A 144,179-nucleotide genomic window follows, 5' to 3' on the forward strand; every position below is an offset into this window, starting at 1 on the left:
TCAGTGCAGTGCTCAGGTTTTCTAAGGAGTGACGTGCCCCCGGCTGACTCCTAGAAAGAAGTGACAAAAACATTGATTAAAATGGATTAAAAACAATATCATTAGTAAATAATTAGCAAGAACAATCAGAAAACAATCAAGCATCAGGACATGAAGGTTTACCCTGGACAACTATGGACAGTAACTGGATGAATTAATCAGTATGTAGATGGGTTGCAAGTTCCTCGTCCAAATTATGCCCCCCCGGGAATTTGGTCTCTAATTCCAATATCCATTTAGATTCTCTAATTCTGAGGGCAAGTTCTCGATTCCCTCCACGCCTACCCACATTGACCTGTTCAATCGCATAGTATCTCAATAGATCGCTATTTGATTGGTGTACATTTTGGAAATGTCTGGCAATGGGATATTTGGGGTCTTTGTTATAGATGGCTCTCAAGTGTTCCTGGACTCTCTTTTTGGCCATGCACGACGTGCTGCCCACATACTTTTTTTGACAAGGACATTCCAAAATGTAGATTACATAGGTGGAGCTACAAGTAAGAAATTGTCTGATCTGTTTTTTTGTTTGTGTCCCTGGTATTGCAAACTCTTTAACCATCACACTAGACCGGCAGGCCCTACAATGTCCACATGGATAAAATCCACTAAGTCCTTGGATATGTTGGCCCCTTTTATCAGTGATGTCACTTTTCACCAACATGTCCCTAAGGTTGCGACCTCTTCTGTATGTTATGAGTGGTCTATTGGTCAATTTTGGGCCTAAGATGGTATCTGATTTTAAAATTTTCCAATTATCGGCCACTATTTTTTGGACTTGTTTAGATTTTTGGTTGTAGGTAGTTATTATTCTGGGTGGTTGTGATGAGACAATGGGTTTGGGTGTAGGGTTCAGGGTCTCTGATCTCTGGATGATCGATGCTTTGGAAAGGGCTTTAGTCAGTACCCACTCAGGGTATCCCCTGTCCCGAAACCGTTGGAGTATGTTACTACTCTCGTGTGTGTAATCTGTCTCTTTAGTGCAATTTCTTTTAGCTCTTAAGAGCTCCCCATAAGGGATGCTCCATTTGAGTGATTCAGGATGGGAGCTCAAGGCATGGAGAAGGCTGTTGCCAGCCGTGTCCTTTCTATGGAGTTTGGAAGTAAGTCTACCCTCTTGGATCGTGATGCTAGTGTCCAAGAAATCCACATGATGTTCACTAATGTTGTATGTCAGAAGTATATTATAGCTGTTTTGGTTGAGCTTTGCAATGAAGCTAACAGCCTCTTCCATGGTGCCCTGCCAGATGACAAAAAGGTCATCAATGTATCTTGACCAAAATTGTACCTTTGTAAAATGCTCTTTGAGATCTTCATTAGACCTAATTTCTTCTTCCCACTTCCCCAAAAATAAATTCGCGAAGTTAGGAGAAAACGCCGAACCCATGGCAGCGCCACGGATTTGCTTAAAAAAGGTTCCGTCAAACATAAATATATTATTACGTAGACAGAGTTTCATCATCTCTATAAGCATAGCAGTATGGTCTCTAAATCCTATTTCACGATTTTTAAAAAAATAGTAACAAGCCTCCATACCCTGGGTATGATCAATAACAGTATAGAGGGCACTGACATCCATTGTGATAAGCATGGAACCTTCAGACAATGTAATGGTCTCAATTTTTTTCAGAAAGTCAGTAGTGTCCTTGATGAAGGAAGGGAGTTGGAAAACATATTCTTTCAGGAAGTGATCTACGTACACTGACAGATTTTCGTTGACACTTCCTATGGAAGATATGATGGGTCTGCCTGGGGGTTCTAAGAGGTTTTTATGAACTTTAGGCAGTAGATAGAAAATAGGGAGTTTAGGAAAATCACGTTTAAGGAAGCAGAATTCATGCCAAGAAAGAAGCCCTTGGCATGAATTCTGCTTCCTTAAACGTGATTTTCCTAAACTCCCTACTGCTATGCTTATAGAGATGATGAAACTCTGTCTACGTAATAATATATTTATGTTTGACGGAACCTTTTTTAAGCAAATCCGTGGCGCTGCCATGGGTTCGGCGTTTTCTCCTAACTTCGCGAATTTATTTTTGGGGAAGTGGGAAGAAGAAATTAGGTCTAATGAAGATCTCAAAGAGCATTTTACAAAGGTACAATTTTGGTCAAGATACATTGATGACCTTTTTGTCATCTGGCAGGGCACCATGGAAGAGGCTGTTAGCTTCATTGCAAAGCTCAACCAAAACAGCTATAATATACTTCTGACATACAACATTAGTGAACATCATGTGGATTTCTTGGACACTAGCATCACGATCCAAGAGGGTAGACTTACTTCCAAACTCCATAGAAAGGACACGGCTGGCAACAGCCTTCTCCATGCCTTGAGCTCCCATCCTGAATCACTCAAATGGAGCATCCCTTATGGGGAGCTCTTAAGAGCTAAAAGAAATTGCACTAAAGAGACAGATTACACACACGAGAGTAGTAACATACTCCAACGGTTTCGGGACAGGGGATACCCTGAGTGGGTACTGACTAAAGCCCTTTCCAAAGCATCGATCATCCAGAGATCAGAGACCCTGAACCCTACACCCAAACCCATTGTCTCATCACAACCACCCAGAATAATAACTACCTACAACCAAAAATCTAAACAAGTCCAAAAAATAGTGGCCGATAATTGGAAAATTTTAAAATCAGATACCATCTTAGGCCCAAAATTGACCAATAGACCACTCATAACATACAGAAGAGGTCGCAACCTTAGGGACATGTTGGTGAAAAGTGACATCACTGATAAAAGGGGCCAACATATCCAAGGACTTAGTGGATTTTATCCATGTGGACATTGTAGGGCCTGCCGGTCTAGTGTGATGGTTAAAGAGTTTGCAATACCAGGGACACAAACAAAAAAACAGATCAGACAATTTCTTACTTGTAGCTCCACCTATGTAATCTACATTTTGGAATGTCCTTGTCAAAAAAAGTATGTGGGCAGCACGTCGTGCATGGCCAAAAAGAGAGTCCAGGAACACTTGAGAGCCATCTATAACAAAGACCCCAAATATCCCATTGCCAGACATTTCCAAAATGTACACCAATCAAATAGCGATCTATTGAGATACTATGCGATTGAACAGGTCAATGTGGGTAGGCGTGGAGGGAATCGAGAACTTGCCCTCAGAATTAGAGAATCTAAATGGATATTGGAATTAGAGACCAAATTCCCGGGGGGGCATAATTTGGACGAGGAACTTGCAACCCATCTACATACTGATTAATTCATCCAGTTACTGTCCATAGTTGTCCAGGGTAAACCTTCATGTCCTGATGCTTGATTGTTTTCTGATTGTTCTTGCTAATTATTTACTAATGATATTGTTTTTAATCCATTTTAATCAATGTTTTTGTCACTTCTTTCTAGGAGTCAGCCGGGGGCACGTCACTCCTTAGAAAACCTGAGCACTGCACTGATCTTCACATTCTGAACCGAATAGAAGACTATCACTTCACCACGATAAAGCTAAGATACACTTTGTCACTTTTGTTATTTTTACCCCCCCTTTTTTCCTCCCTTTTTTTTTTTCCTCCCTTTTTTCGTTGGAAATTATCTTGATCCTTGGATCTAGATGCACTCTAACTACCATGTTGGAACATCCCTAGTCACACCCATCGGGATCACCTCATTGATATTGGACACGTTAGTTACTCGCAATTGGGCTTGATCAATTTTTTGTATTACAGATACTGATTCCTTTCGGGCACTAGACCGAGTACAATGTTGTTTCTGATGCATATATGAGTTATTACTTAGTATGCGCATATCTTGTTATTCTTGTATTTTTTGTATTTTTCATATCAGATGTAGTCCGGATGTCTCACTTGAATTATCGGACTCATTGTTCTGTATTACATATCTCTATGATGCAATAGGGATTCAATGGAAAGGAACCATTTCAATATGGCCGAATCATTATTTCTCTTGCGAGTGTCCTTCCACTATGTTGTTTTCAATTGACCAGTCCTGGTGTTTGTACATAAGATGTTTCTGATTGGTAGAAGGTTTAACGTGTGATCAAGGCACTTCTGTGCTGAAACGCGTAGCGTTACCTTGTGAATAAATCGCCAACGAGCTGTACCTTTCTGAGTGCGTGTTTTGCTTACTGGAGCTGAAAACTTTATTGAATCTAAACTCGGCGGTGGGATTGGCCGAGTACAACACGCCACCTGACTATGGGAGATGGATCCCGGAAACGAATCCTGTTGTGAAATGATGGAATATATATATATATATATATATATATATCCATCAACAAAGTTTGCCTGGAATGAGACAGCCTCCACGAAGAGTAAGTATTCAGCAAATTTAATTTCATGCAGGAAGCAGCGTGACAAAGCAGAGTTCTCCCACAAATGTAAAGACCAGCCCGACGCGTTTCGTGCTGTTCGCACTTCCTCATGGGCTAAGGGCTTCTTGTCGAGTGTGAACTTGCGCCTGTGTACTCAGGCACCCGTTGATTTAAACATCTTTTGCTCCGCCCAGGTGGGCGTGGCCATCCCGTGGCCCGCTGGTACTTGTGGTGCCTGAGTTAAATACCTCTTGTGAGTCGGCGTCAGTCACCTTCAAATGTCAAAAATAAAACCTCAGTGGGTTGTGGAAGAGCACCCCACTGTTGTCACCCATCCGTGTTGATCCTTCATGTTGCATCTTCGTCCGTGAGCTGCCACGTCGCTTGGCGTAGCAGCCGGACTGCACAGGGCAGCTGGGCTCATCTCGCGGTTCAGGCGGTACCGCTATAATCCATCAACAAAGTTTGCCTGGAATGAGACAGCCTCCACGAAGAGTAAGTATTCAGCAAATTTAATTTCATGCAGGAAGCAGCGTGACAAAGCAGAGTTCTCCCACAAATGTAAAGACCAGCCCGACGCGTTTCGTGCTGTTCGCACTTCCTCATGGGCTAAGGGCTTCTTGTCGAGTGTGAACTTGCGCCTGTGTACTCAGGCACCCGTTGATTTAAACATCTTTTGCTCCGCCCAGGTGGGCGTGGCCATCCCGTGGCCCGCTGGTACTTGTGGTGCCTGAGTTAAATACCTCTTGTGAGTCGGCGTCAGTCACCTTCAAATGTCAAAAATAAAACCTCAGTGGGTTGTGGAAGAGCACCCCACTGTTGTCACCCATCCGTGTTGATCCTTCATGTTGCATCTTCGTCCGTGAGCTGCCACGTCGCTTGGCGTAGCAGCCGGACTGCACAGGGCAGCTGGGCTCATCTCGCGGTTCAGGCGGTACCGCTATAATCCATCAACAAAGTTTGCCTGGAATGAGACAGCCTCCACGAAGAGTAAGTATTCAGCAAATTTAATTTCATGCAGGAAGCAGCGTGACAAAGCAGAGTTCTCCCACAAATGTAAAGACCAGCCCGACGCGTTTCGTGCTGTTCGCACTTCCTCATGGGCTAAGGGCTTCTTGTCGAGTGTGAACTTGCGCCTGTGTACTCAGGCACCCGTTGATTTAAACATCTTTTGCTCCGCCCAGGTGGGCGTGGCCATCCCGTGGCCCGCTGGTACTTGTGGTGCCTGAGTTAAATACCTCTTGTGAGTCGGCGTCAGTCACCTTCAAATGTCAAAAATAAAACCTCAGTGGGTTGTGGAAGAGCACCCCACTGTTGTCACCCATCCGTGTTGATCCTTCATGTTGCATCTTCGTCCGTGAGCTGCCACGTCGCTTGGCGTAGCAGCCGGACTGCACAGGGCAGCTGGGCTCATCTCGCGGTTCAGGCGGTACCGCTATAATCCATCAACAAAGTTTGCCTGGAATGAGACAGCCTCCACGAAGAGTAAGTATTCAGCAAATTTAATTTCATGCAGGAAGCAGCGTGACAAAGCAGAGTTCTCCCACAAATGTAAAGACCAGCCCGACGCGTTTCGTGCTGTTCGCACTTCCTCATGGGCTAAGGGCTTCTTGTCGAGTGTGAACTTGCGCCTGTGTACTCAGGCACCCGTTGATTTAAACATCTTTTGCTCCGCCCAGGTGGGCGTGGCCATCCCGTGGCCCGCTGGTACTTGTGGTGCCTGAGTTAAATACCTCTTGTGAGTCGGCGTCAGTCACCTTCAAATGTCAAAAATAAAACCTCAGTGGGTTGTGGAAGAGCACCCCACTGTTGTCACCCATCCGTGTTGATCCTTCATGTTGCATCTTCGTCCGTGAGCTGCCACGTCGCTTGGCGTAGCAGCCGGACTGCACAGGGCAGCTGGGCTCATCTCGCGGTTCAGGCGGTACCGCTATAATCCATCAACAAAGTTTGCCTGGAATGAGACAGCCTCCACGAAGAGTAAGTATTCAGCAAATTTAATTTCATGCAGGAAGCAGCGTGACAAAACTGAGGTTTTATTTTTGACATTTGAAGGTGACTGACGCCGACTCACAAGAGGTATTTAACTCAGGCACCACAAGTACCAGCGGGCCACGGGATGGCCACGCCCACCTGGGCGGAGCAAAAGATGTTTAAATCAACGGGTGCCTGAGTACACAGGCGCAAGTTCACACTCGACAAGAAGCCCTTAGCCCATGAGGAAGTGCGAACAGCACGAAACGCGTCGGGCTGGTCTTTACATTTGTGGGAGAACTCTGCTTTGTCACGCTGCTTCCTGCATGAAATTAAATTTGCTGAATACTTACTCTTCGTGGAGGCTGTCTCATTCCAGGCAAACTTTGTTGATGGATTATAGCGGTACCGCCTGAACCGCGAGATGAGCCCAGCTGCCCTGTGCAGTCCGGCTGCTACGCCAAGCGACGTGGCAGCTCACGGACGAAGATGCAACATGAAGGATCAACACGGATGGGTGACAACAGTGGGGTGCTCTTCCACAACCCACTGAGGTTTTATTTTTGACATTTGAAGGTGACTGACGCCGACTCACAAGAGGTATTTAACTCAGGCACCACAAGTACCAGCGGGCAACGGGATGGCCACGCCCACCTGGGCGGAGCAAAAGATGTTTAAATCAACGGGTGCCTGAGTACACAGGCGCAAGTTCACACTCGACAAGAAGCCCTTAGCCCATGAGGAAGTGCGAACAGCACGAAACGCGTCGGGCTGGTCTTTACATTTGTGGGAGAACTCTGCTTTGTCACGCTGCTTCCTGCATGAAATTAAATTTGCTGAATACTTACTCTTCGTGGAGGCTGTCTCATTCCAGGCAAACTTTGTTGATGGATTATAGCGGTACCGCCTGAACCGCGAGATGAGCCCAGCTGCCCTGTGCAGTCCGGCTGCTACGCCAAGCGACGTGGCAGCTCACGGACGAAGATGCAACATGAAGGATCAACACGGATGGGTGACAACAGTGGGGTGCTCTTCCACAACCCACTGAGGTTTTATTTTTGACATTTGAAGGTGACTGACGCCGACTCACAAGAGGTATTTAACTCAGGCACCACAAGTACCAGCGGGCCACGGGATGGCCACGCCCACCTGGGCGGAGCAAAAGATGTTTAAATCAACGGGTGCCTGAGTACACAGGCGCAAGTTCACACTCGACAAGAAGCCCTTAGCCCATGAGGAAGTGCGAACAGCACGAAACGCGTTGGGCTGGTCTTTACATTTGTGGGAGAACTCTGCTTTGTCACGCTGCTTCCTGCATGAAATTAAATTTGCTGAATACTTACTCTTCGTGGAGGCTGTCTCATTCCAGGCAAACTTTGTTGATGGATTATAGCGGTACCGCCTGAACCGCGAGATGAGCCCAGCTGCCCTGTGCAGTCCGGCTGCTACGCCAAGCGACGTGGCAGCTCACGGACGAAGATGCAACATGAAGGATCAACACGGATGGGTGACAACAGTGGGGTGCTCTTCCACAACCCACTGAGGTTTTATTTTTGACATTTGAAGGTGACTGACGCCGACTCACAAGAGGTATTTAACTCAGGCACCACAAGTACCAGCGGGCCACGGGATGGCCACGCCCACCTGGGCGGAGCAAAAGATGTTTAAATCAACGGGTGCCTGAGTACACAGGCGCAAGTTCACACTCGACAAGAAGCCCTTAGCCCATGAGGAAGTGCGAACAGCACGAAACGCGTCGGGCTGGTCTTTACATTTGTGGGAGAACTCTGCTTTGTCACGCTGCTTCCTGCATGAAATTAAATTTGCTGAATACTTACTCTTCGTGGAGGCTGTCTCATTCCAGGCAAACTTTGTTGATGGATTATAGCGGTACCGCCTGAACCGCGAGATGAGCCCAGCTGCCCTGTGCAGTCCGGCTGCTACGCCAAGCGACGTGGCAGCTCACGGACGAAGATGCAACATGAAGGATCAACACGGATGGGTGACAACAGTGGGGTGCTCTTCCACAACCCACTGAGGTTTTATTTTTGACATTTGAAGGTGACTGACGCCGACTCACAAGAGGTATTTAACTCAGGCACCACAAGTACCAGCGGGCCACGGGATGGCCACGCCCACCTGGGCGGAGCAAAAGATGTTTAAATCAACGGGTGCCTGAGTACACAGGCGCAAGTTCACACTCGACAAGAAGCCCTTAGCCCATGAGGAAGTGCGAACAGCACGAAACGCGTCGGGCTGGTCTTTACATTTGTGGGAGAACTCTGCTTTGTCACGCTGCTTCCTGCATGAAATTAAATTTGCTGAATACTTACTCTTCGTGGAGGCTGTCTCATTCCAGGCAAACTTTGTTGATGGATTATAGCGGTACCGCCTGAACCGCGAGATGAGCCCAGCTGCCCTGTGCAGTCCGGCTGCTACGCCAAGCGACGTGGCAGCTCACGGACGAAGATGCAACATGAAGGATCAACACGGATGGGTGACAACAGTGGGGTGCTCTTCCACAACCCACTGAGGTTTTATTTTTGACATTTGAAGGTGACTGACGCCGACTCACAAGAGGTATTTAACTCAGGCACCACAAGTACCAGCGGGCCACGGGATGGCCACGCCCACCTGGGCGGAGCAAAAGATGTTTAAATCAACGGGTGCCTGAGTACACAGGCGCAAGTTCACACTCGACAAGAAGCCCTTAGCCCATGAGGAAGTGCGAACAGCACGAAACGCGTCGGGCTGGTCTTTACATTTGTGGGAGAACTCTGCTTTGTCACGCTGCTTCCTGCATGAAATTAAATTTGCTGAATACTTACTCTTCGTGGAGGCTGTCTCATTCCAGGCAAACTTTGTTGATGGATTATAGCGGTACCGCCTGAACCGCGAGATGAGCCCAGCTGCCCTGTGCAGTCCGGCTGCTACGCCAAGCGACGTGGCAGCTCACGGACGAAGATGCAACATGAAGGATCAACACGGATGGGTGACAACAGTGGGGTGCTCTTCCACAACCCACTGAGGTTTTATTTTTGACATTTGAAGGTGACTGACGCCGACTCACAAGAGGTATTTAACTCAGGCACCACAAGTACCAGCGGGCCACGGGATGGCCACGCCCACCTGGGCGGAGCAAAAGATGTTTAAATCAACGGGTGCCTGAGTACACAGGCGCAAGTTCACACTCGACAAGAAGCCCTTAGCCCATGAGGAAGTGCGAACAGCACGAAACGCGTCGGGCTGGTCTTTACATTTGTGGGAGAACTCTGCTTTGTCACGCTGCTTCCTGCATGAAATTAAATTTGCTGAATACTTACTCTTCGTGGAGGCTGTCTCATTCCAGGCAAACTTTGTTGATGGATTATAGCGGTACCGCCTGAACCGCGAGATGAGCCCAGCTGCCCTGTGCAGTCCGGCTGCTACGCCAAGCGACGTGGCAGCTCACGGACGAAGATGCAACATGAAGGATCAACACGGATGGGTGACAACAGTGGGGTGCTCTTCCACAACCCACTGAGGTTTTATTTTTGACATTTGAAGGTGACTGACGCCGACTCACAAGAGGTATTTAACTCAGGCACCACAAGTACCAGCGGGCCACGGGATGGCCACGCCCACCTGGGCGGAGCAAAAGATGTTTAAATCAACGGGTGCCTGAGTACACAGGCGCAAGTTCACACTCGACAAGAAGCCCTTAGCCCATGAGGAAGTGCGAACAGCACGAAACGCGTCGGGCTGGTCTTTACATTTGTGGGAGAACTCTGCTTTGTCACGCTGCTTCCTGCATGAAATTAAATTTGCTGAATACTTACTCTTCGTGGAGGCTGTCTCATTCCAGGCAAACTTTGTTGATGGATATATATATATATATATATATATATATATATATATATATATATATATATATATATATGTATATATATATATGCTTGCAAAACAACTCCCAGCACTTCCTCTCAGCGAACTGAAGGAAACGGACCACCAGGACAAATCAATGGCAGTATTATCTTCTTTATTGTTTATTCCTCATCTCCATGACGCGTTTCGGGCAGCCAGTGCCCTTGATCACATAAGGAGACTACAGTACGCCATGTTTTTTTATATGTTTTGTGCAAGTAACACCCACGTGATAATAGACACTGAAGAAACACTATTCAATGCATATTCAAGCTCATTCAAAGTGCATGGACTGCTGAAAACATCTTTTTCCTTTTTGTTGTGCAACACCATTTTTGATCGTATATATTAACGTTTGACTATACATGTAGATACGCATTTACAATTCTGTGTGTTTTAAATAAATATATTAAAAATATTTCAAATAATTTAAACTAAATAAATATGCATCAATAATTAAAATATACACATTATCACACATCGATAAATTTCCATATAAATAGCGACACAGCGTGCAAATTTTTACAAGAAAAACGAATAACTGCATAAATGCATTACACCCTGCCAGGTCTAATTATTTGTTTTCAACATAGTACTGTGAGTTCTTTTCTATGTGATGTTTATGCCATGGTGGTATCCGCCTAAATGCTTATACTATTAAACTCATATGACCTGAAATTGTTTACTTTCTAATTCGATGCACATGCTCATTGGTGAGCAGATTTCAGTAAGAATAGGGCTTCATAAGTTTCTGTGCTAAAAAAGTTTTTTTATATTTTTTGTTGTATAATATTTATATAATAAAGTGCCTAGTGCAAACTATTTGAATAAATAAATAGCCCAAAAGATAAAAGTATAGTGATGTTTATCTTATAAAAATAATTTAAAAGGTGTTTCTTTAAAAGCGAGAAGCGTATATAGATGATATTTACATTTCTTATATGCAGCGGGCGAGGGTTTTTCATTTCTCGTAAGCAATTATTTATTTACACAATACAGCATGATCAATCTATTTAGATTTTTGGAAAAGTTTATCAGATCCAGAGCAATGGATTAGCAGATCAGTTCCATCAATGACCGTGTGCAGCTAAATTAACCCATAATTCCAATGCCATTTACTTGATTGTAGAATTTGAGATTTACATATCATAACTCCTTTAAAGGAACTGAGTTATGGAGAAATTATAAAAAAGTATGTAAATCTTGCGTGTTATTTAATCCATTAGGGAATTTACTATCAAGTTCCAAAATTAACTTGGTCTCACGCTGTCTCAACAATTTTTCCCGATTTCCTCCTCTGCGTGGGACTGGGATTGAATCAATGATAAAGTAAGATAGACATTTGACATCATTATCATGGGCTTCTTTAAAATGTCGAGCAACTGGGTATGCCGGATCATTGTTAATGATTGCCCATAGATGTTGAAGTATCCTCACGTGCACTTGTAGCTTAGTACTTCCCACGTATCTAAGCCCGCAAGTACACGTGAGAATATATACTGCGTGATCAGTCCTGCAGTTGTAATTTCCTTTTATGGTTACTTCATTTTCTCTAAAGGGAGTCCTATACTTTGTTGTATTGACTCCAAATCTGCAGGCTCGGCAAGATGTACATTTAAAGAAGCCTTGTCTTGGTTTCAGCCAAGTTATGTTGGTACCCAGTTCTGGACTGTTTCTAGATAGTTTAGATCCCATGGATTGTGTTTTTCTGAAAGTTATTACTGGATTATTTGGGAGTCTATTGCTGAGGACGTTGTCAGTAAGAACTATGGGCCAATTTTTGTTAATTATCCACCTTATTTTTCTCTCTTGACGACTATACGATGTTATTAGTCTAGGTGTGCCTTCAGTTGTTTCAGCAGGAATTCCAACATTATCATTGTTTTGTGGAAGGAGTGACAATCTTGTTCGATTTTCAGCTTTACTTACTGCTTCTGCCAATATCTTGTTGTTGTATCCTCTCTTTTTTAGTCGAGTTAGGGTCTCTTGTTTGCAGTTTTCATAATTATCTGATGTACTGCAGATACGTTTTAGTCTCAAGAGTTCTCCATACGGGATACTACTAATGAGATGCTTGGGATGTGCACTAGTTGCATGTAATATTGCATTACCTGCAGTTGGTTTTCTGTAAGCAGTGGTAGCTAATCTTCCTTCATTGATAAAAACACTGACATCTAGAAATTCTATCTTGGATTGACTGATATGTGATGTGAAGTGTAAATTCATACAATTGGTGTTGATTATTTCCACAAACTTTTTAGAACTTTCAATATCATCATTCCAAATAATAAACACATCATCGATGTAGCACAGCAAATGAACGATTTTATGTATGAAGATCTCATGGTGTTGCTTCTTGAGGACCTGCTCCTCCCAATAGCCCACATGCAAATATGCGTAGCTAGGAGAGAAGCAGGCCCCCATAGCAACACCCTGTATCTGCTTGGAGATCTCTTTACCAAACAAAAAGTAATTGTTATTCAGACACCATGTAATAAGGGCAATTAACATCTTATCATGTTGATAATATCCACATGGCCTGGACTCTAAAAAATGATTAACAGCAATCATACCAGTTGAATGTTCTATGCTGGTGTACAATGATTCGATATCTAATGTTATTAAGATCAGATTATCCGTCCAAACAATATCATTGAGTTTTTTCAAGAAGTCACCAGTGTCTTTGACATATGAGGGCAATGACTTTACCAACACTTGTAAAAAGTAGTCCACATACTCCCCCACATGTTCTGCCATGCTGTTAAACTTGTGGAGAAGTGTGGCTCAATGGTTAGAGCATCAGACCCTGATGCAGCGATCTGGCCCGGGACCAGGGTTCAATACCCGCCTCGGCGGGTCTTGGGCTCAATTTCCTCGGACCTGATCATTCTCGCCGCGGTGCCTACTCTAATCATGGGTCCCACTCTGCAACTCTGGGCAATAGCTTGCTTAATCTCCACAACGGCCCCAACAGTGCTGGGGATGCCGGCTTCACCTTGGGGGTGCCCAGGAGTGGACATTTCACAGGGAAAGCCAGGAAGAGTTCCACAGCGGTATGAGTACAAGCGCCAGGACGCCCTGTCGCTGGGGCAGCAGTGCGCTATACAAGTACAAAATTTCATTTCAATAGCAGAAATTATGGGGCGACCCGGAATTGTTGTGACTTTTTTGTGGACTTTCGGTAAGAGATATAGGAATGGAAGGACAGGATATTCATTGAACATATATTGATACTCTTCTGTAGTAATCAATCCTTCAAGCTTCCAATATTGTAGCTCTTTTTTTATAGAGTCCTTTGCTTTGTTGTATTCCCTCATAGTAGATTTTTCATAACAACGTTCGTTATTAAGTTGTCGCATAGCTTCCTGAACATAATCTTTTTTAGGCCACAGTACTATGTTACCACCTTTATCTGATTTTTTGATCACAATTTCTAGATTTTTACTCAATTTATTCATCAGATTCTGATATTGTATTTTATTGCGCTGCATCTTGCATTTTTTATAATTGACTTGGCGGTGTAGTTTTTTGATGTCCTCTGTGACGCGTTCATGGAAGATGTCAACTGCGTCTTTAGGCATCATTGGTAAGAATGTGGATTTTGGTTTGTAGGGACTTTCCCCGGCTCCTTTTTAAACTAAATCTATTTTATTCATTTTAATGGATTTTACCTATTTTTAACTGTGTGTTATTTATCACCAATGTTTACGTGGCTCTGAGAATATTTATGTATTTATCTGTATATTTATATATTTATACATTTATTTATTCTCCTCTAGCTTTGCACATATTTATTTCAATTATGGAATTATTTGCACGCTATATTGTGATAGTTATTGGAAAACTACAAAGAATGTCTCTTACACTTCCATGATGATGATAATCACGTGTGTTTTAATTTGGCACTAGGACTTTAAAAATGAAAAAATGACTCCGTTTTGCATCATGTGATCAAGGCCTCGTGGGAGGCAGAAACGCGTCATGGCGGAGGTGCGGGCGTTTGTCTAATAAATTACATATATGCACTGAATCTGGGTCTGCTATTGGATATATATTATCTACTGGCGGTCGCCAGTAGATAGTTATAGTTAGGACCGTGTTTCCATAGGAAATCTCAAAATTCTATTTTGAATAACTTTGGCGCCGGTTGACGAATCTTCGCGAAAATTTCAAAACTAATGAGGCGCTCCGCTCAGCTCCTACTCTGAAAGTCTCGGGGGGATTCGTCAAGCGGGGGCCGAGAAAAAAGGGGGGTCCCAAAACGCGTTTTCCCCATGCATTTTCCCATAGTACCTTTAGTCGAAGGTACAGCCCGAACGGCTGAACAGAATTACTTGAAATTTGGCAGAGAGGTAGTCCTCAGGTCAGGGATGTGCCTTTTGCATATATGGAGTCAATCTGTTAAGTAGTTCCTGAGAAAATTGCAGTTAAAAGCACATACATATCTATAGCCGCGCACCTTAACGTGCACGAGCGTAATTCTGATTGGTTGTTACATTTCAGTCAACGTTCGAATCGATCGAAATCAGGAAGTGTCGGCCACCATTTTGTTTGTTTTCAGTGCGAGAGTAGAAAAGGAAGGTGGCGAACGTGAAAAGGGGGCAGGGTAGAGAGTTCCTGACCCCCTAGCCTTTGTCAGGGGGTCCCTGAAGGACCCCGAAGGCAGAAAAAATCATTTAAATTTTGTTAAAAAATAGCTGGGGTGCGCGCACCGTGCGCACGGTGAAAAACCATAAAAAAATAATAACAATAATACAGACATAACTTAGCATTTAAAAAACCGTACAAATTCACTGAAAAAACCATAGGTTTCACACACGTTATAGTTAGGAATTAGCATTTAAAAAACCTTGCAAATTCACTTAAAAAACCATAGGTTTCACACATGTTATAGTTAGGTGGATATTTCACTCGTAAAAAAACAATGAAATTCCCCCGTTATAGTTAGTTCAGATAACTATAACTCGCGCGACCGCCACTCTATCACAAGGATGATGTCATCACTGATGTCAAGCGTGATACCACTGACCATGTCATGAGTGATGTAATATGTGACGTCATGAGCAGAGGATTGCGGGCGCGCGAGTTATAGTTATCTGAACTAACTATAACGGGGGAATTTCATTGGTTTTTTACGAGTGAAATATCCACCTAACTATAACATGTGTGAAACCTATGGTTTTTTAAGTGAATTTGCAAGGTTTTTTAAATGCTAATTCCTAACTATAACGTGTGTGAAACCTATGGTTTTTTCAGTGAATATATATATATATATGTTCCCAATGTCTGCTTGGTAGAAAGCGTTCCACACGCACTCACTGGATTATGGTGTAATCAATGGGATATTTATTCAGGCAAAAGCATATCCTGACAGGTTCACAACCCTACAAGTATCAGTCTATCCTTAGACCTTGTTCACGGGTAGTAATGCAAGCAGCCGATTTTCACATTTAAATTCAGTCACATGATGTTGCTTCACATCCTGTTTGCGCTCGCTTTGCATTGTGGTCAATGTAGTTTTCTTTAAACTAATAATTATCAGTGACACGATAACAATGTGATTACAAGTGATTTCGTGTATAACATACTAGTGTCCACTATTGCTCTCCTCATTTTTCATTAAATTCCGGGTTATCTAGTTGTTTTAACATCCCGCAATTTTGGTGCATGTGATTTTAATATACATTTGCCTCCAGTGGGGTTTAATTTATATCTACCCTTCTGTATACAGTGTTTGTTTGATTTGTTGCCCCCTTAACCCTTTTATAGGCTTCTAACTATCCAGTACTAATTCAATGGGGTAGGCAAATAGAAGGGTGTAACCTCCATTTTTCTTATTAGTTCGTTATTTTCCGCCCTCTAGTGGGCTTATTTATACTTCAGTATAACCCAAATTTACTCGTTACTTGTTCAGGGGTGGACTACTAGTGGCTAAAAGTGATGTGTTGCAAATATTAAAACATAGTTACATGATATTTTCATGAGTAATTGCCAATTTGATTTCTAAAAGAAAAAAACAGAGATACATTTATATAACATTTCATGGGTTGAGTGAACTGTACTGGGCAGTCATTTTTCTAAAGATGTTAATACATCTCTTCATCCTTGTTGAGACCGTGTGGTGCCAAAGTTCTAAATGACAAGATGTGACGAGATTCTTTTTGTCTGAGAGTTTTTACTCTGTTGCCACCTCTCACATGGAATTCAACCATCTCTACTGCATAGAAATTCAGTTTTTCCAATCCCCTTCATGATATTTTTCCATGTGTTCTGCAACAGCATAGCTTCGATCTTTGTTCGCTGTGGCCCTCACATGTTCAAGGATACGCTTTTTTAACTCACATACTGTGCTTCCCTCGTATTTAAGCTGACAAGGGCATTCAATTATGTAAACCACGTATTGGCTCCAACAGTTGATGAATTGGTTTATTTTCCACTTCTTTTTATTAGCCATCATGATCTCTTTGGTGTTATGTGCGATTTGACAGACTTTGCAAGTGGAACACTTGAAAAAGCCCTTCGCGTCCAGCCATGTTCCATGTTTTTTCGTTTTTTCAAAATGACTATGTACCAGTTCATCCTAGAGATTTTTCGCTCTCCTGTAAGTAATTTTTGGATGGCTTCCCACTATTTCTGCCATCGTGGGATCAAGGCAGAGTATGTTCCAATGCTTGCGTATAATTTTTACAATATCTTTGGATTCTGTGGAGAAGGTTGTTATTAGTCTGATTGCGTCTTTTTCTTTGTCTTTCGCCTTGTTTTTGGTTTTTATAATTTCAGTTCTTGTTTGTTTCTCAGTTTTTTCCAAACATGATCTCATGATGTTATATGTAAAATGTAGGTTGGTGGTTGAGGTATTTAAGATGTTGAAGTATGCGTCAAATTCCTCCTCAGATCTATTCCATATCATGAGGAGATCATCTATATATCTCATCCATGAGATGATTTTTTCCACATATTGATTGTTGTTTGTATTCCACGCCACCTTTTGTTCCCACCAACCCATAGTGAGACATGCATAATTTGGACTGAAAGAAAACCCCATTGCAGTACCATCCTTTTGAACATAAATTTCGTCTCCAAACATAAATACATTTTGTGTTAAGCATAATTCAATCATTTCTAATATCATTTTGTTGTGATTTGTGTAGTGTATGTTGCGTTCCTTTAGAAAATATTTACACGCTGCTATGCCAATTGTGTTGTTAATATTGGTGTATAGCGAGATCACATCCATTGTGATTAGCTTATATGATGGTTCCCAAATGATTTCTTGTATAATTCTTAGCAGATCTTTGGTGTCTCGTATATACGATGTGAGTTCTTTCACAAATGGACTTAGATAGTTGTCAATAAAGTTGGCAATTGGTTCTAGCAGTGACCCTTTAGCAGAAATGATTGGTCTCCCTGGTGGTTTGGTGGGATGCTTATGTATCTTTGGGAGGATATAGATTGTTGCAATGATCAGATATTCGGTTGTGAGATATCTTTTTTCCTCGTGGCTTATAAGCACCACTGTTGTAGTTTCTTATCCAAACTGCTTTTGTAGTTTGCTATTGGATTCTCCTTCAGTCTCTCATAGTGTTTTGTATCTCTTAACTGTATATATATATATATATATATATATATATATATATATATATATATATATATATATATATATATATATATATATATATATATATATCACTGAAAAAACCATAGGTTTCACACATGTTATAGTTAGCTGGACATTTTACTGATAAAAAACCAATGAAATTCCCCCGTTATAGTTAGTGCAGGCAACTATAACTCACGCGACCGCAATCCTCTGCTGATGCTAATACTGTATTTAGACACTTATTTGCCCATGTCTTCTTCCATTAAATTTTAGCTATACATATATTACAAATATTTTTTTTTCATAAAGACACATATGTCATCAGCAGAGGATTGCGGTCGCGTGAGTTATAGTTGCCTGCACTAACTATAACGGGGGAATTTCATTGGTTTTTTATCAGTAAAATGTCCAGCTAAGTATAACATGTGTGAAACCTATGGTTTTTTCAGTGAATTTGCAAGGTTTTTTAAATGCTAATTCCTAACTATAACGTGTGTGAAACCTATGTTTTTTTCAGTGAATTTGTACGGTTTTTTAAATGCTAAGTTACTTTACGCCATTCGTGGCGTGCGCGCCCAGTTAACGCAGTTCGTTCCGTGCGCCCACTTTACGCAGTTAGTGCCGTGCACGCACGGTGGTCACGCAGTGCGCTGCGCGCACCGCGTGCCCACGTTACGCTGGATGGGCCATTTACGCACGATGCGCTTCGCGCACCGTCCGCACATGGAGGACATATTATGCACTTCGTTGTGAAAGGTAATCTTTTTTATTTTATATATATATATATATAAATATATATATATATATATATATATATAGCAAAAAAAGAAGAAAAAGAAAAAAGAAGCGGAGAACTCTAGGTAGTCCTCAAGTGTAGGTGGAAAGCAGCTCCAGTATAGAGCACTCCAAACACCACATCAAATATCTGCTTTTCTATCAAAATCTATAAGCGTAGGATTAGCACAGTGCTATCCACGCCGAGATAGAAAGGGACACAGTCTTTTGCAATATATATATATCATGTCCTAAGCAGAAAATCTCCAAGCAGCAAATCTTTGCTAATTGTCTGAAGAACAGAGCAGCAGGAAGGTATGTTACATGCCCACCATAAACCTTTAATCTGCTTTAATAAAAGCTTAATGAGGCCATTCTTGCACATCCTTGACAAGAGGTGGGACTGGAATGCAGGAGAGAAAATGTTAGTACTATTAAATTAGACATGCAGGGAGGTGAGGGAATAATTGAAAATTACTTTAAAGGGCAAATGCTACAAAGGAGGGTGTTAGGAGCAGGAAAACAGTAAGGAATATTGCACAATATGGATAAATGAGGGGAGGAAGGAAATAAAAGTATATTTCATTTTAAGCACTGGAAAAACACTATCCACATGATTGTGTACACAACAGAAAAGAATAAAGAATGATATCCAATGATTTAAAAATATATATATATACAACTTGGAATGCAGTGTAAAATACCCCACTAGAGTTCATAAGAAATTGAAACTGAAATAAAAAAGTGTAGCTAAAATTTTAGTATTCTGCAATAGCTGTGCATTTCAAGTTTAAAGTTATGATACAATCCACTAATCCCTTTTCCTTGGCAGCAGAGCTGTTCCTCACTGGTGAAAACCATAAATGGCGCCATCCTCAAAACACGCTCTGGGCCTGTGGAAGAACAAAAGAATGACTACACCTGCTATTAGAGAACTATGAGGAGTCTTGACTGCCTGGACCTCCTTTCACTTGTATCTAGGACAGTGAAATGGACTCCAAGGGTCAGTTTTCTGACCTCCTGTATGGCTAAAAGGACACAACAAGCAGCAATTGCCTTAAGTGCCTTGCTGACCGGTATAAACTAAATGTGGATTGAACCCTGCAGGTGGCCTCTACTCAAGTGAGTGTTGACTCCCAAGTGCTGTTCCTGAGGTTCTGGGACACCTGGCTTTGTACAACTAGTTTACATGTAGCCCGAGTAATATCCCCTCAGAGTTAATGCTCCTTATGGGATACCGCCACTGGTATTGAGGGTCTGAGTATGTGAATCCCAGGCAATTGGTATCTCGGGTCCTAAAAGTGGTAGTGTAACTATCACCATAGAGAACAAGGATATGGGCTGTAGCTGGCCATGAACTCACCTCTGGTTACTCAGGGCATATTTTTTCTTCCTTAAACTAAACCGCCTTGTTTTCAACCTTGTTTGACTTCCAGTGGAGTGCTTTGTAGACTCTTCCTCAAAGTTGTCAATTTATGGAAGTGCCATAATTTTGGCATGGCTCCTGGCAACAAGATGAGCTCTAAATGCAAACCCTCTGCTACCTCCTAGTGCTGGTAGAGGCATAATAGAAGACCAACATCGTGATATTATTAAAAAGCAAATAGAAAAAATCAAATACCAAGTTCCATCTAATGTAATATCAACCCCAATCAAAGAAATAACATTGAAACACCAACATCATTGCATTGTTCATTGGTCAGTAATATCAGCCAGCCACTCCCCACTTGTTCCATCATCAACTGTAAACATAAGTAAGAAAAATCTGCCTAAGTCTTTCACTGGCCTACAAAGGTTTCAGAGGGGGGCCATCACTTATTATAACCTCAGAATGGGGAAATATAAATAAAGGACATTAGTCAGATGTCATTCAATAAATTACTTCCATTTACACCTGGATGACCTGCAGTCATGCTCAAGAGTAAGCTGGAGGTTGAAGATAATGCAGGATTGAGATTACATCCACAAGTGCAAATTTAAAGGCAAGTTATTTGTCTCTAGAGTGGCCTTTAATACTGCTAAAGAAGTGAAACCTGCACACTGTGTTCTATGTGTATACACTAAGCTGCGCAAGAGCACAAGAAGCTAGAAAATTAGTAGCAATAATTGTGATTTTGGTCAACTGTCCAACATACCAGCCTCACTAATGTGAAATTGTCCGTTGATTAAATGGCCACTGGATGGCTAGAGAAATCTGAAACAAAATGGTAATAATGGACAAACAATTATATAGCTTGCTTCTCGAAGCACCGGCATAGTTCTGATCATTGAGGAGTAGGACTTCAGGTCCTTCAGATCTGGCAGGACTGGGAAATTTGATTGAAAGTGTCAGGTGGATAATAGGTAGGTGCCATACAAGCCACTTTAACCTCTCTACAAGAAAATGATGCTCTTGGAAAGTCGGAGAGGTACAAACCCTCACACTCCTAAAAGGCTAAGTGGAGAGCATCACAGGGAGGCTTCATCACGGATAGTTGCTGCATGTGTTCAGCACCTGCCTTTACATATACACCCACCGGCATGTTGGCTGGAGAGCATATGAGGTCCAAGAGCTCAAGAAAAACAGAAATAATATTTAAACTGAAATTGCTATTGGTAGATTACATGGAAGACTAGAGAGTGATTCACAGACAGCTTTCAAACACAACTTAAAGATGATAAAATGTGTGGATGTTTAAAGCATTAGAAGCACAAGAGAAACAAGCATTTCCAATGCTATAGGTCTCACATTCACGAGACTTGCAGCTATTGGCTTTGTAAGTATAAAAGTGGGCGGTGTATTGCAACACAAAACACAGAGCCCGTGTTGTAAATATAAAAGTGGGTGCTGTGCTGAACATTAAGGGAGTGAATAGGAAGTCCACCCGCCACCCTAGCGGTAGCAGGACCGCCCGCCTGCAATGCAGCAGTCCCGCCATCCCAATCATGATGCGACCGCTACGCGGAGGTCACATCTGGGATTTTAACATTGCGGCGGGTGCTGCTGGCTGCAGCACCCGCCACAATATTAAAATGCCATGTTGTGCACTTCCATGCACAATGTGGCTGGCGCCGCGTACCCCCCCCAAGTACAACCCCCCACCCCCCGGGGGCCCGCAAATAGGCCCCAAAGCAAATCCCCGCCAGCCTTTCCATGGCGGCATCACTGCCATGAAAAGGCCTTTTTCCGCACACATCATAATATGGATGATGGAACCTGCTACGCACCGCCACCATATTGTGCCTCAGCTTTGCCCGGCGGGCAATTGTCCAGCGGAAAAGTGGAAGACGGAATTTCCGTCTGCCGCAATACCCACTGCCATCCTAATATGGAGGTGGGCAATTCACCTTGTGATGGAGGGCGGATCGCCACCGCCGGCCCGCCATCCTAATCACCCCCTTAGTGTGGCGCCTGTGCACTAGAAAGTAAATGCATGAATATCAACTTATTACCCTACCTTTTGTTACATGCACAATGCAAACCAGCCTATTTAACCACAAGGCTACTCATCTAGTCTTCTCCATTCTTAGAAATAGGGGATAAGTGCAGATTTCTACATTTATCACAATTAAAAGCACCGACAGTGTGGACTACATCTGGATTAGACAAACCTTGAAGTAAGTTTGAACACATTAGAAGGAGTTGCACAATTTCACTGGAAGCATCAACTTGTAGTAAAACTTGGAGGAGTGGAAGCTCTCACACACACCAATGATGGACCTGTGTGCCACAAGTGAGCAGGAAGGGCTCAACACAATGTTCTGCACAACATACTCCTTATACAAGACTCACCACGTAATATACAGGCACCATCTCTAGAGCCAAATATAAAACCCTGACGTGGACACTTTGGTTCATCATTTGTGAAATAGAAAACCAAGGGTGCCCGATACAAGTTTAGGGTGCCAGCTCTGTGCCAGATTTTCAGAACTAAATAATGACTTTGTAAACAAGTCATATCTAGTGTTGAGGTATGTACAGTGCCTCCGATGGCTTGTGCTTCAGACACTAATGAAGTAGCTATTAGGGCTGGATTGCATCGAATAGTCCAATATAGGCCACACCTAAACCCTGAAAAAGAAAGAGAATGAGGATGAGGTTCTGGTAGAATTATGCTGTGAAAAGAAAAGAAAAAAGTATAAAAAAGAGAGAATGAAAGTAAAGAAAAGAACTAAAAAACCCTTGAAACTGGCCAGTTGTTTTTAAGTTGCCAAACCATAATCCACGCCACCTGCACACTGTTCCTCGCTTTACAGATGGTGTCACTGAAGACATTGTTGATGGCATCATTGATGACATCACTCAAAATGACATATGACATTTATAATGACATAGATGAGAGGGAAGAAAGAAAAGAAAGAGACAGAGAAAGAAAAGAAACGAGGAACAGTTAGGTGGAACCGATGGAAAGATCAAAAGATGGAGGGCGAGAGAGACAGTAAAACAGAATGAGGTGGTGGTAGAATTAAGTGGGGAAAAAGAAAATACAAGAAAGTGAGAAAGAAAGAAAAAGAGAAACGGCGAGTTGAGAGCCAGAGAGATAACTGAGGGGTAGAATAAGAGAGCCAGAGAGTCTGAGAGTAGAGGTGAGACACAGAGAGAGAGTGTATAAGATTATCATCCCCCTTCCTGGTATTTTCGTGCATTTCAATAAAACAAGCTTTTGAATAAACTACAAAATAAGTAACAAGAAAACAATGCAATGCACGAAATACTTCACAACAAAGTGTGGTATTAAATCAAATGCTCAAAAGGGAATCCAAGAGGAATTCTGAGATTTGCAGGGCAGCCCAGAGGAGCAGCATGCCTAACGGCAGAATAAAATGATTTTCTTCTCAACCCAGGCATGTCTCCGGGATGTGCTCAGCCATCGGTCAGGAGTCTAACATCTTCTGCTATAAACATCAGACAGTCATAATGTTTATGAGTGTCACAATCACAGCAAGAACCTGAGTCGGGTCGGGAAGAGTCAGTGTCCCAAACCGTGCCACAGACAACACAAGCGCTCAGCTGATGTCGTGCTCACAGTCAATGCAGTGCCTCAGATCACACATGCACTCAGCGGATGCCGTGCTCAAAGCCAGTTCAGTGACACAGTCAACACAACAGCTCTGCTGATGCCATGCTCAAAGCCAGTGAAATTACACAGATCTTACAAGAGCTCTGCTGATGCCTTGCCGTAAGCCAGTGAAGTGACACAGACCACACAAGAGCTCTGCTAATGCTGTGCTCAAAGCCAGTGAAGTGACACAGACCACACAAGAGCTCTGCTAATGCTGTGCTCAAAGTCAGTGCAGTGACACAGACCACACAAGAGCTCTGCTAATGCTGTGCTCAAAGCCAGCAAAGTGACAAAGACCGCACAAGAGCTCTGCTAATGCTGTGCTCAAAGCCAGTGCAGTGCCTCAGCTCACACACGCGCTCACCTGATGCCCTGATCAAAGACAATGAAGTGACACAGATCACACAAGAGCTCTGCTAATGCTGTGCTCAAAGCCATTGAAGTGACACAGACCACACAAGAGCTCTGCTAATGCTGTGCTCAAAGCCAGTGCAGTGCCTCAGCTCACACACGCGCTCACCTGATGCCATGCTCAAAGACAATGAAGTGACACAGATCACACAAGAGCTCTGCTAATGCTGTGCTCAAAGCCAGTGCAGTGACACAGACCACACAAGAGCTCTGCTAATGCTGTGCTCAAAGCCAGCAAAGTGACAAAGACCGCACAAGAGCTCTGCTAATGCTGTGCTCAAAGCCAGTGCAGTGCCTCAGTTCACACACGCGCTCACCTGATGCCCTGATCAATGTCAGTGAAGTGACACAGATCACACAAGAGCTCTGCTAATGCTGTGCTCAAAGCCATTGAAGTGACACAGACCACACAAGAGCTCTGCTAATGCTGTGCTCAAAGCCAGTGCAGTGGCTCAGATCACACACGCGCTCACCTGATGCCCTGATCAAAGTCAGTGAAGTGACACAGATCACACAAGAGCTCTGCTAATGCCGTGCTCACGGCCAGTGAAGTGACACAGATCATAGAAGAGCTTAGCTGACGCAGTGCTCACCTTCTGAGGAGCGGCAGACTGGGCTTTTATCATCTTGTCTCTATTGGTGATCGATCGATTATTGCTCTTCTGGCCCGTTTGTGCCAGGAGCCCCTTTGGGCTGCCACTCCTGCCTGTCAAAGTTCAGGGAGCTGCTCGGGTGAGCAGGTGGCCGCACATAGACTTCTGCAGACACACTGACTCGGACACACAGCCTCCCACACAGGCAGACGCCCTCAGGCACAGACATGTGCAGAGGACGGAGCATCCATCCACTAGGTCTTCGCCCCCTCTTTAAATCCCAGGGGCGGTGTCAGGGATCACCCCCAGCCCTTGCAAGGAATCCCCCCTTTCAAAGAAAGGTACAACCTTTGTTTACTCCTCTCTCACTCAGCACCTCCCACAAAATGCACCTGAATCAGGTGAGGGCAGCTTGGAAAGTGGTTATAACCAGTATTGGACAAGCATAAACAAGACGAGCAGCACAATGTGGAAACACATAAAACTAAAACCAAAAACACCGCTTCCCCCAATGCAGCGGTGATGTCAGGAGGTGTCTTGGAGGACTCAACTCGCACCATCCCTGCAGAGCCAGTCTTTGGAAAAGACGCCGGTCTCTGGGAAACCTCTCAGCACAGGTTTTCCCAACAACAAAAGTGTTCGACGATCGGAAGCACTACCACTCCATCAATGCCCTTGTGGTGTGTCTGTCCAACATGGTGATTTCACATGTCTGTGCTCGTTTCCCAGGATCAGCACACGATGCCTACATCATGAGGCGTAGCGGGATGCCTGATATGATGATGCAGCTGCGCAACGAACGAGCATGTGTTGTTGGTGAGTACAGTCTGTCTGTCCTGTATTCTGTTTGGCCGAGCAGCACTACCGCTTCGCCAGTTCTAACGATATCCATGTGCTTTCCATTTAGGGGACGCTGGCTATCCCAACATGCCTTGGCTGCTGACACCTCTCCGCAACCCCATCACGCCGGCCCAGCTCCGCTACAACACCGCCCATGGCCGGACAAGGCGAGTGATAGAGAGGACGTTTGGCATCCCCATGCATCCAACGTTGGCCAGGCCCCCATTCTCTGCATCCACCTGACTCAAGCTTGCAGGACATGGTTCTGCCACCTGTCTACACATACCTGGGTGCCCCCCAGGACACGGGCCAGGATCGCTGACCTCTGCGCATGACTGTTGCTGTACTCAATGTGTCTGTCAGCACGGTTGTTCGGCCACCCCCTCAGCTGGTTCTGACCATCACGGGTGTGTATGGTGCTCCATGTCTGTCTTGCCTAATGAACTGTGACCCATGTGTCCTGTGCCAGACTCAGGCCCCAGGGTGTGGATGGTTGAAGTGAACAGATGACTCAGGCATGTTTAGACTGTACAAGACACATGTTAGGTAATAATGCTACCAGCAGGCATCTACTCTTAATAGTGTGATTTATTATTGGGGGGGGGGGACAAAGTGAGGGGCTTTCCGGGATTAGGGAATCCAAAGTTCAGTAGGGGAGTTGGTGTCCTTGCCATTGGAAATCCTCAGAGTCCATGCCACAGTCTTTGTCAACATTGGTCAGCCAGTGACCAGCAGGGCCATGTGGCAGAGAATGTCTCTTGATGCTGTGATGCTGTTGCTCCAGTGGGCCAGGTGCCAGGCCAGGTGTCCGGGGAGATGGTGATGTAGCAGCCACCCTCACGGTCCTTTCCGTGGACGACCCGGCTTCCTGCGGGGAACCTCAGCAGCAGGCCGTGACGACGTCTGGGATGCTCCGTCGGATGTTTCCTCCTCCTCCTCCTGATCCCTCCCTGTGGGTGGTGATGTTCTCCGCCTTCTGGCACAGGGAGGGTCGGCCATGGTGTCGGCCATCCGACGGAGTTCAGCGTGAATCCCCTGGGACGCCGTCACTTGCTCAGCCTGTCTGTCCTCCATCCTCCGTTGGTGTAGCTGTAGACAGGCTATTAGCTCCGCATGTTGCTGGGCCTGCTGGACCTTGATCCCCTCGAGGACGGACACAACCTGGGCCATGCCCGTGGTGTCCTGCCGGTATGAGTCCAGGATGTTACGGACATGGGAAAATACCGGATCCCCAGCCAACTGGTCAGGCTTGCGCCTCCGCCGTCCTCCACTCCCACCACCCCTGCCCACTTGCGTCTGGCCTGCACTTGTGGGCACATCGGGTCTCCGGGACCCCTGAGGGGTGGCATTGGCGTTGTCGCCTGCCTCCTCCTGGGTGCCCGGGACACCGTGTCCCTCCTGGCGAGCCTGGCTGCATTGTGGTGTTGGGGCAGGGATCCTGGGTGTCTCCTGGGATGTGGCAGGAGTGGGGGTGGTGGTTGGCACGGTTGTACCTGACGCAGGTGCTGCAGGTGGTTGGACACCAGAGGGGCCAGGTCGGTCGGGTTCGTCCGCAGAGTGGTGAGAGTGGTCGCTGCCGGTGGGATCGGTCTCCTGCAGATCCGGGTCCTGTGAGTGTTCCCCCCCAGTGTTGGGGGGTGCAGCACGACGTTGACCTGTGTGTGAGATAGAAAATGTTAATTTGGATCCATGCAACATCCATGTTTCATCCGTTACAAAGTTGGCACATTTCCTCTTGGAATTAGGATCTGTCTTGCATTCCACTCACAGTGCACTTGTGCATGTGTGTGTCCCTTGGGCACCAATTTGGCCCCTTTAACTATGTGTGGCACAGTCTTACTTGCTGCGTCAAGTGTGACTGCAGTCAGCAGTGGAGTGTGCATGTGTGCCGAGCTGTGCATTTGCGCCTTCCTTGTAGCACTGTACATGTGCACATGGAGTGGATCCACACACTTATATGATGCAGGTGGCTGTCCTTGTGCTCGTGTACAGGTTGTGACATGGCCCTGCGTTTTGCCATGATGAAGAGGGGGGGTTCTGGCACTGGCCACCCTTGTCTACATGCACGCAGTCCACCTGCTGACGAGCAGACATTCCCACACACCACAGGACTGATTTGCTCTCCCTGTGTCTCCCTCCCTCTCTGTCCCCCTCTCCCTCCCTCTCTGTCCCCCTCTCCCTCCCTCTGTGTGTCAGCCTCCTCCCTCTGTCCGTCTCCCTCCCTCTCAGTCCCCCTCTCCCTCCCTCTCTGTCCCCCTCTCCCTCCCTCTGTGTGTCAGCCTCCTCCATCTTCCTGTGTCTCCCTCCCTCTCTGTCCCCCTCTCCCTCCTTCTCTGTCCCCCTCTCCCTCCCTCTCTGTCCCCCTCTCCCTCCCTCTGTGTGTCAGCCTCCTCCCTCTGTCCATCTTCCTGTGTCTCCCTCCCTCTCTGTCCCCCTCTCCCTCTCTCTGTGTGTCGGCCTCCTCCCTCTGTCCGTCTCCCTCCCTCTCAGTCCCCCTCTCCCTCCCTCTGTGTCCCCCTCTCCCTCCCTCTCTGTCCCCCTCTCCCTCCCTCTGTGTGTCAGCCTCCTCCCTCTGTCCGTCTCCCTCCCTCTCAGTCCCCCTCTCCCTCCCTCTGTGTCCCCCTCTCCCTCCCTCTCTGTCCCCCTCTCCCTCCCTCTGTGTGTCAGCCTCCTCCCTCTGTCCATCTTCCTGTGTCTCCCTCCCTCTCAGTCCCCCTCTCCCTCCCTCTGTGTCCCCCTCTCCCTCCCTCTCTGTCCCCCTCTCCCTCCCTCTGTGTGTCAGCCTCCTCCCTCTGTCCATCTTCCTGTGTCTCCCTCCCTCTCTGTCCCCCACTCCCTCCTTCTCTGTCCCCCTCTCCCTCCCTCTCTGTCCCCCTCTCCCTCCCTCTGTGTGTCAGCCTCCTCCCTCTGTCCATCTTCCTGTGTCTCCCTCCCTCTCTGTCCCCCTCTCCCTCCTTCTCTGTCCCCCTCTCCCTCCCTCTCTGTCCCCCTCTCCCTCCCTCTGTGTGTCAGCCTCCTCCCTCTGTCCATCTTCCTGTGTCTCCCTCCCTCTCTGTCCCCCTCTCCCTCCCTCTCTGTCCCCCTCTCCCTCCCTCTGTGTGTCAGCCTCCTCCCTCTGTCCGTCTCCCTCCCTCTCAGTCCCCCTCTCCCTCCCTCTGTGTCCCCCTCTCCCTCCCTCCGTGTGTCACCCTCTGTCACCTTGGCCCAGCTTCCTGGGCACACACTGTTAGCAGATCTTTGAGTGGCCCTTGGCCTGTTGATGTGAGTTTGTTTCTGATCTCCAGGCACCCATTTTGTCTGCTGTGTGTCTGTGCGCTGCTGCTGTGGTGGTGTGTGCTGCCACTCTTTCACACTGTTGGCTGTTCATTAGCTGCTGGTATGTGCAAAACAGTGCCTTCCCCCCCATGTGTTGATGCAAGGCGTCCGCCATTTGCTGGCAAGTCATTCCTGTGTTGGGACACAGTGTTTGTCTGCCTGTGACCTAGGCCATATGGGCAGAGGGCATTGTTGTCTGCTTTGGAGTCGCACTATGTGATTCTTGGTGCCCAGCCTCCCGACATCCGGGTTACCGTGTCATGTGTTGTTGTCTTCTGTGGCCTGTGACTTGACATTGTCCAGCTGGGTGCATGGGGCATGGTGGCAGCAGTGGCATGTGCCTGCTCATGGAGTGTGGTTGAGTAATGCGATGGCTTGTGGTGGTTGCGTGCCTGTTATTAATTTTGGTTGTGGTTGCAGTTCCCCCCATGTGAGGTGCGTTGTTTGTGTACTCACCCGGGTCTCGGAGTCCTTCTACTCCTTCAACTGCCTCCACCGGCAGTATGGCCATCACCCTCTCCTCCCAGGGATGGTACTGTACGGCTCTGCGGGAGGGCCCTCCTCCGGTGGCGTTGGCCTGGTCGTGTTCCTCCTGTCTCTTGGCTCTGACCCTCCTCCGCAGATCGTACCACCTGTTCTGGCAATCCTGCTTGGTCCTCCTGGTGTCCGCAACAGCATTCACAGCATCGACGATGGTCTGCCACATGGCTGTTTTGGCTGCCTGGCTGGTGCTTCTGACCAATGTTCCAAAGATCTGTGGCTCGACTCTGAGGATTTGATCAACAAGGACCTCCAACTCTCGGTGACTGAACTTTGGATTCTTGGTAGTGGGCATGGTGAGGGGTGTGGGTGGGGATGGTGTGGGTGTGGGGGGTGTGTGGATGTTGGGGGGGGTGTGGATGGTTGTGTGTGTGTGTGAATGTGATGAGAGGGTGTTTGTGAGGGTGGTCGTGTGAAGGTGTGCAAGTGTAAGATGTGGTGTCGCTTGTAGTCTGGTTCTGTGGTGTCTGGCAGCAGTGGGTCTGTTGCAAAGGCTCATGGTTTGTGTGTGTGGGCCCTTTTCATTGGTCCATGGGTGGGTGTGGCAGTGTTTGAATTTTGGGTGGGTGTGTTATAAGGAGTGGTGGTGTATTGGGCCTCTGTTTGTTTTTGACAGTTGCAGGTCAGTGATTGTGTTATTTTAGTGGTTGTTGGCCATGTTTAGTGGCTGTGTGCCTTTCGAATGGTGTATTTTTGAGTTGTTTTGTTTTGTCCTTGTTGTGTACGTGCGTTTTGAGCGTGTGTACGGTGTGTACATGGGCCATTTGGTTGTACGATTTGGTCCTTGTGTGTGGCTTTGTACGACTCGTACATGCGGTTGTGATGTTGGGGCATGGGGTGCGCTCCGTACTTAGGAGGTTGTGTTGGGGGTGCGCCAGGAACGTACTGGGGTGGGGGTACGACTGGAACGTACTGGGGTGTGGGTACGACTGGAACGTACTGGGGTGTGGGTAGACGGGGCTATGACACGTCCTGTGGTGGGGGTGTGGCTCGCACGTACTGGGGTGTAGGTACACGGGGGGTACGACACGTACAGAGGTGGGGGGGTGTCCATGGACGATGGTACGACACGTACTGGGGTGGGGGGTGTACATTGACGGTGGTACGACACGTACTGGGGTGGGGGTACAACAGGAACGTACTGGGGTGTGGGTAGACGGGGCTATGACACGTCCTGGGGTGGGGGTGTGGCTCGCACGTACTGGGGTGTAGGTACACGGGGGGTACGACACGTACTGGGGTGGGGGTACGACTGGAACGTACTGGGGTGTGGGTAGACGGGGCTATGACACGTCCTGGGGTGGGGGTGTGGCTCGCACGTACTGGGGTGTAGGTACACGGGGGTACGACACGTACAGGGGTGGGGGGGTGTCCATGGACGATGGTACGACACGTACTGGGGTGGGGGGGTGTACATTGACGGTGGTACGACACGTACTGGGGTGGGGGTACAACAGGAACGTACTGGGGTGTGGGTAGACGGGGCTATGACACGTCCTGGGGTGGGGGTGTGGCTCGCACGTACTGGGGTGTAGGTACACGGGGGGTACGACACGTACTGGGGTGGGGGTACGACTGGAACGTACTGGGGTGTGGGTAGACGGGGCTATGACACGTCCTGGGGTGGGGGTGTGGCTCGCACGTACTGGGGTGTAGGTACACGGGGGGTACGACACGTACAGGGGGGGGTACGACTGGAACGTACTGGGGTGTACATAGACGGTGGTACGACACGTACTGGGGTGGGGGGGTGTACATTGACGGTGGTACGACACGTACTGGGGTGGGGGTTCGACTGGAACGTACTGGGGTGTACCTAGACGGGTGGGGGTATACATATACGGGGGGTACGTGTCGGACGTACGGGGGCTGGGGGGAGTGTTGGGCGCGTATGCGGGCACATGTCTCCATGGTTGCTGTAGGAGTTCGGTGCGGACGGTGTTTTTTTCCATACGGTTGTAACCTCGGACGCACGGGATGGATCGTGATTCCTAGGTCGGACTTGGTTTTTCACGTTTGTAAGGTAAATCGTCCGGCGAGTGTACGGCCCTATCACTATGGGTCTGCACGCGTATGCGTACCCGTAGTGGTACGGACCGTACACTCGCATCTACGCTCACTATCACTATGGGTCTGCACGCGTATGCGTACCCGTAGTGGTACGGACCGTACACTCGCATCTACGCTCACTATCACTATGGGTCTGCACGCGTATGCGTACCCGTAGTGGTACGGACGTACACTCGCATCTACGCTCACTATCACTATGGGTCTGCACGCGTATGCGTACCCGTAGTGGTACGGACCGTACACTCGCATCTACGCTCACTATCACTATGGGTCTGCACGCGTATGCGTACCCGTAGTGGTACGGACCGTACACTCGCATCTACGCTCACTATCACTACGAGTACGCATACGCGTGCAGACCCATAGTGATGGAGAGCGTAGATGCGAGTGTACGGTCCGTACCACTACGGGTACGCATACGCGTGCAGACCCATAGTGATGGAGAGCGTAGATGCGAGTGTACGGTCCGTACCACTACGGGTACGCATACGCGTGCAGACCCATAGTGATGGAGAGCGTAGATGCGAGTGTACGGTCCGTACCACTACGGGTATGCATACGCGTGCAGACCCATAGTGATGGAGAGGGTAGGCATGCATGTACGGGCCGTTGCCATGCATTTGGGGTGCCCTAGGGCCCCCACACGCACCGTACCTGTGTGTGATGCTCCAAATTACATAGTGGACAAGTATTAAGGCCTACATGCATGCTGGTTGTCATGGAGACCAAGTTCAAAATTCGAAATTGTTCTGGAAGGTGCACAGCAGAAGTCAGTTGGAATTTGTCTACTTTGTTGCAATGTGTTTGTGGGGCTGACATCATGCAGGAGAATGAAACCGATAGAGAACCCACAGACTGCTAGGTTTGTAGGGATTGGTGGAAACATAGGATGCAAATGTGAGTGACCAATCTCTCTGTACTCCTGTGCATGAGACTGGGCAGAAGGGCACATATAAGGCAGCCAGGTCCCATGAGGGAGCACTTGCCTGCACATCTTTGCATTCGTCGACCCAGCTGCTGCTACTGATTCCCTGGAACCATGTCAAGGGCTGTGGAGAGGACACAGCCATTCACCCTGGAGGAGAACATGGCTCTGCTGGATGTGATCCTCCCACAGTACTCCATGCTGTATGGGCGACCAGGGTATCAGGTGAGTGCATAGGCCACTGCCACAGACTGTCCCTATGTTGTGACTGTGACTTCTGCCATTGCGTCCAGGTGTAACACACATGCCATGTACTGTCGGGGGGGTCCCAGGGGGGGGTGCCTGATGTCTCCCAGCAGTGCCCTGAGACAGGAGGGGTGGGGGCCTATCACTCACAGCAGTGCCCTGAGACAGGAGGGGTGGGGGCCTATCACTCACAGCAGTGCCCTGAGACAGGAGGGGTGGGTGTGATGCACAGTGTGAGCCTTGATCATTGATTGTGACATTGCCATCATTCCACCTGTGTACCCACTGTGGCACGTAGTGCTTTTTCCCTCACCAGGGGATGATGTCCCTATGACAAAGGTGCAATGCGTTGGCTGCATGACATGCCTTGTTGTAACCAGCTAATTTGTACCCATATGTCTCTCTGTGACATGTGGCTGGTGTATTGATGTGGTGTCACTTGTTCTTCCTCACAGGTAGGCGCCACTGCCAAGGAGCAGATCTGGCTGACCGCCGTCAGTGCCGTGAGGCGTGTGGATGGTCGGAGGCGGAGCCTGTCCCAGGTGAGGAAACGCTGGCAGGATATCCGGTGCTGGACGCGGAGGATTGCACGGCTCCTGCTGGGGGACTCACCTGAGAGCCACAAGAACCGCGGCCGCCGCCGTCTGAGCCACCTCCACAGGCGTGTGCTGCCGGTGGTCTTTCCAGACCTGGAGAGGCGCTTACAGGCGATGCAGCAGCCGGAAGGGGGTAGGTACATGTGTGTTTGTTGTGTGTCACCGGCATTTGTAAGGGCACAGTAGCATGAATTCACTGGCAGGGTTTAAAGGTGCTGTGCAGATCCTGTTTGCCCCAGTATAGCACTGTGCCCCTGCCACCCTTCCCCTCCTTGCAATGTGTTCCCTGGTCTGTGTGTAGTCACTCCTTCACAGGGTAATGTAGGCTGGCGCTTTGTCCACAGGAACAATGTCTGTAGCATCATGTGTGGGGGTGGTGTGTAACAGGTTGTGGGACATTGCCTGTGCACTGTCAAGTTCACTGCATGTGGGTTCCATATCAGTTGGCACTGATGCTGACTCCAGACATGGGAGTTGGTCTCTCATGTGTCATGCCTTACAGCGCGCATGTCCCATGTAGTGGCCTGTGACATGATGTGCATGAGTGTGCGATACACATAGTGCAGGGATGGTGACGTGTGTTGCAGTCATTACCATTCAGTAGCATGTAGTTGCGTGCCCACTACTGTCCCCTGGGGCACCTTTTCCTCAGTGGTGTATGTGTCATCATAAACGTGGCCACTGTCAGTGTCTACAGCGTAAGTTGTGCTCTCTGCCATTGTCCCCTGTCACCATGTATATAGACGTGCTATTTTGTACAGGTGTCCACCTTGCAGCCTGACCTGATTGTCCTTCTTCATACTCACAGTTGCCAGTGCCTGTGTGTCTTGCTATACTCATCTGAGGATGGGCACTGGTACCTCATTATTTGTACAGGCGCACCTTGGCTGTTTGGCGTCCAATCTTGCTTTTTGCCTGCCCCTGTGTGTATCACCCAGACTATGAGATGTTGGTGCCACCTGTGTCTCAACAATTTGCCTCGTGTAGGGTCTTGTTGGGGCGGGCAATGCCTATGTGTTAAATCCTGATTACCACTTGCTGGGTCTGGGCAGTGTGTGATGTGTCTGGACACACACGCAATGTGCAGTGACAGAGTCATGTTGTGCATGTTTTCAGCATTACCTATGCAGCATGTGTCTCAAGTTCATGGATATGGTCCCTGGTCATCGGTATTTTCGCCAACGCTGTGTGGTGCAGATGCAGTGCTGGATTGTCCCCAGGGCCTGGGTGCTATGTCAGACTCCTTTTCCTGTGTTTAGCTATTGTCTCATGCTCTCCATGGTATTTCAGTGGCATGGTGGCTCAACCAACTGTGTGTTTCATGCCCTACATCGGTACCCTGTTCAGTAGATGTTGGGAATCTTCCTTTTCAGGCCATGCAATGTTACCTATGTAGATTGGACTCATGTGACAGATGTGTACAGATGTCTGATTATTTCTGTCTCTCCACCCTGCCCACAGCATCGTCGGGGGACACAGAGGGAGACATGGACACAGACCAGGCGGAGGGACCGAGCACCAGTGCCAGCCGTGACATCGGGGCTGGCACATCGAGTGGGACAGAGGCGGAGGAGAGTGTGGCCGAGGACCTGTCGACTGGCACATCAGACTACGAAGCTGACAGGTCCGGGGACGATGTCTCCGAGTGGGCGGAGGCTGCACCAGCAGCTGACAGCGGAACAACACCTCGCACCGCCCCCTCAGTTTCCACCAGCCGCCTCCCACTTGCTCGTGTCCCTTCCCAGCGTGCCCGGTCACAGCATGTCTCCTTCCTGCCAGGCACCGCACCCCCTGCCCCTGTCTCCACTGCTGCCGCCAATGCAGAGTCTGTGGACATCCAGCGGCAACTGCAGGTTGGTCAGGCTGCGATCCTTAATGTCCTCCATGCCCACGGCAAAACCCTCACCAACATCGAGGCTTTCTTGGAGGGCATTCATTCATCGCAGGCTGACCAACGCAACTTGCTGAGGTCCATCGACTCCACACTGACTGCAGCAGTGGGTCTCCTGCAGCGCGACCTCCCCCCACCTACCCCTGCCCCATCCACACTTCCCACTCCCATGCCTGTCACACGTACACCCAGACGTCGGCATGCACCCACATCAACGGACACGGGCACCACACCAGCAGGGAAGGTCCACCGCACTCCTCCTGACACGCACACACAGGGTGAGGTAGGCACACCCACTGGGTCGGGGGGCAAACGTGTGACACGCAGCCATAGTGGGAGTCCGCATTCCACCCAGTCCACTCCCTCCAAATCCCCTCCCCTCAGCTCTCCTGGCCACATCTCCCCCAAGGACTCCTTCATGGCCGCTCTGTCCCTGAGCCCCACAGTTACACCACCACGCAAGCGGTCAAGGAGGTCCCCGGTCAGGGTGGTTGAGTCTCCCCCCCTGTCTCCACCCTCCCCCGGTGGCGCTGCGACCCATCCCTCTGACCCCCCCCCTCCTTGGGGCCTGAGGTCCCTTCGGGTGCAGGGGACTCCCTGGAGGACCTTGCAAAGGTGTGTAGTGCCATCCTGGCCTCCGCCTTTGGCACTGACCCACCCCCTGTGGTGGAGTCCTCCATCCCTGCACCCACAACGCCGCCCCTTTGCCCTGATGTCCCTGCGGTGCCTGTTGCTTCCCCCCCCCCTGATGCCCTCACCAGTGTGGAAGACGATGCCATTTGACTGTGCAGGCAATGTAGGGGACACGCATCCCACTGTGTCCCCCATCCAGCTGAGAATCATTGACTGCCCTATGGGCTTTGTGAAGATTGAACTGCCTGCGATCCACGGACATTGTGCTCATGCTGAATAAAGCTTAATTTTGTTTTCATTATCACACTACTGCTATGCTGGTATTGGTGTTGGTGGGGCTGCTACATGGTTTTGGGTGGTGTGTAAGGGTTTGGGTGTGTGGGATATGTAGTAGTGTACTGCTCATTGGTGGGACCCTGTGATCTGTGTGCCATCACAAGGTGTTGGCTAACTTTCTTTGTTCATGTAAGCAGTTACTGCATGGTGCACTTGTCCCAGGGTGTATTCCTTCCTCTGTGTACCCAGCTTTCTTCCCTGCAGGGTGTTCCCAATGTTTAGCGCAGAGCTGTGTCTACATGAGCTGTGTGTGTGACGGAGCCCTTCTACTTTGGCCATGCATGCAGGGCCATGTCTCCACCTGCGACAATCGTGGCATCCTTGGTGATCACTGTACTTGTGTGTGGAGTCTGTTGACATGAGTTCATGGGGACATGTTCCCTTGTAGCCAGTATGCATGTGGATAATTCTGGCCTCACACACATGTGTTACACCCCTCCTGTCTCAGGGCACTGCTGGGAGTGATGGGCACCCACCCCTCCTGTCTCAGGGCACTGCTGGGAGGACTCCGCACCCACCCCTCCTGTCTCAGGGCACTGCTGGGAGGACTCCACACCCACCCCTCCTGTGTCAGGGCACTGCTGGGAGGACTCCACACCCACCCCTCCTGTCTCAGGGCACTGCTGGGAGGACTCTGCACCCACCCCTCCTGTGTCAGGGCACTGCTGGGAGGACTCCACACCCACCCCTCCTGTCTCAGGGCACTGCTGGGAGTGATAGGCACCCACCCCTCCTGTCTCAGGGCACTGCTGGGAGGACTCCACACCCACCCCTCCTGTCTCAGGGCACTGCTGGGAGGACTCCACACCCACCCCTCCTGTCTCAGGGCACTGCTGGGAGGACTCCACACCCACCCCTCCTGTCTCAGGGCACTGCTGGGTGGACTCTGCACACACACCTCCGATTTCAGGATATGTGCGCTTGGCACATACACGGTGGGGGTACGCACAATGCATTCGAGGTGAGGGTACGAGTCTACTGACACTGGTGTGGTGGGGGTACGCTCCGTACGTCCGCGGGTGTGGGTACGGGTCGTACTTACACTGTTGGGCTGGGGGGTACGCTCCTTGCATTTGCGGGTGGGGGTACGGGTCGTACTTGCACTGTTGGGCTGGGGGGTATGCTCCTTGCATTCGCGGGTGGGGGTACGGGTCGTACTTACACTGTTGGGCTGGGGGGTACGCTCCTTGCATTCGCGGGTGGGGGTACGGGTCGTACTTACACTGTTGGGCTGGGGGGTACGCTCCTTGCATTTGCGGGTGGGGGTACGGGTCGAACTTACACTGTTGGGGTGGGGGTACGCTCCGTACGTCCGCGGGTGGGGGTACGGGTCGTACTGACACTGTTGGGCTGGGGGGTACGCTCCTTGCATTCGCGGGTGGGGGTACGGGTCGTACTGACACTGTTGGGCTGGGGGGTACGCTCCTTGCATTTGCGGGTGGGGGTACGGGTCGAACTTACACTGTTGGGGTGGGGGTACGCTCCGTACATCCGCGGGTGGGGGTACGGGTCGTACTGACACTGTTGGGCTGGGGGGTACGCTCCTTGCATTCGCGGGTGGGGGTACGGGTCGTACTTACACTGTTGGGCTGGGGGGTACGCTCCTTGCATTCGCGGGTGGGGGTACGGGTCGTACTTACACTGTTGGGCTGGGGGGTACGCTCCTTGCATTTGCGGGTGGGGGTACGGGTCGTACTTACACTGTTGGGCTGGGGGGTACGCTCCTTGCATTCGTGGGTGGGGGTTCGAGTCATACTTACACTGTTGGCATGGGGGGTACGCTGCATGCATACGCGGGTGAGGGTACGGGTCGAACTTACACTGTTGGGGTGGGGGTACGCTCCGTACGTCCGCGGGTGGGGGTACGGGTCGTACTGACACTGTTGGGCTGGGGGGTACGCTCCTTGCATTCGCGGGTGGGGGTACGGGTCGTACTTACACTGTTGGGCTGGGGGGTACGCTCCTTGCATTCGCGGGTGGGGGTACGGGTCGTACTTACACTGTTGGGCTGGGGGGTATGCTCCTTGCATTTGCGGGTGGGGGTACGGGTCGTACTTACACTGTTGGGCTGGGGGGTACGCTCCTTGCATTCGTGGGTGGGGGTTCGAGTCGTACTTACACTGTTGGCATGGGGGGTACGCTGCATGCATACGCGGGTGAGGGTACGGGTCGAACTTACACTGTTGGGGTGGGGGTACGCTCCATGCATACGCGGGTGGGGGTACGGGTCGTACTTGCACTGTTGGGCTGGGGGGTACGCTCCTTGCATACGGGGTGGGGGTAGGGTCCGTACATATCCGTCGCCACGCTATGTGATGTTTGTGCGGCCCGTACCCAGGCCTTTGCCACGTGGGTGCGATCCGTCCCGCCATTGTTGGGGTGACGTGTGTGGGCGTGCTCCGACTCGTACCCACGCTCTTCAGGCGTGGGTACGGGACGTACCTGTCTGGTTGTGTTGCCGGTTCGCGTGGTGACGGACTTCCGTTGTGGCGGTCGCTGGCTTATCAGGACACGCCCCCACCCCCTCGTGGTGACCAGGGCATGGGAGTCAGGTATGTCCAGGCCATGTGTGGTGTGTGACTTATGTGGTTGTTTTGTGGCCTGCCCTGGTCGTGCCACCCCCACTCCACCCCACTTTCCCCCCTCCCTTAGTTATTCTGACCTTCTGCGGCGTCTGCGTCGTAACCTGTAGAGGAGGTGTACTGCTATGAGGGCAGGGATGACTCGTAGGTTCGGGTCCATGTCTGTCCGTCGCGTACTGGTACTCCTTGCTCGCGTCGTCCTGTCGCGTACGGGTCCTCCTTGATCGCGTCGTCCTGTCGCGTACGGGTCCTCCTTGGTGGCGTCGTCCTGTGTGTCCGTCACGTACTGGTCCTCCTTGTTCGCGTCGTCGTCTGTCCGTCGCGTACTGGTGGTCCTTGTTCGCGTCGTCCTGATTTCCCGGCAGTTTTTGGCTGCCGCAAAATATTCACCGTGCGGGGTGACGTCGGTGCGAATCGTGATTCCTGGGTCGTGAATGGCTGGCTGCGAGCGTCCCGACGTCAGGTCGGCGCTTTCCCGGATCGCATTGGTAGGTGTTTTTTGTTCGGTCGGGCTTTTTTACGAATCGTACGGTAATGGTGTACCCGTGCGAATCGTAATTCCTTGTTTGTAAAAATTGTCGACCGGGTACGCGTCGGGCGGAGATTATGCTCCGTCCGACGGTTCGTACCCGGTTTTTGCCGGATCGTGATAGGCACCATAGTGTTATTAGTTGTAAAGTGCTATTACAACGAATTCAAATATATCGCATACCTTTACAACGCATAAATATAGTGTTTTTAAAAAAAAAAATTATTTTGTAAAATAAAACCTGGCACGGGATGCAGGGAAATTAGGGGTTTTTGGGTGGGGAAGTGTTGTAGAGAAAAACGGAACGTTAATGTAATGAAATGCAAAGCATTTATTAAAATTAATACTCGAGTATTAAAATTAATACTCGAGTATTAAAAAAATACTCCCTTATTTTCAATTTTGACAAATTTACACACGCAACGATTTATTAAATATAATATACTTACAAAAAATTACTAATTCACTAAATAAGTATTCGTAAAAAAAAAAATATGACATACACATAGTCGCCATTTTAAACATTGTAGTTCCCAAATTGTCCTACAACACTTTCCATGAAATTAATACCACAACACTACTTGCAAAATGGATGCCAAAACGGATCAAAAAATTGAAAACAACACATCTTAACATGCTTTCTTTAATTATACGTTTCCACAGTAAATTAAAGATTTTTTAAAAATATAACCAACGCTGTATTTCTTAAAATTAACTATGACACTTGCTAAAACGTATAAATACAACCAACACACCATTTTAAAATCAGTTGATTATCAACTCCCAGAGTGACCAGACGCCAAAAGCTGAACCTCTGACCTCTTCACCGAGATAGGACCCGACTCCATTTAAGAAGGATTATTTGCCAAAATACAAGTAAGTTTCTAAAACGAATAACAGAAATGTTTACTTGAAACATTTAAAACGCTGCACCTTATAAGTTTGAGTTTGCATTTTTAAATTAAAAAAAAGCACCAACCTATTACTATAGTTATGGAAACATATATCATTTTAAAAAAACACAAAATATTTTAACATTACTACGATATAAAGTAAATTGTTTATTTAAGAAAAGGATTGTCAATTAATTTATAATATATATTATTTTTCAAACATCACAAAAAGAATTATTTTTTTCTAAAAGACAACTTCTATAAACTGTGACAAAAACGACTACTTCAAAAAATAGCGTTTTGCAAAATGAGCCACACTACTCATCAAGAATAAATCGAAGGTATTTTCCTAAATTTTTGTAAACACTATTCTAAATTAGTAAAACGAAAAAACATTTTCTAATCCACACATATTTAATCTGTTTTTCACACAGAAATTCAATAACGAAAACAAAATAAAAACTTTCATCTTTGAAAATTCAAACGTCGATTTAGAAAGAAGGTAAATATTTTAAACATAAAATAACTGGGTTTTTTTGCTGTCTTCATGAATGCAAAAAGGATTGTGAAAGTGTAAAGAAGTGAAGAGGTTAAAATAATTCAGGTAACGTCATGAAGGTGCAGCAGCAGAGAAAATGTGGGATGTTGTAGAGCTATCAATTACGATATTAACTCCAGAAAGGTGCAACATTAGGGAAAGTGTAGGATGGTGTACGGTTAACAATTACTATTCTATCTCCAGGAAGGTGCAGCAGTAGTGAATGTGTGTGATACTGTAGGGGTAATAATTACTATTCTAACTCCAGGAAGATGCAGCAGTAGGGAAAGTGTGGGATGGTGTAGGGGAAACAATTACTATTCTAACTCCAGGTTGCTGCACCAGTAGAAAAAGTGTAGGATGGTATACAGGTATCAATGACTATTCTAACTCCATATATGTGCAGCAGCAGGGAAAGTGTTGGATGGTGTAGAGTGAACGAATTACTATTCTACCTCTAGTAAGGTGCAGCAGTAGGGAAAGTGTGGGATGGTGTAGGGGTAACAATTACTTTTCTAACTCCTGGAAGGTGCAGCAGTAGTGAATCTGTGGGATACTGTAGGGGTAACAATTACTATTCTAACTCCAGGAAGATGCAGCAGTAGGGAAAGTGTGTGATGGTGTAGGGGTAAAAATTACTATTCTAACTCCAAGTTGGTGCAGCAGTAGGAAAATTCTAGTATAGTGTTTATGTACAATAAAGTAAACTATCACTTATCCACAGAAATGTTAACATTTTTTACTGTATCACAAACATTACAATAAAAAATAGCATTTCCATTACTTTCTCTTTTTTCCAGATACTCACATAAATATTCTCAACACCAAATCCAAAGTTGAATCCCACAAGACCAGACAACAAAAAAGACCAGCAAAATTTGAGAAACCAGACTAAAACCAGACCAAGAAGAAAACACCTAAATCAAAAGGTAATTGAAATGAACACTCCAAAGTAGGAAAGCATTCAATTGGCAAAACTTGAAAAACATATTCAAGAAAGCTGCAACAATACAGAAAGTGTGGCATCTTGTCGAGATAACAATAACTCTTCTAACTCCAGGTTGCTGCAGCAGTAGAAAAAGTGTAGGATGGTATACAGGAATCAATTACTATTCTAACTCCATATATGTGCAGCAGCAGGGAAAGTGTTGGATGGTGTAGAGTGAACCAATGACTATTCTACCTCCAGTAAGGTGCAGCAGTAGGGAATGTGTGGCATAGTGTAGGGGTAACAATTACTATTCTAACTCCCGGAAGGTGCAGCAGTAGTGAAAGTATGGGATACTGTAGGGGTAACAATTACTATTCTAACTCCAGGAAGATGCAGCAGTAGGGAAAGTGTGGGATGGTGTAGAGGTAACAATTACTATTCTAACTCCAAGTTGGTGCAGCAGTAGCAAAAGTGTAGCATAGTAATAAGGTAAAGTAAAGTAAAATGTCACTTATGCACATAAAATGTTTACATTTTTTATAAGCCTGGGCAAAGCACTACGCTACGCTCGCGTAGTTTGCGAAGTTCGCACTACTTCGCACTACGCGAACTGCACGTAGCACAGTGCGAACACGCGTAGCGTAGTGTTGCGTAGTGCTGCGGTCATTTTTTGCTTGCTCGCGGTCCTCAACGTCAAGTTGGCGACCGCGAGCAAGCAAAATGACATCCCGGCGAGACTTTTTCCTTGTTCGCGATCAGCAACTGCAAGTTGGCGATCGCGAGCATGGAAAATAAACCTCCCGGCGAGATTCCCAATGCGAGGAGGTCAGGTTTCTCATTGCGAGTGGTCGCGTATGCTCGCGACCGCTCGCGATGAGAAACTACCAGTTCGCGTTGAGAAAGCTGAAGCTCGAGTAAAAATCTACTCGAGCAGCAGAAAACTACAGCTCGCACTGTGCAAGATGCCATTTTCAATGATTGCACAGTGCCGGTTGCTTGTCCGCACTGTGCAATCATTGAAAACGACATCTGGCACAGTGCGAACAAGGTACTACGCAGTTCGCGAAGTGCTACGCGTAGCTCGCGTAGTGCGAACTTCACTTTGCGTAGCTTCGCGAAGTGCTACTTCGCGAACTACGCCCAGGCCTAATTTTTTACTGTATCACAAACAATGCAATAAAAAATAGCATTTGCATTACTTTCTCATTTTTTCAGATACTCACATAAATCTTCTCAAAACCAAAGCACAAGTTGAATCCCACAAGACCAGACAACAAAAAAGACCAGCAAAATTCGAGAAACCAGACTGAAACCAGACCAAGAAGAAAACACCTAAATCAAAAGATAATTGAAATGAACACTCCAAAGTAGGAAAGCATTCAATTGGCAAAACTTGAAAAAACATATTCAAGAAAGCTGCAACAATACAGAAAGTGTGGCATCTTGTCGAGATAACAATAACTCTTCTAACTCCAGGTTGCTGCAGCAGTAGAAAATGTGTAGGATGGTATACAGGTATCAATTACTATTCTAACTCCATATATGTGCAGCAGCAGTGAAAGTGTTGGATGGTGTACAGGGAACCAATGACTATTCTACCTCCAGTAAGGTGCAGCAGTAGGGAATGTGTGGGATAGTGTAGGGGTAACAATTACTATTCTAACTCCAGGAAGGTGCAGCAGTAGGGAAAGTGTGGGATGGTGTAGGGGTAAAAATTACTATTCTAACTCCAGGAAGGTGCAACAGTAGGGAAAGTGTGGGATGGTGTAGGGGTAACAATTACTATTCTAACTCCAAGTTGGTGCAGCAGTAGCAAAAGTGTAGTATAGTAATAAGTTAAAATAAAATAAAATGTCACTTGTGCACATAAAATGTATACATGTTTTATTGTATCACATACATTGCAATAAAAAATAGCATTTCCATTACTTTCTCATTTCTGATTTTTTCAGATACTGACATAAATCTTCTCAACACCAAAGCACACGTTGAATCCCACAAGACCAGACAACAAAAAAGACCAGCAAAAATCGAGAAACTAGACTAAAACCAGACCAAGACGAAAACCCCTAAATCAAAAGGTAATTGAAATGAACACTCCAAAGTAGGAAACCATCCAGTAAGATGCACCAGTAGGGAATGTGTGGGATAGTTTAGGGGTAACAATTACTATTCTAACTCCAGGAAGGTGCAGCAGTAGTGAATGTGTGGGATACTGTAGGGGTAACAATTACTATTCTAACTCCAGGAAGGTGCACCAGTAGGGAAAGTGTGGGATGGTGTAGAGGGAACCAATTACTATTCTAACTCCAGGAAGGTGCAGCAGTAGTGAAAGTGTGGGATACTGTAGGGGTAACAATTACTATTCTAACTCCAGTAAGGTGCAGCAGTAGGGAATGTGTGGGATAGTGTAGGGGTAACAATTATTATTCTAACTCCAGGAAGGTGCAACAGTAGTGAAAGTGTGGGATACTGTAGAGGTAACAATTACTATTCTAACTCCAGGAAGGTGCAGCAGTAGGGAAAGTGTGGGATGGTGTAGGGGTAACAATTACTATTCTAACTCCAGGAAGGTAAAGCAATAGGGAAAGTGTGGGATAGTGTAGTGGCTGAATTTACTATTGTAGCTCCAAAGAGGTGGAACATTAGGGAAAGTGGAGGATAGTGTAAAGGCAGAATTTACTGTTCTAACTCCCAGAAAGTGCAGCATTATGGATAATGTAGGATATTGTTCTTTGTTATTTGTCTTTTTATTCCACATAGTAAAATCAAACATATTTTCTTCACAGATAATGTCTACTCAGGAAACAGCTTCCTACATAAAATCCAGAAAAGGAAACAGATTACTAAAGCATGCTGGATACATATATTGTAAAGAAAGGATAAGTTTCCCAAGAAATAATTGGAGGTGTGTGCAATACTACTCATCCCATTGCAGTGGAAGAGCGGTTACCCTTGATGGTATCATTATTAAGACAACAGATCATAACCACTCTGCCTCTGCAATGGAGATTGATGTAAGGGAAACCTTAAATGAAATGAAACAACTTGCAAGCACCTCCAATGATTCTACTGGATCCATTCTAAGCGAGGTTGCACAGCCTCTCCCCAGTCATGTTGCTAGTAATATGCCTATAATTCCTAATTTGAGGTGAATTATACAAAGACAAAAGCAGGCAAGTAACACACAAACCACAACACCTCATACCTTTTCTGACATTATTATTCCACATGAACTTACTATTTCTTTTGCTGATGAACCTTTCCTTCTCCTTGACAACAAAAACCCTCAAAAACGTATTTTAATTTTTAGTACACCCCGCAACCTTGTTAAGTTAGAAAATAGTGAAATTTGGATGATGGATGGTACGTTTAAAAGTACACCCCATCCTTTCACCCAAATTTACACTATACTCGCTAAAATTAACCATAATGTGATCCCCTTAGTATATAGTTTGCTTCCTGATAAAACTACTGCAACCTACACTGAACTTTTATCAGTTATTAAAAATAAAACATCCAAGAGTCCTAGGAAAATAATTGTCGATTTTGAATTGAGCATGATCAATCTGATCAGTAAAACGTACACGGATACACAAATTCAGGGCTGTGTTTTCCATTTTTCCCAGGCATTCTGGCGTAAGTTACAGAAAACATCCCTGGTTGCAGAGTACTCAACAGATAGCAAACTTCAATTTGAGTTAAAAAAATTAACAGCTCTTTGTTTTGTTCCTCCCATAAGTGTAGACGAATACTACACTGTCATTACAGAATCAGATTATTACAATGTAAATGAAGAGAAATTGGCACCCATCCTAAATTATTTTGAAGACACATGGATTGGGCACCTAAGCAGAACGGGTCGCAGGAGGAAGCCACGTTTCCATGTGGAGTGGTGGAACTGTTACACAAGCTGTTTAGAGGGAGAAGCAAAAACAAATAATGCCATTGAGGGATGGCATAACTCCTTCAACCACACAATTGGCAAACCACACCCTAATTTCTACTCTTTTTTGAAAACTTTGAAGAAGGAGCAAAGTTTTCAAGAAATGAGACTTTCACAAACATTAATTGGTAGTCTAAACCCACGAGTTACACAAAAAACAAAGGAAATGTCTGAGAGGCTTTTGGGTATTATGCAACAGTTTTCGTTGTGTGTGGCTCTAGACTACCTTGAAAATGTTGCTAACATTCTAAACTTCTAAATAACTTTTTCACCTTACTTTCCTGCTTTGCCCTAAATTTAATGAAACAGTAATTACAATTGGCAATAACATTTTTCCTAAACATTTTTCACAAATATACGTCGGGTCAGCCTTCCTTTTGTTGCCTTATTTAAATTACCATGTTTTTTCGTTCCAAATTAATGCAGAAATGTGCTTCTATTATTTAAAAATAAATCCAAATCTACCTCCTACGAAAACATATTCTCCCTATGTCAACCTGTGCTAGTTTCCTTTTTGCACTAGAAATAAAATCGTATTTCTTCTGACCAACCAATTCAAAATTCAACAATTACTACCTCCTAACAAACCATACTGTCACTATATCTGCCATAGTACTTTAACAAAACAACGCCAACATTCTTTTTTTTTTTCAATACAGCTTTTCGTAAACAAATACGTTGTATAAAACATTTATCTTATAATATTTAATCTTTATTTTGAAACCAATTGTAAACACAAATAACTTTTGACGATAACTTTTTCTGACCCGACATAGGCATACTCTAATTACACGATCGGCGACATGCTTTTTTATCAGTTTTACATTACATTATTAAACCGCAACCTCTCCTTACCCTTTCTTTACAATATATGTATCCTTTTTTAACTTAACATGTATAAATAAAGTTTAAATTGTTTCCTACCTGGACGTAGATCAGCTTCCTGCTGTTTCCTCCATCGATGCTCTTCAAAATGGCCGCTTACGTTCACGTTTACGTGCTTACGTCATCTGAAGCTGCAAAGGTTGTTAACGGACTATTTATTTATATTATTTTTATTATTACTTTTGTTATTTAATTAAATAATATATTACTTCCAAAAAAATATGTAAATATGTGAAAATATTTTTTTTTTAAATGCTTTTTTCCTATATTTTTGAAATAAAAAAATAATTTACGAAACTATGTGAACTATTTTTTTATTAATGTATTTATTTTATCTATATATCTTAATTGTATGTTAATACTTGTAAAATAACGTAATTTTATCCTTACCTGGATGCTTACTCCATTTCCTTGCAAAAGATCCCCTTTCTTCTTTTTTAACACCTTCCTTTTCAGTTCCGCGGGAGAAACAGCTTCATATATGGAAATAAATGAAGGACAATTTTTCCCATAGAAAACAATGCAAAAGCGTGGAAGCTTTTTTATTAATAATAGTTTAAAAAATGTTTTCAACTAATAATTATTTTAAAAATATATATATATATTTAACATTTATATTTTAATAATTTTAATACCTAAGTATTAAATTATTACCTTTACACTCCTTTTTTAAAATTTAATTATAATTAATAATTATTCCCACATTAAAATTAAATACCCAAATGTACTCAGTATATTGTAATATAAAAAAACTAGAGTATTAAATATTTTTTTATTATTATTATTTTTATTACCTAAGTATTAAATTATTACCTTTACACTACTTTTTTTAAATTTAAATATAATAAATAGTTATTCCCACATTAAAATTAAATTCCCAAATGTACTCAGTATATTGTAATATAAAAATACTAGAGTATTAATTTCTAAATTTGTTTGTTTCTTCAATATATTTATTTAAAAAAAATCTATACAATAATATTTAATACCTGAGTTTTAAAACATTCCTTTTTATATATTTGCTCACTTTTAATACTATTTGTTTCTATTAATAACACTTTCAATTTACCTCTCATTATTATTACCATTTTTGAAAATATTAATACTAAAGTATTATTTCTCAATACTTGAGTATTTTTACCATTTATTACTTTTAAATATTAATAAAACAACTTCACTAATTTTAAACATTTTTTATTCAATAAATATAATAAACCAGAAATATAATTTAATAATATATATAATAATTTAAAAAAAAAATAACATAACATAAAATAACATTGAAAAATAAATACTTGCGTTGTAAAGGTACTTGCGTTGTAAAGGTACTTGCGTTGTAAAATCAGGCATTGTAAAAGCATGCGTTGTAAATCCACTTGCGTTGTAAAAATCCCGTTGTAATGGTAGTGCGTTGTAAAAGTTGCGTTGTAAAGGTTGTTTACCTTTCTGACTTGCTCAATGGAAGGCTTGCAGTGCTAAGCAGCTGAGGAGAGTAATTGGCATTTTCTTTTTCGGAGAAAGTAAGGTTTCATTCTTGGTAATAGCAAGAAAATAAATAATGTTTATTAAACGGTCAAAATGATTCTGGGTAAACACAAATATTTCAACAGACTTTGCAATTATTCTTCCATGTCCCTGAAAGAAGCAAAACATAATATTTGTTTAATAACCTATTCCTTTACTTAAAACAGTAATTTGTAAGCCACATTTACCTAGTGGCTGACATAATGATTCTAAATAAGTAAGGTATATTTTAAAGTTGTATATATGAAATGATGGGATTTTTAAACTGAAAATACACAGGGAATGAAGGGCTAATTTTTTTTGTGGTTACTCAGCCTTTCACTCACAAAATCACAGGATTTGTGACTGCAAGTCTCAGGGTATCAAAGGAACATTGTAATTTGCCAATGTCTTTTCGAGTTACAATGTACACTTCATAATTCATTATAATTTGCTGGGAAAAAGGCTGTGGAATGGACACTCCCAATTCCTAATGATTCACAAATAACTACAATAGCTGTTACAAACCATTGATTGGCTAATGATACCATAACCGGGTGGTATCAATCCACAAAGTGGACACTGTCCATAAGAGAGTTCTTCCACTCTGTGATTGATGGGAGTTGCAATTGGTGAGACAGCAAACAGCAGATAATGGGACCGCTGCATGCACCTCTTAATGTGCTTTGCATCATATCAATTGTTTTTTCTGGTAGCAGAACATGCCCCTTAATGGGACAGAAGCTGCTTTAGGAACAAGCAGAAGTTCATGATTTTGAATGTCAACATCATGTCTGGTATTCCCATCATGCCTTCATCCCTGTCGTCCCAGGCTTATCATAAAATTGACAAACTTCTCATTAATGTTAAAGATGCAGGATTCTGAAAACCCTACTGAAAGTCTATTTTGTTTTGCTACACATCTGTACATCCATCACAAAACAAAACAAGGTAATTGCTATACCTAAACAACAACTGCTTTGTGTCTATTGTGATGGGATTACTCTCTGCATGAAAAACAGATAAATACCCCTGATATGAGTGATATGACTGCAAGTAAAACTAATATCCTGACTTTTCTTTAATCCGACTAATATGTTGGTGACCTGGAGAAGCACATCGAGTGTGTCCTCTATCTTGACATATGACTACTGTCAATGTTGTGGGTAATTGACATAAAGCGGTAGTGTTTATTGGAGCTCATTATACAGAACGTATCATTTTCCAGGTTCATATGGAGTGTGGAGATTACTGACTTCACTATTGTAAACTTCTGCTTAGATGCAACACTAGGACAATTGTGCTGACATCCAATGTGTGTCTAGGTTTGCTGAAAAGTGGGTTATTTGTAGTGGTAAATATGCTTCTACCACTGGCAATAGGGCCACTAACATAGTCTAGGGCTCATAATAGGCCTCAGTAAATTATTTCCATGCTCAACCCTGGGCAGCTTGGCTGCAGGCAGGCAGACTTAACATAGGAGACAGGTATGTAAAGCAATTAAAAAAAACAATTCAGTGAATAATTAACACACAACACACAATACAAATCCAACACCAATTTATAACAATAAGAAGTATCTTTACCTTTAAAATTGAACCAAAACAACAAAAATCCAATGTAGGGAACATGAGTTATGATTTTTGTAAATTATTTAACTCGTTATAGCACGTAGAAACCCATAGCGCCACTCTGGGACATCTGGTCATGCTTGACCGGGACAAAGTCAAAGGTTCAAGCCTACCACGATGGAGCCCTGCTCGGATACCCCTCAAGGTAGGCCTCAGTCAGAATTTTACCTTCGGACTTAGAAACTTTTCTGGAGCTTTTTCTTCAGGGGGGCCTCAATGCTTTTCACCAGGCAGGATTCAGTGAGGGTTGGTCGGCTTGCTTTCAGGCAGCTCCCTGTCAAACTCTGGAAGTCGGGCCTCCCGAGCTTTTCAGCGGGATAAGACAGCAGGTCAAGCGGCTTGTGGTTGAAGGTGGCCGGTTTGGCTCTTGCGGTTTAGTTGGTCATCTTATGGAGCTTTTTTCCAAAGTTGCTCTAAACTTCTGAAACTTCTTCCTGAAGTTCTTCTTGAGGGTCCAAAGTGTCCAAAACACAACCCAAGGGTCTGGAATCTCCAAGATGGTCCTTGAAAGGTTGGGACCACAATTCCCACAATGCACCTGGAGAAAACCATAACAAATCCATTGGACACACACCAGGCAGGGAAATCTGGGTGGTGATGTTCCAGGTGAGCACTGTTAACCTTAGCTTGCAGGGTTTCCACTCTTTATTCCTCTTGAAGCAAGGTACATCCACATGGCTGTAGTACCAGATGATGCAGCAGGCACAGTCTGTCAGAATGCAGGACCTGATGGTGCAAATCAGGTTTCCAGCTTAACCAACCTTATTCTTCTTTAAGTTTCAAGCAGCTGATCTGAGAGGCTCTACACCTCTCACATATTTATAAAGTTTTCTCTAGGGTCAAGCAGGAGAGCTCTCCTGTACAATGAGGTACAAGGCAACACTCCAGAGCATGACCACTTCCTCCAAAATGTGGCATAATCTTCTCCCAGAAAGCACTATTGTTCCAAAATTCAGTATGGCTGACATTTCAACAGAGGAGCAAGAACTAGTTAAAGCAACCTCCAGTATGGCTCATTTCCATAGCTCTCCTCCCCCTAACATCTGAAGATTCCTTCCTTAAGCATCCCATCTGGCAGGGTCAGAGGGAATAGAGGTAGCTGGACATGGCATTCGCCCTGCCTGTCCTATTCCTTATTTGAAGTTGTATGCTTTACAACCCCTCCCCCTGCTCTGACATTTCTGTGTAGCAGAGCTCTCTCCAACAGATAGCCTCTCTCTTGGTGAGCCACTTATCACTCCATCAAAGAAGCCTGGCTAATCCTGTTAACTCTGACTAATCAGGGAAGACCGCAGGAATGCTGAATTTTTGCTTACAGACAATAAAGTCTTATAACTTATTTTCTGTATATTTTAGGATAAATACAACAATACCATATTGATGAGTGTATCAATACCATTCTCCTAAGCCCTTGAATTATATTTTTTCTTTAATTCTTAGCAATACTTATGCATTCGTAAACTATTGCAATGTTATCCTATGTCGCTGGAGATCTACAATGGGGAAAGTGAAATGTGCAATTTCTCTATCCTCAGGGCATATAAAACATTTTTATAAGGTTCCTCCTTATAATTACATGAGCCCCCACCCCTGGAACACCTAGGAGTGACCTCGAGGTTTGAATATGCCAAAATAATGTAGATTATCACTTTTCTAGTGCCCCTACCACCAACATTGGGTTTGCAAGTGAATTTACTTTTAAAAGCAGTGCTGCAACACAGGGCTGCTTTTAAAGTGACTTCAGGCACTCAGCAGTGCACACATGCAATGGCAGAAAGGGCTGTTGGCCTCTAAACTGCCATGCCATATTATATACTAGGTACTTATAGGTAGTTTTAATTCTCCTGCCCTATTATCTACTAGGGACTTTTATGGTAGGGCATGCCAATTGTAAGTGTACCCTAATATATAGGGTACCCTAATGTATGTGTGTGCTCTCACTTGTATTTTCAACATAGCACTGTCTCTAGGTCTGGTTTGACAGAACCCAGGGACAGTCAGAGTCAGTTGCCACCAGCACCAGTCAGCAAACAATGGGGTGCACAGGGCACACAGGATGACTTTGCAACAAGGTTGTATGTATAAAATATGGATGGCAACAAGACTCATTGTTGTGGTCAGACTATAGTCACTGGGACCAGCAGAATCCATTTTGAATAGCTCCTTCTGGGACATGGTACAAGAAAGAGGGTTGATTGCAGCTTCCACAGATAGTGGTAGTGCATTGTTGAATGCATTCCTGGAGCTGAAGGGAGGTGCCCAAGGCACTGGACTGTGGGAGGAATTTCATGGGAACCGCTTGGCAGATGAATGCTGATTAGTTCTTCCTAAGCTCTACCATTTGGTTAATGGTAGAATAGGAGTGAGTTAGCAGATTCTATTGTTAGGAGTAGGGAAGTGTATAGGTTGGGCCTGTCCTTTTTTTCCTTCTTTAAGTGCTAGTTCAGGATGACTGATGAGAGCTGGAATAGAGTCTTCACTCTTCATTGTGCTCATGTTTTGGATACTTCTGATAGCAGGTTAAACTATCACTACCTGCTATGAGAGGCATCACATTTCACAAAGACTGTCTGCAACTATAAAATGCAATTTGAAAAGAAACCAACTGAAATCAGCTCCTGCATCTTTACACTGGATCCAAGGTCCTCAAGCAATAGCATGTCATCTAGCACCACCACAGTGTGACCACAGGGGCATGTTCTGCCACTGCCCTGGCATGCTTCTCATTCTGAGAGGCTGGATAAACATAGCTGTAGTGGAGGACCCCCTTCGACCTGGAGGACGCAACTGCCAAAGACGAGCGACCGCTACCTAGGCCTGCATTGCATTGTGTCCCCAAAGTGGGGTTACAAAAGTCTGCCTGTTGCCTGCAATTCCTGCCATCCAGCCAAGGTCCTGATTGTGTGATTGTGGATGGTGCACTATGAACCCCTGTGCTGGTCCACGGCCCCTTAACAGGTAACATAGGCCTGATATGAAGAAGTGAGAGTCTGTATTTTGAACGCAAACTATAGATCAGCATGTTAGAAGTATTAACAATTAACAGCGTGAGTGCTTTTACAAAAGGCAAACTGAATTGACTTACAGGTTACCGAACGCAGTATTTACTCACATACACCTATTAGTGATCTCCCAGTTGTGTCTAATCTAATGGAAACACCATGGGGAAGAGAGAGCATGATACTAATGTTCTACCACAGATTCTTGAAAGGGTTAAGCCAGGAGGCCTTGCATACTAAATGATAGGGTGATAACTGAAAATCTTGTAAAAAATTGTTTAGATAAAACAGCTGAAGGCTCAAGAGAGTATCAAGGACAGAAGAGACTGGTTCACCCAATCAGGTTCCTAAAAAGATTAAAAGGAGCTCATAATGGATGGCCTGGGGAAATGTATGGAACCACAAATAAGACTACTTTATTTAGTGCAGAATCAAGTTGTGAGATCAGTGTAAAAATATATTCTGAAAATTAGAATAAAGTGCCAGAGAGTGATCGATGTGCCTGAAGAAGACTAAAGGGAGGTATATATGAATGGCTTGTTAAGAATAGGAGAATTTAGTGAATATAGCCTGTCTGGACATTTTGCGACTGTGGTGTTTTTCCATGGGCTGCTGGATAGGCGACTTCTTTCAGTGCTGGGTGGGCTCACTAACCTAATCTTGACAGGTAGCCCTATTTTAATCATACCATACACTTTTTCAAAATATTAAGTACATTCCAAAGTTTAGGTTGTCTGTACCATTTCCTGCACTTCTATTCATCTTTGCCTTCTTGCCACTGTGTTTCTGATACATAACTTTTTCAATGTTCTATTTGTTCATATTCTTCCTTTTAAAAAATCCAGCATTGTTCCATCAGCACTACAGGGCTAATACTTCAATTTGGTCAGATAAGACAGCAGCATTACGGCACCCGGCGGCCAGCCCGGATCGGAGGTAGGTGGGCGGCGACAGGGGGCTGGAGGGGAGGAGGACGCGGAGGAAGTGGGCAGCAAAAAATAAAATAAAAACGTCCCTTGTCAACGTTTCCTCGCTGCGTCTCTCCTCAGTAGTCCTCCCTCGCTGACCAGAACAACAGGAAGCACACCCAGGCTCCAAGTCAGCCAATCACAACGCTGCTTTAGCAACATTGTGGTTGGTTTGAGCGTGCTCAGACGCTGACTGGCCAAGCAGTCATGCGCATTTAGGAGGGTGCTACCATTCCTCCCCTGCCCACGCCCTCTCACGCAATGCTGCAGAAGTAGGAGAAAATAAAATGATAATAACGCAAGTTATTATAATTTTCTTTTCTTTTTATTTAACTGCTAAAAAGCAGTGGGGTGACGCTCCTCCACTTTAGCGGAGGAGCCAACACTGATTAAGATGCCCCTTAGTGGTACATCGAAAATAAACGCTCCCGCCCAAAAAAAATAATTTGTTTTTTAATTAGTATAGGGAGTACTGCAGCCGACAAAATACTCTTTTACCTAGAGCGTCCTAAATCCGAGCACCGTTTTGGTGCCACATGGTACATATGGTGTTTATACAAAGTCAGCTGGTATGCTTCAACCTCTATTTATTGTCTTGACCACTATATGTCAGTAGATTTCTAACTTTTATCACATATCAATATCTCATGCTTATTTTGATTTTGTTCCTTCTGAGTCTTATATGCTTTCTGGGCTAACTTTTAAGGATGTTTATACTTCAAGGCATTTTAAAAAGATTTTTTGAATATACATTTTTGCTTAATCGCTGATTTTGATGCATTTGTTTATCAACCGAGGCCGATAATCCAATTAAAGGTTTAAGTGTAGTTGTAGAAAAATACATACCAAACACGTTCAGTAAATTTCAAATTAATAATATACCTCCTTTTTTCTCACCACAGATAATCTGAGCCAATAATGTGCTTTAGCATCAGAGGCCAGATATCTTTCATCAGCTTAGCGCGTTCAGTGAGATAGTGTAAAAAGATGCTAAAAGATTCCAACTCTCTTGGGGAAATTTCAAGTATGGACACCTTGAAACAAGTTTCGTCTTTCAGAGAAATGTTTCAATTAATGGTCTATATGTTAGCTTGTTTTGATTTGTGCTAGACACACTTCCCAAATCCCATCTGCTGCTTTCATTTAGAAGTGTGGCTGCCCCTACTACACGTACCTTTTCTGTTATTGTTTTCATTCTTTGTAGATTCTATTTAAATCTTAAGTTTATCGTTCTTAATCGGTTAAAAGGCAGTTAAAGGTAAAACCTGGGTTTTCCCTCCAAATTATTCAAAAGACTGGTAAGATAAGGGGTATGGTAAAGTAAATTAAAAGGGTACTTTAGGTTTCCTTTAAGGAAACAGAAAGTTAACATCCTACAAGAACAATTCTAGAGCTGATGTAACAATTTTCATTGTAATTGATATTCATGAAGTAGAGTAAAGAGAGAACTGATATACCACTACAAACGTTCAACACAAGCTACGACTCTCTGACTGAAGGTGGGGGCTCATGCCCAGGGCGGTGCAAAACCAGCTGGACTTCTTGGAGCATATTTACAAGCCCCTTGCATGACTTTAGCGCTGCCGTTGCGTCACTTTTGTGACGCAGCCGCAGCGTAAATGTTGCAGCCCATTTACAACGTGACGCATCTAGGGAGATGCGTCACGTTGTAAAGCCCTGCGTCATTTTATACCTGCATCAGGTATAATGTATGCAGGGTGGGCGTTCCCACGCAGAAAGCCCTGTAGAACTGATGCAGATCTTTCACTGCGTCACTCTACGCCTTCACTGCATTAAAATCCCTACGCCTGCTCAGACCAGGCGTAAGGAATGATGCAGGGCTTTTTGAATGGGACTCACCCATCTATTGTGGCGCATTGCTGGAGTTGCGTCACTTTCATGAGCAACTCCAGCAATGCATCACTTTTGCGCCAACAGATGCGTCAGAATTTCTGAGGCATCTGTTAATCCTTGCACCATGGACCACTGTATTGTAAATACAGCGCATCCATAGTGGCGCAAGGACATTCGGCGATGATGCAAGGAAACTGACGCATTTTTTCAGATGCGCCAGTTCCTTGTAAATCTGCCCCCTTGTTTTTAAACTTTCCAGGCTTTCAGTGTTTTAAGTTTGAGTAAAGGGTAGGCAGCTTAAGCAGCACTTTGTGGCAGTAGAATGACGTCTCCACGGAGGCTCAGGGAAGCAGGCGGACTAGTGTTCATCATCTGTGTCCCTTCCCCAGTTCAGGTGCTCCTCCCACAGTACAGTCCTAGTGCTCGAAGCAGGCCCCTTCTATTGTTCCATTTTTGGAACACCAGCCCTTCCCAGCCCACAAACTGTTCAACCTTACTCTTAATGAGATAAACGGCAATTACCCTGTGATAATGCCCTATTGAACCTTTGTTATTGCCCTGACAATAAGCAGCAGACTATTGTATCCATATACATTCCACACTTGATTTTCTGATTCCTAGTGCATTGATGCAGCAGCCACGAACTATGCCAGGCCCTGCAGAGAGCAGCCGGCTGTACCCCTGCTAGCTTGAAGGCAGGTATCTGAGACCCATGTGCTACATGAATGTTTCAGTGACTGCAGCAAAGGCACAACCACCTGGGCTTGAACTTGCCTTATCCCGGGAGATGTAGGGGCTCCCTGCTAGATGTTTTTCCTTCCTCTAAATCATGACTGGAGTCTGAGGTTCCAGATTCTAAGCTGTGTCTGCAGGTCCCTGGGAAGGGTCTCGTTCTATCAGTCACCCACATACCTGGAAGAATAAAGTATAAGGAGGTGGATTATCAAATGAATGTAATCAACATGGAGTTACTGGTTAAGCGGTATAAGATGGTCAACTCTGCTTTTTTATTGCAAGTCATATTCAATTCAGCGACCTGCAGCTTAAATCCTTCAGTTGTATGTTCGTCTCAATTGCCCCTTAATTTAGGATAATATATCCGGTATTACTTGTACATCACGCAAGCAATTAATTCTAACTTAAAAAGCATTGTATCTTCCTTTTCCTCATTTAATATATTTTCTTCAAATTGTATTCATTTTTATTCTTCCACCTCCCATCGCCATTGTTCTTGTTCAATTATAGCTGGGCTTGAATTGCCTCCAGTACAGCCCTGCTTCAATTCTTCACCTTGAATCACATCATGTTTGTATTAACTTTTCATGCAGTCTCGCCTCAGACAGCTATTTTATTCTTCGGTTCACGCCATTTCAGTTCAGATGTTTCTTTAATTCACCGAGGCATGTTTCATATTCCTGTCACTCTCATATTCCTCAACATTCAGGAATTTAAAAAGACTTTCAAATTAGGTTCAGATTTTGATTTGCTTTTTTCTTTCAATGCCATCTGTTGTGTATGTACAAAAAGCGCCAAATATCAGTTGAGAGCAAAAGATCCAAATAACAAATGCGTCATAATTTAGGTCACACATTTATAGAGTTAACTCCTTTAATGCCAAGTGCAGTTCTAGCTCTTCATGATTGATGCATTTTTAACAGCCGTGTGCATATATATGACAGTTTTGGCGATTACTTTTCATAACAAATTTGGTGCCGAACATTCCCAAAGAAATTACACCCACGTTGGGTTCTTCATGGCAAGTTTCATACAAATCAATAAGCATAGGTGGAAATATAGGGGTACAAAAAGGACGTTTCCGCGTAGCTTTATTTGCGCCTCGATACATAACAAGCATTTGCAATGCAATAGGTCTCGTATTCACGCGAGTTTGGGCTGTATTGACAATGCCTTTTATTTTTGTTTTCGGTTTTAAAACATAAATAAAAGGCATTGTCATTTACAATACCAATAGCTTAAACTCGCGTAAATGCGAGACCTATTGCATTGCAAATACTTGTTTCAACTACGAAACTTCACAAGGCGTTCTTTAAGGGCAGCACTGTGTTGATGAATAGACAACAGCTCTGAAGTCTCCAAGGGAGGCTGTGGTAGGGCAACGCCTGCCACTCCACAGGTGGGTGCTCTGGTATGCTAAATTCTGTTGTGTGAATAGCGCTTTATACTCCCAAAAGATCTCTTCAAGGTGCTGTAGAAGTAAGCGGGGGGCGGAAGAGACAGAAACAAGGAAACAGGAGAGAGGCGAGGAGGTGGCACGTTGTTAAGGAGGAAGGAAGATGGTGCTTCTTGGGTAAAGTGGTCCCCCAAAAACACTAACGCCACACCGAACAGTTACAGAGCGCTGTGTGGGGTCAGTCTTAGGGGCATCCGGCAGGTAGGGAGAGTGGGTGTTTGTGGGGGAACAGAAGGTGTTGGGTTATTTCGATTTAGTTAAATTGCACCGGATTGTTTACAGAGGGCTTATCATAACAGTATTTAGTCCGTTTATAAGCACTGCCAGTGTAAGGTCAGGCAACAGTGACAGCACTGTTGGAATCTAGTGATGTGTCCAGGATCACAGTGGATTAAACTAGGGTCACATCCCATAATGGGCAAACTTGTCATGACCCCACTATTTGGCAACCCAGGCAGGAGCCAGTAGCAACGGGGATACACCTGTTTCTTGCAGATGCTGAGAGGTTCAGACAATAACATCTACAAAAACAAACTATTGTTAGATTCATTCGATCAGAGCTCCCCGGGTCCATACACGAATAACTCGTCCAGTTCGGGTTTCTGTTGCTTTACATTCTTGCACTTGTAGTGCCGTTAATCCCAGAATAAAAATCTGGATTACACGTAGCAGAATGCAAAACAAAAAACCTTGACTGGATAAGCTACTCACACATGGACCCGGAGTTCTGTTGGACAGACTCATGAAATCACTCCCCCCCTAACTTCAGATATAGTCATATTATGTTTAGCAAGAGGAAGAGCATTTCTCACACGAGCAATGCTCACAAAAGTGCAGCGAAGAAGACGTAATGCGCACGTATGATCTGTGCAACGAGTCGTGCAAGGTCAAGGTGCACCACAAACAGCAGACTCTGTTAAAAGAAGACGGCTGTTGAGCGACAAATAGTTCTCTCTGAAATTCAAAACACTGCAAAGGCAATGTGGGAATTGAAGTGATGAATGAAGGATAGGGCAGCCGCGGTCGGTAGTAGGAGTACCTGCAGGGCGGTGACGTGGGGAGGGGGAGGGGCAGGGTGGGGGGGTAGTAAACTATGGATTACGGAGGTTTACAGGTAAATTAACATATAAATTTATAAAAACGAATTTCGTTGCATGCACTGCCTCGCATTAGGGGATGCAGTGCACGAAACAAAATTGATTTTATTAATTTATATGTTTACTTACCTGTAAACCTCTGTAATCCATAGTTTAGCACCCCCCACCCTGTCCCTCCCCCTCCCCATGTCACCATCCTACAGGTACTCCTACTACCGACCGCGGCTGGGATAGGGTCCACCGAAAGCCAGCCAGGTGCTATTTCACATATCAAAACTATGGACAACATCCCTGCACACCCAGATAAGCATGCTCTAATTATATAAACAACGAAGCGTGTTTTTATAGTGATGATTAGCCCCGTGCCGTATCTATTCTCTGTTATAATGAATACTGTATATAGCTCATATTCCAATCTGAATCGCCTCCAAACGCTGAATGTTGTGGTAAATGACACATTTTATCTACCTCAGAAGGATGAAAAACTGAGTGAGTCCCACTGGGCTATGGTGGCACTGTCTCAGCGTAGTACTCCACACCCCTCCTCTTGAAACAAGCATTTGCAAGATACCTATTGCATTTCAAACGGGAGCGCGGGCAGGGTGGTAGGGAGGCGAGAGAAGGCAGGAACGGAGGGGCCGAGAAGGCACGGACTGTGGGAGGGGGGAGTAAGAGAACCTTATTAAAGAAAATAGTGCTCAAAATCTGAATAACACATAAATAACACATACCGTGCAACACTCAAACTAAAGGGGCCAGTAGCCATGGGAGGGTACAAATGATCACATGGCCATAATAAGGAGGGACTAACAAGCCTCATAATCAATCCGTCGGCAGGATTTACGAAAGACAATGACACAAGCCAATTAAAAACATGGGCGGAGAGTGGGCGGAGCTTCCACGGAGCTTCCACTCCATACTGAATACGCAAAGCGAGCAGTGCATGCGCGCTGCCGCTATAGGCTCGACCTAAAAAGGGTAAATGGAATTACTACAGATATTCACTCACGTAATGCTTTTGTGTGCATTGGTATACATCAATTCAGTAGTATTTGTGCATTATTCACAATGTGCAGAATGTAGTTTTACACTCATTTGCATGGGTACACACTGATATAATATAATTGTATTTAAAATGAGTTTCTTACAATGTGCAGAAGTGTGTTTTCTTGAACCGTGGTAACTAGGCATCGATTTGGCATTAGCAGCCATCTTTTTCAAAATAAATATCTCTCCTGTCTCCCTCCTGTAAAACATTCGATCATACAATTATGAATCTGCATTTTTATTAATTGTGTTTATAATCTATTGATTTTGTGGGTGAACCAGTGAACTTTCCTGTGCTAATAGTGTTATTGGCTGTTTCTCCCTTGACTTTGCTGCTCATTTGGGACTTAGAATTTTTAAGATTTTGCATTTCTCTCTAATGACATATTTGCTGAGAGACTTCATGGTATTAATTCTGTGCCACAAATGTTTACATTTTCCTTGGTCCTTGGTAAAACATGCTTTTGAAGTAGCGGGGCTAATTGTGAATGAACCTCTTGATGTTCTTTTTATTACTGAAACTTGGGCTAACGAGCATTCCAGTCCCGATCTACTGATAGCAACTCCACAAGGGTATTCAATGATAAGAGCAGATAGAGGGGGGACTAGGGGTGGCGGTTTTGGGATAATTTATAGAAATGACTTCAAAAATAAAATTGATCTCCTACCAAATGCAGACTGTGAATTGTTATCTTTCAAGGTTGATATAACTAACAATTACTTCCTTAATGGCTTGCTCATTTATCGCCCTCCAGGTACTAGATACAATTTTCTTCAATCTGTTCATCCACTAGTGGAGGGGGGCACATGTAAGAATGACTATAAAGTACTTGGAGATTTTAATTTCCACTAGATACAGAAGCTATTCTGGAGATCATGAATTCCTTTCATCTCCCACAACTTGTTCATCAGCCTACTCACAATGGTGGACATACGTTAGATGTAATTTTTTCAAACAATAATTTTATTAGGGTTAAAGATATCTTTCCTATTACATGGTCTGATCATAAAGTAGTATTATTTGAATTGGCAGTTCCCCCTCCCTCTCAAAATAGGGAGCATGACACTAGTCATCTACCTTCCTATCTGTGGTCTAAAACCAACTTTGACACCTTAGAACAACATCTTGGACAAGCTACGTTTACTCTGCGGCCCGACCCAAATGAAGCCACAGAGGCTTACACAAAATGGCTTAAATCAGCCATTTAGAAAGAGGTTCCAAAAAAAGGTACCAATAAAAATAAACTTAAAAATCCGTACCTAGGTACTCAGATGCTCTTCGGCTCCAAAAACAAAGTTGCAGGAAATTGGAAAGGATTTGGAGATTAAACTATAGTCCTGCTGATAAAATAATATATAAAAACTCCTTGGCCAATTACAAAGCAGCCATCATCCGAAATAAGTCATCTTTCTTTACTCAGCAAATCGAAGCATCAATAAACTCGGCTAAAGTACTTTTTTGGGTCATAAATAAATTGACTAAACTTCCTGAGATGAAAAGTAATAACATTAGTCAATCTTTTTGTGAAGAAATTGCCTCACATGTTTGCCACAAAGTGGATCACATATACAATAAATGTTCTACCTCTTGTGACTTTCATACTAGTAAAGGTTCCACAAGTGCCTTAGATGCGGCTAGTACTAGTCCTTTTGCTAACCTCAAACAATTAACAGTCACCACCCCGGATGAAGTCTCAAAGTTAACTAATTCAACTAAGTCAAGATCACCATTCGACCCATGCCCTCCTTCTGTATTAAAACAGATTCCAGTTTCAATCGCAACACCCTTAGCAGTCATCTTTAATGGGATGTTCAGCACGGGTATCTTTCCTGATCTTTGAAAAAGGGCTGCTATCTTACCACTCCTAAAGAAATCAAACTTAGACCCGGATAACCAAGCCAATTACTGCCCCATCTCTAGGTTACCTTTTCCGGCCAAACTTGTGAAAAAATATATTAACACACAACTATCAAAGTTCATTCAGGATAATCATCCATTGGATCCTTCTCAGTTCGGCTTTAGGGCTGAACATAGTACTGAGACGGCTCTAATAAAAACAACGGATGAGTTAAGAACTATCCTGGATAAGGGGGGCTCCACAGCACTTATCCTTCTGGATCTGTTGGCAGCCTTTGATACGGTTGACCATGTCACTCTTGTCAACCGTCTCAATAAATTGGGCATTGCCGACAAAGCCTTGGTTCTACTCCAATCCTTTCTGACTAACAGAAGTCATTCAGTCATGTTAGAGAACCTTTCTTCTAATTCCTTCTCACTCCCGTGTGGGGTCTCACAGGGATCTTCGTTAAGTCTTCTGCTTTTTAATGTTTATGTTTCAGAACTGGCCCCTCTGATCAGGTCTTTTGTTTTTCACCTACTTCTTATGCAGACGACACCCAAATTGTGGTGGCAGCCTCGAACAATACAGAAGTAACTACCTCTTAGTTTCACAACTGTATGAGAGCAGTTAGTGGCTGGATGGGAAAGCATTGCCTCAAACTAAATGCAGAGAAAACCGAGGTGATACTCTTTGGTAATAACCCTTCTTTTTGGAGCCTGGCATGCTGGCCAACAGAGATGGGAACTCTCCCCAATCCTGTACAAAAAGTAAGAAACTTGGGCGTAATAATAGACAACAAACTAAGCTGTAATAAACACAATAGCTCAGTTGTTTCGGCCAGTTTCAGCACTCTGAGGATTATCAGAAAGATACTTCCTTTTATCCCTTTAACCACCAGAAAACAGTTGTTTTCTTTATTAATTCTATCGAAATTGGACTGCTCTAATGGTCTTTTTGTCAAACTTCAAAAACAACATATGAAGAAACGTCAGAGTGTACAGAATGCGGCAGCCAGGCTTGTCTTAGACCTGCCTAAATTCCACCCAGTTGCATCGGCCATCAAGGAACTGCATTGGCTGACGATAACTAACCGCATCAAATTTAAGGCATTATGCCTTATTTACAAAGCCTTGCACGATGTACGTCCCCATTATTTAAAAAAATCTCTCTCATGGTATGTTCCAAATAGAGTACTTCGATCCAAAAATACCTTGACAGTGCCCTGTCCCAGGTTTAAGAGATTAAAAATGGGGAGGCAGTTGTTTTACCACTGAAGCCCCTGTCCTGTGTAGCGGTTTACCTATAAACATCAAGGCAGCTCCAACATTGCTGTGTTTCAAGAAGCTAATAAAAACCTGGCTTTTTAACCTTTAGGTGCCTAGTAATCTCTAAGCACCTAGTACCCTCACCTGACTGCCATTCAACCAGCGCCAAGACACTCATGGGTATTCGAGTGCTTTATAAACCTTTTAACATAACATAACATACATTTTTGTAATAAATCTGTTAAACTATTTTGCTGATCTAGAGCTCAGTTACTGAGTGAGCTCTTTTACATAATTGACTGTGTAGGAGGCTGGCTAAGTATATAGCATCCACCTTTGGTGAGGCACTATGCACTGAGTCCAGGCAACCCTTAGAGATAGTGTTTAGGTCCCTGAAAACCAAAGCTCTCAAGGGGTAGCTGTGGAGCGCAGCTGAGGCTTCCTTAGGAAGTTGTAAAGTGGGTGTGCATTTACCACAATAGTCAGCAAGCTTACGCATTAGAAAGAACCACACTAGCAGAGCATATAAAATACTTTGTATTTATTAGCACACACTAGCCACTAACCTGCTATATCACCTACCCGGTAATATCATATACACACAAGAATTACTTCTGAAATGGGTAATATCATAGTAAAATAACTGGGTCCCTGGGAGGGGCAAACCATATACTAAAATATTGGAATGTGAAATGGTTACCAAAACGGGACTAATACCCAAGGATGGAGGAACACAGGGGAAGCACAGAACCATCCAAGGTGAGTAGCCAGGGACCCCGAGGCGCCCGGGTGAAGAGTGGTTACACTGGGTCAGACATCCATAGGATAACACAGGGTAATTTAAACAATTTTTTTTACTGTTCTAGAACCTTTCCTAAAACCCCAATGGAACCACTTAGATCAAGAAAGGTTGGAGAGTCACCCCAACCATGGATACCAAGGAAAACCAGATACCTACACCAGGGAGCCTAGGTGCACAGGGGTGAAGTGGAGCCAGAGCCCCTCGTTGCCACCAATGGCAGGTCATGGAAGATCAGCAGCATCAGCGTCTCGTGGATCAGGCAAGTGGATCCAGGATGTGGAAACCAGACAAGAAGAACCTGAAAGCAAAGTGGATAGAGTCAAAAACACCCATAGGTGATCAGGAGGCACAGGAGAACAATACCAGCCCTTGTCGTTGGTTCTTTCTGTAGCACGATGTGGTTGGTGCATCACTGTCTGTGGGACTAACCAGCAAGCGTGAGTCAGAGCTTTCCACAGCATGAAGGAGAGCCAGCAGGAATCGATGGAGCCCGCTCGAGAACCCAGTGGCAGCAGGCACAGGGTGTCGTAGGGAAACCTTAACCGCACAAAGTAGATGAAGGCCCACGGTGCCGAGGATGCAGGCAGGACGTCGTTCTGGGAGCTGTACAACGCTGGCGGCTGAGGCTTCTTGGAGCTTGATGATATTTCATGAAGACAGCCAACAAGCCTTAGCAACGGCAAACAGACGTGGTTCACAAGGAGGCAGTTCATGTGGGCTGGAGAAAGATTACAGTCGCCCAAGTTGCACGGAAGACTGGTCAGGCCTCTAGAGAACCAACAAACCACCACTTGTGTCGCAGAGCTGGACGATGTCCTCTGTGGTACAACAGATTCAGCAAACCAGTTGTCGATGAAGAGGTGCCTGTGGATGCAGGGAAGTGACTACTTCACTCCAAGGGAGATTCCTTCTTGCTCGGATATAGGCAGTGTCCTTGGTGACTCGGAGGATGCATGGCCACGGAGTTGCAGAACTTGGGGAAGTACAGGGACGAAAATGGTTCGGGAATCTTCCCACTGGGAGCAGTCTTGTCTTAGGTCCTGGCTTGAAGAACAGCAGAGTTCCAGTGTCCACCAGCAGAAGAGTCTTTAAACAGTCTTCAGAAGACAGGCAGTTGGATCTTGAAGTAGTTGCCTGGACGAATGTAAGGACCCACCCTCAGGGGAGCCCTTAAGTAACTCCAAAAAAGGGGACCACCTCTTCTGAGGTGGCCCACCTATCAGGTGAGGTCAGGGATGCTACTCAGCTGGCCTAGCCAGTCATATACTCCCAGGGGCCAAGATTTAACATGGTAGAATCAAGTGGCCATCTGGAGGAGCACTAGGCACCTCCCTAGGGAGGACCTGGTCAGGAGGGTGGACACTCCCTTGTCCTTTGTTTAGTTTTGAGCCAGAGCAGGAGCCACTGGCTCCTGAACTGGGCAAAACTGGTTTATGCATGGAGGGCACCAAATGTGCCCTTTATTGCTGTCTGGTGGCTCTCAGAAGCACCCCATCCAGCCTAATTCTATAGGAGAGGTGGCCACACCTCTCCTTAACAGAAAATCCTTTGTTCAGCTTCCCCTGTCTGAGTCAAGCTCATCAGCAGGGTGGCAGAACACTGTCTAGGGTCAGCAACAGCGGGGCCTGGTAGGCAAACCCTGTAAGGCTACACAGGTAGGTATTGGGGGGTGCACTAAGGAGACTCCCAGTACATGAGATCAAGCAACTAACACTAGAATCGGTGTTATTGCATGATTCCAAGATGCTTGATTCCAAACATGACCTGGTGTTGGTCAGTCATTATGTAGTTGGACATCTCAACTTTCCAGTGTCCACTAAATACCTTATAATGGCTGCCTCACACTTAGAAAGCCCAGAGAACGGGGTCCGGGGTTTGTAGGCATGGCTCTGTTCATGCAGGGGTACCCACACACTTAGAACAATGCACCCTGCCTTTGGTCTGAAGGGCCTGTGTGGTATCTTCATGTCTTTGCCATGCATTCTCTCTTTAGTTATATGTCCCCTGCTACTCAGCTAGTGTGACTGTGAGGTAATAGAATGCTTATGTGTGCATGGTTTGAGTGAGTGTCAGTTGGAATGCGTGGGCTGAGCAGCAAGGATGATGCTCACGGTGGGGCATTCCTGCTTCTTTACTACCATCTTTACCTGTAACTTAAGACTCCTAACTTGAGAAAAAAACGTATCCTGTTTTACCTAGACTACTGGCTACCCTGCATCTTTATTTACCACAATGGCGATGAGGAAGAGAATGTCTGTGAATGTTTTCTGTCTTTACCAGGCTTACCTACTATACCATGTGCTGCATGTGTCTTTGGGAGTATATTTTGAGAGTTACTTACTATTACTTGTGCTGGGGCATGTTGGTTGCAACCCAAACAATTTCGTACAGTTTCTGGTGTTGGGGCAGGGGCCCTGCAACCCAAACCGTACTTATATTTATGTAGCTGGTAATGGCCTTTGCATTATGCCAAACCAATCTTGCTTTTAGTTGTACTAGGTTACACCCAGACAGTATGTACTGTTACAGGTGATGGGGTACCTGTGTTGCACTCACACCATACTAATTATTATATGCCTTGTGGAACTGTAAATTCTCCCAGAGGTTACTGACTTTTGCAGGTGTTAGGCATTTGCATTTCAGCCCATTTACATTTACATATATATGGGGCATGTTTCTTGCACCCAAATGTTGCTTTGTGTTGGGGCTGGTTAGTGACCACCCAAACAAATACTTACTTACTTACAGTTGTTGGTAATGGGGCATTTACTTTGCGTGCCAATCTTTTCTTTAGGACATATGTGATGCACCCACAGGGGCATAAGTTTTGCTTTTGGCAGATGTTTGGAATTCATTGGAGCTCATGTATTGCACCCATGTTATGTTGTTGTGATGGGGCATTTACTTCACACTCCAACCTTTTGCTTTGGGGCATATGTGTTGCACATGCAAGGATATATGTCTAGTACTTTATTATTGGGCAGGAGTATTGCAATCGTTGCAGCACCTGTATTGCACCCTTGTGAATGGGGAATATGTGTTGCAGCCACAGGGGCATATGGTTGCACTTTATTATTGGGCTGGTGTATGGTACCCTTTGGGGCACACATATTTCACCCTTGTACGATACTGCAGAGTCAATGACTTCAATATGAAGTGTCACTTTTGTTGCTCATCCATATTTTATTAACTGCGGAGGAGGGAGAGTTTGGGTGTTTCCCACGAGTGATGTATGGATGTGCTATTCTTAACTTTGCATCATTATTTCCTTTTCTGGTCCTTTCATTTTAATGCATTGATGATTGTATTTGTTAATCTCATGTTTTTTGCTTATTCCATGGGTGTTATGTATTAATTTCTTACCTGGATTAATATTTTTCATTTTTTTCATAAAGAAGATAAGTGTGTGGCATCTTCATGTGTTTGCCATGCATTCTCTCCTTAGCTACATGTCCCTGCTGCTCAGTCAGTGTGACTGTGAGGTAATAGAATGCTGATGTGTGCATTGCTTGAGTAAGTGTCAGTTTGCATGTGTGTACTGAGCAGAAAAGATGCTGCTCTTGGTGGGGAATTCCTGCTTCCTTCCTGCCATCTTTATCTGTAACCTGAGACTCCTACCTTGGAAGAAACCTTATCCTGTTTTACCTATACTACTGGCTACTCTGCATCTTCATTTATCACAGCCTACCTTAGACAGACCCTCCAGGATTTCGCGATTTTGCCGTTTGCAAAAAATTCGCGAAATTGTCAGTTTTGTAAAAATGCCTCGATTTTTACAAAACTGCCTGTGAAATCTGAGAAATCTGACCTCTTCTATTGGCCCGGTGGCTTCTCGCCATGGAGCCAATAGAAGGAGGGTCCTCGGGGTCCTCACAGCAGGCAGGCAGGCGAGGGGGGGTGCTTATTTACACCACTCACCTGCTCTGCTCCTGCTTCTTTCTGCTTGTTTCATCTGGCGCGCTGAGGGGTTCCCAGGTAGGTCTCCTGACCTGTGCTGCTGTTGCTGCCTTGTTGTTGTTGGTGTGAGAAGTTGGCCTGGCATATGCTGGTCACTAGTTATAGTGGCCACCTTGCACCAGTCCAATTCGACTCTTGGTAGATAGGTTAAAAGACAACCTTTTAAAGAAAGCTATCCTAGTGGTAGCTGTGGAGAGCAGCCTTCAGGCTAAGTCTCTGAGGAATGTAAAGCAGCTTGTTTTACCTTATAATCTCTTGAATTACCAAATGAAAAGACACCACACAGGTATATATATCAAATATATATGTATTTATTTCTAAATATACTCTACTAATCTCTTTATGAGATTAGAGCCAGGTAAACATTCAAAAGATCAACAGTTCTCAATAAATTAAGCACAAATATGGCTGTAGCCCTAGGGGCGTACCAGACCATATACTAAAATAGTGGTTTAACAAACTCGACTTGCAATATGAAGAGTCCTAGGGCCTTGGGAATCGCTGGGGCTTCATTTCTGCAGTGTTAGCAGGTAAGTAATCAGCCCACAGGAGACGCGTGCAGTGTCTAAACACACACGCGGGTTTTCAATGTGTTTCAATGGCAAATGTCGCGGTTTGTATTTTACAGTTCTAGGGCACTTCGGAGTGGACAACAAGCAAACAACTTACAGGGTAAGTACTTCGAGAGCCAATGCACACTTGGGCACCGTAATGCAAGAGTTACCTCACCCAGGGAAGCCGGTGCATACGTGTCCTTTGGTGTCGGGTCGCGATGCTGTTTTCAATGGAGATCGCTGAAGACTTGCTGCTTGTGTCGTCAAGAAAAGTGTCCGCTGGAATCCGAAGATGGATTGGAGTTGCAGAAGACCTAGAAATCGAGGGGACAGAGTTCAAAGTCACTTGCCAGTGACCGGTGGCCAGCAAGATGGATGACCACAGCTGTCGCGTCTCTTCAGGTCGCTGATGTCGTTTTGTCTCTTTGCTCACGAGGACCAGGAGGGATCGATGAGGACCAGCAGCTGGATTCGGAGGGTCCCATGAAGTCTGCAGCTGTTGACGGTGTCGGCACTCGGTTTGGAGCCAACAAGCCTTGGCAACTGCAAGTCTCGTGTGGATAGAAGATTGTTGATGGAGCAGACCAGCAAGGTCTGATGGACTTACCCAGTGAAGGTAAGTGAGGGCAGGCCTAGAGCAACCAGGCGAGCCCTTGAAGGTGATGTGGAAGTCTTCTGGAGAGTCACTAGCCAACGGGCAAGCAACCGCAAAGACGCCTTTGCAGGAAAAGTTCACCAACAGCCCACGGTCACTCGGGACAAGGTAGGCCACTGATCTTCGGAACTAGACCTGCTCGGGACTTGGACAACAAGTGGTCCAAAGCACAACTTTGTTTGACGTAGTTTAGGGCTTGCACTCGAAATCAGTGCACGGTTCCCTTGTATTGCTGTTCCTTGTCACTCGTGGGGTCCAGATGCCACAGCTTCACTGGGGACTCAAAATGGCTGTCGAGAGGTCAGGAAATCTGCTTCAGGGGACGCAGGGACTTCGGGCTCTGGCGGGAGGGGTAAAGTTTGCAACAGTAGTTCAGTAGTTTTGGTGCCTGCCAAGCAGGGGAGTCACTCCTTGACTCCAAGGGAGATCCTTCGGTCTTCTAGAGATAGTAGAAAGTTGAAGGGCCAGGATTCTTCTTCGTAGAGCGTCGTCCAGGTGTAATCTAAATTGCATTGGCAATGTGTGGTATCTTATAGTGAAAAGATGGGAGGGACTAGCTCTATGACCACTCCTCTAGGAGGGTCAGGGTAGTGGGTGGTTACACCCACTTCCCTTTGTCCAGTTTCGCGCCAGAGCAGGGGCAGGTAGCCCCTGAACCGGTTTGAGCTGGCATATGCACAGAGGAGCCTACTGCTCCCCCAGTGCAGGACTTCAAAGCACTCTAAGAGTGCACCCACCCAGCTCCAATACACTAAATCCTGTCTGGGAGGTGGTGACACCTCCCTGTGACAGGAAACCCTTTGTTGAGCTCCCTCCACTGCGAGTTTCGGTCAGCAGCAGGAGGGCAGCCCGGTGTCTGTGCTAGTGGCATCCATTTTGTGATGCCAGGGCTCTAGATGATTTCTACCGTGTAGTACAGTGTGTACATGTCGTCCCCTCTAGAAGGGTGGGATCCTACTCCCACACCAGTTACTGGTGTGGGGGTAGGATTCCAAGTTGTTTGACACCAAACACGACATGTTTTGATGCAGTCATTCCAAAGTTAGCATTTACCACGAGGTTATAATGCACTTAAGAGTATATGGTTTAACCGCATCCACAAACAGCAGCAGAGAATAGACTCTGCCAGCTGCAAAGGGGTCCTGCTCAGGCAGAAGCACCCCCTCACATAGTAAACCAAGCACCCTGCCCTTGGGATTGATAGGGCCTACCATAGGGGTGACTGATAGGTTTATATGTGTGTATGGTGAGATATAGGAACCTATACCTCAGTGAGGAGTGCTAACACTACCTCACACAGGCTGCAGTAGCAGGCCTGTGGTGTCAGATTGTGAATGCTTCCCAGGGGTGGCATAATACATGCTGCAGCCCCTGGTAGGCCTGTGAAGTACCAATGCCCTAGGTACCTAAGGTACCATATACTAGGGGCTCATAAGGTACCACAGTATCCAATCACTGGTGCATCTAATATGCACACCAAGTTGTTTAGAGGGATCAGTTAGACTGGGGCCCTGATTAGCAGGGACCCAGCCAGACTATAGCCAGAAACCAGTGTATACATCAGAAAAAAGTGGGGGCAACACAAGTGCAGATCCTACTCTCCTACAGTTGGGCCTGCCACGTGCCCGGTGTGCGGCGGGCCCAGGGAGCATTCTTCTTGGGCCCGCCACACACAGGGCACGCGGCGGGCCATGGGGGGCAATTTCTTCTTATTAATGGAATGGCAAATGTTGGGCCCGCCGTGTGCTGTGTGTGTGGTGGGCCCAGGGGACAGTCTTCTTGGGCCCACCGCACACGGGGCATGTGGCAGGCCCTGGGGGGCAATTTTTTTTATTAATGGAATGGCAAATGTTGGGCCCGCCGCGTGCCCAGTGTGCGGCGGGCCCAGGGGGCATTCTTCTTGTGCCCGCCGCACACGGGGCACGTGGCGGGCCCTTGGGTGCAAATTTGTTTTACTAATCAAATGTTGGGCCCGTCCCATGCCCGGTGTGCGGCGGGCCCCGGGGGGCATTCTTTTTGGGCCCGCCGCACACGGGTCACGCGGCGGGTCCTAGGGGGCAATAATTTTTTGATAATGCAAATAATGTGCCCACCACATGCCCGGTGTGCGGCGGGCCCCGGGGGGCATTCTTTTTGGGGCCGCCGCACACAGGGCACGTAGCAGGCTCTGGGTTTCCATAATTTTTTTGTATTATGCAAATGTTGGGGCGCAGCGCACAGGCCACGCGGCGGGCCCTGGGGGCCATAATTATTTTGATAATGCAAATGTTAGGCCCGCCGGGTGCCCGGTGTGCAGCGGGCCCTGGGAGCCATAATTTTTTTTATTAAGCAAATGATTGGGCCCGCCGCGTGCATTGTTTTTGGGACCGCTGGCCATGCGGGCCCAGGGGGCATATGGGGGTGCTGTGGTTTTTAACGAGGCGTAGTGGGGGAGGTGGCACTGTTGTGGGACAGGTGCCATGGGAAGGCCTAGCCAAGCCTGCTGTAACTTTTTTCTTCTTTTTGTAGAGTCCCGGAGGAAAGAATCTGTTGTTTCAAGAGCCGGTGCACAGCACAGGTACGTTTTGTCCCCGCCGCGTGCCCGATGTGCGGCGGGCCCACAGGGGCATTGTTTTTGGGCCCGCTGGTCATGCGGGCCCAGGGGGCATATGAGGGTGCTGTGGTTTTTAAAGAGGTGTAGTGGGGGAGGTGGCAGTGTTGTGGGACAGGTGCCATGGGAAGGGCTAGCCAAGCATGCTGTAACTTTTTTCTTCTTTTTGTAGAGTCCAGGAGGAAAGAATCTGTTATTTCAAGAGCCGGTGCACAGCACAGGTAAGTTTTGTCCCCACCGCGTGCCCGATGTTATGGGGGCCCAGGTGGTATTGTTTTTGGGCCCACTGGTCATGCGGGCCCAGGGGGCATATGGGGGTGCTATGGTTTTTAAAAAGGCATAGTGCGGGAGGTGGCAGTGTTGTGGGACAGGTGCCATGGGAAGGGCTAGCTAAGCCTGCTGTAACTTTTTTCTTCTTTTTGTAGAGTCCCGGAGGAAAGAATCTGTTGTTTCAAGAGCTGGTACACAGCACAGGTAAGTTTTGTCCCCGCCACGTGCCCGATGTGCGGTGGGCCCAGGGGGGCATTGTTTTTGGGCCCGCTGGTCATGCGGGCCCAGGGGGCAGATGAGGGTGCTGTGGTTTTTAAAGAGGTGTAGTGGGGGAGGTGGCAGTGTTGTGGGACAGGTGCCATGGGAAGGGCTAGCGAAGCATGCTGTAACTTTTTTCTTCTTTTTGTAGAGTCCAGGAGGAAAGAATCTGTTATTTCAAGAGCCGGTGCACAGCACAGGTAAGTTTTGTCCCCACCGCGTGCCCGATGTTATGGGGGCCCAGGTGGTATTGTTTTTGGGCCCGCTGGTCATGCGGGCCCAGGGGGCATATGGGGGTGCTATGGTTTTTAAAGAGGCATAGTGCGGGAGGTGGCAGTGTTGTGGGACAGGTGCCATGGGAAGGGCTAGCTAAGCCTGCTGTAACTTTTTTCTTCTTTTTGTAGAGTCCCGGAGGAGAGAATCTGTTGTTTCAAGAGCTGGTACACAGCACAGGTAAGTTTTGTCCCCGCCACGTGCCCGATGTGCGGTGGGCCCAGGGGGGCATTGTTTTTGGGCCCGCTGGTCATGCGTGCCCAGGGGGCATATGGGGGTGCTGTGGTTTTTAAAGAGGCGTAGTGAGGGAGGTGGCAGTGTTGTGGGACAGGTGCCATGGGAAGGGCAAGCTAAGCCTGCTGTAACTTTTTTCTTCTTTTTGTAGAGTCCAGGAGGAAAGAATCTGGTATTTCAAGAGCTGGTGCGCAGCACAGGTAAGTTTTGTCCCCACCGCGTGCCCGATGTTATGGGGGCCCAGGGGGTATTGTTTTTGGGCCCGCTGGTCATGCGGGCCCAGGGGGCATATGGGGGTGCTATGGTTTTTAAAGAGGAATAGTGCGGGAGGTGGCAGTGTTGTGGGACAGATGCCATGGGAAGGGCTATCTAAGCCTGCTGTAACTTTTTTCTTCTTTTTGTAGAGTCCCGGAGGAAAGAATCTGTTGTTTCAAGAGCTGGTACACAGCACAGGTATGTTTTGTCCCCGCCACGTGCCCGATGTGCGGTGGGCCCAGGGGGGCATTGTTTTTGGGCCCGCTGGTCATGCGGGCCCAGGGGGCATATGGGGGTGCTGTGGTTTTTAAAGAGGCATAGTGGGGGAGGTGGCAGTGTTGTGGGACAGGTGCCAAGGGAAGGGCTAGCCAAGCCTACTGTAACTTTTTACTTCTTTTTGTAGAGTCCCGGAGGAAAGAATCTGCTTGTTCAAGAGCCATTGGGCCATCTGGCAACTAATATATGCTTTCTGCTGCACAGCTCGGGTGAGTTTTGGTTTCTGTACACATCCGGGGAGATGAATACTACATATGCTAAAGTGCAGATGCTTGAGGTCGCCACCCATATTTGTGAAGTCCTACTTGCGATGGGTGGGAGCCCTCTGCATGGTTTGGTGATGGGATTCTGTGTGATCATGTGGGTTTCATAATTGTAATTTAGTTTTTTGTATTTCTTGGGGGTGGTTTGGGGCTGTTTTGGGATTTTCTCTAGACACCCGTTAAGCACTGTTGCCCCCGCCCTCGAGTGTAAACGCTTGGCTTATGTGCTCCTACAAAGTACACTTGCACAAATTTGTTTTGAACGGTTAGGTTTCACTTTCTTTGCAGGTGGCTCATCCTTCCCCTTTTTTTCATTTTTCTCCAAATGTGATTTTTTATTGGCAGGCACTTTGGGTCATGGTTGTTTTTTTGGGGGAAACACTTTTGCCTTATGTTTTTTATGTTTACCTCGTACCAGCACTGCCCTCCACAGACGACTCAAAGTTGCCTAGCGGGACCACACTAGTGTGCCATTCCACTTCGAAGGACCTCTTCCTACCTGTATGTGAACACGCTATGTATGCAGCTTTGCTTCAGAGTTACATGCATTTTTAATCATTGCTTCCCTACGTTTTCTTAACTTTCCATTCAACAATCCCCTTTTTCCCTTAGGAACACATCTAGTAACACGAAATATATTTGTAGGTGAGTTACGTGAGTGCGCCACAAGCCTGAGATCTTTTGGATTCCAAGGGAGCAACAAACCACCACAACAAAAGCACGATGGAGAGGTTTCTGCACCCTGTGAAGACTGTGAAGCACCGATCACATCTACCTACCCATATAACCGCAGCAGATTGGGCCAGAAAGTACAGCACTGTGATGCATGCTGATTGTGGCGTGCTGTTTTGCAGTGTGCGCAATGTGGCGGTGGACCACATCCGGAAACACACAGTGGATATGCATGTGCGTTCCCAAAAACACTTGAAGCGCTGTTCAGATGATCCAGACCCTCACTCTTCGGCAAAACGTGCCCATCAGATGACTGTGAATTCACTTTTCACAAAGAGTACAGCTACCGGTGCCTCAAACCAGGAGATTATAAGTGAGTGGGTCAATGTCTGCACAGCGCTGAACATTCCGCTCAGCAAAATCGACCACCCTGTGTTGCGCAAGTTTCTCCACGAACAAGTAAGAAATGATGGAGCGATACCTGGAAGTCATCAGCTTCAAGAACGTTATCTCCCAGAGAGATATATAGGAGCCAAGAATGAGCTGAAAGAACCCTTGCAAGATCAGAAGATCAGTGTAATCTTTGATGAAACACCTGATGTCGAAGGGCGTTGTGTATTGAATGTATTATTTGCAGTGGTCTCTGTGCAGGGTGGCCGTCTGATGCACACCCACCTAGCAGACACAGTGTTCCTCTCACAGTGCAACCATGGGACTATAGCGCAAGCAGTTGTGAAGGTGCTCACAGAGTACAGCATAGCCTTTCAGAACGTTATCTCCTCTAACACTGACAATGCGGCATACAACACAGTTTTGAGAAATCTGTATACAAACTCCATACATATCACCTGCTTGGCACACATAATTAAACTTATTGGAGAGTCATTTAGGAAGCCTTTTGTGGAGCTAAATGCTTTCCTTCTGTACTTCTCACGCATCTTTCACATGGCCGGTAGCAGAAAGAGAAGGTACCTGCACCATCTTGCTGAGAACCATGGGATGAAACCACGGATGGTACCTGACCCTTGCAGTACCCGGTGGAATTCTTGGTTTGCTGCTGTTCAGTACCGCTGCAAGAATTTTGAGGCGTATGCTGGGTTTGTTGAGTCTGAGATGCAACTCAGCAAGCCTCCCCCAGATTTCCTAGAAAATCTGCAAAGGATTTTGAACAGCGACCAAAGAAACTGCATTAAAGTGCAATTGACATTGTGGCGGAAAAATGCCAAAAGATTTTTCATCTGATGGACTTATTCCAGAGTCAGACACCAGTGACAATGAAGGTGTATGATTATTTGGACGACCTTCACATGGACCTAACAAACAATTCAGTCCTCACTCTGGAGTCACTACAACCATTTCTACAGACCACTGCAGGGGCTAAATTAACTCTGACACAGAAAAAAAGATAACAGCCCAGCTTAGTGAAGCTTTTGAAAATTCTCTGGAAAAGGCGGGCAAATACATGGGGGAGGCCCAACCAGGCATTGGATTCTTGAAACAGGTGTGCCTTTTCAATCCTGCACGACTCTGCATTCTGCCTAAGGACAAGAGTGCATATTCTGCCATCCCTGGTTTGAGCGAAGTTCCCGATCAGGAGCTTCGCCTCTACTATGAACATGTAGGCCCAGAAGCAGTACAGGCATCTGTTTCTGGGGTGATTGACACTGACCTCTTTTGGCGTGGGATGGCTGACCACATTCCAGTCCTTTCACAGCTTGCAGCTGTGTACAAAGACTGTGTGACCAGTTCTGCAGATGCAGAAAGGAGCAACAGCATCTACAAAATTATTTTGTCAGCCAGACGACGGTCCCTCTCAGAGCAATCCATCTGGGCATTATTGTTTTTGTATTATAATCAGCAGCACAATACTGGGCTAGATTTGGACTGCTCAGAAGAACTGCAAGATTAACACGACAAGCATACAGGTTCCGGGGGCATTTATTCATTAACATGTTTATGTCCTATATGTAGCCTTGAAGCCAAATAATATGTCTACATTGTAAATAAACCAAATATACATAGCTTCATGTTGTTAAATACTGAAGATATCTGTGTTTGTTGTAAGGAAAACTGCCAACGAAAATGCCACAAAATTGCCACTAAATTTCCATATTTGCGCCGCTAAATTTCCATATTTCTGCCGCTAAATTTGCTAATCCATGCCGCTATATCCTGGGGGTCTGCTTAGGGGTGAATTATAGGTTAAAAGTGTCATTACTGGGATATAAGGCAAACCTTATATCTAAAGCATAAGGTGCATGCACCATTTCACACAAACTGCGATGGCAGTTCTGCAGACAAAGTTTGTATGGGCCCCCATGTGTGTCATAATAAATGCTACAGCCCATGGGAGACTCCTGATGCACCAATGTCCTAGGTTCCTCAGTACCATATACTAGGGGCATAAAATGGTAACCCAGTTTGCCAATTGTGGGGTGTATACAGTACTTACCAGAGTTAGAGGAGAAAGCACTGATACTGGGGTCCTGGCTTGCAGGATCCCAGTGAACTACAGTCAAAACACACTGACACCAGGCAACAAGTGGGTGACCTTCTGGACTTTGCAGGCCCTCTCCATAGCAGTAATCCAATTGTGGATATCATCCCCAATTTTAAAAAAGGGCACTATCCTGCTAAGATTCCCAGAATCAAAGTGTTCCTCCCTGATGCTGGACTTTTTTTAGCTGCCCCCTTTGGGATCTAACCCCAAGTTCTTCCTCTCCTTCTCCACTCCTAGGACTTTCCTTTCAAGGGACAACTGCTCCCTCTTCAGCTTGAGTTTGGCCTTCTCAAGCTTGAGCTGATGGTAACCCCTTATCTAGGATGGCCTCATCTAAATTTGAGTGAGTGAGTGGGCCTAGCAACTGATGCTGAGGAAAGGGAAGAAGAGAAATAACTCCTCCTCCTAGGATCCCTGTGTACCTACCCAGGAAAAGTGAAAGGTGGCCTACTGTTATGATCCCCTCCAGTACCATCAGTACCCCACTCTGCAGTTATAGGGTTGCCCATGTAATTGTCGTCAGACTCTTCATGGCAAGGTCCAGTGACAGAGCCAGTGGTACTATGTACCTCTTGCTCTTGTCCTGCAAGGTCATCCTCCTCACTGAAGCCTTCCTCACCCAGTGGCCTTCCAGGATTCTGGAAGTCATCTTGGAGGAGTAACTCCATAAGAAAAGACCTAGTGCGGTTACTACCTGTTTTAAGTCTTCTAGCTTTGCACACGGTCCTAAGTTCCTGGAACCTAAGAGTACTGTACCCAGACTCCTTAGTCTGACTAGGTTCCCCAGTGGTGGACATGGTGCTAGTATAGTGTAGTGTACTCTACTCTAGCAATCTAAACTTCCAAAAATAAGGTTGGAGAAAGGGCTATGCTATACCCTTGACACCTAACCTAAAGGTTTAGTATTGTCTTACCTATCAAGTATGGTGTATTCACCAGAGGTGGTATTGGTTTCTTATGAAAACCTAACTGATGACAAAGTGTTAAAGAAAATGCAAATCTTTATCCCAGCTTCTGCTCCACCAATGTAGGAGGCTGGCTCAGTATATAGTGTTCATCTATGGTGAGGAACTTTGCACTGAGTCCAGGCAACCCTTACTGATAGAGTTTAGGTCCTTAAAAACCAAAGCTCTTAAGGGCCAGCTGTGGAGAGCAGCTAAGGCTTATTCAGGAAGGTGTAAAGCAGATGCATTTACCACCATAGTCAGTCAGAAAGCTTAAACATAAGAAAGAACCACACCATGTGAGTACATAAAAACGTTGTATTTATTAGCACACACTAGACACCTAGGGGTCTATTAGGTTGGCGGTAAGAAAACCATCCTGACCGCCATGGCAGCGGAAATCAACGGTCCGCTGGTACCGCGGCAAAAACGGCGGTCCAATTAGGATCAACCGCCAAAAATTCCCACCCGTGGTGGAACGATGCCACGAAAGACCGCCGGTAGCGGGCAGAGCTGGTGAAAATTCATCCGCGGTGGTCGGATTTGCGGTGGAAACACACAAAACCGCCGCGAGGCCAGTGGAGTGACCGCACGTAAAATTAGTATTCCATCGAGGTGACAGCAGGATGATCCGCTGTTTCCGACTGCTGCGATCGCAAACAGTGATGAATGGGAGAGCCGGTGGAAGGGCTGTTGCATAGCCACCGCCGCGGACGCTCCATGACAAATATGGCGGTCGACGAAAAAAAAACACAACAAGGCCACCAAGTGCAGACATCAAACTAGCTCATCCTCCAAACACACCTAACACACCCCAATGACACACACCCATGGCAACTTAAAAAAAATCCCAGGACAACCCACACAACACACCTAAGAGCAATACTCCATTTTGACACACCCACATAGCTGAGTATAAAACCTGCCCCTTCCCTGACCAGAATCCTTTGCACTACTCCAGCCCTGAAGGAACTAAACCCTGCAGCACATTGGATAGGCAAAGCACCACACATCTTACCATCACAGCAACACACACACACCACCCACACCACCCCCACCACCCTCACAACTGCACCTCAAACCATTTACACATCACACACCATGGCACAAAAGAAAATGCCCAAATTCACTGAGAGTGACTTGTCAGTCATGGCAGATGAGATAATCTGAGTAGAACCACAATTGTTTGGTACCCTGGTCCAACAGACACCATAGCCACCAGAGCACAAATGTGGGCAAGGATAGTTGACAAGGTCAATGCAGTAGGGACCACACCGCACAGCAAGCAGGAGATACAGAAGCAGTGGCATGACCTGAAGAGGACGGTGAAAGAGAAGAACAACAAGAACCGTCAGGTGGCTCAGATGACTGGCAGTGGCCCTCCCATTCCACCAAGAACATTCACTGCATGGGAGGAGAAGGTGCTTTATATTATAGAGGATATTTATCACACCTAATTTTAATGTTTTTTAGAATTAACTAATTTCACTTCTTTTGTGTGCTATGCTTTAGGCCTGTGCGGTAAATTTCGTTCTGCTCGCGGAATTTGCGGAATTTCGGTAATTTTGCGTTCCGTGGAGAACGCGAAATTGCCCAAAATTCTGCTTTCCGCGACTTTGCGAAATTTTTTCTTGTTCGCGTTCTCAAAATGCGTGTTCGCGAGATATTTCTCCCCGAGCATGCAAGCAGCAACTGTGAACAGGAAAAAAGCATCGCGAACAAGCAATTCTGCGTGTTCGCGGAATTTCTGCATGTTCGCGGAGATTTTTTACCGTTTCGCGGAGATTTGCGTAACGCGATTACGCAATTTCCGCCCACCCCTACTATGCTTGTCATATGCCTGCCTCGCATGTGTAAAAGGTCAGAGATGTGGCCTGGTATGTATAACCAGGACTCAAGCATGCACAACTATTTGTGGCATAATTCAATGGTTCATATCTGTATCTTATTCATGCAATTTATGAGTCTATAACATTTATTACACATTTAACATATAATACAACATTGTCATCACAATAGTATATCTCATGAATGTTGTAAATAACAGTTGCTAAATAATCACTGTTGTTCAATTGTTATGTCCTTTGCCCTTCGCCCAATGCATTTCGGGACTTAAAGTCCCTTCGTCAGGGGCAACAAACCTCTTAATAAAATGTGTTCAAACACAGCGGTACATACAGCTACAAAAATCTTATGAAATGTTACATTTTCCAAATTTAAATTTTGAAATTCACAACATAAGAGGTAGATAAAATACAAGTTCACATGCATATGATACATAAGCTATAGTGAATGCCAGTGGCATGAATATGTGCTCTGATACCAATAGCCTATGTGTCAAAGTCGAGTCAATCAGTAGCGTAAATCCAAAAAGTCAAAAACTTTCCTGAACTTCCACCACACCCAGCGTGTAACGTATCACTCCAAACCGAAGTAAAATCACACTTACAATGCCTGAATTCCAAATTCGTCATATGAGTCCCACCGAGTCAAGGTAACCTATAACATAAAATATCATGCTCGTTTACGCCTAAAATGAAAAACACTAAAGCCTGCATTTTGAACCAAACGAGGACATACCTTACTTCCAAGTGACCAGCATGTTACCGACGAATATTATCTGAAATAATAGGAATCACCATTAGTTAAGCTGTCTTTTTAGATATGATCTACTACACCTACTATCAGACCATTATCTGCATGATTCTTACCAGGCTAAATCCGAGGTTATCGACACAACGATATTCGAGTGTGCGGCAAAGTTCAACGATGCATTCACGGCATTTGTTTAAAGAAATCAGATGACTGTGTCCCACGTGACTAGGTTAGATTAATGACTGCGGTCACCATCTTGAAGCACGTAAAACCTCTATACGTGCCTGCACTACAACTCCTACCAGGTACCCCTGTCCCACCCCTAAGCAGGATGCAGAACTCTCCCCAACCCAGCCAGAAGCATGTGGCAGCCACTGTATCACAACAACCAAACTTATAAGTAGGTAGCCATGTTCCCAGGGAGAAGTGTGTGGGGGTGGAAGGCCTGCACTACAACTCCTACCAGGCCGCCGTCCCACCCCTGAGCAGGATGTAGCACTCTCCCCCACCCAGCCAGAAGCATGTGGCAGCCAATGTATCACAACAACCAAACTTACAAGTAGGTAGCCATCTTCCCAGGGAGGGGTGTTTGGGGATGGGAGGACTGCACTACAACTCCCACCAGGCCATCTGCCCCACCCCTGAGCAGGATGTAGCACTCTCCCCCACCCAGCCAGAAGCACGTGGCAGCCATTGTATTACAACAACCAAACTTACAGGTAGGTAGCCATCTTAACAGGGAGGGGTGTTTCGTGGTGGGAGGCCTGCACTACAACTCCCACCAGCCCCCCCTGTCCCACCCCTCAGCATGATGTAGCACTTCCCCACACTCAGAAGCATGTGGCAGCCATTGTATTACAACAACCAAACTTACAGGTAGGTAGCCATCTTCACAGGGAGGGGTGTCTGTGGGTGGGAGGCCAGCACTACAACTCCCAACAGGCCTCCATGTGCCACCCCTGAGCAGGATGTAGCACTTCACCACACACCCAGAGAGATGTTTCAGAAATTCAATCCAACTGGAGAGTAGACAGTACATGCACCCCAGCATTCCTCTCAAAAAACATGGAGCCATATGACAACATCAGCCCTCACATCCCACCTAAATTGACACTGATCCAATATCCACTTACAATGTGCACAAAGCTAAGCGTATGTAACTGTCACAGCAGCCAAAGTGTGACTCACCAAATCACATGTTCAAGAAATTCAGGTCAAAATGATGCACAGCACTGAATGCTATCCTCAAGTTCGATGGTGGCAGAGCTGGAAGGACCATATGAAAACCAAGCAAGCATGGTCTGTAGGACAAATAAAGAAATGCACATGACAAGACAAAGGTATGCATGAGATAACAATGGCTAGTTCATGCTCAGATGATACATCTGCCAGGCAGAGTAATCAAAGTTGCTTCACATAAAATCATTGTGCCGCTAGTCGTCAGATGACAACATGGTCTCGTAATCACAAAATCTGCATGTGGCACATGGTATCTATTGACATGTCGCACCATGGACAAGTAATGTATGTACTTCCACATCATGGCATGATGCACAGTACTGTGCCAACATACAATGTGAGAACTACTATACTGTGTGGTGTATAACCTGTAAACAAGATACATCTAACACCAAGCTTGAGGGGTGCACGTCAATGACCATTTCACCTCTGTCCCACAGGTGACCAAGAACTGACAGCAGGGGATCACGACACCAACCTGCAGAGCCAGTTTCCACCCTCTGAACATGGACTCTCTGATGATGAATCCCTGGATTTCGAGGATGCGGTGCAAGAAGCCGGTCCATCAGGCATGCCAGGGCGGAACAGGTCCCAGGACCCCATTATCCCCCTGCCACCACATCAGCAACAACAACTACGCTAGCCCCTGCTGTAACGACCTGTGTTGCCACCACCACCAGTACTGCCTGCAAAACTCTCCCTGCCTCACAGGATGACCACCCCACCCCACCAGCTGAGGAGGGCAGGGAGAGTAGGCGGGTGCGTAGAGTGGTGATGCAACAGGTCCGTGACAGCAGGGCAGGTGGGAGGGCAAGTGGGAGTAAAACACAACCAGACACTGGGACTGAAGTACTGGCCAACATCACCAGAGTCCTTGGCGCCTACGAATGAGCCCAGGGACAAACGGGCCAGGCTCGGGAAGATTCCTGTGAGCTCCGCTTGTTGCAGAGGTCCATAGACACCCGCATGGGCCAAATTGTGGACGTCTTGGACCAACTAGTGGTGGTTCTGCGAGACAGGCATGTGGCCCAAACAACACATCCACCTCCCTCCAGGTGGCCCGCAGGATGACAGTTCCCCAACCTCCCCTGCAGCCACAGAGAGGAGGGAGTCCTCAGACCCCACTGGTACCGCAGCAGAGGCCCCCTCTGCCAAACGATCAAGGGGCTGTCCTAAGAAATCCCAGGGAAGATCCCGTGGTAAAGAACCAGCCAAACGCCAGTCAAGGAGCCAGCCATGATGTCACCCCTCTTCACTATTGCATTGACTGTCCTTCCCCACACTGTTAGGTTAATGGGACCGGTCTGTTGGAGTGGGTCACCACATCAATGTGGTGACTACTCAATTGTATTATCTTCCATCACTGACTCATTGATTCACTATTCACCTTTCTGTATATATTCACTCCCCTGTCACATATACCCATTGTAAATAAACACTCCTTACACACCTATGTATTTGTGTCTGCTCCATGTTCATCACAGGATGTACAATGTTGACCATGATTACAATGTACCAACAGCACGGATAGGCTGAAGGGAAACACAACAGAACAATATTCATTCGTCAGACGGTGGCATCACAGACATGATACAACACTTGTTATCAAGGCACTCATATCTGCCCACATTACAATGAGCAACAGTACCGACATAGACATCCTGTAGCTGTGCACAACTACCCTGTCCCAGAAACATTAGCAGCCAGCACAGAGCCAACAACAGGCAGCAGTCACAAAGCTTTCCTTGGCCTTTTCAACAACAACATCAGCAGACAATGGCCCCATTGTACCTTTAAGGAAAGTAGCAATTGATGCGCTGTTGACGCAGGTCGACACCTTTCTCCTCTCCACTATCCTCATCACTGGACATGTGTGGGTTTGCAGGTGAAGCCCTCGGCTGCTCATCACAGTCCAGGAGCAGGGGGATCTCCTTGTGCAAGGCCAGGTTGTGGAGCATGCAGCGTGCAACTACAATCTGACACACCTTTTTGGGCGAGTATATCAGTGCACCTCCAGTCTTGTCCAGGCAGCGAAATCGTGACTTCAGGAGACCAAAAGTACGCCCCACCACACAACATGTCCTCCCTTGGGCATCATTGTAGCGGACTTCAGCCGGGGTCGTGGGATTCCACAGTGTGCTCAGCAACCAAGGCAGGTTGGGATATGCAGAGTCACCCAGGTGTGAGATACAGATACCGATTTTGTGATATAACTGTGGCAGAGGACAGCATGTCATACATACAGCATGCTGCTTGACTCTGCCTACTCACCCGCAATCTAATGCTCACTCCGGAAGCAGATTTGCCATCAGCTGTGGCCCAATGCTGTTACGCAGGATGTACGAATCATGGGCAGAGCCAGGAAATTTGGCACAGACGTGTGAGATGATCACATCCGCCTGGCACACCACTTGCACATTGATGGAATGGAATTGTTTCCTGTTCCTGTAGATGTGCTCACGTGCCTGTGCATGAACCAGGCCAACATGTGTGCAGTCAATGGCACCAACATTAGGGATGTGTCCAAGGGCATAAAAATCACCCTTCACAGCTGCCAATTCATGCCTCCTGGGAAAATGGATGTATCTGTCCTTGTAGGTCATCATAGCGGACAGGACATCACATAGCACCATGCTGAACATAGGTTGCGACATCCCACCTGCAGTGGACATTGTGTACTTGAATGAACCAGTAGAAAAGAAATACAGGGCCGCCATCACCTTACACGTTGCTTTTAAAGCAGTCGGATATATTCTGCGAGGCCGCAGGTGGGGCTCCAACAGAGCCCATAGGTCTTGTAGGGTTGTTCGATCCAGACAGAATTTCTGTATGACGTCCTCATCTCCCATGTCCGCCAGCACTGTGAAGGGACGATGCACATTTGGTCGCCTCCTAGGTGAGATGAAAGGGGACACATGTCAATTCAATCCCCCTATGAGATGTGTCCAACATCTTACGTTTTGACTGACACAACGCCAACAATGACTGGCATCACAGTTCAGCTTACATCACAACTTACATGTAGGGACACCTTCAGCTACACTTGTCGTACACTTGTCCACTGTTCACACAGTGAGTACCTCCAGAACAAAATCTGACTATGTGAATGGCCAAAGGTATATCGCCACATCTTGCAGAACCAGCACTGACAGTAGTTCATACAGCATATCTGTGAAACAGCAACACTACTGGCTCCTACCTAGCTGCTGTACCTGCCACACTTTCTTGCGTAAGTCGAACAGGGCACATATCAATAACACAGTGATCACAGTCTGTGCATTAAGATTAAGTATGTGCATGAGCCAAGGAAAGTAGACAGTGAAATATGCACATTGTGTAGTCAGACATTCATCACTGTGATTTGCTTAGTCACATCACACATTGACATGTGTACCCATTGGAGAGTCCATCACAACACTGATCTGTGTACAGGCCCAGCAATATCACAAGTGACATGTGAGAGAGTACATGCCAATGTTTCCAATCATATACACCAACATGGCACATGTAGTCATCAGTGGGCTAAATGTTACATTGGCATTGTGTGCACTATCTTGTGCCATGAAACAGGTGTCTATTCTGCACTGTTGAGAACTGGCCATTGCCACTAACACAGCATGATGTGTCCAAAGGTGCTGTCAACGTGCTCCACCACCCAAATCACGGTCATTGGCACCAATGTATATCCGCCATATTGTGGTAGGGACCGCCTGGCACCTGCGGTATGTCACCGCCAATGCCCAACCTAATCGCGGTAGTGATATACACATTGTAAAATGGCGGTTGGCATGCTCTGCCACCCAAATCATGATCATTGGCAACAATGTAAAGCAGCCATATAACGGTAGCGACCGCCTGGCCCCTGCGGTGTGTCACCGCCAATGCCCATGCCCTTACAACCAATGGTAACCGCAATTCTGGTAGCCTAATGCATTTTTGAAAATAGGAGTAGGCGTGCTCCGCCACCGCGGGCCGGTCATTGGATGCAATTGAAAGATGCACAATCGCGGTAGAGACCGCCTGGCACCTGCAGTGTGTCACCGCCAATGCCATGCCCTTACAGCCAATGGGAACCGCAATCATGGTAGCCTAATGCATTTGTTAGCATAGCATTAGGCGTGCTCCACCACCGCGCGGCCGGTCATTGGATGCATTTGAAAAAAGCAGACCTGGAACACCAATTGCAGCAGCTTAGAACCACTGAACTACCTCAGGGGGCTATATACGTGTGGGAGAGAGCCTCACATTTCCACTGCTTCCAGATAATGCTGCCTGACACTCCTCACCACCAACTGCCGCTACTCCTGTCTCCAGACACTGCTGCCTGAAACTCCTCACCACCAACTGGTGCTGCTCCTGTCTACTGTCTCCAGACACTGCTGCCTGACACTCCTCACCACCAACTGCTGCTGCTCCTGTCTCCTGTATCCAGACACTGTTGTCTGACACTCCTCACCACCAACTGCTGCTGTTCCTGTCTCCTGGACCCAGTGATGGCGACGACTGAGAACATCATGGCCCGTCCCTTCACCACAGAGGAGCTGGAGTTCTTGGTGGACGAGGTGCTCACACAGTATGGGGGGCTATATGGTGCTCCAGATGTCATGGTAAGTGTTTCAGAGTGGAAGTGAGAGTGCAGGGAGTGCACACATGAAGTTGATCTGCTTCAGTATGTGCCTGAGAATGTGGATTTGTGTGATACGCTGCCTAGCATGCTGACTCCAGGGGAAAGGGGTTTGTAGCCTATTTTACACATTTACCTGGCTGCATATCAGGATGGGAGGGAAATGCATTGTGTTTGCAGCCATACAGTGACACAGCAAGTTTGGTAAGCTGGAGGCAAGACAGAAATTGCCTGTGCTAATGGATGTGTGTGTCCATGAGGTTCTTCACAGGCTCATCTGTGACATTACCAAGAGTTTCCATCCAGAGGGTACGGATGGAAGTGTGTCTGACTTAATATTGCCACCATGGATATGTCAGTGTTATGCACAAGAGTTTAATGCCAGAGGGTGACACTCTTGGTGGAAATTCACCTATGACACAGCAGAATGTTGTACTGTTTAAACGTCACCCTTCCATTTTCATCATTATGTGTACTGACTTGCATGTGTAGGCACTCTTTGCCCTCTCATATTGTCCCTGCATGCGACATTTCTGATGCCCCACGTTCAACCTAAGTGTGAGCCACCCTGGCCTGCACAGTCACTGCCCAATTTGAAAAGGATCCATCACTGAATGGACAGAGTGAGACATATGGGTTGTCTCCTACCCTATCCATCAAAGGGCTATCTCAGGCCTGTGTATTGCACAAGACAGACCTTGTTCAAAGGGTGTGAGATTGTGAGATCATGTCCCTAAATGTGACCTCCATGACACAGTGAGCCATTCACAGGGCAAGGACATTGAGGGGTGTGCAGTGTTGGACACAGTAAGTCTACCCCTCCACATAATTTCCAATGTAATGTATGTCTTGCTCACTCACAAACTGGATAGCAGATGTGGGCCTCCTTCACATTGCTTTCTGTACTGGCATTCTGCATGTGTATAAGATGTTCAGGTACTGTGTCCATCCTTATACCTACATGCATTTTGGTATGATTATCCCATGCTTATGTACTACGTGTAATGCTGTATTGTCTCTGCTAAACATGTCTGTGAAGTTGTGCTGAGTTTGTGCATGCTCCTGTACAGAGAGATAGTGGTATATAACCCAGTGTCACTGAAATTTCCTCCCATGCCTGCAGCTCAAAGTTCACCAGCGTTAGGCCGTATGGAGGGCCATTGCACGCAAGATGCTGGCTCTGGGTGTCTCCAACCGACGACACACACACTGTCACAAGAGGTGGGATGACATCTGCCGGCTGAGCAAAAACGTGGCAGAGATGACGCTGGGGCTGCTCCCTCGGACTGGCAGGTTGGCGCCCCGGAGCATAACACCACTAATGGCACGCATCTTGGCAGTGACACAGCCAGAGCTGGATGCACATTTGAAGGACCATCAGCAGCAAGCTGGGGGTGAGTATTCTGGGAAGGGTGAATTTGGTTGTGAGTGACTGCATGTATTCCAAGCCTGAGCTAGTGCTGAGCTCTGTGATGTTGCTAGTGTGATGGAATGGCTTGTAAGTGGCCTCTGTGTTGGGTGCAGCTGTCATGCATTATCGCTACATGTACTTTCTCGTGTCATTGATGTAATGGCCCTTGACCTTGCATTCTGAGTTGTGGCCTTATGGCACCAGCTGCATTGGGGGAGTCAGGGACATCTCATGGCAGTTAACAGCAGTGTGCCTCATCTGAGTGTGCTTTCATCAATGTGTGCTGTGTCTCACCTCAAAATTGTGAGGACTACACATCTGACACCAATGTGCAACTGTAGTTGTGCCCCAAAGTACGACATGGTGGATGGCATGAGGTCATGGCCATTGCAAACTGATGTTTTGGAATCTGTATCTGTGTTGCGTCCTTATGGTGACTCCATATGTGACTGTGACAACATGTTGAGAGGTACATCTTTTCCCCCCTCAGGGCCCTAGGTATGCTCAGAGGGATCTTTATGTCTGGTTAAACGGAGGCACAGGCAGGCTATTTGGCTGTGTGGGCATCACATGGGTCAATTATGCCAAGTTTGCCAAGTTTGCATGATACCATGCAATTTTTGACTTTGGAATTAAGGTTGCACAATGTGACTGCACAGGGTGGTGTGCAACATGGGGGTATCATCTTCTTGTTTTGTGCTTTGCCTGCATATGATGTTTGTGTGAATGGTACTAAACTGAACCTACGTTTCTTGCAGCATCTACTGTGGGCACAGAAGGACAGGGGACGGACACCAGTGGTGAGGCATCAGGCCCAACTGCTACACACGAGCACACTGACACTGATGTGACCAGCTCCTCGGAGGGGGACAGGAGTCTGCTTGAGGAATCCCAGCCAGAGACTCCAACCTCAATGTCGTCTGATGCCAGCGGTGATTCCTTTATGTTGGCGGGCACAGGGAGCGGGAACTCTATCTTCTCTTCCACCACACAGCATCCAGTGCCCACCCTCCCAGCTACTTCCACTAGTGCTGCATGTGCTCGCAACAGTAAGAAGGGAAGAGTGTCCTTCCCCCAGGCACCGCTGCCCCTGCCCCTGTCTCCCCTGCTGCCCTCAATGTTGAGGCTGTGGGCCTTTTGCACCAGCCCTGTGTGGGTCAGACAACTCTCCTGAATGCCTTCCAAAACCATGATGAAAAGTTGGCACAGGTAGTTGCCTTCATGGAGGGCATTTATTCAGACATGGTGGGGCTACACAGGACTGTCCAGTCTTTGTTCTCCACAGTGACGGCAGCCATTCAGCTGTCACCGGCTCAGAGTCCAGCTCCAGTCCCTTTGACCACCCACCTGCCCGTGGCTACATCTGACTAGAGTGACCACACACCACAGACCTCAGGCTCATGATACACCACACGCAGCACACAACAGTAGCAGCCCAAGCGGGCCAGAGTGCAGACACCATCCCCCAAACAAACCAAAGTCACCCCCAGAGCGCAAAGGCAAAAGCCCTTCAGGTGACACTCAGGGGCATCAAGCCAAGAGGCAGGCCTCAGGCTCACATGCCTCAAATGCATCCCCAGCCAAGGACACTCCTGTCCCAAAAGCGTCTCGCAAAGAAACGCAGACAGTTGCTGTGCCTGCTGTAAAGCTGGTGCCCGCTAAGAGTCCACAGGAAAAGCCCTCTAAGGCAGATTCACCCACAACCTGAACTCCCATTCACTTCCCTTGTGAAGCAGGTAAAAAAGGTCATTGTAGGTGGTTCACCTGGTTAACAGGGGATGGAGGGGAAAAGGTAAGGCCAGGCCAAGCGCACCACCAGATCCAGCAGATCCCCAGAGGGAGGGCCACCGGCTGCACCTGATGCAGCTTTGGTGGAGAGTGTGCCAGTTGTTTTCACCCCACCTCCCACTCCTACCAAGACAATCATTACCTATCAAATCCCCAGGAAGTGGAAAGGCACCCCTCCACCATCTCCCACCTCCACTGTGTCTCACTGCAGCATGTCTCTGCCTCCACGGGCCACCACACCACCCAGTCCAAGCAGCCCTCCGGCTTCCAAAGCCACTGATGCCTCTACCTCAGCTGGTCCTCTCTCTCCCAGGTCCAGTCCTCCAACTGGCCCGACACTCAGCCACCTGCCAGTCCAACTGACAGCCAAGTCTGAGTCAACATCCCCCTCACACACCTGTCTCTCCCACAGCAGTGCCTGGACTGCCCAGTGTTATCCCCCTAGCTGTGTTCCTGACCATGGCAGTGTACAGTCTCATCCATTCCCTTTGCAGGCTCTCATGCACACATGTGCCTACTTTGAAGTGTGGACTGGCCACTGGCCTTACTGTTTATTACTGTGTTTGCCCATTCCCTGTGCAGGTTCTCATGTACCTACTCTGCACTTTTGTAGTGGCCACTGGCCTTGCTGTTCATCATTTCTGATGCCCATTCCCTGTGCAGGCTCTCATGCACACATCTACCTACTTTGCACTTTGTACTGACCACTGGCCTTGTTGTTTATTACTGTGTTTGCCCATTCCCTGTGCAGTTTCTCATGTACCTACTCTGCACTTTGTACTGGCCACTGGCCTTGCTTTTCATCTTTTTTGATGCCCATTCCCTGTGCAGTTTCTCATGCACACATGTACCTACTTTGAAGTATGGACTGGCCACTGGCCTTGCTGTTTATTACTGTGCTTGCCCATTCCCTGTGCAGGTTTTCAAGTACCTACTCTGCACTGTGTACTGGCCACTGGCCTTGCTGTTTATTACTGTGTTTGCCCATACCCTGTGCAGATTGTCATGTACCTACTTTGCACTCTGTACTGGCCACTGACCTCGCTGTTTATTACTGTGTTTACCCATTCCCTGTGTAGGTTCTCATGTACCTACTCAGCACTTTTTACTGGCCTTGCTGTTCATCATTTTTGATGCTCATTCCCTGTGCAGATTCTCATGCACACATATACCTACTTTGCACTTTGTACTGTCCACTGGCCTTGCTGTTCATCATTTATGATGCCCATTCTCTGTGCAGCTTCTCATGCACACATGTACCTACTTTGCACTTTGTACTGGCAACTGGCCTTGCTGTTCATCATTTTTGATACCCATTCCCTGTGTGTCTTCTCATGCACACATGTACCTACTTTGAAGAATGGACTGGCCACTGGCCTTGCTGTTTATTACTGTGTTTGCCCATTCCCTTTGCATGTTCTCATGTACCTATTTTGCACTGTGTACTGGACTTGCTGTTTATTACTGTGTTTGCCCATTCCCTGTGTAGATTCTCATGTACCTACTTTGCACTCTGTACTGGCCACTGGCCTTGCTGTTTATTACTGTGTTTACCCATTGCCTGTGCAGGTTCTCATGTACCTACTCAGCACTTTTTACTGGCCTTGCTGTTCATCATTGTTGATGCCCATTCCCTGTGCAGGTTCTCATGCACACATATACCTACTTTGCACTTTGTACTGGCCACTGGCCTTTCTATTCATCATTTATGATGCCCATTCCCTGTGCAGCTTCTCATGCACACATGTACCTACTTTGAAGTATGGACTGGCCACTGGCCTTGCTGTTTATTACTGTGTTTGCCCATTCCCTGTGCAGGTTCTCATGTACCTACTTTGCACTTTGTATTGGCCACTGGCCTTGCTGTTCATCACTTTTGATGCCCATTCCCTGTGCAGCTTCTCATGCACACATGTGCCTACTTTGAACTGTGGACTGGTTACTGGTCTTGCTCTTGTCTACTTTTGATGCCTAGCTGTGTAATATGTAATAAAGACAGTTACTCCTGTTGTCTGCTTTGTCAGTGTCCTTGCTAAATAAAGGGTTATCTGTGTGGGTATGGTCTAATGTGACGCATGCTCTGTATGTCAATTTAACATTGCCAATGGCTTGTTTAACTTTATCTGGGTTTTGCAGAGGTAACAGGCACTTCAGTTCTTCTTGACTCTGAGGCTTGGGGTGCAATGATGATTGTTTGTGATGACCTACTGTTCTCCTAATCATTCTATGGTCAGGTTTGCTAAATTGTACACGTGTCATGTTTGGATGCACTACCGGCACAGAGGGGGATTCTATCCACAGGATTGCAGGCAGAGTGGCCAGGGTCCATCATGTCTGTGTGTTCTTTCTTGATGTGTCAACAGCAGTGTTGGTGTATAATCATCTTGTGATGGCCTGTCATCCCAGTCACATGGATACATATCAATGTGTGCACTTGGGTGGTCATGACGAGTGCAGTGTGAAGTGGGTGAGATTGTCAGTAGAGTTGATGTGTGTGTGCCCCTGCAAGGGCAACTGCACATATGTGTCACCCAGGAGCTGAGTGCCTGTTATTTTGATTTGTCAGCCCTGTGCTTGTGATTGTGTGCACATGTGGGAGTTGTAGGTTGGGCACTGTGCAGTGTGTTGGTGTGTCCTTGCACTCCTGGGGGACACCTACTTGTTGCTGCCAGTTGTGAGTATGCAGAGTGTGTGACTGGCAAGTCTGTGTTGTGTTTTGTTGTTCAGCCATGTGTCTTGTCACTGTTTGTGCTCACTGTGCAGACCTGCTCAGCCACACTGACATTGTGGGTTTGTTTTCTCATGCATTGCTGTCACTTGAACCATTTTTGGCTCCAGTATGGTATGTGGGATGTGGAGTTATACCATCCCCTATCTGTGCTTCTGATGCCTACCCATTGTGAGTGACTCCTCCATGTATTTGTGTATAGTACACTCCTGACCTTTCCTATACTGCCGTACACACCACTCCAATCTCATGTCAGCTATCCCCATGGGTTGCCAGTGTGTGTGCCTCCCCACTACTTCATTTGTTACACTATGCTTTGTGGTGCTGATCTGTGCACAGGACCAATGTGGCACTCAGGACAGTTTCCCAATTAGTTATGTGTGATTTTCTTGTACTTGTTTGCAGTCAGGGTTGCTCATGTGCAGTGCTACTGTTTGTGCTGCACAGTCCTCTGGTCATGTTGTTTGCACCTGGGTGTCCCTGAGTTGTGCATCTGTGGGTGTTGGGTTAGCCATATGTGTGTTTGCTGAAGTACTGCTACCCTTCCTGAGTGTAATGTTGTCTGTGTGCTTTGATGATTTGTATTGTGTGTGTTCATGGTGTGGCACTCAGATATGTGTGCTACTGGTTTGGTTGGTGTGCACACACTGCTTGTTGTGCATGCAGTGCATTGAGTGTATTTTGCCTTGTACCTGCCTGGTGTGCATCCCCAGATGTACAGCTGTGTTTGCAATATGAGGGATTGGCATGTGCAGCTGTTGTGTGTTTGATGTGGATGTGTGCAGTGTTTGGCCTGTGTTGGCTCTTTCAGCTGACAGATGCTCTGTGTGTGATGTTCTATTTGCATGTCATTGTGTGTGAGTTGTTTGCGCATTGTGATACATTCAGATGTGTGTTGCAAGTGTAGTGTACATTACTTGTGTGTCTCTCACATGCAGTTAGGAGGATTCTTGTTCCTGAGCTTGTTTTGGGTGCACCTTGGTGGTTTGTCCTCCTATTTTTGAGCTGTCAGTTGTCAAGATTGTGCATGTGCATGCATGTGGTACACTATGACACCATGTTGACTTAATGGGTGGTGTGGTATATTTGTCTCTGTTAGATTATTGTCCCATTGATCCCAGTTTGTGTCCATGATTGTTTTGAGATGTTGTACTTCTTGTTTGTGTTGGGGTATGGTGTCTGTGTATTGGTCCTGGGTGACAATGTTGTGTACATTACGCTTACGTCCACTGCTCTTTTGGCATAGAATGGTCACAACCCCAGACCTGGCCCCCTATTTCGCTGCTTTTACTGAAGTTTCTGCCTTGGATAGAAACCACAAAATTGGGTGGATTAAACACATAGATACCATCTGGGCAGGCATAGGTGTGCCTAAGGAGCTAGATGGTCTCCCGCCCACATACTCCAGGGATCAACTAAAATCTCAGTATTGGGCATGGGTAGAGCAGATGAACTTCATGAAAATCCGCCATGGCTGTTTAACTGATGTTTTTACTGACATAAAATCCATCAGCCGGCTAGAAATCTATCTTGATTTTATTAAAGTACCGGCAGACAGGAAATTGTACACCCAGTTCCGACATGGCTGTCTACCCATTAATGCTTTCACTAACTCCTGGCTGGCAAACAAAACTCAGCCCAAGGGTTGTCCCTCCTGCCCAAGCTTGTATGCAGCGACAGCCAGTATAAGGCGTGTTACTGGGGCGGTGACGTGGGGCAGAGGAGGGGCAGGGTGGGGGGTTGCAAAATGTGGCATACGGCCGATTGCAGGTAAGTTACGAAAAAAATCAAGAAAACAAATTTTGTTACGTGCGCTGCATCGCATTTGGCGATGCTGCACACGCAACGAAATTTGTTTTATTTATTTTTTCTGTAACTTACCTGCAATCGGCCGTATGCCGCATTTTGCAACCCCCCACCCTGCCCCTCCTCTGCCCCACGTCACCGCCCCGGTAACACGCCCTATACGGGCCGTCGCTGCCTGTATGACACAATAGGCCATGTCTTTTTTGCTAGCGCTGTCTATGCCAGACCTAGAAGGTACTGGCTAACTCCGGTATGTAGACAACTTGGGACACGCAGCCACAAAGACGCACTACGCATTTTAAAGTCAGATGCAAGACCACTCTATGCTTGAGCAACTGCAACATTTCTGGGTCAGTTTTGGGCCATTAGAAGGAGGGTTATATCTACTTCCCCGACTGGTATGAATAAATCAAACTGAAATTATAACAATTAGTCCAGTCAGGTGTGTACTTTGAACCAGTATTTTGGCTTGTAAATAATTTGTTTTAAGTCAAAATTTTAAGCTTTTTATCTTTTTTATTGGTCACTTGGGGCACGGGTTTAAAAATGGCTCTTGTCGCATAATCGGACTGCATTCATTAGCAAAATGAGATATAAACAATATCTATCAATGCACTAGCACTTTAGCTTTGTCCCGATAGGCAGAATCATTTAAATGTTGAAATCTGTTTAGCTTTGTTCTCTTATTGTGTTTGTACATTTGTATTATGAATTTGTCAATTTTTATTCCTCTCTTTTCACTTCTAAGAGTCTTTATAGGGAACATGTCATAGTACCTTTTATCCTGAACACTCTCAACCAAGTTGCATGTGCTTGTCTCTTTTATGGTACTGTAAAACCGAAATAAAGACTTTGATGGATGGATAAATAGCGTGGTTGATATTTACAAGAAATTTGGGGGATTTTAGGAAAAGACTATACCATACAGCCTACCACTAAATAGGAGAAGATGGTATCATCCTACGCATTTGACGCATGATCGAACCACTCATTCTTACTACGGTGGGTACACTTCTGGACTCACCTTACTCTAAAGGGGTAGATTGTAGTATCTCATTTAAGAGAGTTTAATAATCCACTTTGCATCGAATTTTGATTGATGAGCTTTAGCACACTATCATGGGTGAACATAAATGCTTGGTTTTATCAAGAATTTTCCAAAATAGCTTGTAACATACCGGGATAAGACCCACTCTCTGAGCGGACAGCACTAATGTGGATCTTTAACAAACCCACTAAATGTGTAACTATGTGTTTGTTTATGTCTCTTTGAACGCCATGAGTGAATATAAAAGCTTGGTTATCTGAAGAAGTTTCCATAATAGCTTGTAACATACTGGGATAATACCCACTCTCAGAGCTGACAGTACTAATGTGGATCTTTAACAAGCCCACAAAATGTTTAACTATGTGTTTCTTTATGTCTATTGGAACGCTATAAAATCCATGATTACAGAGTATGTATTTTAGGCACGCACATGGAGCAAATTGGTGTGCTTTTGGTCTCAGTTTGAGCAGTACAAATTGTAATTTATATTGAGTATGTGGTTTAGATTCTCTAATACTACATGTCTCTTATCTCATATTGGTAGTCATTGTTGTAACCAAAAAAGTGCGGATTTGATCCATTGTATTTTACTATGTCTATGTGTTTGTGTGTTGGTGTATTTGTTGTGTATTTATAAATGTGTTGACAGTCATGATTTGTCATGCCTACAGCCCTGAAGAAGCCCAAAGTGTGGGCGAAACGCGTTGGCTGTGCTGAATTATGTGTCATTTTAGAAAGAAAGTGAAAAAAAGAGTCACAAGCCAAAAAGAACAAATACCTCTCAAATCATCTTTTGTACAATACAGGATTGTCTATGTTACTTGTTTAAATTCTTGTGAAAGTTGCCTCTCTTTGCAAACATAGATATTGAATCATTGAAAGCCAATAATGGTGGCTGACCTTTAGAGGTGGGTAATTTCCGGAGATCAGTTGCTGAAAGGAATGGTAAAAAAATAAGAAGCGCAAGTAGTGGTGCGGCAATCAGTGCCCCTTGCTGCCATTGCTTGTTCAGTTCTCAATTCCCTTGAGGACCCTTTTACAGCAGGTGCAGGAGAGTCACAGGGAAGTTTCAACCTCACACAGGCGATGAAGGCCCACAGGTCAGAGTATGCAGGCAGGATGTCATTCTGGGAGCTGTGCAGTACTGGATGCTGGGGCTTCTTGGAGCTTCAGGATCTTTTGTGAAGTGAGCCAACAAGCCTTGGCAACGGCAAACAGACATAGTGCACAGGGAAACAGTTCACATTGGCTGGAGATGGATTACAGTCACACAAGTTGCAGGGAAGACTTGTTAGGCCTCTGGAGAACCAACAAACCATGAACTGAGTAGCAGAGCTGCACAATGTCTGTGGGACAACAGGAACAGTAAACCAGACATCAAAGTAGAAGTAGAAGTACCTGCAGATGCAGGGAAGTGACTCCTTCATTCCAAGGGAGATTCCTTCTTGCTTGGATGCAGGCCATAGAGTTGCAGAAATTGGAGAAGTACAGGGAGGAAGATGCAGCAGGAATCGTCCCACCGGGAGCAGTCTTGTCTTAGGTCTTGGCCTGAAGAACAGCAGAGTCCCAATGTCCTCCAGCAGAAAATTCTTTAAACAGTATTCAGATGGCAGGCTGTCAGATCTTGAAGTTGTTGTTTGGACAAATCTAAGGACTCTCTCAGGGGAGCCCTTAAGTAACCACAAAATGGAGAAGGGCTTCTTCTGTGGTGACCCACCTCTCGCAGGGGGTCAAAGAGACTACTCAGCTGGCCTAGCCAGTCAGATGCTTCCAGAGGCCGAGATTCAACTTTGAATAATGATGTGGCCACCTGGAGGAGCTCTGGGCACCTCCTTAGGAAGGAGCTGGGTAAGATGATGGACACTTACCTGTACTTTGTGCAGTTTTACGCCAGAGCGGGAGCCAAGAGCTCCTGAACTGGGCATATCTGGTTTATGTAAGGAGGGCACCAAAAATGCCCTGCAATGCAGTCTGGTGTCACTCAGAAGCACCCCCACCCTACCTAAATCTAAAGGAGAGGTGGTCAAACCACCTCTTCACAGGAAATCCTTTTTTCAGCTTCCCCTGCCCAAGTTAAGCTTATTAGCAGGGGGGCAGAACACTGTCTAGGGTCAGGCGCGTGCTGGCAGGCTACACAGGTAGATATTGGGCAGCTCTTTAAGGAGTCACCAGTATATGGCATCATGAAACTAATACTGGAGTCAGCATCGTTGCATGATTACAACATGTTTGATACCATTAGCAGGTTCAGAGTAGCCATTATGCAGTTGGACATCTTGACTTGCCAGTGTCCACTACACACCTTATAATGACTGCCCATACTTACAAAGACCAGAGAATGGAGTTCTGGGTTTGCAGGGGTACCTCTGCTGATGGGTACCCACACACTTAGAACCATGCACCCTGCCCTTGGACTGAAGGACCTACCATAGGGGCGACGTATGGGTTAACAGTGCAGTGACCAGGATATAAGGAAAACCTTACATCTAAAGTGAAAGGTGCATGCAGCATTCCAACAGACTGCAATGGCAGCTCTGCAATCACAGTTTGCATTGACTCCGCTGGGTGACATATTATATGCTGCATCTCATGGGAGACCCTGGTGCACCAATGCCCTGGATACCTCAGTACCATATACTAGGGATTTACAATGGTATCCCTGTAAGCCAATGTTGGGGTGTACACAGTATTTACCAGAGAATTTAGAGGAGTGAGCACTGCCACTGGGGTCCTGGTTAGCAGGACCCCAGTGAACTAGAGTCACAATACACTGACACCAAGCAAAAAGTGTGGACATCTATGCCAGAAAGATCCTACTTTCCTACAGACTCTATTTGAAAATGTTGATATGTTGCAAGGTACCTTACCTCTGGAACACATTGCCTCATGAAACTGTGATTTGTGTCAAACAAGTTTATTTTTTATTTTTGGCTAGTTTAACAAGATATTCTTGTTAAACTTGTCTGCATAAAAGTACAGATAGGGAATTTTCTCACCAAACAAGTTTTGTTTCTAAGGGTTGGCATGGCTAGTCTAGGTTGATGTATTTTACTCTTCGATGCACAGGACTGAGTACACTAGCTGAAGGTGGATTGTTGCTGGCTAGGAGTCTGCTTTAAGGTGAACTGAAACTGACAATTTCCATGAAGATGCTAGTCTTCTTTCTTTACTTTGATTGATTTGTTTTCTAACTTGCTGATTATTTCCTATTTAGGTTGAACAGACAAGATGATAGACTTGAGAAATTGGCTGACGATTGTGAAGTTGACATCAGTAGAATGAGAAATGTATAGTGTAATAACTAGATATCTTTGACCAGTGATATAATGAAAGTTTTGGGCTTGGTAACTTTACAAGTTCATAATGGGTTGAGGCCTATCCCACCGAGATCAGATAGCATGACAGTTTGTTGAGGGAACTAATACCCCTTTTTGGCCTGCTGGCATCTATTGAGATGGGTCATGGCTCCCACTTAAAGAATGACATTTTGAAATTGATTTGTACAGCTCTCCCAATTGATCATAGGATCCTTTGTAGTTATTGTCCTCAATCACCTGGCATAGTCGAGAGGATGAATGCGGCTATCAAAAACCAGTTGACCAACGTGTGTGCATCCGCTAGTCTGAAATAGACAGAGTTCCTTCCTCTTGTTCTGATGACTATTAAAGGTGCCCCAGATAAAAAGAATAATCTCTTGTCCCATGAATAGGAATGGAAACAACTCCGCGGAGTTACATAAACACTCTGCAAGATTCTATGGAGTTCCACCAATGTGTGGAAAATGTGCACATCACACTGTCCGCGCTGTAACTTAGCATGGGTAACATGAGCAACACTAAAAAATCAGGCCGAACGGCATCATGCAGTGCACATGAGCGTGCAGCCATTCTCGTTGATATTGCTGCTGTTCCAGTAAGTAGGTAAGTAAGTAAGTAAGTATTTATTTGTACATGATTAATTAAAATCTTTACAAATCGAATAAAAACGTTATAAAAGGAAATTAAAAATATCAAGGACAATTAACCAGAAAATGTTTAAAAGTTCTCTCTGTCCTGTGAATTTGCCAATGTGATTCAGATTGTAGTTTACCATTATTGAAACCAACAGTCCTCAGGCTCTCATGTATCTGGCCCCAGCGAGTTCAAAGTTTTTTACGACCTGACAGTTTAATTTTATTTTGCTGGGGTTGAAGCAAAGTTTGACTGCCTGTCTACATGTCCGGATACAGTGAGTTTTGAAGGAGTCTCGCAGGAATTTGCATCTCAGATCTTTCAATTTGGGGCAGATGCACACTGCGTGGACAATGTCTTCCTTTCCGACTTTGCACAGGCGGCATTGTGGTTGAAGATTTTTCCTTATCCAGGGCGGTAAGTGAGGGTATACAGGGATTACGCCCAGGTGCAGTTTTAATTTTTTTTCTTTCTTTCTTAGGTTCATGCCAACATTAAGGTATGCCTGTGGTTGCATTGATCCATAGTTTGCTTTTTTTGTCAGGGCCTCCTTATCTTCAACTGTGGAAATAAGTCTTACTACTTTTTTGGCTGTTTTTTTAAACGTCACGTGGTCTGTTGGGCTGCCCCACAAGTCGGATAGGCCCAGCACTTCAAGAGAGTCAATTAGGTACTTTCTCGCTGATGATTTTTGGTACCGAAGAGCCTCTTCCCAGATGTTAAAGTTTAGGGAATCTTTATCGGCATTGCGTATCTTGTGCCAGGCAACAACGTATGCACACCGTCTTTCTAGAGTTTGTTTCGTGATGCCAAATTCCAGTCGTATTTGTGCAGAGGAAACTTGTTTTGGCAGGTTAAAGATGAGCCTGTAGGAGTTCGATATGACTATGTCCAAGAGGGTGCCATCTTTCCCTGTTCCAGTAGAAAAGCTTCTTGAGCACTAGCAAATCTATGTGAGAAGCAGCCCTCTACGAGCAACCACTCGTGTTATAAAATCACGCTAGGGGACTCCACATCTCACTTGCACTTGCCAGCTACCATTTCTGGAGCCTCGCGGGAAACAAATACCACCATGCAGCGATTGCCAGAATTTGGCCAGAACTCTGCTTTACAAGAGTAATGCGGAGTTGCCAAATTCTGTCAATTCTGATGGCGGAAGGAAACACTCCTCCCACCCATGAAGTGCTAATAGACAAAGCAAATGAGATTTGACCTACATTAATTCAGGCTCACCTGCTTCAAAGACTGGTGACATTGTTCTAGAATACTGCAAAGGTTTGGATGATATGGTCAAATCGACGTTTTTATGATAGGTTTTGCATCGCCTAGGAGGTCCACAGAACATACACGAATAAATTAATTATTTTCAATACAACTTCATAAAACCATTAAAATATGTGAATGTTTAAAAGAGTACATTTCATTTTCAGGAAAAAATTATAGCTGTTGAACTTCGTCAATTTTGCGAGCATTAGATCTTATAAAAAGGGACTCTAAACTTTAAGAGCAAAGATAGTGCAATGCAGACCACACATTTTTTCCTCAACGGATAAATATTGCCAAGCACCTGTTAGATATTCCTATAGTAATATATTCATTCTTAATAAAAGTAACAAGTGCCTAAGTCCGTGATCTCGATTCCAAAAATAAACTAATACTTTTCATTTTTTGAACATAAGTCAATATCTTGGCCAGCTTTAATACTGCGTGCCAGATGTTTTTATCAAACCGTTTACTTACAGCATAGACAAATCATTTAAAACGTCCAGTTTTAATTTCAGAGCATGGGACACATTTCTAAAGAAAACTGTGTTTTCCCGATTCCTATTAAACATTTCTAAACACATTACATTTCTTAGGGTGTTCTCTTCACACCTAAGTAAACAATGACCCCAATGAAGTGCCACTGCCTGTACAAAAGTACTAATCAAAGATTCAACCTGATGGGTCGGGTGGCTGCAAGAGTGTTTAAATGACACAGTTCATGAAGAATTTGACTCAGATTACATCCATAAAACACAATTTTTAATGTTCAATTGTTTCTGTGGCATGCAAAGAGTCAGAGAAACTTTTAACCTGTAGACTAGTATTAAATGGACAAATTTCCTGCATCCAAGGGCATTATGAAATGCTTTGAAGCCATCTGCATAAGAAACAACCTTACTTGAAATATGTTGGATGTGTTCTTTTTCATTTAAGTTGCTGGAGAAAACTTTCCTCACAACTTCCAAATTCCTATTACCAACTTTCCATTTAAACTTGATTTCCTTCCTACATCTTTGCCTTTGAAAATCACAACGTTATTCTTTGAAGTGTTATTTTTTAGGAACTGGGAAAACTCATACTGTTGGAGACAAAGCAAACATTTTTGTAGCGCCTTAGAAGTGAAATAAAAAATTACAATGTCACCTTCATATAATAAGTAGGGAATCTTAAATTCCCATATTTGGGTGCATCGCCCTTACACTCAGATAATGCCAGGGTAAATCACAGATATATCTACTTATGGGTGGGAACTCTGGACGAAAGGCCATGGTCTCCACCGAGAGGCACCTGGCACCACATGAAGGAGTGCAATGCTATAATTAACCGTGATAGATTCTCAGATATGCCTAAACTGAAAGAAAAAAAAAAGCATTTGTCCATCTATATGATCAAATTCCTTGGAAAAATCTTTGAAGGCAGCATAAACAAATGGACCTTGGATAGTGACATATTTTTCTAAAGTTAATTGTAACATAACTATAGTGCAGCACTTTTTTCAAAACCCTGCTTGTCCAATAGGGATTATCTTTTTCTTAGTCACCCAATCATGCATATGATCAAGGATGCTTTTATCAAATGTCTTCCAAACAGAACTAAGTAGAGTGATCTGCCCATAATTATTAGGGAGATTACAAGGGACCTTTTTGTGCAATGGCACAATACTTATATCATAAGAGGAGCCTGGGATAACTCCTTTAGGATAGCAGTACCAAACAAGGAGGTTAAAAGAAAGACCAGAGAGATGCTCCCTTATTTAGTACTGAGATGGGAATCTTATCCTGTCCCATTACCACAATGAGAATTAAACCTTCAATCTGTTTGGTTGTAGGAGGGCCGTATATGAGATTTGTGACTCCGGGTAAAGTTTCCGATGTTAGCAGGGTATTGGAATCAATCGAGTTAGAAGCATTTAGTTCGGTAATTATAATTAACTCAATCACCTTCTTTGATTGGAATTAGAATCTGTCTAACCCCATTGCTGCAATCATCCGCGATGGTTTTCCAAACATTCTTATGTCTTTTGAAATCGCAGCCTCCGTTATGTCAATCCACTTGTGGTCACAGTATAATATGTGATGGGCCACTTTCTGTCTGGCTCTTCTTCTTTTTAAGAGGCTAATAATGTTATCCCTCTCAGTAGAATAATACAAAAAACTGCCTTCTAATTGAGCTGTTGATATCCCTATTTAAAAATTGTACACTTGGTGACCATTACCCAGGAGGTTGTTTATTGCATAAAAGGTCACACTTATCCAAGAATTACTTCATGTGAAAATTAAATGATGCAGGAGAGATTTGATGTAAACCTTGTGTTACAGAAGTAAATACTTGGAACCTTTCTTTTAAATCTGCTAGTTTGTTAGATATCCAATTGGTTCTCCCGTTTACTCTATTAAAAGATAGAACATCTCCCTCGATATTCCAGAACCTCGATCCTACTAATGGGAAATCAATGCAAAATGAAAGACTCTTCTGATCACTCAAGGAATTATCTATTACATTCAAGTCAGAAATTGGCCCTAATAAAAATATAGGAGACAATCAAATAATCTATAAGGGAAGGACTCCTAATGGAGGTATGAGTGTGATTTGCCAGAATATTGTTGTCCATTCTACCATCCACAGTCAAGCATTCATGTTTCCTCCAGAGCTTCAAAAGATTACTACCATGTTTTCCCATTTTATTTTCAACTGGAATTGCTGCTGAGGAAATATTAAACACCTCCTCGTTTTCTCTAGCTGCAAAAATGTTTAATGCATGGTTGGACAAATTTGAGTTGAAATTCCCAACCATACCTACATTATGACAATTGTGCATTTCTGCAATCTGAAATATAAATAAAAATACAGATTTAATCAGGGGGATAAGTCATGGACCTGAGCAAATATATAAATTCACCAGAAAGAGGGAATTACCATCAGTCTCCTGGCTGGGGTCCCTTGGGATCTTTACATATTGAGCTAGGTGTGATGGGTGTGTAAAACTACTGATTGACCACGGACAGCCATCGTTGCTGCCATCCATTCCCCGCCCCATACGCGGAAGAAAGCTCTCGCAAGCAACTCCCCAACTGAAGCATTTACGAGGAATTCTTTAGTCCTCACCGGCAGCCATCGACCAAAGCCATTTACCACTCCAGGCACAGTATTACAGCTTTTGATTAGTAAAATACCATCCAAACCAACCCGAAATGAATAAAAGCAACCCCTGACACGTTTTTTGCTCTCATCAGAGCTCTTCAGAGAGGTATAGTTTATCCCAGACACAAGGGAGCACCCAGTGTAAGTCAAAACAATACCCTTTCAGGCATAGAGTGATGCATTATTGATGCAAAAAAAGAAGCAGAGAACTCTGGGTAGTTCTCAAGTCTAGGTGGAAAGCAGCTCCAGTATAGAGCACTCTCAACATCAGCGACACTCTAAATTAGATTAGATTACAAGAGATCTACAGATCAATGTCAGGTGGTCCAGATAACTCGAGACCCAGAGATGATTTTGAACTGGGAGTACTGTTTAAGAATTTCATTTATGTATTTTGGTAAATTATCAGATTTGTGGATAAATGCAGAGTTGCTGTTGGTATCAATGTCAATATCGGGCAACGTAAAATCACCAATGATTTGTGTAATGGGCCTAGACTCACGAATAGCAATTTCAATGTTAAAAGACTCCTTGACCACTGCCAATTAATTTGGGTGATTACGTTCCCCGAGTTATATAATCTTCGAGGTCGGCTGAATAAAAATTTGTGATAAGGCTTTCCCTAGTTTTCCCTCTGATTTTAGAAAGTAGGCTTTAATGGAGGTGGTGCACTTAGAGTAGTTAAATATGGTCAATTATTTCAAAGGGGATTGTATTTTGTCTTCCTGCAAGATCTATTTGATATTATTTTACTAGAGCACAGCCTTCTTGCTGTCATCGTAGGGCTCAGAAGTTAATTCAATAGATGATGATACCAGCCCTTCATTTAAGGTATGATAAAGTATGGTATCTCAAGTCGCACCTGAAATCTAGCGAACACCTAAGCTACTTCATAACTCAACTGCGTTCCATTCCCAACTTCTCATTGGCCTAAGCACACCTGAGGCCTTTCCTACAGGAAGAAATTGATGAGAGCCTATGGTTTGGGGACAGGGGAAGTATTAAGCCAAACTGAGTGTTCTGGGGAATGAGCACCCCAGACAACTTCAGAGATAAATGTTGGCACTAGTGGCTCCTGCAAAATCTTCACAAACCTCTCTCCCTGCCCTTTACACCACAACCTTTAGACCTGACAAATTTGATGTGGTTTTCCACCACACATTTTGCTTTCACCCCTTCTGGTTTCTAATTTTGTTAATGTCGGCATTCGGACAGCTAACCAGTGCTAAAGTGCTTGTGCTCTCTTTCTAATACATGGTAACATTGGCCTACACCTGATTGGCACATTTAATTTACTTGTAAGTCCCTAGTCAAAGGGTAATACATGTGCCAGGAACCTGTAACCTAAATGCTGCTAGTGAGCCTGCAAAAGACACACAATTGATGGACGGAATGCAGAACAAATCAAAACATTCACCCCCAGTAAAGAGATCTGGGTTAAATCCATCATTCTTTTGCTCACTATGCCACCCTAGTTTAGACCTGGCCATATGCAAATCAGTCTTGACCCTGTGCTTCATGGGAACAGTCCAGCCCGAACTGCCAAGCCACCGATGCCTATAGTGCTGCTTTTAAACTCCCTGGACCGGAAACAAACATCCTAGGACCGGTTTCGGAGTTTCACCACTCTTCAGCCAGGATAGCTTGAATCCAGTGGCAAAGTGAGCCCAGGAACCATGTCTGGGCATACCCGGTGCACTTAGGACGAGGAAGCAAAAGACACACAATTGATGAACGGAATGCAGAACAAATCAAAACATTCACCCCAGTCAAGAGATCTGGGTTAAATCCATCATTCTTTTGCTCACCATGCCACCCTAGTTTAGACCTGGCCATATGCAAATCAGTCTTGACCCTGTGCTTCATGGGAACAGTCCAGCCTGAACTGCCAAGCCAGGTCCTCCCTGGACCGGAAACAAACATCCTAGGACCGGTTTCAGAGTTTCACCCCTCTTCAGCCAGGATAGCTTAAATCCAGAGGCACAGTGAGCCCGGGACCCTTGTCTGGGCATACCCGGCACACTTAGGGCGAGGAAGCAAAAGACACACAATTGATGGACGGAATGCAGAACAAATCAAAACATTCAACCCAGTCAAGAGATCTGGGTTAAATCCAGGTCCTCCCCGGACTGGTAACAAGCATCCTAGGACCGGTTTCGGGGTTTCACCCCTCTTCAGCCAGGGTAGCTTGAATCCAGTGGCGTGAGTGTATGACATTGTTCGGCATTCTGTCCATCAACTGTTTTTTTTGATCGTGAGCCAGCAGTACTCATAGTGCCACCCCCTTAAGTGGCACCTTAAAACATGCCACCGATGCCTATAGTGCTGCTTTTAAACTGCCATTTTTACCTGGCAAAATAAACCTTCTGCCAGGCATAAACCTTCCATTTTAATACATAAAGGTACCCCTAGAGTAGGCCCTAAAGAGCCACATGGGAGGATGCAAGTTTTACATGCCCTGGTAGTGTAAAACTCCTAAATTGGTTTCTCACTTCTGTAACCACTATCTCATTGGATAACATTAGGTTACATTATTACATTTAATAGGTGCTTACCTTTGATTGGGATAAGGTAGGAATGTTTAGACTCAAATGTATTGTAATTTGAGATTCTCATTAATGGTAATCTCAGATGTTCCTAATTCTGAAAATGCCACTTAGAAAGTTGTCATTTTCTTGCCCTAACCATTTGGTGCCTGTTGCCAGTGTCCTGAGTCACATGACTATGAATGGGTCTGCTGTTATAATTTGTGTATTCCTTCTAGACAGTGAGACAGAGGGAAATTGGCTTAATCCGGGAAATGTCCTTCTGCACAATTGCCTGGGGGTGGAGCTGTTTCCTGACCTACTTATATTTCAAAGGGTCTTTCCTCCACCACACACAAAGGAACCTGCCACTAGACTCTTGTAATGCCAGACTTTCTTTTAACTTTGACAGAGAAGGAGAAGAAGTTTCCAGAACCAGGTGTGAAATCAAAATAGGGAATTTGCTTACTTCAAAGGCTGGCACAGGTGTACACTATCCACGGGTGATGTCGGCAGAACAGCTGGGGCTCGTGGCGCTCACGTGTTCTTCGTGCTCAGGCGACTTACGCCTAATGGCTGATTATTAAAAGTCGACAAACTCTGGATTTACTGGCTAGAGAAGAAAGGGTGCCATCTGTTTACCTTGTGTACACAGCAGCAGGGAGACAGTGACATCAACCCTGCAGCGGCCAGACAAGCAGCAAGACAAGCCCAGAGCCATAAATTCGTTCTATCTCTGGCCGGACTACAGTTCCCAGCAGCACTTGCGGCGGAACCGGAAGCCGCAGGACACTTTGGCGCGCCTGGAGGCGCTTAAATTACAGCAACGCCGCTGACAGAGCGGGAGACCTTGTCAGAACAAGCGGAGTTGGATTTTCGTTACCTGCTAACTGTGGTGTTTGTTGTTTCCCCCCTGGTGCGTGGCGTGGTCCCCGGCAGTTCGTTCTATCTCTGCCCGGACTACAGTTCCCAGCAGCACTTGCGGCGGAACCGGAAGCCGCAGGACACTTTGGCGTGCCTGGAGGCGCTTAAATTACAGCAACGCCGCTGACAGAGCGGGAGACCTTGTCAGAACAAGCGGAGTTGGATTTTCGTTACCTGCTAACTGTGGTGTTTGTTGTTTCCCCCCTGGTGCGTGGCGTGGTCCCCGGCAGTTCGTTCTATCTCTGGCCGGACTACAGTTCCCAGCAGCACTTGCGGCGGAACCGGAAGCCGCAGGACACTTTGGCGCGCCTGGAGGCGCTTAAATTACAGCAACGCCGCTGACAGAGCGGGAGACCTTGTCAGAACAAGCGGAGTTGGATTTTCGTTACCTGCTAACTGTGGTGTTTGTTGTTTCCCCCCTGGTGCGTGGCGTGGTCCCCGGCAGTTCGTTCTATCTCTGCCCGGACTACAGTTCCCAGCAGCACTTGCGGCGGAACCGGAAGCCGCAGGACACTTTGGCGTGCCTGGAGGCGCTTAAATTACAGCAACGCCGCTGACAGAGCGGGAGACCTTGTCAGAACAAGCGGAGTTGGATTTTCGTTACCTGCTAACTGTGGTGTTTGTTGTTTCCCCCCTGGTGCGTGGCGTGGTCCCCGGCAGTTCGTTCTATCTCTGGCCGGACTACAGTTCCCAGCAGCACTTGCGGCGGAACCGGAAGCCGCAGGACACTTTGGCGCGCCTGGAGGCGCTTAAATTACAGCAACGCCGCTGACAGAGCGGGAGACCTTGTCAGAACAAGCGGAGTTGGATTTTCGTTACCTGCTAACTGTGGTGTTTGTTGTTTCCCCCCTGGTGCGTGGCGTGGTCCCCGGCAGTTCGTTCTATCTCTGCCCGGACTACAGTTCCCAGCAGCACTTGCGGCGGAACCGGAAGCCGCAGGACACTTTGGCGTGCCTGGAGGCGCTTAAATTACAGCAACGCCGCTGACAGAGCGGGAGACCTTGTCAGAACAAGCGGAGTTGGATTTTCGTTACCTGCTAACTGTGGTGTTTGTTGTTTCCCCCCTGGTGCGTGGCGTGGTCCCCGGCAGTTCGTTCTATCTCTGGCCGGACTACAGTTCCCAGCAGCACTTGCGGCGGAACCGGAAGCCGCAGGACACTTTGGCGCGCCTGGAGGCGCTTAAATTACAGCAACGCCGCTGACAGAGCGGGAGACCTTGTCAGAACAAGCGGAGTTGGATTTTCGTTACCTGCTAACTGTGGTGTTTGTTGTTTCCCCCCTGGTGCGTGGCGTGGTCCCCGGCAGTTCGTTCTATCTCTGCCCGGACTACAGTTCCCAGCAGCACTTGCGGCGGAACCGGAAGCCGCAGGACACTTTGGCGCGCCTGGAGGCGCTTAAATTACAGCAACGCCACCGCCTCGCGGGTCCGCGCGGGTCGGCGCCGGGCTAAGCCCGGGCAAAGGGCGGGCCCTCTGTGGCCCTCAGTAGCCGAAGGAAGCCGGGTCGGGCCCACCCCATTGACTCATTGCTGTTGAGACATTATTACGCCAGAACTGGTATGTGTGGTTATTATCACTAAATTTGTAGTAATCATCTGGGTGTTGACACAGAGTTAGACTCTTTTGTGTTCTGTGCTGTTAACCGGTGAGTAGTGATATCCTTGCACTATGAATGAGCCAATGAAAAAGGGTACTCTTGATAGTTATTTCACGAAACCTAACACTGATTCTGCCCGGGAGGCTGCTCTTGCAGAACTTAGGGCTAGACGCCGTTGTTCAATAGAACACATAAAAAATATGGCATCAGCCACGCCGTTTCCTGAAGCTGCATGCCCGGACAACGAGGTTTCTTCTTTCCAAGATTCCATGCTACCATTGGGTATTAATGACTCTATTATGTGCTCTGTTACGTCTATTGTGCGCGAACAAAGTACTGATTTGGCCTCACCTGTTCTTCTTTCCCCCATCACTTCCCCCGATGACTCAAATAATATCTTGGATGTCCAACATGAGTTATCGCCCCAAGTTACTGAGTCGTTACCCACCATTGATATCACACTTAGCCAGACCACACTGACCGGTCCATTGCCAAGGAAAAGAAGGAAGATAGTTTCTGAGTTACGCAAAAATAAAAGTAATAATGTCCTTAAAAGTAATTCAACTGCTGCCTGTTCTGGGAAAAGTGCTACCCCCTGCACAGTGAAACAATCTTCCACTGGTAGTATTGCCTCTTGCTTGAATCAAGTTGGTACCACTGGGGAGTTACTGGATGAAATTGACAAATTGATGAAAAAACTTATGCTGCCAATTGTAGAAAGCCTAAAGAATATAGAAAAAAGGCTAGAGAAAGTTGAAACTTTAGTGGGCAATAAGATGGAACAAAACACAACTCCACCTGGCCCCTCACTTATACCATCCACCGCCTTGGTTTCTGATACAGTTTCTCCTAATTCGTCCCCAGAAGAGCTAGCGTCTCAAATGATTACATCTACAAGCAAGGGAGGGGTTAGCCATTTAGATAGTACCACCACCTCCAAATCATCTTGTACAACCATGGCTAGGACAAGTGCTGTAAATACCCCAAAGAATGGGGGTCAGTTGTTTGTCAAACCGGGGCATAACGCAGATCCCTCGACTAAACCACGAGGTCCGCTGTCTATTAATTTACCACCTGAGGCAGTCCCCCTGGTAGTTGTGCTTGCAGGGGTTCCTATGATAAAATCGGATGATGCAGAAGGATACCATCAACTAAAAAATAAAGTTATTCATTGGCTAGGCCAAAATCGCCCTCTTCCTTCTTACATTAATGGGGAAATTTTACATGTAAGACGCCTGCCCTGGTTGGGTAACACGCCAAAAACTATAAACGGGGATGTCATCCTCATCAACTTCAGGGACCCAAGAGCTGTTGCTCATATTTTAAATTGGCAAACGCCGTATAGGAGATCCTCCATCACAACATGGGAACTTACCTATTTTTTTCCAAGACCAAAATCAGTTGCCATCTCCGGTCTGGGGGACTCATCCAATACCCAACATATTCCTATGATCCCCTTGAGAAACAGATTTGAGGTGTTAGAAAGCTTGGAGGACGTTGATTGACTCAATAATTATGAGTCTACGAGAGCAATATCTGAGGCGCCCGAGACGAATACAAATATGCATTATAACGAGTCCAGTACTGTACTATTTGCAGTAGAGGTAGAACATACCCACGAGCATCTGGTCGATCTTGTTCTGCCTGCTCCAGATAATGATAGGGTTATTACCCAGGAATCATTGGGTAACCTATTTTCATGGAATATTGCTGGGTTGATCTCCAAAATGGAATCAACAGAGTGGATGAGCTTTGTCAATAAATTTGACCTATGCATATTCCAGGAAACTTGGGCCTGTGAAGCATGTTTTATGCAGGGTTATTTGAATTATTTTGTCCCTGCGGTAAAAGGCCCTAGGGGCAGACCTATGGGGGGTCTAGTAGTATGGGTTCGTCAATCCTTAAAACTGGGCATTAAAGCTCTTGACACAAAAAACAAGGATATCCAACTAATCAGATTAGATTTAGATAAGCTGGGTAGTGTAGACATCTATAATGTATATGTCCGGAGGAAGAAGAAAGGGAGGTCCGAGGTACTAGAAGATCTTGATAGCCTCATTGACATACACTCGTCGACCAACAATATTATCATTGCGGGTGATTTTAATAACACATTTGAACCCTTGATAAGCAATGATGATTTGTTTGGAGAGGAGGAAGATCGACTATGGGGCGTGCCTAAACTGGAGTTGCCTCCCATAGTGCGATGGTCTGCTGATACCATTGGTTTAAATGCTTTATGTTATGGAAAAGGGCTAAGAGCACTGAATGGCAGGACTAGTGGAGATAGGAAAGGTGCAAGCACATTTGATAATGGCAGGCACAATAGCAGAATCGATTATGTGCTATGCAGTCTAAAGTTATGGGCATCAATTTGTGACATGTCTGTGGATGGAAGGCTCGAGAGCGACCATAATCCCTTGTGCCTGTCACATAAGTGGTGGCCACACACTGGCTTGCCTGTGGGACTTCCTGTGCTCGTCCCACCCCGGACTGTTCCTACCAATAACATGAGGAGGCTACGATGGGAAAAGGTAGCAATCAATCAACAGGCTATTGTTAGTATTAATAGCCATGTTGATCAAGCCATATCGGACCTAGAGGACTGTAACATATTGAGCAATGGTCTAGATAGGGTTGAAGGAATTCATAATTCCCTTTTTGACATAATTAAGGGATATTTCCTTAAGCCTGTCAAGGACAAAGGCGATAGGGTGCCAAAGCCAGCTAAATGGTACAATGATGAATGCAGGGAGTGTAGACTTGCACTGGGTAATGCTATCAAGGGAGGGCAAACAGCTTTAATCCAAGCTGCCAGGAAAAATTATAAAATTAGTATTGTTCAGGCTAAACAAGCTTGGGATGAGCAACACTGGATTGAGCTAAAGGCAGCTAGCGATAGTAGGGATTCTCGACAGTTCTGGCACATTGTTAGGTGGGGAAAATCAGGCGGTCCTGAATCCCCTCAAAACAATGTCCCTGAAGCTGAATGGGTAAAGTTTTTTAAAAACCAATATGCTGTTTTTAACACCACCGAACGGCATGAGACAATCCGTGTAGACCTCCCAAAAGAAAACCTTTTTTGTCCTAGTGAAATCAAGATGGCCCTGGATGCAGTTGCCTGCGGACGTGCCCCTGGCCTTGATGGTGTTCCAGCGGATCTATTTGTTAACGATAAAGAGCGCTGGTGCTCATATATCCACCATCTTATTAATGCCATTGCCTTGGGTGCATCAGTACCAAAATCCTGGCAGGGTGCAGTAATTATTCCCCTTTTCAAAAAAGGAGATCGATCATTGCCAGGTAATTACCACCCTATAAGCCTTATAGATACCATCCAAAAGGTAGTGGGGCGTGTGATCGTCAATAGGCTCCTGGACTGGGCGGAAGAGACTAATGCCCTTTCAACCTTCCAGGCTGGCTTTCGCCGATCCACAAGTACGGTGGATCAGGTCTTTCGTTTTACCATGATTCAATGGAGGACGGTGGTGCTCGGCAAAGGAAGCCTGTATGCGGCCTTTGTCGATCTACGGGCTGCTTTTGATCTGGTCCCTCGACTAAAGTTATGGTCGGTTCTACAGAAGCAGGGCATCCCAAACGATTTGTTATCCATGATAATGAGACTCCACGAATCAAATTACGCAAGAATCCAGTGGGGTGGCTTAGGCTCGGTTACCTCAGACTTCCCAGTAGAGAGGGGCGTTAGACAGGGATGTTCGATGGCCCCAGTCCTTTTTACACTTTATATCAATGATGTTGTAGCACGTATGACTTCCGCTCAAGTGGATGCTCCGTTTTTAGATGGTATTAAAATTCCTATTTTAATGTTTGCGGATGACACACTCATCCTAGCTAAAACGCCAAGTGGACTGCAGTGTGCTCTGTCAATCTTTGACCAATTTTGCAAAGAGTATGGCCTCGAAGTAAACATTACTAAAACTAAGCTGATGACTTTCAACCCCCATCGTAGTTTTAAGACAAAAATCACCTTAAACAATCGTCCGCTGGAGGTAGTGAACAATTTCACTTATTTGGGTATGCATATATCCAATGCGAAGGCCTGGCGGCATCATATCGAAATTGCAACAATCAAACATAGGCAATTGGCAGGCGCTATCAGCTCAGAGCACAGAAAATCCTTCACTAAACCTGTGAAACCCATTTTACAGGTTTATGAAGCTAAAGCTCTGGGTTCTGTACTTTATGGTGCTGAGCTGTGGGGGTTTGAAAAAATGCCGGCTCTTCAACTCTCAGAGAATACATTTTTAAGGGCCATTACAGGCGTTCCTAAAAGTACCCCGCTGTTGCCCCTTAAGTATGACTTGGGTAGAAGAGCCATTTTAGATATGGCGCGGCTCCGCCCAATATTGTACTGGCGCAGGTTATGGACAACGCCTGCGCTTTCTCACTATGCAGGGGGCTTTCTAGACATTATAAGAACTGACCTTCACCATAAAATAGGTTGGCTAAAAGCGCTTAGGGCATCCTTGCTTGAGCTTGGTTTGAGCACACTTTGGGAAGATCCTGTAGGTTCAACCTTCCCTTCTAAAAGTATGCTCAAGACCATTTATTGGGAGAGGGTTGCCCAGCGGAATTGGTGTAGCTCCAGCGCTGGTAATATGACTAGAGAGTTCCTAGAGGCCAAGATGTACCCCCATCTTGAACCTTACTGGGATATCATAACCAAGCCCAGAGATAGGAAGCTTCTCTTTCAACTAAGAGCTGGAGCACTTCCCCTTAGATCTTTAACAGCAAAATGGGAAGTGGGAACTAGTGCTGTCTGCCCTGCCTGTGGTACAAACAATGAAACTATTGGTCACTTTTTGTTTTCTTGTAAAATCTATGCTGCTCCACGGCGTATATGGCTTACTCCAATGTGCAAAAATTTAGGAACTACTAGTGGCACTGTTGCTCTACGCATTATATGCACCAGCACATTGCCTTGGATTTCATCTGCCACTGCAAAGTATCTAGGATGGGCGTGGATGATTAGATTGAGACTGCTAGTCATTTGACTATTCTCTTGAACAGGGTGAGACTGCTAGTCTATTTACTATTCTCCTCCTTGTTATCTTTTAGCATTTTATCATATGTAATCTGTTTTAAAAAATTTTTAATTAATTAAATGTCTTTGTTTTTAATAATTAGTATCCACTGTTATTATCGCGGAATGTTCAACCCAGGGCTTCAAATATGTCTACCCGCATGTGATACAAACAACACTGTTGCTAAATGAAATAATGTCTCCCTTATGGATGTAACTTAATCAGAATTTGTTTAAAGTATGTAGTATCGAATCATATTGAATTTAATAGTTTTTTAACTTATTTAATGAATTGTTATTGTAAATTGTACCTTGCTTTTATGAATATCACTCGAATAAAGCATACTTGACATGTATTCCTTCTAGACAGTGAGACAGAGGGAAATTGGCTTAATCCGGGATATGTCCTTCTGCACAATTGCCTGGGGGTGGAGCTGTTTCCTGACCTACTTATATTTCAAAGGGTCTTTCCTCCACCACACACAAAGGAACCTGCCACTAGTCTCTTGTAATGCCAGACTTTCTTTTAACTTTGACAGAGAAGGAGAAGAAGTTTCCAGAACCAGGTGTGAAATCAAAATAGGGAATTTGCTTACTTCAAAGGCTGGTACAGGGTATAAATATTGACCCTCACCTGTGGACATTACAGAAGAAGGACTGCCTTGTCCCTCAAAGGACTGCCCTGCTGCTGACTGAGGCCTTCTCTTTCCCCAGAGAACTGCCCTGCTGCTTGAGGCCTGCTCTGCTGTCTAAAAAGGAAGCTTTTACCTGCTCCCTTCTTCACAGGCTAACATGAGTGACTTCAAGACTCTGTTGGCTGACCTCCTGTTGAGAGCTACAGGGACACAACAAGCTCTAGATGCCTCCTTGCAACTACCCAGCCTACATACTGCAACTGAACCTGTCTGGACATACAACTGGACCTGCCTGAGCCCTGCTGGCCTCTTCTAGAGTGAGTCCCTGATCCTCAAGAGGTGCCACCCTAGGTCCTGGACCCTTGGCTGGCATCAGAGTGCACTCCTCTTCAAGAAATGGAAAAATCCCGAGTGCTCTATACTGGAGCTGCTTTCCACCTAAACTTGAGAACTACCCAGAGTTCTCTGCTTCTTTTTTTGCACAATTTATGCATCAATCTATGCCTGAAAGAGTATTGTTTTGATTATTTCCTCAGCCAGCTCATCAATTGCATTTCTTAGTTTCTGGGAAAAAGAAGGATAGGTTGTTGGGCTCTTCGTGATGACTGCCAACATGAAGCTCCGGTGACCCTGACTTTTTGCAACTGCCACTGATTACCCTCAACGAGAGATCTGCACTTCACTGTCTGTGGTGACCACAAATGTGACACCTAACTAGATCTTTGTACTGCATCTGGCTCACACTCTATCACAGTTCACCTAACTTGTCACTTTCCCAAGTTTAGCATGACCAGATGACCACAATTTGCGTGCAGTGCTCTACACTTACCTAAAACTTTGAAATCCAATATCTCCAGTTGTTCCGATTAGACTCTTGTCATTTTAGTCTCATTTTATTAATTACATTGACTCTATGTTTCTAAGTTGGTTTGGGATTGTCCCCTTTGTTACTGTTTGTGTCCTGCATACATACTTTACACTCTAATTCTATGTTAAACCTTCTGCTTTGTTCAATGAGATAAGCACAGGTCAACTTAGTGACGTTTGTTGTTCAGTCTGACACGGATTGTCATTCTTGCCAGAGTGAGGCTTTCACCCCCCTCTACAAGTGACCCAATTTCTTACAAACGCAAACCCTATGCAAAGTGTTATGCCTGAATTTACTTCCCAGTGCAAATCAGGATTTGCGTTGGATAGTTCCCCAAAGGTGAGCTATCCACATCTTTGTCTTACTTTGTGTTAGGAGGTGTTCTAAGGGCAGTACATGGATGTTGTGATGCAAACCCCTATCTGCAAACGTTTGTAGACAGAAATGTGTGCCAAAATCTTATGCCGGTGGCATAAGGGGGAGAAATGCTTTCGCTTTGCTTGTATGCAGCATTCTACAGCACACCTACAATGTGGTAAAAAAACGTAATGCACACAGATATCCTTGCACTATTGAGCAAGGGTCTGTAAGTTGGAGCCTGGCAGCTTAAAGTGCACCAATGTATGGAGAGAGGTAAACAGTGTCAGTGACACTGCTCTGGTCTCTCCCTTTCATGTAACGCAGTGCAGCAACATTAGTTCCTGCACTGTGTTGCACAATTTTTTCATAAAGTTGGGCTTGATATTTTTATTGCCTCCACCCACTCTTTCAGGGAGGCAGGTAAGTCTACACTTTTTAGTAACTTTACACATGTAAATGGTGAGCATCCAAAAGTAGAAAGTTACTCACAAATGTTAGAGTATACTTACTTGTGTGAATTATACCACTTGTAAGTTTACCTTTTTGAAAAGGCCCTGTAGATTCACACACAGTAATTTTGCTACATTCAGTGCTGTACAACCAGCAAAACAGGTGCCAAATGATTTTCCCTGTGCTCTAGCATTAATGTAAAGTTTCTGTGATGTGGGAGCAGGTCCATTTCATCATTGGACAAAGGTATTCAACATACTTACTTTGTTCAGGGAATGACAGACAGGTTCATCAAAAACAACCATGACAAAAAATGGTCATGGACGTCCATAAGAGGTCACCAGAGTTCACACTGCTACCCAAGGTTGCTCTCAACGACCCCTCTTACTATATTTAAAATCCCTGGCCCCAGAGATAGCTGGAACAGCACCATGGTAACACTGCAAGCAGTGTTTGATAAATGTATTTCTTTGCTGATATTAGAGCCTCTGCTTACAAATCGACGTTAGCTGCCAACACATGTCCCTGCATATTGCATGCATATGTGGGGGCACCATACAATCACTCCCTCTAAAGATGGTGGAGAGCACATATCTGCCATGTACACTTGTGCACCTAAAGAAGTCTGTGGGTGGAAATATTTAAATGGGTACCAACATATTCTTTAGAAATGTATTCTTGGACATTTCTTTTTTTTATTTCCTAAGATCACAATGCAATTTGAACTGATTTTTAGAGACATTCATATAATAAATGTGATCCAATTTTTTAAAATGAATACTAATGTTTTTAAGAACTGATAATTTTTCTTTAAATTACAGAATTATAAATGCATGATTGTCGGGCATACCAATTACAACAATCAATTATAAATAGAATTTAAGAGGCACCAATCAAGGAAGATAAGATAATTTATGTACTCTTGAAGTGATTAATACATGCATAATCATCCAGATGAATATACAGAAAATGAGAAAATCTTAAGTCCATTCCATTGCAATGAACATATTTGATGTTCAACAGAGTGGAAGAGGAAAGGAATGAAAAACTTCCTACACTATACAATTAACAAAAAGATATTATCAGGAAGCTGACCTATCTATTCTTTTCTTTAGCACAGGTGAGAAATTGGTAACAGTTCACTGCTATATTTAACAGAATGCTCCTAATGCAGCCAAGCTGGGAACATGTGTCATTCATGTCACATTAAGGCAGTCCTGCTTTTTAGTCAACTGCAGTTTGTAGTCTAGGACTTGTAGTTTCATATTTTCATACGATTGGCATTAGTCTAATTATCCCATTGTACAAAGTATCTTGGCTGAAAAGGAAGCACTTGCTGAATGTATCACACATGCCATGAGACTGATTGTTTGCTATGCATGTGGTACATATTTAAATTTTGCTATGTTCACTTTATTTCTAAACATTATTGGATATTTTCGAAAATAATGATAGGATTCAGCTCTGCTAAGTAACTGAACAAACTTTAAAATCTGTGATTACTGAGACTACAAGATATTTTGAGCCTGAAATATAGTCTAATGTCAGAAGGGTGAGAATGTGAGATCGGCATGACTTGAAGGATAGGTCTGCAGTCTGTAGTTTGTGTCTGCAGTGTCTGTACAACATGATCGATGAAGCTGTTTGAAACATTTTTTTCAGTTAAAACATGCTTTATTAAAGAATAATCAATGTAAAGTACAGCAAAAACATGGAAAAGAGCACAAGAATGATGCATGTCATAGTAATAAAGCAATTATTCTTCAGAGAGGAAAAAGAAATTGAACAAAATGTACAAGTTCTTGGCTTGTGCGAAATTGAACATATCTTGAAAACTGAAAGAAGAAGAAATATGTATACAAAATTGCCATCTGTACCTAATAGCATTTTATGAGATTTTTGTTGTGAAGGGAGGAGTGGGGTGGGAGGGGGAAACTATCTATAGCACAAAGTTCCTGAAAGGAGGGAAAGTAAAAAGAAAATAGGGTGACAAAATTGATCTTGATGATAAAAACCGAGTGGTATACAGTGAGGTATATGGTGAGTGATGTATAGAGAATTATGGAGGAATAGTGAATTCAAAAAGATTCATGGAGGTTTAGAAACTTGAACATGTCTAATGTTAACATTTTTAGGGTTAGGTAAATAGGAGGTCAAAGGCAACCATATCAAATGTCTCTTAACGGCTAACTTTATTGTGGGTGAATAAGCGGTATTCACTCTAGGATTGTAACAGATCAGGTTCTACCATGTGAGAAAAGAAATGATGTAATATTTTTCCAATTCAAAGTAATGACTTGAAAGGCCACCACCAGAAGATCGACCAGCATGCCCTTAACCTTATCTCCGGACAAGAGATCTGAGCACCATCCAAAGAAAGATATGGACAATGCTGTAATGGGCAGAAGTAGAAAGGAGTTTAGGAACTTTGCTTCTTACCTGCTTCCCGAAAAGAGAGACCTTTGAACAATGCAAAAAACGTATATGAAGGAAATCTCCCTAAGGGGTTTTGCAGTTCCAGCAGTTATTATTGTTCAAACATTTCATTTTAATCAGAGAATAAGGCATTAGAAATGACCTATGATAAAAGAAGTACAAGGTCTGAGTGGTACTGGCTGAGTGAGAAGTATGGTGTATTTTGAGCCATATTCAGTTCCATACTGCAATAGAAAATGTAGACTGCAAGTCCTGTTCCCTAGAATCTTCAATTTTAGATTGGGTCCTATGTGAGTCTGATAAGGAAAGCTGTTGTTATAAAAAAGAAGCTTTGACATCGGTGGAGAAGTCATGAGATATTATGGGATTGCAAAGCGATTGAGAGGGGGTAGAAGAAGGGTCTCTTTCATTTTGATTGAGAATGTCTAAAAGGAATTCATATTTGGACCGATATGAAGAGGGAAAATGGAAACAAGCACGTAAATCCTCAAAAAGAAATAAACTGATTATTAGAGATGATCTGCAAAACCGATGTAATGCCATTGACCAGCCAATGGGACCACTTAAGATGTTTACCAGAGAGGGGAAAGGAACAATAGCTGGGAAGATGTGTAATTTTGAGTTATACATTTTTTGGAAAAATGACTAGAAAGATGTAATAATGGAGAAGAAATGGACACTGGCTTTTGAGCAATAAGGCAAAATATGAGAAAAGAAAAGGGGGAGATTGAAGAAAGCCCAAAGAAATGCCAAAGCAGGAAGGAAGCAGAGGTAGTTATTCCTGAAGAGGACCATATTTGTTTGAGAATAAAAGCACATTGATATTGAGTAAAGTTAGGAAAGTTGACCCCACCTGTTGTTTTTTGCTTCTTCAGTTTGTATAGGGAAATCCGAGCTGGTCGCTTATTCCATAGAAACTTAGATAATAAACTCTTAATGAATCTGAAAAAGGTTTCAGGTAACCAGAGTGGAAGCATCTGTTTAAAAAAAATTGATGGTGGGAAAGAACATCATTTTAATTGATTCTAATCTGCCCCACCATGACCCATATAAAGGGGACCATTGGGCAGAGAGAGTGGAAATCTTATATTTTAAAACATCAATATCAGCCTTTATGGTATCCTTAATGGAGGGGGAATATACATTTGACCTTCAAGGAGTTCCACAGATAACCTGAATCATTGAACATATCCCTAACACAGTTTTTGTTGAGAGTCATTACTTTAGATTTGTCTATGTTCAATCTTTATCCAGAAATTGAAGAATATTGAGATAACAGTCTGAAAAACACAGGAGTGGAAGTTTGAGGGTTGGAGGGGTATAGTAAAATATCATCTGCTTAAGCCATGAATTTGATATTAATTGCCTATGAGTATACCAAGATTTTCATAGAGTTTCGAGAAATTGTTCCAAAACGAGAATGAAAAGTAAAGGAGATAAAGGGCAACCCTGTCTGGTGTCTCTTGTGAGGGGGAAGTATTGAGATTGCAGGCCATTTGCGAAGACTGAAGTGGAGAGGGAAGGATAGAAAAGTTTAACATATTGCAGAAATCTGGGGCTGAAGCCATGCTATTTAAAAGTTTTAAACATGAATTTCCAATTTACACGGGTAAAAGCTTTTTCAGCAGCCATCATTACTGCTGCTATAGAAGACTTGTCTTTGGAGGTGCTGTGAATGATATTTAAAAAGGTGTAGGAATTTTCAGAGATGGTACGACCTTTGACAAAACCAGACTGTTCAGGGCCCAGAAGGGAAGGGTTGAACTTCTTGACCCAAAGCACAAGAGTCTTTGAGAAAATCTTACAGTGGGTGTTTTTTTTTATAAACATCTTTTATTGAATTTTGTGAGGATAAGAAAAATAAAGGACACACAATAAGCATGTTTGAGATAGGTACATTGCAATCACACAGAGCATTGGCAGTCATTTGATACAATACAAAATACAATACAAACCACCAGCAGCATCATCAGTCCTGGTCTCTGTCACGGACATCAGCCTATTGGCCCATCCACTTCCCCCACACTCGACCATGCTTGAGGGGCCAGCCCCTGGCCTTGTAAACTGTCTTTTCCTGCAGGGAGCACCAGTTCCCCCCTCAGCGCCATAGTGAAAGGGTGGGAGGAGAAGGGGATTTCCAGGGCAGGGCAATGCCACGTTTGGTGACCATCAGGGCCGTTCCCAAGAAGGACCTATTAACCTTCGTACCCCAGAGCCCTCAAGGACTCTACAACAAAATCAACTCATGGATGAGGGGGATCACCCATCCAAGCATCTTGTGAGCTCCTTCACAATTGCGGTCCAGAAGTTCTGCATCATAGGGAACTGCTGAACCATTTGATAGAAATCCGCAGGAGTGCTGCAACAGCAGGGACAAATAGCGTCAGAGAGAAGATCCGACTCGGTGGAGTCGAGCCGGGGAGAGATAGGCAGTGTATAGATAATATGTTTGAATCAACCGCAATTTGGAGGAAATTGTGATGACCCTTGATGCCATCAGAGCATCGACCAGACATCATCTTTGAGGGTTATAACCCAGCCCTCCCATTGGGTTCAGAGATGGTCTAGAGTGCCTTGGGTATTAACAACAAAGTGCGGTAGATTTTGAGATTCCTCCTCTACCCAAATCACCCAACAGAATTTCGGCCTCCTATGGTCTAAATTCCAGAAGAGAACCAGTGAGCAGAGCAAGACATGAATGTAGACGGCATGTCGCAACTGAAGGCATTTTTTAGAGCTGTGTATGTGCCAGCATGTAAGTGACTTGGATTTCCTGAAACAGTCACATGTGTGTGCCCGACCAGACATCCCCAAGTTGCAAGATTCCAATCAGGTCCCATTGCTCATTGCCCTGCAGTGAAACCGCCTCCCCAACCAGGTACCTTCCCATAGAGGAGTCTGTTGGGCGAGTTTAGTATTCCAATGAGTGTGTCGTAGAGCCACCCACCAAGCCAATAGGGTGGTTTTCGTCAAGGACTGGGTGGATTTGGGAATGGGAGAGCAATATAGGATGAATAGAATCTGAGGGAATCCCAAAGGAATAATTTCTAAGCATTAGGTGGTGTCCTACCAACCCCCATTAAATGAGTCATGGGTGGCCTGGAAATGTGAGGCTAGATATTAAAGGGAAAGGTTAGCCATTCTCAGGCCACATTCTTAAGGCCACAATGGTAGTGTACATATGCCAGGCATGCCATTGAGCCCTGCCACAATAAGGAAGCCGCCACTCTATCCAAGACCCCAAACCATGTCCATGGTATTGTAGTGAGGCTGCTGGATTCACTGCGGACATTGCTAAGTTAGCATAGGTTAGCACAAACTTGGCTGCCATTTTGCTGCTGTTGCGCATGTTACCAAAAGACTTTATTTTCGCAAAACCTCTGCTCGTGCGTGTTCACATAAGAACTGTTTGCGTTTCACGTTCCTGGCTGTACTCTGTGGTTTTCGTCTGCACATGATGTTCAAGGTCGAAAAACAATGTCCCTTGTTACTCTGCTTAGACATAACACAAAAACACAGCTGCACTGCTGAAAATCGAGTGCTTTCCATATTTGCATGCATGCATGTTAGACACACTCGGAGAAAATCTTTCCAGAGAGAAGAGCTGTGCTTGTCTGAAGATATAAACCTTTGCATCTAGACTTTGAGGTATGGGGTCCCCCTGACAAAGTCCAGAGGTCTTCTTTTTTATAATAAACTAGAACCTAGCACGGGGAGGGTGGCAAGGCAGAGTAGGCTGTTTTCCACTAACTCAATAAAATGATATCCCAGTTTATTTTCTATGGACTTGTAACAATGCTGACTATATTGTGTTTATGCTGATAGTACTGGCACGTGTACTGCATTTTAGAGCACGTTAGTTAAAATAAACATTTTAAACTATACCGTGTCTCTGATTACTCATGTTGTGGACAAGTATGAGTGAGTGAGCGAAAGAGTGTTCTTGCTCCAGCAATTCCTGAGAGAGTCAGAGTGACATGTTCTAGGATGTCTAATCATTGGTAGCTTCGCTGTAGTACGGAGAACGAATGAGACACTATAGCTAGTCAGATTGGGGTTCTGGGCACTAAGGTTGGTGGTTGGTACACCATTATACACCAAGGTCTTGGTTTCCTGTGCATAGTTCTGGATAAGGGCAGAATCCCTGCAACAGTATGAAGAGCGGCAAATTTTGAAAGGCATACAGAAAGTGACGCAGTATCATCATTTTGAATAGGACTATGCAGCCCATGATGTTCAGGGGAAGGGATTGCCATTTAGCAAGGTCAGCCTTAGCTTTACCTGCAGGGTCTGTAGGTTTGGGGACCAGGTAAGTTTAGGGTGCAGCATAACCCAGAAGTATTTAAAGCTAAGACAACATATGGGTATAGCATCTTTCCAACCGAAGCAGTCCCGTGAGGGGGGCAGTGGCACCAGTACTGATTTTGAGGAGTTCACCCTAAGGCTTGAGGCATCCCTAAAGTAATGCAGGAGGTTGGAGACATCGAGAACCAGCCACTTTGGGGTTCACCAGGGAGAGCAGAACATCGTCTTCATTTAAGGCTATATAATTTTCGTGTCCGTCACTCCACTTGCAGACGTGTGCATCAGTGCGGATTAGTACAGTCAGTGTTGATAAAAGGTATAGGTCTGTAATTCTTGCACTTAGCTGGATCCTTTTCATTTTTGGGAATTAGACCTCCAAGAAGGAGCCTACCACAGATCAGAGACCCGAAGATGTTGAATGAGCAATAGGATTTTAGGTACCAGAAGGTTAGAAAATTTAGAGTAGAATTCAACCGTGATGTCATCAGGTCCTGGTGCCTTATCCTGTAGAAGTTTGAAAATGGCTGTAAGAATTTTGGCACAAGAGACATCTGCTTTCAAAGGGGATAAATTGATCTGTGGAGCTTGTATTTTGGGAACTGTATGAAAAAAGTAATTAAGGGAGGCTTGATCGGAGAGTGTATTTTCCATGTATGAATTGGAGTAACATTCAGCAACATGGGTCATGACCTCCTCCTGATCTTAGAGTAGTTGATTTCTCGAAGCATCCTGTATGATTTCTAATTTGAACTTGTGTTTTTAGACTTTTAGATAGTTGGCCAACAACTTACCAGAGTTAATGGTGGCGTCATAGTATTTAGCATTCATTTCTAAAAGATCGCTGCTAACGTTGTGAATAGATGTTCTGTTACAATTGAGTTTGATTTGGATGAGGCAATCTAGAATATCTTCGTAGGTTGAAGAGTAGTGTTCATGTTCTAGTTTATTAATAGATTGTTGGAGAACAGAAGATTTATTGGCAGCAGCTTTTTTTTGGGATACATAATTAATAATGTAACCTCGCGCAGTAGCTTTGAAAGAATCCCAGACATGATGGAACTTGAACTTAGGACTAATATTATTTTTTTTAAACTCAGTGATGAATCATTCATAATCCCTTGATGAATTGCTGATCATGTAGCATCCAATTGTTGAAGTGCCACCAACAGGTACGAGTAGGGTAATGGGTGGGCTGTAAATCTATTATAACCAAGACATGCTCTGAGATAAGAATTGGACCTAGTTCAGCGTGAATCAGAAGTTGTGAGAGATTTTTATCTAGAAACATGTAGTCCATTCTAGAAGAGGAATGGTGGGTAGTGGAAAAAAGTAATACTCTAGAAGGTCAGGATTATAGATGTTCCAGGCATCAACTAAACCTCTATCTGTTCTTTTCTGTGAACAGCCTTTTGCATGTTATTGGGAATGCATTTGAAAGCAGATTCCCTATCTAGACAAGGCTCAAGTAGTTAGTTAGAATCTCCACCCAGTCCAAGATTAAGATTCATAACCAACATTAATGTAATTGAAAGAGAGTCCCAGAAGTGAGTGTCAATTAGGGGTAGGCGGAATTTACATAGTCGCGCTTCGCAAAGCTCTGCAAAATGGTAAAAAATCTCTGCGAGCACGCAGAAATTCCACAAACACGCGGAATTGCTTGTTCCGCCTGTTCGCGATGGTTTTTTCCTGTTCGCAAACGCTGTTTGCGAGCTCAGGGGGAAATATATAGTTAACACGCATTTTGAAAGCGCAAACACGCAAAAAATTACACGAAGCTGCGGATCACAGAATTTTTGGCAATTCCACGTTCTCCGTGGAATGCTAAATTACCCAAATTCCGCAAATTCCATGAGCGGAACGGAATTTACCGCCCAGGCCTAGTGTCAATACCATTAGGGCCATATACATTGTAAAATGAGTATGGGCACCGAGTAATAATGTGTCCAGGTGTAGCCATCTACCTTCATCTTGATTTAAAATATTAGCAGATAAACATTTATGAAAAAGCATCATAACACCATGTTTATGATGAACAGCAGGTGAAGAATAAACTTAACTAACCCAACTTTTTTAAGCAGGTGAATATCCTTTTCAGAAAGATGGGTTTCTTGAACCATAGTGCCATGACAAGAGTGTTTTGAAATGTGTGTTAGTATTCTTTGTTCCTTAATAGGGCTTCAAAGGCCTTTGAGATTCCAAGAAACAATTCTAAATCTATTCATTGAAATATTGATAAATGATGGATAGAACCATAATCTTGTCACATAAAAAGTGACCATACAAAGTAAATGTATACAGGCAAATTTAGCAATACTAAACATGGAAAAATTTTTAGTAAAGAGGGGAAGATGAGAAAAAGAAAGAGTAGGACAAAAGGAGCAGGGAATGAGTCTAAAGAAGACCTGAAAGTAATAAAAGAGAAGAGTATTGCACAGAGTCAGAAAGACTTGGACCATATGGATGAAATGAGTGAAAGAGGACAAATTGGAAAAGAAGCATAGAAAAGAAGTATGAAGGATGAACCGATTAACACAACTGGTTCAATATCTATGACATTGGTAAAGAAAAGTGAGTAACTAGAGATGAGAGGGGAAAAGCTATCAATAGAAAGAAGAAGATAAACAGATGGACTGAGTAAAAGAAGAATAAACATACATAGAAAAGAATAAAAGGAGGTCTTACCCATTTGAGAAGGAAGACTTAGGATGGACACTTAATTGAATGGACATTGCACAACAGCTGGACAATGAACAGTGATATTTAGATCAATAACAAGAGACAAAAGGACTGGGTGAAAGATGAAAAGAGTACATTGCTGAAAAAACAGAAGCATTAATACAGGAATATCAAACTGTTTACTTATGATAACACAAAAGAGAGAAATAAACTTGAAGACAACATATTAATAAAGGATCATAAGCCGTCCATGTCCATAGCTTCTCTCTGATGAAGATGCATCAACAATTTAAGTAAAACTGGAGAATCGAAAGAAGTAGTCAAATCTTTGTAGGTGACTTTGAAGATATAAAGGTGGATAAGGTCATATCTTGCATTCATGTCATGCAACGAAGGTCAAAGATCCGAAAACTCCTTACCTCGAGCAGCTGTAACTCGGGGAAACGTTCTGACAGAGGAAGATCCTGTGACCAGACCAAATCATTGGTTGCCTTTGCTTGGAGGCAGAAAGGACATACATTACATCTGTAAATTGGAAGAAGAGAATGATTAGTCCTCTTGGTTTGGGGAAATATTTGAGCCAGAGGTTTTGGGTACAAGATGGTGGGCTCTATGGATATTGAGGGGGTTACTCCTGGTGAGACCCAATATTTTGGGTAAATTTGTATTTAGAAAGGCTCTCATGCCACCCCCTTTAGCTCCCTCCAGTATCCCATGAACACAAAGATTGTCCTGCCTTTATAGCTTTCCGAAATCTTCAGTTTGACTTTTGAGGGCATCAATGTCCTTCACCATAGCATCAACTTTTAAAGCAACATCCTGGGAATCTGTGATATTGAGCTCTATGTCCGCAACCCTGGACTCAAGAGAAGACCATTTGTGTTCTAGCCATTGAAGGGTTCTGTTGGTATCCATCATGAAGGGTTTCAACATTTTGTGTTGATCTATTAACTCCTCCATAGGGTCTCAAGGCGCTAAGGGGGGAGGCTGCTACTGTTCGAAGAGCTAGGTCTTGAGGAGTCTCCTGAAGGTTAGGAGGTCTTCGGTCTGCCGCAGGCGGATGGGGAGGGTGTTCCACTTCTTGGCGGCGAGGCAGTCACTCTTCAGATGCGGGGGACGGTGGCGAGGGTGCTGTCTGCAGAGCGGAGCTGGCGGGTGGGGGTTTAGAGGCTGAGTCGGCTGTTGAGGTATGCTGGTCCCGTGTTGTGGAGTGCCTTGTGTGCATGGGTGAGGAGTTTGAAGGTTATCCTCTTGTTGATGGGGAGCTAGTGCAGGTCTGTCAGGTGGGGTGTGATGTGGCTGCAGCAAGGGATGTTGAGGATCAGGTGTGCGGAGGTGTTCTGGATGCGTTGGAGCCGTTTTAGGAGTTTGGCCGGGGCTCCTGCATAGAGTGCGTTACCATAGTCCAGTCTACTACTGACGAGGGCCTAGGTGACCATCCTCTGGTTTCGGTGGGGATCCACTTGAAGATCCTGCGGATCATGCAGAGGGTGTTGAAACAGGAGGAGGAGACGGCGTTGACCTGCTTCATCATGGTGAGGGTGGAGTCGAGGATGACCCCTAGGTTGCGTGCGTGGTCGGTGGGTGTAGGGGGTGCTCCTAGTGTGGTCGGCCACCAGGAGTCGTTCCAGGCTGAGGGGATGGATCCGAGGATGAGGACCTCCATCTTGTCTGAGTTCAGCTTCAGTCGACTGTTTCTCATCCAGTCGGCGACGGCCTTCATCCCTTCGTGGAGGTTGGTTTTGGCGATGTGGGGGTCTTTGGTGAGGGAGAGGATCAGCTGGGTGTTGTCGTCATAGGAAATGATGTTAAGGTCGTGCCGCCGTGCAACGTGGGCGAGCGGTGCCATGTAGACGTTGAACAACGTTGGGCTGAGGGATGAGCCTTGGGGTACGCCACAGATGATCTCGGTGGCTTTGGAGCGGAGGGGGGGGAGGCAGACGCTCTGTGTTCTGCCGGAGAGAAAGGAGGTGGTCCAGTCCAGGGCCTTTTTCTGTATTCCAGCATCGTGGAGGCGTGTTTGTAGTGTGTGGAGGCAAACCGTGCCGAAGGGGGCTGACAGGTCCAGGAGGATGAGGGCAGCAGTTTCTCTGTTGTCAGGCAGGGTCCTGATGTCGTCGGTGGCGGTGATGAGGGCAGTTTCGGTGCTGTGGTTGCTGCGGTATCTGGACTGGGATGGGTCCAGGATGCTGTTCTCCTCGAGGAAGCTGTTCAGTTGTTTGTTGACGGCCTTTTCGATGACCTTCACCGGGAACGGGAGCAGGAAGATGGGTCAGAAGTTCTTGAGGTCCTTGGGGTCCGCCTTGGGTTTCTTGAGTAGGGCGTTGATCTCTGCGTGCTTCCAGCTCTCCAGGAAGGACGCTGTCTCGAAGGAGATGTTGATGGTTTTCCGGAGATGGGGCGCGATGGTGCTGCTGGCTTTGTTGAAGATGCTGTGTGGGCAGGGGTCTTCCGGGGATCCGGAGTGTATGGTGGAGGTATTAATATATTTGTAAAATATATCCCACCTGGGTATGTTAGGTTTGAAATTCCCATTCCTGCAACGCACTTGTTTCATGCTATATTAGGTTAGCAGTGTGTGGCTAAATAGATGCCATTTGTATTCACGTTATGCAACCCACTGAGTTATCCCCGTAATGTGTAGGCTTCAGTTAGTGAGTGTGTCTCCATTATGCATTCCGTAATCCCTAATAGGCTGCTTAGACTGTGCCCGAGCTAGGCCCTTTACTCGTATTGCTTTCTACAACAGAACACTGTATTTCGTTATTATTTTCTCTTCTGTTCAAGGCTGTTTCTTGAATTACTAATGAATAGGCCATTCTGCCCTCGAATACCTATCCGAGTGTGTAGTTTTTGCTCCCTCCATTAGGAGATGCTGAGGCTCAGCACAGTAAGCTTAAATTTTCGATAACGTGTACCCATCTGGCAGGTGTAAGCTCATCCCAGTCTGCACCCTCTTTGTTCGTGTTCGGCACAGGCCGGTAACTTTCCACTGTGAGTGTGGTTGGAGGCTATTAGGAAGATTCATTATGTGTTGTAGTCAGTTGGGGGTCAGTCCCTCAGCAGACATCTTAGGGTGCAGGTCAGGATGGACTCCTCTGCGGAGTATTGCTAATAAAATGTATATTTGTATTCTCTACTGTCTGACCGACTCATTCTTGGGAAGGCATAGCAGGTGGTTGTATGTAACCCGAGTGGCCCCTAAGGGCCACTTCCTTCAGTTTGCACCCAAACAGGGACCCTGCAAGGTGATTTGCATGGTTGGGGGTGCGTCTGGTCAGTCGGGCAGATCTGGGTACCCCACACAATCGAGCTTGGTTCTCGCAGCTGCCCCGCCCGTCAGATCGGGCGACTCCTCGTCTGGTGGTCACCGGATTGGGTCCTGAGAAGGTGAAACCTTGGAGTTGACAGTTTGGTCTGACGAGTCGGCAGTGGAGAATAAAGTGCAGGTCTGTCAGGTGGGGTGTGATGTGGCTGCAGCGAGGGATGTTGAGGATCAGGTGTGCGGAGGTGTTCTGGATGCGTTGGAGCCGTTTTAGGAGTTTGGCCAGGGTTCCTGCATAGAGTGCGTTGCCATAGTCCAGTCTACTACTGACGAGGGCCTAGGTGACCATCCTCTGGTTTCGGTGGGGATCCACTTGAAGATCCTGTGAAGAGAAGTTCGAGAAAAAGTAAAAGTATGTTGAGGCAGTAGGTTGCGAGGGGGAGAGGCAGAGGTTCGGGTTCGGCTCAGGGGTTACCTACCTGAACAGCAGACTCAAATTCCACACACCCGAAAGGACCATTCGATCAGCTCAGCTCTCCTATGCTGTGGTTCCCCACACCAGAAAGTCCAGATCAGGAGGCCGCTCCTTCTCCTTCCTCACGGACAGTGCCTGGAACGCCCTTCCGCTCCACCTCAGACAGACAACATCGCTCCCCATCATCGTAAGAAACCTCAAAACCTGGCTCTTCGACAGACCCCCTCCTTAATGGAATGGAACCTGCACCCCCCCACCCTCAATGTCTTGAGACCCTTACGGGTGAGTAGTCACACTTAACAAACGCCTGATTGATTGATTGATTGATTGATCATATAATGATCAGGAGCATCTACAGTCAGAGTCGTAGATAGATAAGCAACCAGGGATCAGGAGCATTAACTTTTGGCGGCCATCTTGTGGTCACCCAATCACGTGCCATGCTGTTTGAAGCTTAAGCCTTCAATATCTGCGTATGGCCAGGTATTGATCAGCTGTACATCTGTGTAACCTGAGGAATATTTCTGCTGTCTGAATTAGACTTTAAGGTCTATCCAACCATAGGGATAAATATTTTGTCAGTGGTTTGAGCATTTAGGATCTGTGTAACTTGACAGAAAAATTTGCTAGAAATCCTTGAATCTGAAACATCAGTCTAACCTGATGGCTAGCTCTGTCTCATTATTTGATATCCTTGTAGCCTGAGTAATAGCTCTGCTGTCAGAGGTGTGTGCCTCTAAGTTCTGTGTACCCAAAGGATAGAAGCTGCCTTAGACCTGAGTAGGTAAGATATGCTTAAGTTCAGAGATGCATCGCCTGTCTCAGGTGTGGTTTCGTAACCCGAGGACCAAGTCTGCTTCCCAAAGTTCAGCCAGTAAAACCTGTTTTGCCTAGTGGATGAAACATACAAAAGGTGACGAGAGGAATGCTTTCAAGCAGTTTAACCACTGGCAGTTTATCTGGGTAGCACTCTGACCCATCAGTTCTTTTGCCCACACTGCCATCTCAGACCCAGCCTTGGTCCAGCTCTAATTGGAAAATTCTAGCTGGAACTGCCAAGTCAGGTCCTCGCTGAACTGGAGAACAAACAAACCAAGATAATTTTAATCCTTTTTGGACCTCTTCAGTCGGGTGCAGCTTGTTGCCAGCCTAAGTGAACCTAAGCGATAGCTCAGCACAGTTGTGAGAAGATAAAGCTAGTAAAATCTGCTTAAATTTAGGAAGAGTATTACTGTGCAAAGTCTGAGGCTGTGAGATCAATTTGACACCAGGAATAGCATTGATATCCTGCCAGTGGGGTCTAATTTAAACATTTGAGGCCCAGCTTTGGTATGCAATTCTATGCATGAGAGTATGATTGCAGTGCCCAGGCATTTGAGTCTGTGATTGGGAAATATGTAAATTTACTAGGGTTCACAGCCACTTTACTGGGGTTTGTGGCAGCTGAATTGAGGGGCCTCACCTGTCAGTGTCCCTGGCATATCATGGTTCCCCCTAGGTTATTTATAGGTGACAATTAAAATACACTTTAGTCCATGATGATACAGCCTCAAATAGCAACATTTATTTTACAAGTGGTTGCATAGCTCCCTGCTGCATCTGTACACCTCACAATGATTCAGACATTGGGGCATATTATCAAGGGAAACATCGCCACTTTTTCGGCAGGTAGCGTTCAAAAAGCAGCGATGTTTTTATCACCCTATTCACAAGGACACGCTAACAAGCGTTAACGCGTGTTTCCTTGCGATCAATATCGCTAATGACATGCAAAGTAGGCATTCCTGAGCACAACAACATGGGAATCCTCACTAACACGGCTTCGCGATATTTACAAGCCATGCAGCAGACCCACAAAGCGATTTAAATAACCGCACTAACCGCGGTTATCGCAGGAATGTAACGCCTGCTTTTAAATTGACTTAGGCATACTGGTAATGGGAGGTGGATTGCCAGGTTAGGTCCACACTCCCCTATCAGCAAGCTTCTCCTTAGCGCTGTGAAATCATCGCTGGATTTCACGTGCTATTCCTGATAATTGGCCTCTATCGCTGGAATTACAGTGCCTGTTAGCAAACTGTTGATAATACGTCGCTACCACAGTGATGTAATCCAGCGATAAAATAAATCGCGCAAAGGTGATTTGCGATAATTATCACATCACCTTGATAATATGTCCCTTGTTTTCTTATGCAACACTTTTCTTTTAACGGAAGGATTTTACTTGAAAGGTTTTAGAAACCTCAGAAAGGAATACACCAGCCTTGAATACACTATACACTATACACTGAATAGACTTGTGACCCTACTGCTGCTTGCTGCTTGCACAAACTCTATTTCTTGATTTAGGTAATGTAATCTATGTGCTGGCAGTTGTGTCAAAATGGAGCAGATACTGATTTGCACAATTTAGTTATTTTGCCTGAAAGGTAAGTAGCCAAATGTGATGCGTTATACCTTTCATTATACCTGTCCATTTTCTTCTTTAATAAGTATTTTGGAAAAATAAACGTTCCTCCACTTTAAAATGGGAAAAACTAAGTTTCAAAATGTCAAAGACAAATCAAACTTTGAGATAATATAAATTACCTAATTTGCTTTTTGGAAAATAGATTAGAAGTACAAAATGAGGGCCCCATTACGATGGCAGATGAAGGCACCTCCCCGGAGGCATTCCCTGGTGCCTTCGTAGGCAGAAAAGACGTTTTGGTCATGCCAGAAGCAGACATCACGACCACCATATTACAATGGGCAAAGATAGCGCATTTACCTTCCACCACGGTGATTCTGGATCTGCCAGAAAAATCCCACCATGCTGATGTTGGTAGAGAGACCCCCAGCTGGGCGGGAAAGTGTCCGACTACCTACCGCATAACAATGCACCAATTCAGTCATCCGAATACAGCAGTAAAACCTGGCCGTTCGGATGGCAGAGAGAAGAAACTTCCTGACATGCACCCGTCCACCCACCTGTATGTCATGGATCCTGCACTACAAGTCCTGCTGCTGCTCTACTTGATCCACTTCTATCAGATATGATGCTGTTGTGGACCCCACCCGAGTTAAGTGCAACACACATCACGACATGCATTTGCCTGACACCAACATTACCCACACCCAGCTCAGAGACTATGAACCTGTCAGCCTCTGACACCTTGCCATACACAGGGACCCAAAGGCAGGTCACACAAAAAAGCATTACAAAACGTGCCGTAGTCACCTCATTTTCAGTCGAGCCAATTTGTGGACACAATGTAGATATATGGACTGTCCATGGCGGTCATCGCACAGCAGCGGCTATGTGGATGCAGATGTTCCTCAGACGAGGACAGTGTCACACAGTGCATGTAGTGGTATTCCAAAATACTGGTGGGGGTCTTAAAGGGGTGTGGCAGATGCAGTGAAGGGCATGGCTTAGAATGCCTAAGCAGTGATCCTGTGCTCTGCATGGTGTGCCGCCTGACTGCCAAGCTCAGGAAATTGGCAGTGTCAATGGGTGTTAGGTCCATAAGATACATAAGCAACAACAATGCCATGGTCTCTGTGACATAGGACATTGAAACTGACTTAAATTATGAAACTTCAAAAGATTATAAAGAGTCCCTCAGAAGTGAGCTCAAAGTAAATTGAGTGTGTTACTGCTACAGAGAGAAGTCTATCTAACAAGCCCCAGGATGAGTGTAAAAATGGAGAGACTAATAGAGACAACTTTAGGCACCTGCCTTGTAGAACTTCTGGTGCTGAGCACTGGCAAGACTCAGCACACTCAAAACCGAGTTATTGCCACATCATCACAGCATTCCCTGGCCCACAGTCAAACCAAAGTTTTTTGACAAAGGTATACCAAAGAAGCCTTACATATATGCTGTAATGAAGGAGGTGCAGGGACAGTGTCAAGCATGACGTAAATGAAGAGACCTGTCAGGACCATCTACTAGAAGTGGCCTGTGCAGAATATATGCACCTGATAAGTTTGCAAAGACGAAAGTTGTGCTCTCTCTGTTGCAATGCATGTGTAGTAATTTCAGCTTACAAGTGGTTTACACACACTACTCATAGGGTTGCACTAAGCTCACAGTCAGTGCAGGCACATCATCCATGAGATTATAATGAGCCCACTCACCCTCAATAGGCGTTGGAGCATTTAGTGGTCAGTCGCATGCCATGCTGTAAGCCTTAAAGGATCAGTGATGGAAAAGTCCATTGAAATCACATTTAATGTGAACAGTGGCCATGTGACTAGGTGAAGTGGATTGCCAACAATATTGGAGGGAGAGTAGAGGGAAAGGTCCAGAACGTGTACATTGTGAGATTATAGTAGGAATATGAGTTTTGGGATGAACAATATGATGTAGGAGGGCAGTCTCCTGAAATTTATTAGGGAGCTCATGCTAGTGAAATGAGGCTTGGATTGATCCAATGAGGAATAGATTGAGGAAGAATACAGCAAATGTTAAATTTGAAATCACAATAGTGCAATGAGTTCTGAGATGCATCACAGAGTGGAGGTAGATGACACATGAAGCGAGGTACCATGCCATACAATTACAGGCCATATCATATCACAATCAGCCAATGACAAGCACATACCCTTCAATGGCAGAACATACAGCATGAGGACAGGGCATGCCATTCATCCCACCAGAGTATTGCTGCTCTGCTCTTTAAACTTCATGGCATCAACAGCGGACATCTTGATTCATATTTGTTTATCAGCACAACAAATTGCCATGTTTTTATGTCCCGTGCACCAAGAACAGTATCTATGGAGATAATCAACTTAACTGCTCCAACCCAGTATTTAACATGTACAACTGTAGTTTAAAGAACTAAAGCTAAATGTATTGCTGATGTGTACTGAATAGGCCACTAATAAAGCAGTCACATGACGTAAGCAGCATAGCAAAAGTCATCATTGTCCTCCCTGCCCTCTCCTCCTGTGAATGACCTTGCGGAATATATTAATGAAGACTTGACTGCTCTGATTATAGACCTTTCACTGGTCACTCTGCATGTCAGATCTATAATCCACTTTATGCCAGCCTCTAAGTCACTTTATCCTGCATTCATCCACACTGTGTAAACACTAAACTGTTCCAAAATTGAGCAAGCACTGTAATAAATGTTTGTAGAAAAGAGTGGCTGCATATGTTGCTATAAGTAAAGAGGCCTCACTTCTGTGATCACACCTTGTATGTATACTGACCTCTGTGTGGCACAGAGCTTGAAGTAGAAGGAAAGATATCATCAGTGCACTATCACTGTGGCCCAGCAATGCAAGAAAGCCATTGAAAAACAATGATTGCACATTGGCAACTGGCATCCAGGGATATGAAACATAATTGCCTACACAATTCTTACGTCAGTATGCCACTGTCACCCTTCTCCTGCCTCTCTGTGCTCAGCCCTGTTGTGAATAATATAAATTCCAATTTCACATCAGCCCTGACTTATCCAGCCAGCACCTTCATTGCTATACACCCTGCTCAATCTCTAATACAGGTGCCACACCATTACCATTGTGTCCCTGTTCCAGAGTGCCTCAGACTGCATTATATGCCAAATCTAGGAAGCCCAGGTCAAGCATATCAGATGCAAAGTTGTATTCAAGGCAATTCCAAAGAATCATCCTCATAGACAACATCTAAATGTATCCACAAACAAACTGGAGGTGTCGAGAGAGAGAGAGGGTACAGGGCAATCTGCCCATAGTCCTACCAGGAACAAATACAACTTTTACATTTGGCCAACCACATTGGCCGCAGAAACCACACAAACCCCCTCCTCAAAGACCAGCCGATAAATTGAACACGTAATGGGCATGAGCTAGACCAATAGGCCAACACTGCTGCAGAGACTACACTGGTCACAAAGGGGCCACAGTGTCATTATCCCTTCCCAAACATTTGCAGACATAATCCTGACAGCAGATTGGTCACAGATGGAGTGCCAGAGCACAAATGGGAACACTCACATATCAAACTGTACAAAACTCAAGATTGTCTGATTTGACATGCACAAAAGGAAACCATATACAAAACCAACACACATCTGAGTGCACTTAATGACACACACACCTTGCACACACTCCAACAATGACAACAGAACACACATACACTGCTCTGTGGAAAGGGCCAATGCACAAAATATACAGCACCCAGCCCAATCAAATTCATTCAACATTCACAGTTAAATACATCCACCCGCAAACATAGCTGGACAAGAGTGGACCTCACACCTATCAAGGGACATGGTTCTGCCACTGACAGCACTGCATGTGCACAAAGCATTGTGTCTACATCCCAACAAGGGGCACACATTACTGATGCCAAGAGCATGTTCAACAACATCACAATTCACCACAGCACACATTGCGCTACGCATTATCCGTCACTCACCCATACAATATTCCTCAGGTCACTTTCACAGTCCACCCTCCAAACGCACTAAATGAAGGTCACCAGCTACAGCACATCTGCTACCAGGAGGAACAATACCATGACCACACTGTACACTCAAAACACTGTAGAGCAAACAGCTAGTACATGTACATGTCAGGGTTTAAAAAAAACACATACTAAAGGAGCTGTCATAGACACTTAATAGCAACACATGAAAGGCTATTATATACAGATATAGCATACAGAAAATGTCTAAGCAGGTGTCATCAACACACATGCCAACCCCACCCAAAAGCATCAACACAGTGGCAAAGGCCTTCACTCACACATCCATGCACAAAACCATGCAACTTTGATCATGTATGCAAAATCTAAGCCCTCAGCCCCCCACTCACATGTAAGTTGGTGTCCCTGTGTCTACAAAAATGAATATGGGCTGGCCTACACAAACCAATCAAACTCCTTCTCATACACCATTTGCCCATTCGGTATAGTCTGCAGACCACAGTCCTCACTCATTACACATCCTCTTAAATGACACCATCTGCATCTCATGCCACAACCTCAAATGCATCCCCACGTATGTCACATATTCATCCACAACAAATATCAGGATTGGTGGGATTTGCTCACTAAACACATCAACACCCTGGATGTCACATATTGCTGGACAACGTAAGCAACTACATATGCAAGAGATACGTGTAGAGCACAGTGTTGCAAAGTGAAGTGTACTACAATGGATTTGTTGTCACTGGAATGTAATAGAGTCCCATAGCATACGTTGGAGTGCCAAACACTGGTGAGGGACACAATGGAGTAGGTCAGAATGGATTGTGCCACAGTATAGTGGCACACACTGGAGTTGTGGGTAGTGGAGTGTCATACATTGGAATGCTATACAGTGGAATGGCGTAGAGTGGAGTAGCGTAGAAAGGAATGTTGCACAGTGGATTGATTTAGAGTGCCATATGAAATATTGGAGGATAACACATTGTAGTGGTGGATAATGCTGTTGTGCACACTGTAGGGTCATATAGTTGGGTCAGTTACAGCATATCTGTCAAGATGCAGAGAAATTCTTACTTGAGTCTTACACAGGAACAGAGATGCTGATTCCCAACTCCCCCTCAAAGGCACTCCGGAGATCCAGTAAGATATCTAGATTCCAAGAATACCCTCTGGGGGGAAGGGGGAGTGGATAAAATAATAAACCAAGAAGAGACTGGTCCTGAAACTCGTCTTCTCTCTTTCGCCTGCTTCTTCTTCCGAACTGCAGACTGAATATTGTCTGAGAGAATCTAAATAGCAAACAAGATTAATTAATCACTTATTCTACTTTTATTCGCTCTTTCCTTTCTCTCCTAGGGTCTATGCCTACCCAAGTTTTTAAGTACTGTGCCTCTCCTCTATCTTAGTTGTGTTGCTGCTCTTGTTTTCTTGTTTAAACACCAGACCGATTCACCTATCAAACAAATAATACTTTTAGCCCCTTCTACCTCCTACCTCACCTTGGGTAAGTATATTTGAATGGCTTTTACTTCACTTACTTCTTGAGTGGTGCTTCTATTCTTCTAAGTAATCTTGTTCTAACTGTCAGGTGTTTGAAAATGTAACTCTCCTCTTACTTTCTTGTAGGGTATTGCTGTGCAACTCTGTACTGGAAAGTATCTGTTATAAATCTTTGACCTTATACATCGTCTAACATTTTGTCTCAGGTTCGATAAACCTTCCTCTTATTAGCTGAGGAAACGGTCAAATACGTCTTGTGGGTAAGTATCTGTCTAAGCCTCTTAACCTTGTGCAAGTCTTTCTATTTACATTATGCTTACGAAATATTCTATCTTTATTCAACTGTATTTTCACTTAGCTTATTTGTTCTCTTCTTTCTTTCCTCTGGAAAACTTCGAGTGAACTTCTAGCCGCCAGGTCTCCTTCTTCCTTTGACGAGAATTATGAGGAAGAAACACCAGGTACGATGCTGGAAAATCTTTTGCGCTGACCTAAACTACTCCCGACGGGACTAGCGGACGATATCTGGACGAATTCCCGACAAATTATTTCTCTGGTACTAAAGTTCTGTGGAGCCTTTCCTGAACGTGCATACTCGGTTGAATCTTCAGTGAAGTGCACGTTTGACTCAGCACGCACGCTTCACACAGCCTCAGAACACCTGTGGGGAAATAAACTAGACCGCCGCCGATTCGAAGGCGGCGGCCATCTTAGAGTGCCTTTTTCGGTTCAGCTTAGTCCAACCATTGGTCCTTGTCATTATTCTTTCTCTTGGGCCATGACTTTTGTCTTGCAATGTGCTCATTATTGTCAAGGCACCTTGTGGAGGTCTGACAGTACCCTCCAACAAAGGAGGTCCTCTCAATCTTGGCTTCATAGGGAATTTTTGGTGAAAAGATTTCACCAATCTTGGAGCATGAACATCTGATTCCAATTCCCAAGATCGCTCCTCTGGTCCATAGCCCTTCCAATCCACCAAATAGTACAACCTTCCATTAGTCTCCTTTGAATCGAGAATTTCTTTTACTTCAAACTCAACTCCAGATTCTAAGTGGATGGATTTTGGAGCCAGGTTTTTCCGCAGTTCTGATGGTGCTTTTTTCAACAAGGACACATGAAAGACTGGATGAATTTTCAGCTTGGTTGGTAGCCTTAACCGAGAAGTAACTTGAGACATCTTTTCTTCTATCAGATAGGGCCTAATAAATCTGGGTTGAAATTTTCTGTTACCTTTTAACCTAAGGTTCTTTGTGCTTAACCAAACACAGTCCCCTTTCTCTAAGAGAGGGCCCTCTTGTCTCCTTTTATCTGCATAAGTCTTATATTTGTTTTTGGCCTGTTCTAAGTTTTGAATAGCTGTTTGGTGGACTAGTTTTAGGTAAGATACTAAATCTTTTGCTGCTGGGACCGATAGATCAGTTTGTCTTATTGTGGAATTTGGGTGTCGGCCATAGTTCAGGTAAAATGGGAAATAGCCTGTGGAGACATTTTTGGCGTTGTTGTGTGCAAACTCGGCTGCCCATAAATAATCTGACCAATCACCATCTTGTTTTAAAAGGAACAACCTTAGATACTGCTCTAACTCTTGGTTCACCCTCTCCGTTTGTCCATCTGTCTCGGGGTGGTAGCTGGTCGAATATCTGGCTTCGATCCCCAGACCTTCCAGGAAGGCCTTCCAAAAACGAGACACGAATTGTGTACCCCTGTCTGAAATGACGACCTTTGGGATGCCGTGAATCTTCACTATCTGTGTACTGAAGTGTCTAGCTAGCTGCTTAGCAGTGGGAACCCCTTTTAGAGCCATGAAATGTGCCATTTTGGAAAATGCGTCTACTACCACTAGAATTGTGTTAAAACCTTGACTAAGAGGTAAATCTACGTTTAGGTCTAGCGTGACCGTGTGCCATGGGAAGGGTGGTGTAGGCAGAGGTTGTAACAATCCCTTAGGAGCCTGCCGTTCAGATTTTCCCTGAGCGCAGATTTCACAGGTCTTAACGTACTTTTCAATGTCTCTAGTCATGTGAGGCCACCAATAATGTCTTTTAATCAATTCTTCTGTCTTGGCTTCTCCCTTTTGTCCTGCCAAAGGAGCATCGTGACACTCGTACAAAGCTTGATTTTGTAATTCTTCGGTGGGCAAGTACAAGACCCCCTTATAGTAAGGTAGCTGATGTTGAATTTCCCTCCCAGCTTCTCCTTTGACCCAATCTTGCATTTCTTCTGGACTCATGATTTTGGTTATTTGTTCCTTCATGTCCACTGAGGTGGTGGCGCCGATGATTTTCGCACTTGGAATTATAGTTTGATTTTCTGTTTGACTCTTCTGATTGCTAGTTCCTAATCTGGAGAGGGCATCAGGCCTGTAAGTGATTACAAAGTCATAATCAGCAAAGTACAACGACCATCGAAGTTGTCTGGGAGTCAGCGTTCTAGCTGATTTCAGAAATTTTAAATTCCGGTGATCGGTGAAAACTGTTACTAGATGTTGAGCTCCCATGAGATAGTGTCGCCATTCTTTGAAGGCGTCTTTGATGGCCAATAACTCCTTCTCCGTAATAGTGTAATTCACATCAGCAGGTGTCAGTTTTCTTGACCTGTAGGAGACTGGATGCAACTGACCAGTTACTTTGTGCCGCTGGGATAACACTCCTCCAACTGCTAGATCAGAGGCATCAGTTTCAACGTAAAAGGGTTCGAAGGATCTGCATGTAAGAGTATTGGAGCAGTGGTGAAGACTTTCTTCAGAGATTTAAAGGCTTCTTCAGTTTCCTCAGTCCATTCAAAGTGGATTCCTTTCCTGAGTAATCGTGTAAGGGGAAGTATTTTCTGTGAGAATTCGCTGATAAACCTTCTGTAGAAATTTGCGAACCCCATAAAACTCTGGACCTCCTTAACATTTTCAGGGGACTTCCACTCAACCACAGCCTTGATTTTTCGTTCATCCATGTTTAACCCAATTGGAGAAAGGACAAAACCTAAGAACTCCACCTGTGAGACATTGAATGCACATTTTTCTAGTTTCACAAACAGCTTGTTTTCTCTGAGCTACTGTAAGACTCCTCTGACTTCCCCTCGATGCTTATCTTTGTTGGAAGAATAAATCAGAATATCATCAATGTACACAATCGCGCATTGATCTATATATTCATGGAGTATGTCATTTATGAAATGTTGGAAGGCCGCCGGGGCATTGCATAGACCATACGGCATGACTTGATATTCGAATAGTCCAAATTTCGTTCTGAAAGCTGTCTTCCACTCATCTCCTTCGCGCATTTGAACAAGGTGGTAAGCTCCTCTAAGATCAAGTTTGGTATATATCTGTGCTCCTTTCACCTGATCCAATAGAACCGAAATGAGTGGAAGCGGGTAACGAATTTTCTTGGTGATCTTATTGATCGCACGATAATCAATACAGGTCCTCAAATCGCCTTCCTTCTTCGGCACAAAAAATAGAGGCGAAGATACCGGAGACTGTGATGGCCGGATAAAACCATTTGCTAGGTATTTGTCCAAGTATTCCTTTAAATGATGATGTTCCTTTTCTGTAAACTCGACTGCGAGGCAGACTAGAGCCCGGTTCAAGATCTATCTTACAATCATACACTCGATGGGGTGGCAATTGTTCAGCCTCTGTTTCATTGAAAACATCTTCAAAATCTCGATATTCGTGTGGAATTCCTTGGGAATTGACGACGGACTCTGATACTCCAGTCGTACACAACGAATGAGCAGGATTACATTCATTAGATTTTTCCTTCGCTTCAAAACATTTCTTCTTGCAATACTCCGAATCCATTTCTATTGTCCTGGAGCTTCAATTAATGGTTGGGTTGTGTTCAGTAAGCCAGGGCAGACCTAAGATGAGCTGAAACTGGGGTGCGTCAATTAAGTTGAATTGAATTACTTCTTCATGGCCATCACTAGACAGGAGTTGCACCTGCTCTGTATGGCTCACTATGGGTCCGGAGGAGAGGTTCGTTCCGTCTACTGCCCGGACTGGTTCACTCTTAGGTTTCAGTATTGCTCGCAAACCCACCTTGGCTGCAAATTTTAAATCGCAAAAGTTTCCGGTGGCTCCAGAATCTATCATTACTGAAACCTCTGTCAAGGTTATTTGTCGAAACTTAATTACCATGGATAAAACCAAGTGCGGGCCGATGACTGCAGGGTATTCGCTACTTGATGTTCATGTGGAGTTGATTTTTGATTAGCATCCACCGGTCCAACTCCCGCTACAGGTGGTGCTGCAAGTTTTCCTTCGGCTTAAAGGAAGTCTTTCGTTTCTTTGGACATCCTCTCACGAAATGGCCACTGGAGCCACAGTACATACATACATGAAACAGAAGCGGAACAATTGCCACCTCATCGGGTGTATGATTGTAAGATAGACCTGGAACCGGGTTCAAATCTGCCTTGCAGTCGAGTTTATGCTTTGACAGAAAAAGAACATCGTCATTTAAAAGAATACTTAGATAAATACCTGGCAAATGGGTTCATCAGACCATCGCAATCTCCAGTGTCTTCGCCCCTATTTTTCGTGCCGAAGAAGGAAGGTGATTTGAGAACTTGTATCGATTATCGCACGATTAACAGGATCACCAAGAAAAATCGGTACCCGCTTCCACTCATTTCCGTCCTATTGGATCAGGTGAAAGGAGCACAGATATATACCAAACTTGACCTTAGAGGAGCTTACCATCTTGTCCGAATGCGTGAAGTAGATGAATGATAGACAGCTTTCAGAACAAGATTTGGGCTATTTGAATACCAAGTTATGCCGTATTTTCTGTGCAATGTCCCGGCTGCCTTCTAACATTTTATTAATGACATCCTCCATGAATACATTGATCAGTGTGCAATTGTGTACATAGATGATATTCTTATTTATTCATCCGACAAGAATAAGCATCGAGGGGAAGTGAGAGGAGTTTTACAGAAGCTCCGAGAAAACAAGCTGTTTGTAAAACTAGAAAAATGTGTGTTCAACGTTTCCCAGGTGGAGTTTTTGGGCTTTGTCCTTTCACCAACCGTAATAAATATGGACGAACGGAAAATCAAGGCAGTGGTCGACTGGAAGTCCCCCGAAAGTGTTAAGGAGGTTCAGAGCTTCATAGGGTTCGCAAACTTTTACAGAAGGTTTATAAGTGAATTCTCGCGGAAAATACTTCCTCTTACAAAACTACTCAGGAAGGGAGTTCACTTTGATTGGACAGAAGAAACTGAAGAAGCCTTCAAATCTCTGAAGAAAGACTTCACCACTGCTCCAATACTTTTACATGCAGATCCCTCGGAACCATTTTATGTTGAGACTGATGCCTCCGATCTAGCAGTCGGGGGAGTGCTATTCCAACGACACAAGGAAACGGGTCAGTTGCATCCAGTTGCTTACAGATCAAGAAAGCTGACGTCTGCCGAAGTGAATTACACAATAACGGAGAAGGAGTTATTGGCCATAAAAGACGCCTTTAAAGAGTGGCGACACTACCTCATGGGAGCACAGCATCTAGTAACAGTTTTCACAGATCACCGAAATTTAAAATTTCTGAAATCAGCTAAGACACTAACACCAAGGCAACTTCGATGGTCATTGTACTTTGCCAATTACGACTTTGTAATCACCTACAGACCTGGGGCTCAGAACGGGAAGGCTGATGCCTTATCCAGACTAGGAACCAATAACCAAAAGAGTAACACAGAAAATCAAACTATAATTCCAAGTACCAGAATTATTGGCGCCACCTCCTCAACTGACCTAAAGGAACAAATAATCGAAATCATGAGTCCAGAAGAAATGCAAGATTGGGTCAAAGAGGGCGCTGGAAGAGAGAGCCAACATCAGTTGCCGTATTTTAAAGGAGCCTTGTATTTGCCTACCAAAGAGTTACAAAATCAAGCGCTGTACGAGTGCCACGATGCTCTTTTAGTTGGACACAAAGGAGAAGCTAAGACCGAAGAATTAGTTAAAAGACTTGGCCTCAAATGAGCAGGGACGTGGAAAAGTACGTTAAGACCTGTCAAATCTGCGCTCAGGGAAAATCAGAACGGCAGGCTCCTAAAGGGTTGTTACAACCTTTGCCTACACCACCTTTTCCATGGCACACAGTTACGTTAGATCTCATTGTAGATTTACCTCTTAGTCAAGGTTTCAACACCATCCTAGTGGTAGTGGACACATTTTCTAAGATGGAACATTTCATGGCTCTAAGAGGGGTTCCCACAGCTAAGCAACTTGCCAGACACTTCAGTACACAAATTGTGAAGATTCACGGAATTCCGAGGGTTGTTATTTCAGATAGGGGTACACAATTCGTATCTCATTTTTGGAAGGCTTTTCTGGAAGGTCTGGGAATCGAAGCCAGGTATTCAACCAGTTATCACCCAGAGACAGATGGGCAAACAGAGAGGGTGAACCAAGAATTAGAGCAGTACCTAAGGTTGTTCCTTTCAAAACAAGATGGAGAGTGGGCAGATTATTTATGGGCTGCTGAGTTTGCACACAACAATGCCAGGAATGTCTCTACAGGCTATTCCCCATTTTACCTGAACTATGGCCGACACCCAAATTTCACAATAGGGCAGACTGATATTCTAGTTCCAGCAGTAAAAGACTTAGTATCTCATTTAAAACAAGTCCCCCAGATGGTCATACAAAATTTAGACCAGGCTAAGAGAAAGTATAAGACCTATGCAGATAAAAAAAGATGAGAGAGCCCTCCCTTAGAGGCAGGAGATTGTGTTTGGTTAAGTACAAATAACCTTAGGTTAAAAGGTAACAGAAAATTTCAACCAAGATTTATAGGGCCTTATCGGATAGAAGAAAAGATGTCTCAGGTTACCTATCGGTTAAAACTACCACCCAAATTGAAGGTTCATCCAGTGTTTCACGTGTCTTTGTTGAAAAAGGCACCACTAGAACTGCGAAAAAACTTGCCTCCGAAACCCATTCCATTAGAATCTGGAGTAGAATTTGAAGTCAAGGAGATTTTAGATTCAAAGGAGGTAAAAGGCAAACTGTACTACTTAGTGGACTGGAAGGGCTATGGGCCTGAGGAGCGATCTTGGGAATTGGAGTCAGATGTTCATGCTCCGAGATTAGTAAAATCTTTTCATCAAAGATTTCCTACAAAGCCACGATTGAGAGGACCTCCTTTGTTAGGGGGTACTGTCAGGACTCCAAAGGGCGCCTTGACAATGCTGAGCACAGTGTTGGGCGGAAGTCATGGGCCAGGAGGAAGAATACGGGCCAGAGGCAATGGCTGGACCAGGCTAAATCAGAAATGGAACCTAAAGATGGCCGCCGCTTTCTAATCATCGCGGCGGTCTAGTGTATTTTTTCCCCACAGGTGTTCAGAGGCAGTTTGAGGCGCGCGCACTGGAACAAGCACGCACTTCACTGAAGAATTTACGAAGTACGCAGGTTTAGTCTTAGGCTCCTCAGAATTAGTACATAGTATTACCTCGTCGGGTTTCGTCCGGTATTCGTTCGCTACCTCCATCGGAAGTAGACAGGAACAGAGCAAGTAGTTAAGGTTCGCACCAAGTTTGACTAAGGAGAAGTTTGCTGAAGTAACAGTTGGTGGCGCCTCTTCCCTATTAATCAACATCAGCTGGTGAAAGCAACTCGCCGATGAATATCCAACGCTGACAGAACCTGAAGGAAGAAAGAAGATATAAGCTAAGTGACCAAATGAAATGATTAGTATATGTCAGAATGAAAAGTAATTATTGTATATAGTTAGAGACTTAGACAGTACCTACCTGAAAATAAGATATCCGGCAATATTCCTGCAAGGAAGAAAAGGAACGTTTAAACACCCAAGAGAGGATATTGCAGAACAGCTAATAAAAGACATTGACTTCTATATGTTAGGAAATTAGATAC

This window comes from Triturus cristatus, chromosome 4_1, assembly GCF_964204655.1.
Source record: "Triturus cristatus chromosome 4_1, aTriCri1.1, whole genome shotgun sequence".
Classification (NCBI taxonomy): Eukaryota; Metazoa; Chordata; class Amphibia; order Caudata; family Salamandridae; genus Triturus; species Triturus cristatus.